The following is a 118,479-nucleotide window of genomic DNA, read 5'->3' as shown; positions in this document are numbered from 1 at the left end:
TTTTGGTTTTTTTTTTTTTTTTTTTTTTTTTTTTTTTTTTTTTGAGGCAAGGTCTCTCACTTGAACCCAGACCTTGCCAACTTGGCTAATGAGCTTGCTTCCGGAATTCTGCCTCTGGTTTCTAAGGGCTGGGACTGCAGACCAGACACCCTGCCTCTGGTTCCTAAGGGCTCGGATTACAGACCAGCCAGGATTCCTGCCTCTGGTTTCTAAGGGCTGGGATTGCAGACCAGCCACCCTGCCCCACATTTATGTGGACCTCGGGGATTTGAACTCCAGTCCTCATGACCTTTACTCACTGAGTCAGTTCCACAGCTTCAGCTCGGCATCCCATCCTGCCTTCCCACCCCAGTCAGCCTATTGAGAAAGTCCCTCACAGACACACCCAGAGGTCTGTCTCCTGGGTGGTTCTAGGACCTCTCAAGCTAACCATCACAGGCACACTAGGCCCTCCTGGAGCTCATCATTCTGACCTCGGGGATCTTTTGAAAGAGAAGGTGGAGTCGGGAACAAGAGGCTGGGGCAGTTTGACAGGATCGGCATGGGAAATGCTGAATCACAGTGAGGACTTAGTTGTCCTTAAACCCCGAATCGCTAGCCAATCCCTGGGATCAACGCCGACTGGGATTCCACCGAAAATGGGAGGAGGTCTAATTTCACGCCCACACTTAGACGCGCCTGGAATTTTGTTTCTGAATTCGATCTCCTGGGGAGAGGATTCGCAACGCTCTAGACCCATATAGGTCTACCTACATACTTGGGAAAACCAAAAAGGCCGGCAGTGCTGGCTCCTGTAGGTGTTCGGATTACATAAAAAACGATCCTATAAACGCGCGCCTGCTCTCCCACGTGGGTGCGCACCGAGACCTCCAGATGCGCAGAGCTCGCCCACACCTGTCAAGTCTCCTCCCAGGCTCGGTTCCCTAAAGCAGGCAACCGGGAATCGGCGCTATAGCGGCTCAGCGTTGAGTAATAGTGCAGAAGCAAGTTCCCCAGAAGCAAGCATTTACATTTTGCACAAAACGACGGGCTCCGGTCCAAGAAAATTACGTAGCACTTGTTTTCCTCCTTTTGAGGTTTTCCCAAAATAGTTGCTTCCATCCGACTGCCACGAGTCCTGCTGACCCCCTCCGATTCCTTTGGGAGCAGGTCCCTGACCCACACTCAGCTCCGAGCTCGGATCACTACCTCGGCGGGCTTGAGGAAAGAGGCGGACCCTTCGGGAACAGATGGCCCCTCCTCGGAGGGGAGGGACCGACGCCCAGGGCCTGGTTCTCTAGCAGTCGCTGCGCCGGGTCCCAGAACTTAGTCCTGCGCCAGGATTCTAACCACGCGTGGCCCGCTGCCCAGCCGGCCCTGCAAGCCGGTGATCCGCGTGTCCCTCCGATATGTCATCCTGCAGCCGCGTGGCGCTGGTGACCGGGGCTAACAAGGGCATAGGCTTCGCCATCACGCGTGACCTCTGTCGGAAGTTCTCGGGGGGACGTGGTGCTCACCGCGCGGGACAAGGCGCGTGGCAAGGCGGCGGTGCAGCAGCTGCAGGCGGAGGGCCTGAGCCCGCGCTTCCACCAGCTGGACATCGACGACTTGCAGAGCATCCGCGCCGTGCGCGACTTCCTACGCAAGGAGTACGGGGGACTTAACGTGCTGGTCAACAACGCGAGCATCGCCTTTAGAAGTAGGTGCGGGGCTCCAGGAGGAGGTGCCCGGGGTTCTTCGAGGGTGCTGGGCAGCGAGCGTTGGCGATCCGAGAGGGCTGAGCCATCTCCTCTGGTCGCGCCCAGCTCACACCCTGCATGGCGGGTTCCCGCGTGCCGTGACTCGGGTGCGGGCCTGCCCAGGCGCCCCACTCCACGCCCCGCCTGCCCAGCCGGCCGGCAGCCTGTGCTGGCCTGTGCGCTGCCGGAGGCCGTCCTTGGAACTTTCAACTGAGCCTGTTTGCGAGAAAACCGGCCTCTTGGGAGTGGGCCACGCCTTGCCAGGCTCATCAGCTTTCTGTCCCGCGCACGAAGGCTTTTCTCACAGAAGGGTCTTCCAAAAGCGGTTAGAGCTTTCGCTTTGCGTGAAACAAGGGCGCATTCATGGATGCCAGGAGACATCTGCTGAGGACAGGAAATGGGTCGCCCAGACACAATTAGCGCGCGCTGGCACGATAGTGGGTTTCCTACAGGCTTTAATGGAGCATTTTGAGAAGCTCTAGCAAAAAGGAAGCGAGCCCCGCTTCCCTCCTCCTGGGCACTAAGGTTTGTTATCAGACTTGCAAGTGTGGTTTTGAAAAGCATCTTCCTTAAGGGGGAAAAATAAAAATCACTTACTCTAATAAATGCTCAATTAACAAAGTTATCCAGTTGTCACGTGCTGTGAACAAAAACAAAGAGGCCAGCTTCACTTTAAATGCTGGTGGGACAGAGACAATTGTGGAGCCTAAGTCTCCATCCTGTCGGTCCTGGGCAGCCACCTGTGCCTTGCATGAGACCCAAGGTACACTTCCACCCGCCCGCACTTCCAAACTCAGCCCCTGGACTTGGGAGGGGGGAATTCACCACCCCAGCAACTATCAGACGCTGATGAAGGGGGGTGTGATCTTCGGCCCTGCAAAGCTCCCGCTTCTTCTGGAAGTGCAAGCGCTGAGTGTGCGAATCCGAGCCCCAGCCGTCCACACGCAAACTGAAGTCTTAGACCTGCTGCGTCAGAGCCTGCATTGTCACCCTCTTCCCTGGAACCGCCTATGTGCATCCCAGCTTGAGATGGGAAAGCCCAGTTAGGTGTTTTTGAGGTGTGGCCTGAGTGCTGCTCTTGAGAAACTTGGGGTGTGGACCAGAAAGTTCTTTCCCTATGCTCACAAGAGCTTTAAAACTATCAAGGTCTAGTTTAGAGATTGTGTGCATGCGTGCGTGTGTGCGTGCGTGTGTGTGTGTGTGTGTGTGCGTGTGTTTACAGATGTATACATCGCCATGCTCAGCAGGACTGTTCTAAATTTAACTTACTTCTTCTTTGCTATGTGATGGGATCCACCTTCTCACTGGAGTTTCAGAGGGAAATGTAATTCCTCTTTTTTTGCTTATGCTTTTCAAAGTGGATGATTCAACGCCCTTCGACATTCAAGCGGAGACGATACTGAAGACGAACTTCTTCGCCACTAGGAATGTCTGCACAGAGTTACTGCCCATCATGAAGCCACATGGTAAGTCTAGCATGGGACTGTGTCCCTCAGGAAGCAGCCACAGGTCCCTCGGACTGGGCCACCTACAGGAGTCACCCCGAGCTGCTATGTGCTCATGAGTTGCAGGATAGAAAACACCTTTTTTTTTCCCCCTCAAAGTGTCTTACTTCTCCCTTGAGCCTTTTAGCTGTGGTTTTCAGAGCTCTGTGGGACAGACTGGTGTTCTTGGGATCGGTGTCATGAGCTCAACCCTCCAACACAGGATGTAGCATGTTCCCCAAGGCCGTGATGTCAGAGAGTCCTCCCCCGTGATGTCAGAGAGTCCTCCCCTGATATTGCAAGGATGGGCCCGCCCTTGGCTTGTCTGGTCTTATGACATTCCTTCTATCTTTCTTCTTGTATAAAATTTCAGAAAACTTACATGAAAGTTTTTATTCTAAATGTTGTAAACTGACTGAGAGAATCCACAAGCAATGTTCTTTGGTGGGAAATACCTTACCTGGGGGTTCAACAGATTATAATTTCCCTCTAATGACGTTTATGCCAGTTCTGCTGATGTATACATGAGAACCATCTCATCTACAGACCCTGGTGCTGACTTGGGGACACAGATTAATTAACAAAGAATCAGGCCTGGGAAATGGCCAGTTCTGCTGGGGGAGAGGAGCAGGATGCTTCTCTACAGATTTTTTTCCCCCAAGATTAGCTGTGATTTTGAGGGGAAACCCTGTGGCTGTTGTTTTTTTAATGTAATTTTCATAGCTAGAGAAATGGTTCAGCAATTAATAGCACTTGCTCTTGCAGAGGACATGGGTTCTGTTCTCATGGTTCCCAGCACACACATAGCTCACAGTCATCAGTAACTCTAGTTCCAGAGGGTCCGACACTCTCTTCTGACTTCCTTGGCCACAAGGCATGCATTTGGTGCACACACATACATGCAGGCAAAACACTCATACACACACAGAAAATAAATTTAAAAACTGCAATTTTCAGCCAGGTAGTGGTGGCACACACATTTAATCCCAGCACTTGGGAGGCAGAGGCAGGCAGATCTCTGAGAGTTCGAGGCCAGCCTGGTCTACTGAGTGAGTTCCAGGACAGGTTCCAAAGCTACAGAGAAACCCTGTCAAAAAAAAAAAAAAAAAAAAAAAAAAAAAAAAAAAAGAACAAAACAAAAAAAAAACGCACTTTTTTTTAACATTTTGAATGAGAATTAACTCGAGATACAAGAGTTTACCTTCCTCTGGTTTTGTTTGTTTTTGGTTTGCTTTGGTGGTGGTTGTTCTGAAACAGGATTTCACTCCGTAGTCTTGTCTGGCCTTGAGCTTGCTGTGTAGACCAGGCTGGCTTTGAATTCTAATGCCCTCTCCTACCTTTGCTTCCTGGGTGCTGGGATCCCAGGGGTGCTCCTACCTTTATTTCCTGACTTCTGGGATTCCAGAGGTGCTCCACCACACCATGGGATTCTAGGGGTACTCTACCAGTTTAGCTATAAGAAATTCTCAATCTGAAAAGTGTGGTAAGAGAGGAATTTGAATTCTTGCCCACCCACCTGCTTGCACCCAACCTGCAAGGTCACTCCTCCATCATTTTCTTAGTGCGACAGGATCACAGAAAGTCTGCGGGCATTCCACACCCATAGTCCCCAAACTCAGGAGCCTGAGATTCTGGAGGTCAGCTTGACCTACACCACCTGATCAAATACAATTCATTCCATTGAAATAAGAATTATGGTATCAGCAGGGCAATGGTGGCACACACCTTTAATCGTAGCACTCGGAGGCAGAGGCAGGTGAATCTCTGTGTCTACAGAGAGAGTTCCAGAACAGCCAAGGCTATACAAAAAACAAAAACAAAACAAAACAAAAAAATCTATGTCTTGAAAAACAAAGACAAAACAAACAAACAACAACAAAAAAAAAGAATTATAGCATCAATGTGAACCAAGCTATTTGGAAGGTAAAGAAAAGCCCCAGGGAGCTTGGCCTCAGGTTAGTCCAACATGTCAGCAGAAGGAAGGGTGTCACATCTTTAATCAAGCCTGCAATTTCCTCCCCAAAGGGAAATCTGATTTATAGTATGGCTAGAATATTTGGCTTTGCTAAACATATGTTCACTGAGGGATGCAGTGCTAACCATTGTGGGCTCTTACTATTTAGCTTTTAGCGTGTTACTTATAAGGAACATTGGTCTTGCTTACTTGCTCAAGACAAAAATAACTTAAAGCAACAATTAAGCCACTAGAGGGAGCTACTTGCCTGTTCTCTCTAAAAAGAGGCCGGCAATGTTTCTGGACGGGTGGAGACACACACACACACGCACACTCACTCACACCTTGTTACGAGGCTGACCTTTGATCATCCCCAGTATTTCCCACACATGTGCACTCAGATCAAAGAGAACACAGGACAGTTTCTCCCCATAATCCCTCGAAGGCATCCAACAGCAGCTACAATTAGTGCTCACTTTCTCCTTTGCCCTCCCGCCCTCTCTCCCTTCCTTCCGTGTAGACTTCGCAGACCTGAAACTGTTTAACCCAGGCTGGCCTTGAACTCATGGCAGTCCTCCTGCCTCAGCCTCCCAAGTATTGGAATTATATTATGAACCCAATAATGCCTCTTTAGTAGCTATGAATTTTTGTCAGTGTGAATATTAATTCTTATTAACATACTGGTTAAGTAGCATGTTATTGTTAATTTAGATTAATGAAATCAGAACCAGGGTGGAGAATAGGTCTCCCTCCTGTGTAGATTTGGTCATCACTAGGTTCGTCACCCTCAGGAGCCGACTGATTCTGGTTTAGGCTCAGGGATGCAGGTGGGAATGCAGGCGGCTGCCTACAGCCCTAGCTAACTATGCAAACTCAGGGAATTGAGAGCTTTGATACTGAAGGAGGAAGGCATGGTCCCTTGGGATGCAGGTTATAAGTAGGTGAAGAACATGTGTTGAGGGAAGAGGGTTTTTTGTTTGGTTTGGTTTTGTTGTTGTTGTTGTTGTTTTGCTTTTTTGAGACAGGGTTTTTCCATAGGTTTTGGTTCCTGTCCTGGAACTAGCTCTTGTAGACCAGGCTGGCCTTGAACTCACGAAGATCCGCCTGCCTCTGCCTCCCAAGTGCTAGGATTAAAGGCCTGTGCCACCGCCACCCAGAGGCTTTTATAGAACTGCCCGGTGATTCTGTCACCTGACATGATGACTTGGGTCTAGAAATCATAGCAGTAAGTCTGCTGGGTCTGGACTCGGGGGTAAAAGAAAAGCTTCTCTGTTGCTTAGAAACAAACAAGAACACAATGGCAACTAAAGGATATCTGTTCATGCTGGGTGGGAGCTCTGAACAGAGGAAAAGGTGGGTCACTGATGCAGGAAGAACCGAGGATTGCAGTTTGCACAGCACACCCATCCTAGTAGCGCAAGTGTTTGGGAGGCCGGTCCTGGCTGTGCGTAGGGTGTGTTTGCCACTGTGGTATTGTTAACTATGGGGCTGTGGGTGGCCCCTGGGTTCTGCGTCTGTTCTTATGTGTCTCTGCTGTGAAAACACCAAACAGATGTGTTCCTGAGGACTCCTTCCCTGATTCCGTATTTCACTTCCCTCTTGGGTGGTCCCCAGCTGCCACAGATCTCCTTCAGACCTAACGTGCCATCATCTTTGAAGCAAGTTCTGTTAAACCTTTTCTGCTTATGCCCTTTTTACTCTGGGGAAATTTAGTGCTGCACCAGGTCTATGAAATAGGCATACAAACCGACATTTTCTGATGATGAACAACCAAGACGTTTATTTTAAAATAATTCCTATTACAGAGCTGAAGCTATAGCTCAGGTGGTAGAGAGCTTGCCAAGCATGGGTTCAGGGTTCAGTTCCTAGTGCTATACAAACTGGATGTAGTGGCATATGCCTGTATCCAGAGGTGGAGGTGGGAGGATCAGGAATCCAGGATCATCCTCAGCCCCTTAAAGAGAGTTTGAAGTGAACCTAAGCTGCATGAGGCTCTGTTGCCAAGAAAAAAAAAAATGAAGCCAGGTGGTGGTACACACCTTTAATCCCAGCACTCAGGAGGCAGAGGCAGGCGGATCTCTGAGTTAGAGGCCAGCCTGGTCTACAGAATGGGTTCCAGGACAGCCAAGGCAACACAGAGAAACACTGTCTCAAAAAACAAACAAAAAAACAAAAACCCCAGAATTTATCATTTAAGATTAAGGCAAGCTTGTATGCTAATGAGATACATATGCTTTATTTGCATAGAGGTTCAGATCTTGATTGAATATTTGGTGCTGTAGGATGTAGCCTATCCTCACCATTTCCCAAAAGTCAAGCAGTATTTTGATTTTATAGCCATTAGTACCAATAACACCTCTTCACATGAGTGCATATTACAAAACAGTGGAAGCATGTTAGGGCCGTTTCAAAAGTAGCTGCAAGTTCTACGCTAAGAATGCATTCCACTAATTTTTATGAAACTTAAATCAGCATCTCCAGCAACAGTAGAATAGAATTGCTGTGGAAGAGAAACCTGGTGGCCAGTGGGAGAGATGTGTTTGTCCCTTTGGAATACACACACACGCGCGCGCGCGCGCGCGTGCCCCTGGGCGCATGGATTGTATGTCTTCTAGACTGGCTTTCTATTTTTATTTTTTATTTAATTTCTTTGGGGTGTCCATGCGTGTGCATGCGTGCGTGCGTGGATGTGTGTGTCCGTGTGTGTGTGTGTGTCCATGCATGTGCGTGTGTGTGTGTGCGCGTGCGTGGGTGTGTGTGTGTGTCAGAGACAAACCACAGGAGTCAGTCCTCTTCTTCCACTTTGGGCCCTCAGAACGGAACTCAGGTCATCAGACTTGGAGGCAAGTGCTTTTACTTGCTGAGCCGTCTCTGCCGCTCCACCTTCTATTTTTATCAGCAATTGAACACAAACTGCATGGTGACCGCAGCGCAGCGGCGCACACAGCCTAGCGCCCGTGAAGTGCCCGCTGTGGTGCAATGCTCCCCCGTGTTGTCTGTTGCAGGGAGAGTGGTGAACGTCAGCAGTCTACAGGGGTCAAAGGCTCTTGAAAACTGCAGTGAAGATCTTCAGGAAAAGTTCCGATGTGACACCCTTACAGAAGGGGACCTGGTCGACCTCATGAGAAAGTTTGTGGAGGACACCAGAAATGAAGTCCACGAGAGGGAAGGTTGGCCAGACTCAGCCTACGGGGTGTCCAAGCTGGGGGTGACGGTCCTTTCAAGGATCCTGGCCCAGCAGCTGGATGAGAAGAGGAAAGGAGACAGGATTCTACTCAATGCCTGCTGCCCGGGATGGGAGGGCTCCAGGACGGCGGAGGAGGGGGCTGAAACCCCTGTTTACTTGGCCCTCCTGCCTCCAGATGCTACTGAGCCTCAGGGCCAGCTGGTCTGTGACAAAGTCGTGCAAACATGGTGAACATCTGCTCTGACTTAATGTGTAGTAAGCGTTGGCGAGAAGTGAACGGAGACTGACGTAGTTTGAGCCTCTCTGCACACTGAGAAGGAAGGGCCCTTTGCACCTGTGTGGTTCCACAACCGAAATCTGAACAATTTGCTGTGTCCAAACTCTTTTCGATCCTTAATTTTACATCCAGTCAATTGGTCCTGCTCTGTTTTTCAAATAAAAAAAAAAAAAAAAAAGGTTTGCTTTTACCTCATGTATATATGCAAGTGCCGTGTGTGTGTGCACGCCCGGGCCATGTGCATGCCTGGCGCCCATAGAGGCCTAAAAAAGGTGTTGGATTCCCTGGAACTGGAGTTACAGGTGTTTGTGAGAGACCCCTACAAGAGCAGCAAGCGCTCCTAACAACCAAGACATCTCTCCAGCCCGGCAGCCTGCTTTTACTTCACTGATGAAATCCAACATCTACTCAGCCAGGCTGTATCTCCCACACCACTAACCGTCCCAGCAAGCTTCTGTGTGGCTTCCACAGCCACGTGTCCCCCCTGCAGCCAGTCTCCAGAGTCCTGCTGCTGGTGGGGACCTCGCGAGGAAGCACCCAGCATGGCAGGCTCTGCTTAAACACAGGAAGTGGAGAAGTCAGCTACCTAGACTTTCATTTCTCCTTCCTCTCCAGCCAATCCCAGCTTTGAGGGTGGAGCCATGAAGCTTAGGAAACTGCATGGCAGGAGAACACTCACTGGGTGTGCTGTCTCTCCTCTGGATGCTCATGGTTGAGTGACAAATGTAGGTGACTTGGTCTCGCTCTAATAAAAGCAGGACTGGTAGAACTGGCTTAGGGCTAGAGCTGTGAATGGCCACACCCCATCCATGTGCTCAGAAAGACAGACCCAAGCAGGCCATAGGCAGAGGGGAAAAAATAGGTCAACCCTCAAGAGGAACATTTACCAAGTGGCCTGGGGACTAGCTTGCCTCCAAAAATGTCTGTTCCCTTGCTCAGATAGTTCCCAAGAGCATGGGCATCTAGGAGATGCTTCAAGATGCTCTCATGTGCCTATAATTCCGCATTCCCTTATCTAGGTGGAATTGAACTGCTGCTGGCAGTGAAAGGAACTTAAGTCTAGAAATGACATGCTGTAGAGAAAATAATAATTGGGTTTAGAACCCAAAGGGAAGCAAGGTCACGACCTAAAGGCCCACCACTTATTGGCTTGTGTGTCATGCTGGTGTTACCCAACGTGGCTCTGTGTAACCAGCGTGGTAACGCGCTTTGGCTGATGACACTATTGTTTTCCTTGCTGTTCCTTCAGTTGGGTTTTTTTTTTTTTTTTTTTTTTGCGGGGAGGGTGTAGCATACAAAAATTGTGAGTTTCATGGTGATTGCTGCATATATACCATTTTATTTTGTTATTTTTATAAGCTTTGTATTATTTATTACTGTGGTGTATGTGTGTGTGTTAATGCCATATGATGAGTAAGTCACTCCATCTACATGCCACGGCATGTGCGTGGAGGTCAGAGGACAACTTTCAAAAACTGTTCTCACCACCATGGTTGCCAAGGATCTGAGGTCTCCTGGTTTGTATGGCAAGAGCTCATATCATCTGAGTCATCTTGCCAACCTGATTTGGGGAGTCCAGGCCTAAATCTATGCCATCTAAACTTGTATCAGTGCCCGGCTCCAGCCCCTCGAGTGTGAGGGTTACAGGATGAGCTCCACACCCTGCATTCAGTGTTCAGGTGAACATATAATCTCAGAGGCCTTAATTCACTCGTCCTGGATCACACAGCTGTGGAGAGCAAGGCATATCCAGGACACTCTGAATAGAGTCCCTTGATATCTGACACTGGGCACATCTAGTTTCTGTTACAATTCTAGAGGCCATGGTGTGGTGGTTTGAAAGAAAATGGCCCCCGTAGGGATTGATTGGCACTATTAGGAGGTGTGGCTTTGTTGGAGTGGGTGTGGCCTTTTTGGAGGAAGTATGTCATTGTGAATGTGGGCTTTGAGGTCTCATATACACTCAAGCCACACCCAATATCTCAGTTCACTTCCTCTTGCTTTTGGATCATGATGTAGAACACTCAGCTCCTTTTTCAACACCCACATCTGCCTGCATGCCACCATGTCCCACCATGATTATGGACTAAACCTCTGAAACTGTAAGCCAGCCACCTCAGTTAAATGTTCAGAGTTGCATGGTCATGGTGTCTCTTCACAGCCATAGAACACGGATTAAGATACATGGGGAACTCTGTTGATGTAAACTTAAGGGAGATTTCGGGGTATCTGGGATGTTCACCAGCTGTAGGCAGACAGGTCACAGGAATTCACCTCAACACTCAGCAGCCAGTATTGGCTCAAACCTCTGGTGTTTGACCCTGAGTGGTTCATTTTAGGCATATTTAAGCACAGCACAATTTGATGAAAAATGGTGATAATTAGCTGATCCTCATACATAAGTCTCCTTGAGGAGCAAAGTATGCAAAACTGGGCCCAATGTGACCACATTGGAACTCATTGTAAAGACCATAAAGATGGGTTTTACAGACTGACTGAGAAAACAAATTTACCCTAAGGGTCTGGGGGAGTGTCCTGAGCTAGGGAAGTCTCTATCCACCCAGACAGAGCAGAGGCTGGAAGGGGCCTGTAGACCACGAGGGGCAGCAAGTACTCCACCACTGAGCTCCATCCTCTGCCTCCATTTTCTTGTTTGTTACTTTTTGATTTAGACAGTATTCTCTTCTGCTACTCATGGTTGTGATAAATATTAATGGAAATCAACTTGGAACATGAGAGGGTTAATTTGGTTCACAGATTATAGCTCATTACTGACAAAACCATGGTGGTTTGAATGAGAATAGTCGCATTATATAGAGTCGCATATTTGAATTCTTGGTCCCCAGTTGGTGGAACTGTTTGGAAAGATTAAGATTAGGTGTGCTTTGAGGTTTCAAAAGTCCATCCCATTCCGTTTCCTTCCCTCCATTCCCTCCATCCCCTTTGCTTGGGCATAGATTTTATTTAGTGGGTATTGGGAAGGGTATAAGGATAAAGGAATTATTGATGGAAGAGATAAATAGAGGAAGGGTGAGGTAGGGAGAGAAGGGGAAGGGGGAAGAAGGACCGGAGAGAAGCAGTAGATCAGCTGCCTCAGTGGGAAGGTCGGGTAATTTGGGGTGGGCGGAGTTTGTCTCTTAAAGGGACAGGGTCCCACGTGGCAGGGAAGGCCAGCAGAATGATAACAGGTGGTATCCAGCAAATGGATGGAATAAAAGTCAGCACTCCAACTCCCCCCCCCCATGTATACCGGTGTTTGCCTGCATGTGTGTCTGTGTGAGGGTGTCGGATCCTCTGGAACTACAGCCAGTTGTGAGCTGCCATGTGGATGCTGGGAATTGAACCCAGGTTCTCTGGAAGAGCAGCCAGTGCTCTTAACACCTGAGTCATCTCTCCATTGTTATTGTTCTTTTTTCAGCAACCCGGATTTAACTATTAACATAACTCTTCCTGTTCGGGGTTATCATTCGGGCTTTGTTTTGTAATTTTTTTTTACAGTTGTTTGTGTGTGACATGATTGTGCACACCTGTACTACATTGTAAGCATGTGTAAGAAGATAGTTTTAATGAGTTGGTTTTCTTTTCCTCTGATCAAATTCAGTCTTTTGTTTGTGTGTTTGTTTTTCAGACAAGGTTTTTCTGCATAGTCCTATCTGTCCTGAAACTCACTCTGTAGACCAGGCTGGTTTCAAACTCACTGAGATCCACCTGTCTCTACCTCCCAAGTGCTGGGATTAAAGGCATGTGACACCATCTGGCTCAGGCTCAGTCTTAGCAGCAAGCACCTATACCCACTTAGCCATCTTGCCCACTTGGACAGATCTATTTTGGAATCAACAAATTTTGGTATCAAGAAATGACATAGATCTCTCCCAAAAAATATATATTCTCTGAATGTTATAAACGATTACTAAATGGATTTGGGTTGTGTCTTAGTTACCATTGCTGTGGTGAAACGCCATGACCAAAGGCAGTTTGGGGTGGGGTGGGGGATTTATTTGGCTTACACTTCCACAGCACTGTTCATCATTAAAGAAAGTCAGGGCTAGAACTCCAACAGGACAAGAACCCGGAGGCAGGCGCTGATGCAGAGGCCATGGAGGGGAGCTGCTTACTGGCTTGTTTCTCATGGTTTGCTCAGGCGTTTTCTTATAGAACCAAGGACCAGCACCCGCCATGGGCTGGGCCCTCCCCATCACTAATTGAGAAAATGCCTTACAGCTGGATCTTACGGAGGCATTTTCTCAACTGAGTTATCGTCCTTTCAGATGACTCTGGCTTTTGTCAAGTTGACATCAAACTAGCCAGCTCCATCCAAACTTTCAAGGGCTGCCTAGTCCCAGAGTGGCTCTAAAATCGAGGGACTCTGACGAGTTAAAAGGGGAAGAGGCCATCACTGACATGACCGACCACTTAGTCAGTAGGCAGCGCTGTTTCAGCTGGCTGGGAGCTGCAGCTGGAGTGATCGAGTCAGGGTTGATGTCACGGGGAGCCCTGCGAGCTCCCAGACCCCGCCACTCTTCTTGATTCGTAGCTGTGGGTCCCGAGATATTAATGTTCGAGGATGCAGAGACACCTGAACCCGGAGTCCCCCAGCCTTCGGCTAACCCTGGAGCTTGGGATTCTTCTTGCCTCCTCCCCGCAGTGGAGGATGTGGGTGTGGTCCTGACGCAAAGCCTGGGAACAGCCCTCCGTGGGCCCAAGGGGCAGGGGAGGGACGACTCTGGGCAGGTCCTGACTGACGTCCGAGAGCCTTTGCTTGTGTCAGAAAAGCTCAGGGCTACCTGCCCAGCCCTGTGAGGCTTCCCCCGACTGCACCGCGAAACCACGCCCACCACGGGGCTGCCCGGGGCAGCTTGGAGGCTCGGTCTAGACCTCGCGGACACAGGCCTCTGACCCTAAGGCCCCGCCCTCAGAGGCCCCACCCACCCTGCCGCCAGTCTCCTCCTTCGGTCTCCGCCCTATGAGGTCAGGGCCCGGCCCCGTCAAGACTAGGCCACGCCCACCCCACCGCCACGGCCCCGCCCACGAGGAGAAAGGCTCACCCACGAGGTCAAGGCCCCGCCCTCCGCACCGCCCACGCGCCAAGGTTGTGGCCCCGCCCAGACATCCCGAAGACTCCTCCCCTCGCCGAGGGCCTGCCTCCGGGTCCCGCCCCATCTCGAGGCCCCGCCTTCCGGCCCCGCCCCCAGCCGCCTGGTTCCCGGGAGTGGCGGCGGCTGGGCTGAGGTGCGGCGCTTCCTCCGCGGGCTGCCGTATCGCTGAGCCGCCGTCTCCCGCAGCCGACTGGTCCACACGCCCGCCGCCGAGCTCCACGGCCGCCCGTAAGTCTCGTCCCCGCCGGCCCGGGAGCGGCGGATGCGCAGGGCTCGGGCGGCGGCAGGACTGCTGCACTGCGGGTACGGTCGCGCGTGGGTGTGGGCTTCAGCCCCGGCCTTCTGCGGCTGGGCAGGGTCCCTGCGAACCGGCCTCGGGCCGCAGGTGGAGGTTGGGCGGCCACCCCTCTCCGGCCAGCGGTCCCAGGGCGGTACCAAAAGCTCAGCCTTTGTCGGGCAGGGCTTCCCGGTTCCCCGATGGACTCCCAGCTTCCGTGCGTGTGCACCAACTAGCCGGCCTGGCCCTGCGCCTGCGGATGAGCCGCCGAGGAGGTTGTCACCCGGTGACAACAGTCTCCCTCTCGGGAAACCTGTCTAGGGTTGTTTGTCGAGGACACCCCACATTTAAAAGCCATTCCTGTGAAGCGTCAGGTGTCTTGCTTTTATTTTCCAGTGCCATTTGGTCTCACTCTGAAAAACCGAATTCAAAACTGGGCCAGTTGGTGAAGAGGGTTGATGTGCTGTAGACGCAGGGACATTATTATCTACAGGTAAATGGGAAGGCTGCTGTTTGTCGGTTGTTACTGTGTTCGCCTGACTCCTTCCTTGTACGCATATTTACAATCGACTTCCGGATTTGGCAGATGGTTTGGGGTTTTCACTTGAGCTAAGGAATTAGGAATGGGTACGGTGAGGGAGCCCCCACTGACGCTTTCTGTGGTAAGGTTAATGAGTCAGGGGTGCCTGTGTGTATGCCTGTTCCTTTGTGTATAATCGTTTGTAGCCTACATAGCACTCTCTGCTAACTGAGCTGCCCCACTCACAAAGGTGTCCAGGGCAGCTTGCAAGAAGAGCAGTGTAGAGTTTGACCTGGTCATTCTCGCACCTTGTATAACAGATTCCTGCTGAACTGAGCCCTAATCCTATAATTCCTAATAGTCCCATCTTTTGGCAGGAATGCCCCTCGTGAAACTCTAGTGTGCTTCCAAATGAAAGATGTATTGAACTGACACAGAAGCTGTGTAGTTTTGTAATACTCCGTGCCCCATATTTTGAAGGCGTTTAAACAGCTTGAATGAATAATTTCTAAGCATCTTAGCCGTGCTGTTACACCAGCTAGTCCTTCCTTCCGGCATCAGACCATAACAGAGAGCTGCACCTGCTGCCTTCATCCCTGGCTGAGAGCCTCGTGGCTGGGAGCAGCCTGGTATTTGCTCCTGAACACTGATCTTATCAGTGATGGCTCTCTTCCTGGTAACACAGGAGTCCACACCTGTGCTCATAGTTGGGCTTCCTCTTCCCTTTCTTCTTGCCCAAATCAGACTCTGGTGTGTCTGTGTCTGTCAAACTTTGAGTTTCATTTCTCAGAAAAGACCATTTTATTTTGAGGCAAAGTCTCTGCTTAAGCCTAGAGCCCAGGTTAGGCTATGGACAGAGAACCCTCGTGGTAGGATGACAAGTGTGTGCCCCACCACATCTGGCCTTTTTATATGAGTTCTGGGGATGCAGTTCAGGTCCTGAGCACCTTTCCTGACTGAGCCATCTCCTCAGCCCAGACTCCAGGCCACGTCACTGGATGCCCAATTCAGCTGCGATTATCTAAATAGTTCCTCTGTTGGTCCTGCTCAAGTTCTTTCCCTGGTTCTGGGACACTCAGTAAACAAACTGCACATAGGATATTTCAGGACTGCAGTGATGTTGGGAGTTCAGACTGAAAATTCTTTACAGGAAAAAAAAGTGCTCAGCTATAGACTTTGCGGTTGTAGGAACTTCGTAGACTTGGCAAATTAAACCACTGCCCCAGATCATCACCTTTTTGTTTGTTTCCACAAAGCGTGAAGCCTGTTATTTCAGAGAAAGCTTACAGGTCCTCCTGAGAGTGAAATTGCAGATTGACTTGCATAGAGCAGCTCTGTGGTAGGATGAGTCTCTCTGAGAACATGCGCCTGCGGTGGAGACAGCAGAGGATGGAGCCTCGTAGACGTAGACTGGCATTTGTGTGGAGAGAGCTCCCTTACCTTACAGGAGGATTCTGTAGATTGGCATCTGTGTGGAGAGAGCTCGCTTACCTTACAGGAGGATTCTGTAGGCTGGCATCTGTGTGGAGAGAGCTCGCTTACCTTACAGGAGGATTCTGTAGGCTGGCATCTGTGTGGAGAGAGCTCCCTTACCTTACAGGAGGATTCTGTAGATTGGCATCTGTGTGGAGAGAGCTCGCTTACCTTACAGGAGGATTCTGTAGGCTGGCATCTGTGTGGAGAGAGCTCGCTTACCTTACAGGAGGATTCTGTAGGCTGGCATCTGTGTGGAGAGAGCTCGCTTACCTTACAGGATATTTTCTGGGAGAGCTGTGTGAGAATGTGGTGGGTGGGAGAAGAATGGGAGTGGGGGACCCGCGGGGAGCAGGGGGCTTACACCGCAGGACAGAGCAGGACTTGGGTTGAGTGTGGCAGGCCAAGGGAAGGAAGAAATCTAGAGCAACATGCCTGGCCACATAGGGGCCACTTTCTGCAAAGTGGGAAAACGAGGACGAGTGTGCTGAGCGGATGGAATTCAGAGTTTAGGTTAGTTTTTAAAAAGTGTTAATTTGGGTATAATTTACAGACTGCAGAATTCACCAGGTGTATAACTCAGCGACTTTTGGAGATTTACAGGGTTTCGCAGTGATTGCCGGAACCTCATTTCGGTGACCTCAAATGACCCTATCTCTGTTTGTTTTTGGTCTACCCCGGGCACCCCCTAACCTGCTTTCCATCACAAGAGGCTTGCACGCCTTGGGTATTTCATACAAATGAAGTCATACCACAGATGATCTTGCTTGGCTAGCTGTTTTCACGAAACTTATATATTCTTCCTCTCCACCCCCACCCCCAGCCCCACCGCATTTCATGTCCTCCTCCCTGGCGTCTACCTATGTCTGTCTGTCATGAGCCCCAGGATCATGCATCTTAGGTTGGTCTTGAACTCGTAACTCTCTTGCCTTCCTGCCTGGTGATTATAGGCATGCTCTCCACATCTGACCCAGTCAGGTTGCTGGTCCCTGTAACAAGCACTTTTCCCTGCTGAGCCGTCTAGCTGGCCCTCTTACCTGGTTTTTGTGAAGAATACTCCCAGTCTCCTCGTTTAGAGGATTGAATTACTAAGTGAACCTTTCAGGTTGAAAGCACACATATCCTTAGGTTTGTGATGGAAGGGCCCTTCTGAGTTCAGAATTGGCAGCCAGCAGTAGGATGTGATTTTGCTAGTTTCTCTCCTAGAGTTAATGTCCCTTAGGCAGGTTTGGTCCTAGCATCCTTGCCTCTTTCTACCCAGCGCACTTGTGTCCCTCAGGACCCACAACAGTGGGAGCTCTGTATCTTTATTTACATTGCGCCTGGCCTAGGAACCTTGTAAATATTTGAATTGGATTGCCTGGTGAGTCTGTGGACACAGGTCTCTGAGTTGGAAAGGACTTGTGCCTGGGAGTGGCTTCCTCATGTATTTTCCGATTTCCCCTGTAGACCCCTCCTTCAGTGTGAGAATGTAAGATGGACCCAGAGGAGCAGGAGCTGCTAAGCGACTACAGGTACAGAAGTTACTCCTCAGTGATTGAAAAGGCCTTAAGAAACTTCGAGTCCTCCAGCGAATGGGCGGATCTTATATCTTCACTTGGCAAGCTCAACAAGGTATGGGGCATTTCCTGTTTGGAAGGTGCAGAGGGGGGGCCAGAGTTGTCTTTTATTATGGTAAGGAATTTGTGAAGGTTAGAACACCTAGATAAACAGAAAAGAAGGAGCAGCTAGAGTCTGTACCTCAGACTTACCACGGGTAGCACAGCTCCGCATGTCACTCTTCCAGCATCTTCTGAGCCCAGAACTCATCATGTTGGCTTTTATAGCATTGATACAGTAGAGTGGCCTTTCTTTTCTTTGGTTTTTTTTTTTTTTTTTTTTTTTTTGAGACAGGGTTTCTCTGTCTGTAGCCCTGGCTATCCAGGAGACTCAGAACAAGCTGGCCTCAAACTCAGTCCACCTGTCCCTGCCTCCAAGTGCTAGGATTAAAGGTGTGCACACCACACCTGTCTGAGTGGCCTTTTCTTGATAAATCTGTGTACTGACAATTTTAAATTATTCAAAGATTATTCTGTGTCTGCTGAGAATTTTTCTGTTTCTTTTGTGCTGTAATTTTTGGGCCCTTTCATTGCTGACTGGTAACTTCTAGAAGAATGGAAAGCAAACTAATTGCGTGAGTGTGTGTGTGCGCATATGTGAGTCTGTTAGTGTGTATGTGTTAGGGTGTGGAGAAAGGGTTGTTGTCTGGGAAGACCCAAGCGGATCAAATGGAGCTCTAACTATGTCTGTAGGACTCACCTGTTGTGCCCAGCAGGAAGACCCCCCCGCCCCGCAGAGATTCTCAGGCACACAGTGGGCTGCTGACCACAGTGGGCTGCTGACGTGGTGCACAGTGGAGCCCTCTCAGGCTCTCTGGCCAGCACGTGGGTTTGGAGCATGGGTGTCAGGTGAGGGAGATGGAGGATTCCTTCTCCAGCTCTAGTCTGCAGGTCAGGGAACCCCAGAAAGCCCCACTGAGGAGAGAGTGCTCCCTTTATCTTTCCTAGGAATGGCCTGGGCAGTGAAGAACAGTCTGAGCCTGCTACTCTGCCTAGGCAGCTGTGTCCCCTCTCCCCATGTATCCACCCCAACGCCCTCACTCTGAGGCCAAAAAGCAGTTCCCAGAGTGCTGGCCTGACCGGCCCAAGGCCCTGGGCTCAGTTCCCAGCATAGAGTGTGTGTGGGGGGGGGGCGGGGGGGGCTCGTAGCTCAGCCTGGCAGATGGCTGTGGGGCTCCAGCGAGATAGGGGGTTGCAGTTCATTGGCCAGGAAAGGCCTGGTTTCATGCAAGGCACGTTCACTTGCAAATGTCACAGCAGGCAGGTGCTCAGTGGGATAGATAGATTTCTACTCCTGAGGGTTTTTAGGCAATACTGGAGCCTGAGGTTCCTTGGTTGGACAGCCCCTGCCCAAGAGGGAAGAGGTTTGGCAGTTGACAATTTTAGCTATCACGTCCAGTAGAGCTAATGTTTGCATAGCGGTCTGAAGGAAGTGTGTTCTGTTAACCGACTCTTGCACAGGAGAGTGGTGGCGTTCTCAGATTTATTTCCAGCGAGGAAACTGGAGCCTGGGGAGCTAATCTATTACTGTGGGTACAGCTAAGGCAACCTGGGGCCCTCTCTTTCTGCTGCCCTCCTGGTGTCCAGGGCTGTCCTGGTGCTGGATGGACGGTGTCGTGGACGTTTTGATAGGGCCTGAGACGGAGGCTATGGAGGTGTAACACGTGGAGATGTGCAAAGGCTCCGCTGTAAACACACCTGGCCCAGGTTTGCAGCCCTGAGTGGGATGGAGCCGGAGTGGAGCCGGCAGGTTCCATCATCCCACTTGTCTTATTTCCATCCATATGGTCCTCAACAAACGGTCCAAACCGGGAAGGACTGAGTGCAGCCCCTAGCCCCTTATTTTCCTAAGAATTATTCCCTGATATGACCCCTGCCAATGGGATTGCACTGGATAAAGGTTTAATTTGAAAGGTCACTTCTTGCTACAGATTTTACCCACTAAATCCCACCCTGTTGTTCAGGCAGTCTTGCTGCCGCCACCCCCACCAAAAACAAGGTCTGGTGTTTCGTGGGGCTTGCCTTTCTGCCCACCCTCCAGCCCACCCCCATGATGGTGCAGCGGTGTGTGTGGTGATAGCGGTTGAACCCAGGGCTTTACGCCTGTGAGGCAGCTAAGCTGTAGCCCTAGACCTTTGATGACATTTCTTCTTCCCTGCCACTATAATTAGGCCTAACATGTGAGGCTGCAGGTTCAATCCCCAGTACTGTAGCAGAAAAGAAAATAGAATAAAATAAAAAGAGACTTGTAAAATAGCTTGACAGCCAGCTCTGGCCATGCCCGTGCACAGGCTCAGCCTGTGTCTCTGACCCCCAGAGCTATGCTATTGTTAGGCTTTCCCTACATTTTCCTGCCCGTGTCTATGCAGCTTCTCTGTGGAGAGTGGGCTGTGCCTTCTCAGGGCCAAGGAGCCCCACCCTGTTGCCCAAGTGAGGCCAGTGTGATTTTGTTGCCAGTAAACAGTATTAACTAGCTTATTCAGATCAAGTTAGGGTTGTGCTGAGTTGTATTTTCTCAGAGCCCTCACTCTCGGTCCTCAGAATCTAACTGTATTCGCAGATAGATGCTTTGCAGGGATGGTCAGGCTGCAGTGGTGTGACTAGTGATGGCTGGACCCACTGTGGGAGGCACCCTTATCATAAGGAGAATGTCTAATGCCATCCTTGGGAAGTAGAGGCAGGTGAACTCTTGAGTTAGACGGCAGCCTGGGCTATAGAAGAGGTTTTAGGCCAGCCAGAAATACATAGTGAGATCTAGTCTCAAAAAACAAAACAAAACAAAACAAGAAAACATCACAGAAAGGGGACATTTGAGCCAGGCCTGTTGGCTCAGGCCCATAACCACAGCTACTCGGGAGGCTGAGGCAAGAGGATGGCAGATTTAAGGACTGTCTGGATTACAGAGAGTGTAATGCCAGCTGGGCAATTTAGTGAGACCTTGGCCTGATGAATTAGAAAGAAGGCCGAGGACTGTGGCTTAATGGTAGGACACTTGACCGCCATGCATCAGGCCCTAGGCTCAGTCCCCAGTACTGAGAAAAAGGAAGAGAAAAAAGGAGGAGGGAGACTTGGACACAGACATAGGCATGTATGGACAATGACACCATGTGTGTGAAAGTGGGACTCAGGACCCTGACGTCCAGGAAACACCCCGAACACAGCAGACTACCAGAGCGGCTGGGCCGTGGGGATCGATTATTACCAGCTGGGCCGTGGGGATCGATTATTATCAGTGCTTATGAGTAGCCAGTGTCTGGTATCTGAAGTGTTAGGTGAGGGTGGCTTCAGCTTCTTTCTGTTACAAAACATTGTTTAGGCCACTTTGTGTGGTATTTGTTACAGCAGATTCATCCGAGGCTGCCAGACGCCACAGTAGACCGAACATCTGCATGCTGGGCTGTGGCAGCAGTGCAAAACACCCGTTCACGTGGAATACAAGGCTTTGTTGGTGGGACAGCAACCAGTGTGATGTTGAGTCCTGAGCACTAGGAAGGAAAACCAAATGTGGGACACGGGATGAAGGGCACAGTGACCGTTCTTCAGCAGCATGGCTTGCTGCTAACATGACATTTGAGCAGAGGCCTGAGTGAGGGCTGTGACATAGGTCTAAAGTATAGCTGTTTAGAGAAAGGGGGACTTCAGTTGTCGGGAGCAGCAAGGTTTTTATAGAGAGGGAAAGGAGGAGTTAGCAGGAAGACAGCTCCTGGGCAGGGACTTGGTTGACAGATCTAATAACCGTGGTGGCATCTGACAGAGAACATGAGGTGTTCTTGGTTATCCGAATCTAAAGAAAATTCCTTTGGTAGTTAACACGTTAACAGCTAGGTGGGAGCATTCCCAGTGTAGTCTTGGGTCTGGCCCAGGCTGGCTTTGATCCTGCAACCCTCCTTCCTTAGCCTCCTGGGTACTGGGACTGAAGGTGTGTGCCACCATGCCTGGCTCTAGGTGAGGATTCTCTTTAGCGGAATTAGGGAGAAGCAGAGGTGGGGGTGGGGCGGTAAAGGGCACCCCTATCACAGCCTGGTCATCCTCTGGAGGTGTCTGTACTGGTTGCCCCTTCTTTAAGTGTTGTAGGCAGCGGAAGCAGAGGATCTCTGCTGAGACCTCTGCTCAGATGAAACCAGGGCTCTTGGCTTCAGGGCAGAAGAGTTGAGTCTGTGTGCAACTGGGCTTAGGGAAAGGTTTTTGAGCAGATTTCAGCTGGGCATTGGGGGGGGGGGGGGACTGAAGAAAAGGACAGTTTGTGCCCCAGTGAGCTGCTCAGGAGAGGTTCTGTTCAAGTGTCTTGGTAATGGCTGTCTGTGGTTTTGAAGTCAGATGGCTCCACGGGTTTCTGAGGAGCTCTCTCTAGGAAATGGGGTCTGAGGGTGGTTCCTGAGGTGTGCTGGACAGGACTGCAGTCTGATCAGACAAAAATCCAAGGCCACAGGAATTCAAGGGATCCTTACTATAGTAAGACACAAGAGTTAAAATATGTGTGGGCCATAAGCAAACTTCCTAATTTTGTTTGTGAGATTCTCAGGAAGTTTTGGGTTTTACAACTGAAAAGAAGTAAGGTTAAATTCAAGGTTGTATACCCTCTGATGTTAAGAATGGTTGGGGTAATTTTAACATTTCTCTAGGAAATACCTCCCATGGAGGAAGAACCCTATTTCTAGTTAGGCAGCCTCCACAGTGAACTTAGTTGTGTCTTATAGTAAGGATTCCTTGAATTCCCAAAATTCCCTGTTCATCTGGCTCAAGACTTCAACTAGTCTCTGAATGGGGGCTCACCTTCCTTCCTATGCCCCCTTTTTGTTCGTCCAATCTCGTAAGGATACCAGTAGCACTCCCTGAGGAAGATGCAGCCCAGTACCTCACAATGTCCTAATGTCCTTTGGAATGGTCTCTCCACATGCAGTCCCTCTGGAAGGTATTGGCTATTAGGACTTCAGATAGAAATTAGTAGATCGTCCTAACTCCAGATGTCCGTCCACATCACAGTTCCAAAGCTCCTTCTCACTGATGACCAGATGGCTTTTCTCATCCACCAGTGGAGGCTGCCACGTCCTTCAAGCCTTTTCAGTGCCCGTGACCTGGGGACTTCTGTCAGGCACCGCTGCTCTCACAGCCTTCCTGATGACTTGAGCTCTGGCTGGGGCCCTTTAAGGAGGGACAGCACTGTGGGTGACCTGGAGAGCATGTGAGGATTCCTGTTGCATTCAGCTAAGCCTCACTCCTCACCTCCGCTGCCTGGGCCCTGAGAAGGGAGGCGATGCGAGGCCCTCTCAGCCTGTGGCGGAGCTATGCTTTATCTACTTGCTAGCGGCCATCTAATGCTCTCCACTGATAGAGATCAGCTCAAACCCCTGGTTCCAGTGTGTGGCAGCAGCTGCTGGATTCTGGTGTGTTGTGCCCAGTTCAGGGGTTCAGATGACATCATGGCCCTTATCCAGATTACTGGGGCTGTGCTGAGACTCTGAGGGCATTGCTGACTCAGCTGCCCGGTGCAAGCTTCTCAAATATGACAAGGCTGAGGTGGTTCTTTAAGATGAGCTTGCTGTCTTCAGAGGAGTCTGTTGCACTTTCCAATTTGTGACCAAGATAGCCGTTCTATTTTGTGTTTGTGGGAAAGAATTTGTTTGTAGTTTATCCTCTCCAGTCTGCTGGAGGTGTGGAAGTTGGCCAGGTTCACACAGACAATTAACTCTCCTGCGACTGATAACCAAAAGACAGCAGTGTGTCATCCAGCAGAGTGGAGTTAAATAAGGTCATAGGATGGGGCCTTATCTGATAGGACTGTGGCCTTATAAGAGGAAGGAAAGACACCTCCCGCTTTGTCTGCTTTCCCCAAGCACTCCATGCAAAGACACAGCCAGAAGGCAGGCATCTGCAAGCCAGGAAGAACCCCAAGTCACCAAGCCCCTGAGAGAGGCCCTGTGTTCTTAAGAGAAATGTTGTATAGTATTTGTAAACGCAGCCTAATCAGACAAAAACATGGCTGCCTTTGGTCATGAGCACCAACCTTCAAGCTGGTATTTTGGTTGTGAGCACCAACCTTCAAGCTGGTATTTGAGTCCAATATAAACTGTCTGTCCTTTTTCGTGGGCCCCACATCTCCAGCCAAGCCGTATTGACACACAGTAGCCTGAATATTGTTCTACAAACCAACTCTACCACTGAGCCGCAACACCAGCCCCACACGTATTCAGCGGGTCTTGATGGGTTTTGACATGCTTACAACCCTGTGAGACCCTGGTCACCATCAAATCGTGTGTCTGTCACCTCCAGAAGTTCCCTCTTGGCATTTCATGTGCACGTCACCAGACAACTGTCTCCTTCCTCTCTGTCACTGTAGATGAGTGTGCATTTTAAAAAGTTTTATGTAAACAGGCTAGGTGTGGTGGTAATGGCTTGTGATTCCAGCAGCTGGGTGCGAGGTGCAGGAGGCTCAAGAGTTCAAGACAGCCTCCAGCTCCAGTGTGAGTTTAAGGTTAGCCTGGGCTACCTAAGACTGTCCTAAAGGTACTGATCTAGAATTGTATGGAATGGACACACCCTCTGTTTCTCCTGCTCTGGCCTCTCTTACTTAGCGAAGCTATTCTGAAGGTTACTAAGCTGTAGATATTGATAATTCATTTACCTTGTACTGCTGAGTAAGGTCCACAGATACACGGCTTGTGGATTCATTTCCTGGTAATGGACAATTGAGTTTCTTCCAGAGGGTATGTGTTTTTATTTATTTATTTTTTTAATGATGTATTTGTGTGAGGATTCCCTGGAACTGGAGTTACAACAGTTTAGGGCTGCTGTGTGGCTGCTAGGAATTGAGTCTGTGTCTCTGGATGAGCAGCCAGTGCTCTTAACTGCTGAGCCATCTCTCCAGCTCCTGTTTTAGTTTGTTAAAGATTTATTTATTTGTTTGTGTACGTGTGTGTGTGTGTGTGAATGTGTGTGTGTGTGTGTGTAGGTGCACAAACCTGTGTTTGAGTGGAGGTCAGAAGCAGCTGGGATCACATGGAGTCACAGGCTTGTTAACAAGGGTACTGGACTACAGACCCTGTTCCTCAGGATTGTTCAGCAAGTTCTCTGAGCTGCTGAGCCATCCCTGTGGCCACACTGTTAATGTCTTTAGAGGCCACAAATGGTTTGGCACAGGGGTGCACCGTTCTACATCCTGCCGTGTGTGGGAGCTGCATCCCTTCCCTGTCCTCAACTCTTGGTGTGGGCAGACTTGAGCCACTCTCCAGAGTAGAGGTTCACTGTGACTTTAGCATTTCCCACATGACAATTAGAATGTTAGTGCAGGCCAATATAAATGGACAAAAACCACAAAGGTAGTTGTAAGAGCCTTTATTGTTGTATGGTGACAAATAATTGGAAGTAACCACGTCAGTCATGGAGTGCCTTGAAGTGTACCGTGATGTGACAGTATAATGGCTTATGTGTCCTTCAGATGAGGGAGACCGGTCGTCTGACAGGAGAACGTGCTCATAAGTGAAGGGACAGAAAAACAAATGGATTGATTGTTCTACATAGCTCTCTCAGTCCTGCAGTGCACACATGTGTGTACTCGCTTATACGTGCATGTGAGTGCAGGTTCCCGGGGAAGGAGTCAGGTCCCTCAGAGCTGAAGTTAGCAGCAGTTATGAGCTGCTCAGCATGAATACCAGGAACAGATGAGGCTCTTAGCCACTGGGCACCTGTCCAGCCTACAATGTTTGGGAAGTTTTAAGGGCACATGTTTCTTCCACTCACATCTTCAGGCTCACTGAAAAATGTCCCTGGCTGAGCAGATGGCCTGACAGCCTTTGCTGTGGGAGACTGGGCAGGTGATCTCATTTGGCAGTGATTTTAACGGCAGGGCCTCTGGTGTTTCTCAGTGTCTCACCCCTGCCCTCCCTCCGTGGCTTGTCTCAGTTTGTTCCTTAGTTGCTGTGCGTGTTATTTTCGTGGCTGATCAATATGTGACATGCTGGGCTGGAGAGATGGCTCAGAGGATAGACTGTTCCTGCTTCAGAGCATGAAACTCAGTTCCTAGCACTCAGCCAGGCAGCTCACAACCTGTAACTCCAACTCCAGAGGACCAGGGTCGGTAGGCTTCAAAGCTACTTGGACTCGCACGCACGTACCCACACCCGGACACATACACGCTATTTGTTAAGATAAATCAGCCTTTAAAAATGTGTGTATATAGCCGGGCAGTGGTGGCACAGCATGCCTTAATCCCAGTACTCGAGAGGCTGAGGCAGGACGATCTCTGTGAGTTGGAGGCCAGCCTGGTCTACAGAGCTAGTGAAGATGGATGCTTAAAAGAAACCCCACACTAGCTCAGAATTGAGAATAATAGAGGGTTATTTATTTAGGGGTAGACTCACAGATCACAATCCTCTGCTGGAATGGGGAATAGCAACTGAATTCTGCAGCCGGAAAAAAAAACCAGACGCACGCTTTACATCGGCATAAATAGTATAAGAGGCCACGCCCAAGAGGGCAGATTATTTAATGGCTGCTGGTGGTAGGAATTCCTACTGCACAGCCAGTTCCAGAACATCCAGGGCTGAAACACAGAGAAACCTCGTTTCAAACTACAAAACAAACAAAAAAAGTGTGTGTGTGAATAATAGTCAAATTGTTACTTTTATGCACGTGACAGATCTTTTCTTGCCAGTGCTTCTGGTGACTCCCCAGCTAGATGTCTCAGGGCCTTGGTATGCTGGAAGACAGCCTAAGTAGATTGCCCTGGAAAGCAGGAGCACTGAGCATGCTCAGTGTGGGAGCAGCAGGGTTAATTCAGACTCCACTTCTGAGTGTGGGACAGGCATGTGGCTGCCCAGCCAATGGCCACTCCCTTCTCTTCCTTGTTTAAAAGACCCTCTTATGTGTGGAGGTCACCTGGTAGAGAGTTCTGAGGTAGCTGGAGGCATACTGTTCTGGTTGTCGAATTTAATCCTCTTGATTCCATTTTCCATGGCACGGTTTACTTAGATGTGACCTTGTGACTTCTGGGGCCCCTGAGATGTGGCCGGAAGGCTGCAGGCCAGCTTCTGAAAGGGATTTCCTCTGCTTCAAAGGCATAAAAGGAACAAACACTGTTTGGTTATTTTTGTTCCATTGAGAATGGGCTATTTTTGTTGTTCTTTTTTCTTTCTGTGTGTAAGCCAGAGATGGAACCCTGCTCCTCTGCACCCTCTGCATGGGAGTGTCTCAGCCACGGCACGGTGGGCATCTGGGTGGAGGTGGGCCCTGTTCTGGGCACTGTAAGATGGTTGTTAGCATCCTGGCCTCTAGTCCACTACATGGCAGTATAGCCGAGCCCCTCCCCCGCCGACAAATACAGTCATAAATGGCTCCGGGTGTTTCTGAATGTCTTCCTGCCAATGGCAACATTGCCCTGGACTTTTGATTTTTTTAGGTTACATTATGTTTTCTTTATTTAAAATTGCATGGTTGGGTAGTCTGTGTCCCAACTAAGCCCATCCTTTAGCCACATGTGAGCTGGAGCCTGGATCCTCTGTGGGCCACGCAGACACGTTTGACAATTGACAGGAAAAGTGTTTTGTGTCTTTAAAAGATGCAGAACATGGCTGAGGGTAGAGCTCAGTTTGCCTGGCATACACTAGGCCGGGTTCAGCCCCGCAGTGCTGCCGAAAAGAACAAGGACTGAGCTTTGCTGGGAGTGCAGCTCAGTGTCAGAGTCCTGGGTTCAAATCCCCAAATAAAAAATTAAATCAGTCTTCCTGTGACTGCCCGTTGCCAGTCCCTGCCCTTTTTCTCACTGAGTGGCAGCTGGCTGGCTGGACCAGGGCTCTTCCTAAGCCACTGCAGGGCTAAGCACAGAACTCTCTGTGTTTATGAGCCATGCTCTTCCAGTGCTCTGTATATCAGCGACAGTGCCCTGCTCTTTGCCCGAGTGTCCCAGGACAAGCTTCAGAGAGAACAGAGCTGGGGCTCTGCTGTCGACAGAGCAAGCCGGGCCTGTTTGACGGTACACTCCTGCGTACTGTACACTCCTGCATACTGTACACTCTTGCTTACTGGTTACAGCCTCTCCCACGCAGCCACTTGGACAGACTCCTGGACAGACGGCTTGTTTCAGAACCAGGGAATTGAACAGCAGAGAAGGAAGACCAGATAAGATAAAACCAGACCAAGGCTGATGAGAGCAAGACAGCCATATGTCCACGGAGAGCCATGACCTCCAATCCCATCTGTGACTCTGAGTTACATCCTTTGGTGTTCTTGCCCCTGGTTGGTCACTGACTGCAAGAACTTGCCCATCTGGCATGCAATCCAGAATCTTACTCCATTTACTTATGCATGGGGGAGGGGTGGCAGTCTTTATGGCACACGTGTGTGGAGGAGAGGTCCCAGGGTTGGATTCAGGTCCTTTGACTTGTCAGCTGCGCCACCTCCAGGCCCCACTCCAGAGTCTTGTGTGCTTGTAGGGAATGGAGCGCTTGTGTGGCTTGGCCTAAATTCTCAGCAGCCAATCTGAAGCCAGTCAGCTCCAGCTGAGGAGGGCCCACCTGGTGTGAGGCTCCAGAGATCTCAGGAAGGAGGTGTCCCGGAAGAGCTGACAGTTCAGTCCACTGTTAACGCCAGCTCTGCATGCCTATGTAACTTCTTTTTTTTTTTTGGTTTTTCGAGACAGGGTTTTCTCTGTGGCTTTGGAGCCTGTCCTGGAACTAGGTCTGTAGACCAGGCTGGTCTCGAACTCACAGAGATCCGCCTGCCTCTGCCTCCCAAGTGCTGGGATTAAGCCTATGTAACTTCTGAACACAGAGTTACCAGTTATACTTTGGGGCCTAAAGCCGTCGAGGATTTGTGACAGTTCTGTGATTCCATGTAAGCTTGGTTACACATGTCCCTTGTATGTAGATGACAGCGTTTAAAAAGGAAAACTGGTGTAGCGTGTGGCATGTGGTCACTCGTTCTGAAATCCTTCCCCGTGCTCTGCGCCACGCCTAGTGTGAGCTTCAAAGTGTGGCTTCTCCTACCTTCCCTCCTCCCTCCTTCCTTGTGGAACTCAGAGGCCTGGCTTCTGAGTCTGTGAGTTCTTAGCCCCCAGAAGGAGTGATCGTCTCTGTGAGCCCCTGCTGCTCCTTTGAGGTTCCCGCCTGTGTAGCCATACCCAGCAGAGTTTCTGTACTTAATGAGGCCCATGTCCTCTGGCAGTGGTCAAGAGGCCTGCTGCAAAGAATAGAACTGCAGAACGCCACAGCCGTTCAGAGCTCCTGTGTGGGGAGGCAAGGGAGCCGGAGGTCAGCACTCAGATGGAGAAGTTAAAGAAGCCCCACAAAGGGCTGGGGAAGGTGGCCGTGGCTGGAAAGTGCTTGGTGTCTAAGCATGAGGACCTGAGCTGAGACCCCGAGAAGTAGTATAAAATGGTACTCGCCTGTGTTCCTGGACTGAGGAGGCGGGGACACAGATGTCCCTGAGGCCACTGGCCCACCAGTCCAGCTGAATCTCTGAGTTCCAAATTCAGTGAGAGACCTTGTCCCAGTAGTGTGGTGGCAGGTGACCGAGAAAACACCTGACCTGACATCAGCCTGAGGTTCCACATCACACAACACATGATTGTAAGCCACACATACGCCTGTAAGCCGCACACACAGAGAACGAATCTAAATGGAATAAACGCAGAAGGCAAACGATGAAGAGTCGTGTCTGCATGTGGGTCGTGTTTGCTGCATGAGCTCCGTGTGTTTCCTGCCTCGGGTTCAAGAACTAGTTTCTGCTCATCCTGAGCGCATGCACCTGTAATCCCAGCACTCGAAGACTGAGGCAGGAGGATTGCCATGAGACCTTGTTTCAAAAATTAAGAATTTTCTGTTCTGGCACATTGATTTCCATGTCATCATAACCAAGAGATTGTAAGCCGCAATGTGGTTTGAGATCCCGTTACTCATGATGTGTGCGTTCATGCGTGTGTGGAGAGTGTTTATAATGTGCTAGTACTCATGATGTGTGCGTCCATGCGTGTGTGGGGAGTATTTATAATGTGCTAGTACTCATGATGTGTGCGTCCATGCGTGTGTGGGGAGTGTTTATAATGTGCTAGAGACATATGGGTGTCTGTGCATCTCTGCTGTATATGCATATGTAGGATGTGTGTACGTGTGATATATGTGTGAACTGTGGGTATATGTGAAGGGATGTACCAGTGTGCGCATGTGCAGAGATGTGTCTTTGTAGGGTGTGTACATGTGTGCAGGTATACATGTGTGGAGTGTGTGTGTGTATAGAGGGCACCTTGTGTGCATGTACATGTGCAGAGGTGTGTATGTATGTGTAGGTTGTATGTCTCTGTGTGTTTGTGTGTACTGGTGAAGCAGGATGGATGCTCTCTGTGTCTCATCTCCTTTCAGTGTTTAACCTATATGGCCAGCCAGTGAGTCGGTGACAGCACACTTCCTGTGTGAGAAAACAGCCCAGGGGCACTCAGGTAGCCTGTCATGGCCTGGCAGCCCATGAGGGAGGAGCCCTGACTTGGACCCAGCTCGGTAGGTTAGGTACAGACCCTTGGCCTCATGGTGGCTTCCTGAGCATTTCCTCTTGACAGAGCGCACTCTGGGCGAATGGTAAGTGTCTCCTCTGCACCTGTCCAGTGTCTGCCGGGTGCGCCTGCCCTGCAGTTGCCAGGCCCCTGCACCTTCCTGCCTGCACCTTTGGGACTCTCCTAGTCCACACCCCAGCCTGCCTTACTCACCACCCAGGCAACAGCTCGGAAAGCCCTGGCTGATACTAGCAAGGAGAAATGGTCTTGGAAATCCTCCTGCCTCTGCCTTGAAAGTGCTAAGACTGTTTAATAGGCCTGAGTCCCTGCAGCTGACTTAATAAAAATTTTTGTTTGTTTGTTTGTTTGTTCATTTATTCATTCAATTTTTTAGTATTCTGAGGCAGGGTTTCTCTGTGTGACCCTGCAGCTGACTTAAAAAGAAAATTTATTTATTCATTCAATTTTTTTGGTATTTTGAGGCAGGGTTTCCTGGAACTTGCTCTGTAGACCAGGCTGACCCTGAACTTGATCCTCTTGCCTCTGCCTCTGAGACTAATGGTCTATGCCACCATACCTGGCTTAAGAATTAAAACAACAACAAAAAAAACCCTTTTGCTTTCTAACGGATCTCGCTATGTGAGATAAACAGGTGAATTAACCTACACAGGATCCTCTCAGGCAGCTTCACCAAGAGAGGTGCCAGGAGGTGGGTGTTGGAAGCTGCGTGGAGAGCCAGCTCATCCTGGCCTCGCCGGGTCAGAGTTTGCTGACTGAACGTAGCTCGGTGCTGCTCAGCCTACAACCTTCTGAGAAGGAAGCTTCTTGTTGACACAGAAGTGGAAACAGTGTCACCCCCAGTTAAACACATCCAGCCTGGCGCTGGCCCAGCAGTGGCTCTTAGGGGAGGCCAGCGGACCCATTTCTCCAGTTTATCTCTGGCAGCCACTGCCATGTCACTGCCATCCTCTCAAGTGAGCCCCTGGCCTGCCAGGGAAGTGGGAAGTCCTGGCCAATTTGTTATTACTCAATATCTGTTCCCGTCCCATTTGGTCTAAAGGGCACTCTTGGTGTCCCTTGGCAAAGATATAACCAAGTGCTGAAGCTCGGTACACCTGCCAGCCTGACTCACTGTGACATCTTATGGCTTTGTTTTTGCTTTTAAAATGGGCATCCTCCCAAAGATGACAGACTTCCAGAGGAAGGCATGTAGTATTAAACAGCAATGGCTGTTGTGCCTCGTTGGCCTGGTGGGAGATGTGTGTTAAACTGATTTGCTTACATTTTCTATAGATGGCACGTGACCCTCTGCAGTAAGCATTATCTTCTGCAGGGGCAGGTTGGACTGTGCCGTGTGTGTGCGTGTGTGTGTGTGTGTGTGCGTGTGCCTGCGTGCACATAGTGTATACATGTGTGTGGATGTGCATCCACACAGAGATCAGAGGGACATGTTGAGTCAGGGTCTCACAGTGAACCTGGAGCTAAACTGATGGCCAGCAAGCCCAAGGGATCCTCAGATCTCCGCACCCCCACCCCCTACCTTACCCCGGGGCTGGGAATGCAGTGTGTGTGTGTGTGTGTGGCCACATCCTGCTTTACGTGTCGGGGCTTCAGATCTGCTCCTCATGCTTGTGCTGCAGACACTTCTCTTCCTGAGCAACACCCTCTCAGGCTTCCCTGCCCTGCTTCTGGGAACTTGAAGAGGAGACATTCACTAGCCAAAGAAAAGCATTTTAAAGTCAAACCTAACTTCTCTCCCTCTCTGCCCATGCTGTTAAGTTTAAACATGTTTAAACTATTTTTATTAGTAGTTAAAATGCACATGACATAAAGTGTATCCCCCCACCTTCTATCCTTTCTTTCTTTCTTTTTGGTTTTTTTTTTTTTAAGATTTTGTTTATTTATTATGTATACAGTATTCTCAGTATTCTGTCTGCATGTATGTCTGCAGGTCAGAAGAGGACATCATATCTCATTACAGATGGTTGTGAGCCACCATGTGGTTGCTGGGAATTGAACTCAGGACCTTTAGAAGAGCAGGCAGTACTCTTAACTGCTGAGCCATCTCTCCAACCCTCTTTTTGGTTTTTTGAGACAAGGTTTCTCTGTATAGCTGTGATTGTGCTGGAACTGGCTTTTGTAGACCATGCTGGCCTCAGTCTCACAGAGATGCATTTGCCTCTGCCTCCTGAGTGCTGGGATTAAAGGATGCACCGTCACCACCTGGCTGTCCTAGCCTTTTTTAAGTGCACCATTCTGAGCACATGGTCCACGCTTCCAGATCCAGTTGTGTCCTGGAGAAGATTGTGCTGTCTGTCTGTGTCATGTTAGAAGGAACCAAAGTGGGGTACAGAGAAACTGTACTTGGGTGGAACTTAAGTCTTTCTTGGCTTCCAGTCATGAAGCTAGGCTGTAATTTAGCCCTTTTTCTCAAACTTACATTTTATTCTTGTTTTATTAGTTATTTATTTGGAGGACTAAGAGTCCAACCCAGGCCTCTGCATGCCAAGCAGACACTACTTAGGGACATTTCTCCTTTGGCCCTGTTCCTTTGTTTTAAGGCCAATCTGCTACGTCGATGGACGTAGTGAGGTCAAGACTGTAATTGTGTCCTAAGTGAACTTTCAGGAATTCTTTCAGGATTGTGTAGCTCCTGAGTGAAATGAATGAGGAAACTTAATTTTCTGTTTAATCACAGTTTTTCTTTCCATAGAGCTGGCTGAAAATGATTTTGAAAACATAATTACTTTCCCTTTCCAGCCTATCAGCTTCTCTGAGTTTATTCTGTATTTGTAAACTGTTTCTCATGAACTGTGTATGTTACTGGCCAACTAGTCTGGGCTTCCAGCTTCCTGAAAATAATCCCCCACTGTGTAGGCAGAGTTTCTCTGGTGTCTCCACAGCTGCTCACAAATAACCACTCAGACACTTCTGTAAATTGTAAATGCTCAGCCAATAGCTCAGGCTTGTTACTAGCTAACTGTTACGTTTAAATTAACCTACATTTCTTAGCTATGTTTTGCTATATAGCTTTTCTTAGTACAGCATGCCCATCTTGCTTCTCCCTGTTTGCTGGCAACTCCTCTGACTTCCCAGCATTCTGTTTGGCTCTCCCCCAACCTTATCCTGTCCAGCTATTGGCCAGCCAGCTTCTTTATTAAGCCAGTCACAGCGACGTGTATTCACACAGTGTAGAAGAATATCCCACACCACTTTGACCTGCTCTGGGAGTGTTTCTAAGCCCTCTTCACTGAGAAGTCTGTTCCACAGTGGCATTCTCACGTGGACTGGAAAGAGCAGCAGAGGGGAAGCCCTTCCTGACCTGGGCCAGGATGCTAGCATGTATGAGGGGTGAGGATGGGGGACAAGAGGCTAGCTCTTCATAGGTGACCCCGAGTTCGTGTGGGGGAAACATCTCTGAGACTGGATATGCAGGCACGATATTGCCTCATCCTGCTGCACAGGAGGCAGGAAGACAGCCTAGGGCTGGGCTTCCTTTTTAATACCCAAATACTTGTGTCTTAATGTTTTTCAGCCAGGTTTGATGAGTCATGATATCAGACACGTGCAGTTGGGAGCCAGGGTGTGTTATTGGCAGAGAGTGGGAATGGCTAGCTAGGGATGGAGGCGTATGCTTAGAATCTCATGTCAAAAATACTGTAGAGATGGCTCTTAGCCCACAACCGCTCTGTTGCTATGAGACGTGGGTCTCTTCCTTTCTAAGTTGTCGAAGCATAAACACAGTATGGAAGTCACCCTCTGACCTTTCCTTGAGAGTATTTGCTGTGTCGCTCAGGCTGTTTTCAACTTCAGGAAGTTGAGGCCAGAAAACTGCTTGTTAGCAAGACCCTGTTTCCAGAACCTCAGCTGGAAGAGGTTGGTGCACAGGCTCTTTCCATTCTAAAATTGTGACATAATATAAAAGTTAACATTTTAATCCTTCTGAGACAAAGTGTCTTGCTGGGTTGTGCAGGCTGTCTTCAAAGCCTCGAACTTCTGGGTTCCAGCAGCCCTCCCACATCAGCCCACAAAGTCTTTGTGCCTGAGACTGGAGGCGTGCACAGCCTGAACCCACCCTCCCTACACGCTAAATGATAGGTTTTTAATGGTAGAAAATGATTGAGGAAAACACCCAATCAATGTTGACCTTTGGCCTCCCTACACACATAGGCAAATATACACACATGCCCAAAAAGAAAAAGAAAGTGGAAATGGGGCAGGGCAAGCAGACTGCAGCCGTGCTCTGGAGGCCTTTGAGTGGCTCTCAGAAACCTGGGGTTTACCCTGTGTGCTCTCAGTACAGATATGTGTGGTCTGGTAGACCGCAGCGTCAGACGGGATTGTAAGACAGTCTCTGGAAATCTCCTAGCCATGGCACTCTGCCTCTGCTTCTCGATGCCAGGAAGAGTAGGTTTTCTTGTTTGTTTGTTTTTAGTACCCAGGGCCTTGCACACACCCAGCAAATACTTTAACTCTGAGCTGTATTCCCAGCTCTAGAAGCTACAGTGTCCTAGGTTCCCCGTCTGCTTGCTGGGGATACTGTTGTTCACATTCCCATGGAATTCAGATGTTCTCAGCACAGTCCCTAGTTGGCAGAGGTGCCCGCAGTAGCCCTTCCCCGTGTGTGAGCTCCACCCAGCGCCGCATGGCTAGGGAGCTGAGCTGAAGAGTGATGGGGGAGTGAGACCCCATCTCCCCAGCAAACAGCCAGGGCTTCTGTGTGCACAGGAGACAGTGCTGTCTGTGCTGGTTACAGTCCAGTCCTTCTCCATATCTGTGGGACTGCTGGCCTCCTGGGAATGAGGTGCATACAGTCTGTCTGTGAGTGCCATGGTGTCACCGAGACACCATCTGCTTCCCTTCCAGCATTGGCAGGGCCTATCCAACCACTCAATGCCCAAGAGTCTAGCTTGTGAGTCTCCATTGAGCCTCTGCACACAGTCCCTCTGGCTCTTCTCTGTGTGCCTGTCTCACAGCCCCACATCGTGTTCTGGCCTCCACAGATATGTTTTTCTCTGTAAATGGCACAGCTGCCATCTCTCTTGCCTTTGCTTGTCTCACAGGCTCTCCAGAGCAACCTGAAGTATTCCCTGCTGCCACGAAGGCTCCTTATCAGCAAGAGGCTCGCCCAGTGTCTGCATCCCGCCCTGCCTAGTGGTGTGCACCTTAAAGCCCTAGAAACGTACGAGATCATCTTTAAGATAGTGGGGACCAAATGGCTGGCCAAGGATTTGTTCCTGTACAGGTACAGCCCCTTCCCGCTCTAGGACTGTCGTCACAGTTTGGAAAATGACACGGGGCTGGGGTCATCACTCGGTAGACTGCTTGCCTGGCAGGCATAAGGCACTGAGCTTGATGCCAGTACTGATAAGCCAGGTGTACTGGTGCATGCTTGTAATTCTAGCACTCAGGAGGTGAAGGTAGGAAGAGTAGAAGTTCAAGGTCACCCTTAACTATGTGAAATCCTATCTCAAAAAATCTTAAAAGAAAAATGGCAAACAAAATATGCATAGGGGAGAAAACCACACAGCAGCCAGTCATCCATCTTTGACCAGGAGATTGTCACCCTCAGAAAGACCTGCATTCAGGCTCCACACCTTAGCACACCTGTGCATAAGGAGCAGAATGTGCAGGCAGCTCAGTTGCCTGCTCCTGTGGCCATCTCAGATCAAATGTGCATCTATCACCAGTTCAGTGGCTCTGCTTGCTCTTAACTGTTCCCTTCTGGGGCTAGGGTGGAGCATGGCCTTAGACTGTGCAAACCCAAGCCTCTCCTTTGCCCTGAGCCCTGGGATCTGTGACCAGGTGTCTGACTGCACTCACCTGCCCTTCTTGTCTTTCTCAAAGCTGCGGCCTGTTTCCCCTGCTGGCCTATGCCGCCATGTCAGTGCGGCCTGTCCTGCTCGGCCTGTACGAGAAGTACTTCCTCCCGCTGCAGAAGCTGCTCCTGCCCAGTCTCCAGGCTTTTCTTGTGGGCCTGCTGCCGGGCCTGGAAGAGGGCTCTGAGATCTACGACAGGTTGGTGGGTCTTGTGTCCAGGGTGTGGTTTTACCTGTCTGGGTTTGGGGTCTTCCACGACACCCACATGATGGGTCTGGGAGGTACAGAGAAGGCAGGGTTAATTCACATTTCTCTGCTCACCGCATGACAGAGTCCCAAGAACTCACTGTGGCACCTTACCAGAGGGGAAGTCAAAGACTAGAGAGATGTTGACCCTGACTTTGAGAGTCCTATGCAGGGCGCCCATTAGAGCCTGGCATATCAGGGAGCTGTCCACAGTTGGAGGGGAGATGCACACAGATGCACATGCCCTCCTCCTCTGGTGGAGGAAGCTTTCCCTGATGGGCACCTCCATTCACAGGTAAGGGAGGGAAGATGGACAGGGTTCTCAGGGCCACCACAGGGAGCAACAAAGCTGGGCATAGAATCCACATAGTCCAGAACTGCCCTTAGCCAGGTTCCTCAGCAGGCAGGACTTAGCGAGAGGAATCGGTAGTGTGCAAAGCAGGGTCCTCTCCCCCCTTGTTCTTTATTTTATTTTCATTTTTGACACAAAGGTCTTCTACATGATGTAACCCTAACTGGTGACTAACTGCGATCCTCCTGCCTCAGTCTCTGCCTCCCAAGAATCATAGGCATGTGCTGCCACACTGGACCAGAGCAGAGTCTCTCACCTCTCTCTGCAGGACCTGAAGAAGCACTTAGCGCTCCTGAGTTCTCATGACCTGGTGACAGCTCAGAGACAGAGAAAGTGTGTGGTCGTGTTAACCATTGCGTGTGCACAAAACCCTTGCCAAAAAAGAATTGCTGTCCATGTTGACTGTTCTGAGAGACGTTGCAGTGATTAACATCACTGGTGATACGGCCCATGTTCCGGCCCATCTGTGGTGACTGCTGACTGTGCATGTCACATCCTGTGTGCTGGTACCGTGCCTCTCTTGCCTCTGCTGTTCCCAGGCCTCAGACACATCACCCTGGCATGCATTTGGACAGTGCCTGGGGCCCCTTGTAGAATCAAGAAGTCAATCCCAGCCATACTTGGAGTGTTCCTGTAAGCTCCAGAAAACCTGGGGACAGAGCAACTTAGAGCATTGTAGCCAGAGACAGTGACCCTGTAGAGCACAGTACAGAGACAGTGACCCTGTAGAGCACGGTACAGACAGTGACCCTGTAGAGCACAGTACAGTGACCCTGTAGAGCACAGTACAGACAGTGACCCTGTAGAGCACGGTACAGACAGTGACCCTGTAGAGCACAGTACAGTGACCCTGTAGAGCACAGTACAGTGACCCTGTAGAGCACAGTACAGACGGTGACCCTGTAGAGCACGGTACAGACGGTGACCCTGTAGAGCACAGTACAGACAGTGACCCTGTAGAGCACAGTACAGAGACAGTGACCCTGTAGAGCACAGTACAGACAGTGACCCTGTAGAGCACGGTACAGACAGTGACCCTGTAGAGCACGGTACAGACAGTGACCCTGTAGAGCACGGTACAGACAGTGACCCTGTAGAGCACGGTACAGACAGTGACCCTGTAGAGCACGGTACACACAGTGACCCTGTAGAGCACAGTACAGACAGTGACCCTGTAGAGCACAGTACAGACAGTGACCCTGTAGAGCACAGTACAGAGACAGTGACCCTGTAGAGCACGGTACAGTGACCCTGTAGAGCACAGTACAGACAGTGACCCTGTAGAGCACAGTACAGTGACCCTGTAGAGCACGGTACAGACAGTGACCCTGTAGAGCACAGTACAGACGGTGACCCTGTAGAGCACAGTACAGACAGTGACCCTGTAGAGCACAGTACAGTGACCCTGTAGAGCACAGTACAGACAGTGACCCTGTAGAGCACGGTACAGACAGTGACCCTGTAGAGCACAGTACAGACAGTGACCCTGTAGAGCACAGTACAGTGACCCTGTAGAGCACAGTACAGTGACCCTGTAGAGCACAGTACAGACAGTGACTCTGTAGAGCACAGTACAGAGATAGTGACCCAGGCTGTGTTCCTTTGCATCTGCACTGGACTGCACAGACCTAACTAGAGGTTTGCATGTGGACCACTTGCGGCTTTCACTTAGCTCTGTCCTGATTTCCCCAGGGGATAGCCCACTATTATAGTCACATCTGTGAAGGAAGAGTCTGTCTCATTGCCACCCATTGTCACCATAGCTCAGTAGTCGTGGTGACCCAGGAGGGAGCATAGGAACTCGGTAGTCGTGGGGACACAGGAGGGTCATGTGGACTCAGTCGTGGTGACACAGGAGGGTCATGTGGACTCAGTAGTCATGGTGACACAGGAGGGTCATGTGGACTCAGTCGTGGTGACACAGCAGGGAGCAGCGGGGCATTACCTGACTTTCTGCAAGTTCTTTTGCCTTCGTGTTCTGATAACAGGTCTATGTGTGTGTGCGTACCCATGAGTGTCTATGTGTGTTAATACACGCATATTTGAGTTTTTATATTCTCTAACAGATTAAATGTATTACTAAGCTCCCCAAAGGTCCTTCAGTCTGTGTTACTACACTAGATACGTGTTAAAAGTTGGAGTTTTGTTTGTTCTTTTGGTCGATGAATGAGAGTTTGTTTGAACAGTCGATAGTCTTGTTTAATATTCGTATTTTTCCCCAACCTGTGATTTCTTAACATTGAACCAAGAACATGAATTACTGAAAGCCAAGCTGGTGCCTACCACGCCCAGAAGTGGTGGCCAGCTTCCCAGGGTAGGTGACAGCCAAGGCTTATGTAATCCCTGAGTGTGTGTTATAGGCGCAGTGAGTGAGCTGATAGTAGAAGATCGTTTTTGCTGTTTCTGTTTTACTCTGAGAAAGAGCTGGACCCCTAAGCCCTGAGGAATAGAGACAAATACTCCAGCACATAATTCTCATACACAGACAGGAAGAGGAGCGGAGTCAACAGTGTCTATGTTGGGAGACACTGCGAAGGGCTGCACTAGACCCAGCTGTGAGGAAGCTTTCATGTAGGTGAAAACTTTTCCCTGTTTGCACTGCTCAGTTAACACGAACAAATGGAACTCTTGGCCCGTGACTGACAATGTCACCGTTCTGACTTTCTGACCCCTGGAGGCCGGCATGTCACCTCTTCCTGCCCCAGAGCTGCTCACGTGTGCTTTGCTGCACTAAGAACAGGAGATTAAAAGGGCGAGTACTCGCCAGACTCCTTTCTAGGAGAAGAGGCAGGGGAGTGCCGTGATGGCTGTAAGGACGTGAAAGCCAGAGCCCAGTGTAGAGACAGATCTCTGGTCTTGGCCCCAGAGGTGCTGAGGCAGACCAGGGAGAATGAGGGAGGAAGAGTGGAGACAGCCTGGGCTTGGAGGTTATGATGTTGATGGTTGCTGTTAGTTGCTTTTGAATGAAAAGTTTGGGGTTCTGTATTCTAAACTGCACACTGATTTTTAGGGTCTAACGACAGAGGTAGTCTGGGTCATTCTCACACGATAGAAAGTTCCCTAGCTTTTCACCCTAGTTATTTTGCTTTTCCAGGATGAAGTTATGTCAGAATTATTCTTTGAGACCTTTTTTATTTATTTATTTTAATGTGCATTGGTATTTTGCCTGCATGGATGTCTGTGTGAGAGTGTTAGGTCCCAGAGAACTGGAGTTACAGACGGTTGTGAGCTACCATGTGGGTGGCTGGAATTGAACCCAGGTCCTCTGGAAGAGCAGTTAGTGCTCTTAACCCCTGAGCCGACTCTCTAGCTCCTATTTTTTTTTTATTTATTTATTTATTTATTTATTTTTTTTATGAGACAGGGTTTCTCTGTGTCACCGCCCTGGCCGTCCTGGAACTCACTGTGGAGACCAGGCTGGCCTCACACTCACATAGATCCACCTGCCTCTGCCTCCCAAAGCTGCCAGCCAGGCCTGGCCTTACTTTTGCAATGAGGACAGTGAGATACACAGTTGCATTTCTTTAGGACTAGCTAGCCAGTGTCCTCTGCATACCCGAAAGGAACAAGGAGAGTTTCCTGGGTTTTGATGGTGGAACTTTCTTGGGGGGAAGCTGTGCAAATATCCGGCATCCTCATCCTGTGGCTCGTACTTAGAAGAACATGTGCGTGTGTGTTCTAGTGCTCGCAGTGGGCTTTATCTAGGGACTTCCTAAAGTGATCCCTGGGTAGGGGGTCCCGGCTGCCCGGCGCAGGGGCCACCCAGCAGGGCTGTGTCCTGGCACACACCGACTCCTCTGTCCAGTTCACCACATAATGCAGCTGCTGATGGTGCTTCCGCCCCGGGTGATAGCTCAGAGCTGAGCAAAGCCAAGCTCTGTGTGTTTGCTCAGCTTTTAATAGAAGACCAATCAATACCCTCGGCCGCAAAACCCTCCCGTGTACTTTGCTTAAATCCTTGGTTTGACTTCTAACTCTTCATCCTTGTTTTTCTAAGATGCAAGGCGTCATTTCCTACAAATATTTTATGTTCATTTAAAACTTTCATTAACTTTTTAATCTTTAGCAGCTTCACAATTTTTCTTCTTTGGTTTTTCAAAAGAGAGTTTCTCTGTGTATCCTCATAAATTTATATAATGAATTTTGTCATTGTAGCCCCTGACCCTCTCAGGTCTCTCCCTCTCCCACTAAAGCCAGTCCTCTTCCCAAAAAGGCCCTACTTCCATGTCTTTGCTGGGTGTGACCCACTGAGTTTGAATAGGGCTTCCTGAAGAGCACAGTCAACTTAGGAACAGGCACACCACTGCAGAAGGTGATCCCGTGGCCCCCAGCTACATTAAGTTGTCCCTTGGGCAGGGGTGGGGCCTCGTGAGTCCTGCCTTCTCTTGATGAACAGCTGAGAGACCCGACCTCTGCCTGTCTTGTGCAGCGAGCTTGTGAGTTCATGTGCAAAGGGTGCCATGTCCCAGCTCTCCACCCGGCCTCTGGCTCTCACAGTCTTTGCACCCCTGAGCTTTAGGGAGGAGAGCGATCATTCATTCTCTGCACTTGACCAGGTGTGAGTCTGTGTTAATCACCCAGACTCATGTTTAAGAACAAACTCTGTTTGTATATATAATGTAGTATATATTCACAGCAATTATTTTTTCTTTCCTTTGTTTATTTGTTTTTGAAATCAAAAAGCAAGCTGACGGTGGTTTATGTGGCCTGCGCACCCACTGTTGCCCTGTGCTGTTTTTACGTGGACACTCCCATTCCACTTTTGCGCCATCTCCCCGAGGCAGGGACCCTTGGCTCTGTCTCATGGCTGAGTAAGGGTTCGTGCTGAGGTCAGTCCTATCCCGGGTCCCATAGCCAGGATTTGAACACAGAAGGGCCGAGCTGAGAAAGCTGTGAGCTGCTTTTCTTTCCTCCCAAGACTTTGCAAGTAGGAACCATGAGACATGGAGTCCTTGCAGGGGCTGAGTCAGGTCAGTCCTGAGGTGAGCCCTCTCTTTCGGGTCGCTGGCAGGCCTGTCACCAACCCACATGTGGTTTTTAGTGCCGGCACTAGAGCAGAGCTTCACTTTAGCATCCATGGAAAAACGGGCCCTGATCCGCTATGCGATGCTCGTTGTGAGCTGCCGACTGCGTTGTGGGAAGACTAAGTGCATACAGGAGGTGTGGCAAACCTGTGCTTCCCAGCGCTCAGAAGGCTGAGGCAGGAGGCCAGCTGGGATACCAGAGACACTCTGTCTAAAAATAAGGGGACTGGCGGGTGGCCCAGCAGTTAGGGTGGCTGCTACCAAGCCTGGTGTCTGGACTGATATCCAGAACCCTCATGGTAGTAGAAGAGGTCAGCTTTTCTAGATTGTCCTCTGGCACAAGCACATGCAGCATACATACTACACACACAGGTACACACACAGACACATACACATGCATTAACTAAATGTGTGGGGCTGGAGGAATGGCTCAGCAGTTAAGAGCACTTGTGGCCACTTTCTATGTTGGATGGCTTACCTTTTCTCCATCTCCAGGGCATCCAGTGTCCTCTCCTGGCTTCCTCAGGCACCTGCAAACAAATGCACATACACACATGTATACCATACACGCATGTAGACCATACATGCATGTAGACACACAGACATAAATAAAAATAAATCTACCACACAGACATAAATAAAAATAAATCTACTTAAAATGGAGTAAAGGGGACAATGGCTCAGTGGGTAAAGGCGCTTGCCACCAAGCCCATCCCCAGAACCGAGATGTGATCAGTGTGCCACATTAGTGTGATGCGTGACAGCGGGTGGGCAGGAAGTCCAGCAGTATAGCCATGACAGCGGTTTGGAGTGACAGAGGGGAAAATGGGGTGTCCTCGCCAGGGGCGAGCCTGTGAGAGCCTGCTCTTTCACAGTACAGGAGGGAGGAACCCTGAAACATGTCTTTCACCAACAGGACAGATGCCCTGCTCCTGAGACTGTCTCTGGTCGTGGGCCGGGAGGTGTTCTATGCTGCCCTGTGGGGGAGTGTCCTGACAAGCCCTTCCATCCGCCTCCCTGCCTCCTTGTTTGTGGTGAGCCACATCAGCCGGGACTCACCAGGCAAGGAGCAGAAGTACATGCTGGGTACCGATTACCAGCTCACGGTAGGTGCCTTGCTCCACCTGAGACGTGGACATGGCCTTTCCCTCTGGGAGAATTCTTTGTGAGCGGTGTGTGAGAGAGATGGAGAAAGAGACAGAGTTAGGTTAAAATGAATGGGCACATGCTGAGGCCAGAAGATGGAGCGCTGGGAACTAAACTCTGCAGCAAGCATCCTTTACCCACAGAGCCAGCTCTCCTGCCCCAGCTCCTTGGTGAACCATGGTGCTGTATGCAGGTGCTCAGAAGCCGCTGCCAGCAGTCTCTGCTGTGCCTCTAGTCTTGCTTCCTCCCCTGCCCGTATCACTCCCTCATTATTCATGTCCAAACTGTCTCCTCCCTGCTCTAGTGTCCCAATGACTCATGGCCCTGTCCTTTCTGCCCTGGTCGTCTTAGGCTGAGCTCACACCTACATGCCAGGGTTCCCCCAGCTTCCTTCTCCAGGCCCTTCAAGGGACTCTGCCTTCCCTGACAGCTCCAGCACTGCCATGAACTTGGTAACATGAGCACCCCAGACGTTTATCTTTCCCCATCCATGGCCCTGTGATTGATGGCATGCTGTCTGTCACCCCCTGGTAGAGAACCCACACTCTGAACTTAGTGTTTCCAGATTAAATTAATGGGTCACAACATGTAACGAGCAGACATTTCTGTATTCGGAGGATTGGCAGAGCTTTCCCACAGGGTCTGTCTGGGAATTGCATGACAGAATTGAAGAGTCCCCTAGGTTGTGATAGGGATGTGGGCCATCTCTGCTTCCCTGCCGCATGTGTATGCCCTGTTCGTTTTCTCCTTTCTCGGGCCCCATTTCTCCTGCCTACATCTCCCCTGGACCAGCAGTTTTCCCGCTGGCTCCCTCCGCCCACATCACCACGTCTTTATCAGTCACCAAGAGGTGGCTTTGCTCGCGCCTGTCCCGTGCTTCTGTGGCATGTGGCTCATACAGTCCCACTTCAGGGGTTTCCTAGTCTGCTCCCAGCTGACCACTCCCTACTTTCTCCTCTGACCCTTGGCCCCCGTGCCTCATGACCTCATGACTTCCCACAAGCCTCATGGCTTTCAGCCTCGCGATCCGTACCCTCCTGTCTGTGTTCAGAGAGGACGCTCTCTACCTAGTTTTTGTGGCCGCGCAGAAGCAGCCGGCAGAGGGTGCCGGGTCACTTAGGGATCAGCCCTCTGGTTTGTCGTTTCAGGTGAAGTCTCTGTGCGCATCCCTGCTAGACGCCAATGTTCTTGTGCAAAGGAATAATCTGGAAATCATTCTGTTTTTCTTTCCATTTTATACCTGTCTGGTGAGTCATGTTTACCCTTCTGGACACTTCCTGTTACTTCAGAAGCCAACGGCAGGTGTTTGTATCGACATATCAGAGGGTGATGCCACCTAGACCCTGCTTGGCGAAGCAGTGGCTTTGTTAGGGGACTAACAGGAACATTGGTGACTCAGAGGCAGGCAGCTGCATTATCACCCTGGAAGGCCTACCCTGGCATCTCTGAGACTCACAGAAACTCCCCTGGGTCCCTGTGAGATTCACAACCTTCACAGAAGAGAGTCCTCTCCCCGGTAGATATACTGCTCAGATGACACTGGGAGGGACCTTGGGAATCCGGTGACTTTCCTTAGCTCCCCACACCGTGGTCTCTCTCCAGGGTAGAGTGCATCAGGTCTGAGGAGCTGGCTACTCAGCAGGCAGACCTTGATCAGCTGCTTTGGTGGGCGGCGTGGGGACGGCCAGCCTTTTGGCCATCTTTTGGAAATGGATGGTTAAGTAGAGCACATGTGAAAAGTCAGAAGCCTACTCAGCATCCCCTTAAGGTAAGCTTTCTCCGTCCTTCCAACAGGATCCTGATGAGAGAGCCATCCCTCTGCTCAGACGTGACATCATACACATTCTGTCTGCTGCCACCCAGACCCTGCTGAGAAGGGACATGTCTCTCAATAGAAGACTGTATGCCTGGTTGCTAGGTACTGAGCACCGTGTGAGCATGAGCCCCAGTGCTGGTTTGTGGACTAAGGGGTGGCCTGAGTGGTGTTTCTGAGTCATGAATTGTGGAAAGACCTCCATGACTAATACAGCCCTGGGCAGTTGAGGTCGGCTCTGATTATCTGCAACTTTTTTTTTTCTTTTAAAAAAGATAAGTGAGTAGAGTTTTAAAGTTCCAGGTGAGTTCCATTTTAAGAGCTGGAAATACCAAAAATCTGTAGCTAAATGATATTTAATGAGAGGCCTGTTTAAAAGCCAAGTGCTCCTCTCCAGCCTCCTTTTAAAGGTGGTTCCATAAAGGGATGACTATGAGAGGCACTCATTGGTTAGAGTATGGCATTCTAATCAGGCAGCAGTGGCACACGCCTTTAATTCCAGCACTCAGGAGGCAGAGGCAGGTGGGTCTCTGAATTTGAGGTCAATCCGGTCTACAAGAATGAATTCCAGGACAGCCAGGGCTACACAGAAAAACTCTTATCTCAAAAAACCACTAAAAGGAAGAACGTGGCATTCTGTGCGTAGAGAAAGCTCTAGGCCTTGCTTAGCTGTGACCTGGGACCTCATGTTTTTGCTTATACCATCAGACTGTTCTTTGCCCTGAAGATCCCACTAGCTAACTGATCCCCAGGCCCAAAACGAAGGCATATAGTCAGCCAGGAAGGCAGTCTGCCTTGATGTCACATAGTGCTGAACCAATGAACGGTGGTGTGGAAATGATCTGTGCTCCAGTCTTATAAACATCCTGCAGAAGGGGCCAGCGAGTGATCGGCACAAACCAGACGTTTGCCCGCTGGAATGAATTCTCTCCTCCCGGTCCTTAGCCAGGATGGCGCTGTCAGAAGATATGTAGCTCAGTTGTAGGACACTTGCCTTGTGCATGTACCTCCGCGGAACAGGGGAAAGGGTCTAGATCCGACTGCTTTTCTGTTGAAGGAGCTGTATTTATTAAAATACTGTAGCATGAGTGTTTTACACAATACAGTATCCTTATGAAACACAAGGTCTTTTTAACAGCCTGTGGCGTTTATTATTTTATAGGTTCAGACATTAAAGGAAATACCATTGTGCCAGAATCTGTCATTTCAAATTCTTATGAAGACCAATCCTCATATTTTTTTGAGAAATATTCCAAGGATCTTTTAGTTGAGGTAAGAACATTTATGAAAATGGAAATTTGACTACAATCAGGACATTTCTTCTTATTGCAGTCTTCTTCCCTCCCTCCCTCCCTCCCTCCCTCCCTCCCTCCCTCCCTCCCTCCCTTCCTGTTTATTGTTTTGTTTTGGGTGTTTGTTTTAAGCCACGCTCTCATATTTCCCTGTAACGGCGTAATGAATGCAGACAGATTGTAAAGATATATACAGCTTTAATGGGGAAATAGACTTACAGAACCACCGTTCCAGGGGAGACCACGAAAGCAGAAGCAAGTGCTGCTAGCATGCTCGCCAGATTTGTAGGTAAACATTAGCCCGAGGCGAACATGCCCCCTAAGGGGCGGGACTTATCCCTACATTTCCCAGATTGTCCTTGAACTCACCACGTAGCCTAAGAGGACTGTGAGCTCCCAATCCTCCTGCCTCTGCCTCCTTACGTGCTGAGATTACAGGTATGCACCATTGTATCTGCTTATGTGGGGACTGAACGCAGAACGTCATGCATGCTAGGCAACTCTACACTGACCAGACCCAGCTTCTTTTCAGAGTTCTTCAGTGCATTTTTCTGTGAGACCTCAGAGTGACACTGACTATGACCTTGAAGGACTGACGCGCTTGGCATGCGTGTGTTGTGAAGTGGTCCTCATTCTCGCCCAGTGTTTAACCAAAGACAGCCAGTGATGCTGTACCCTCCCACAGGCTCTGGCCGAGATCCTGCATCAGCAGTTCTTAGATGCTGACGTCGAGGAGCGCCACCACGCATACCTGAAGCCCTTCCGCATCCTCGTCAGTCTCCTGGACAAGCCCGAAATAGGTACGGTGGGGAAAGCCACTGCCGCTGGCACACATGGGGATCTCATGTTTTGGCAAGTTTAAACACAGATGTGGTTGGCATTCGAGTCTTGAAAGTGCGTGGTTCAGGGTCCCTGCCGTGCACAGTAGGCTAAGAAGCTCCGCCTCCTGCTGTGGGTGCGTGTGCCTTCAGTGCGTCTGCACTTTTCACAAGACTGTTCCTCCCAGTGTCATAACCGCTAGTGAGCCTCAGTTTACACCTGGGAAGGGACCCTGTGACCCTGTGAGCGTGAGCAAGCTGCCCCTCTGTAACGTGAGAACATCTCAGCACGAAATGAAGACTCTGCTTCTTAGAGGGCCTCTCTCACGCACACTGTAACCCCTGACCCCTCTTATACACACACTGTAACCCCTGACCCCTCTCACATGCACACTGTGACCCCTGACCCCTCTCACATGCACACTGTGACCCCTGACCCCTCTCACATGCACACTGTGACCCCTGACCCCTCTTATACACACACTGTAACCCCTGACCCCTCTCACATGCACACTGTGACTCCTGACCCCTCTCACATGTATACTGTGACTCCTGACCCCTCTCACATGCACACTGTGACCCCTGGCCCCTCTTACACATACACTGTGACCCCTTAATAGAGTAAGTCACAAAAAAATCCCACACCAATTTGGAATTATGATTAATAAAAGGGTTATTTATTTAAAGGGAAAAAAACTTACAGATCACCGTCCTAGACAACAGCCTCCTGCACGACCAGGAAAAGCGTCTGATAGTCAGAAGTGGAATCCGAAGCAAGAGAGAGTGGAGGAGGGCTGCTGCTTTTTTTAAAGCGAAAGATACCACACCCCAGTGGGCTGGTATCTCAAAGGCTATTGGCTGAAGGAGCAAAAGTAGCTCCTGCAGCAACCCTTGACCCCTCTTACACACACACTGTGACTCCATCCCCTCCTATCTGTACACTATGGTCCCTGACCCCTCTTATACACACACTGACCCTTACATCTTACATACTGTGGCCTCTGGACCCTCCTGCACACATACTGGGACCCTTGACCCCTCTTACACGCACACTATGACCCCTGACCTTTCTTGCACATACACTATGGCCCCTGAGAATCTGTTGAGGAAAGTTTTCTCTCCCTTTGACACCCCTTCATGATCAGATCTGATGTCTAGTCACCTGAGCACCATAACAGGACAGAGGCTCCGCTCCCCCCCCCCCCTACTGCATTGCATGGTCAAGGGTGTTGGCTAGGAGGCCAGGATAACAAAGAGCCAAGAGCGTCCTTAGGCCACGCAGCCTTTCAGTGGCTAGTTCAGATGTGGCCGTGAGTATCCGTTGTGTGGCAGGGCTGGTGTGACTCTAGGGCAGCAGGATGGAAAGGACACCCCTGCCACTGGGATGTTGGTCTTGTTGCCTTGGAGCTTTTGAGACAGTCTGTCTGTACCCTTCAGGCTGGGATGGAACTTCATGTGTAGCCAGGTGGCTTTGAATCCATCCCCTCCTGCCTCTGCCTCCAAAGTCCTGGGATTATAGACATACCATCATGCTCACTGCAGTTCTCTAAATATTATTACATGTGTCATGTACCATGTGTGCGTGTGCACTCCCACGGGTCCTTGTGCGTGTCACAGTGTACATGTTGAGTCAGAAGGCAACTTTCAGGAGTTGGCTCTCTTCCATGTGGGTCCTCAGAGTCAAACTCAGCTCGTTGGGCTGGGTGGCAGACGTCTCGACAGGTCCTGCCTGCAGTTTTTGCCCAGCAGTTAGTTTGTTCAGGTGGCTTGCATGCCTCATGTGTGTCTCCACACCCCCAACATGAAGGTGGGCCCTCTTGTGATACCCACTTCACAGAGGGAGAGTCCCAAGGTGATTCATGTCCCCAAGGTCCCCCAGTGCCCAAGTCTTCCTTTCCAGGAAGCGCTGCCTTTAACCAACCCTCAGTGTGAGCGTTCTTTCTGGAAGTACCCGTGCTTTCTCTCTTTCTCCCTCCCACCTCTATCCACCAACAGTGGCTCCTAAGATTTCTCTGTATTTGGAAATAAACCCCATCTCAGAAGAGTTGTGTTTTAGCCGAAGAAGTGAGCCGAGTAGTATTAGCATGTTGGGTGCTTGCTGTGTGCCTCGGGGTGATATTCAAAGAAGAAATAGGGGTTAGCATTAGATGTGTGTTCTGTGTCAAAGCTGCCCTGTTGTGAGCCAAGAAGCTGCACCATTTAGCTGGGTACAGGCCAGACTTTCTAGAAGCTGCCGAGTGTTTCCCTTCATATCAAGTAGTTGTTAAATACACTCTTCTGCTGGCTTAGCTGTCTGAGGGACACACACATAGGTCGATAGCAGTTGGTTCTGCGGGAGCAGGAGCACCAAGCAGTCACTTGGTCTCTTTCAGCAGGTGGGCTTTAGCCGTGTCTGCTCCATGAAGGAGGCTGCAAAACACCCTGTGGTAGGAAGCATTTGGCACCCTTCCAAGAGATAAAAGACACACAAACTTATAAAAAATAGTTCTATCACAGGCTGGAGAGATGGCTCATAAGTTGAGAGCACTGGCTGCTCTCCCAGAGGACCAGAGTTCAATTTCCAGCACCCACATAGCAGCTTACAACTGTCTGTTAACTCCAGATCCAGGGATCTGACACGCTCACACAGACATACAGTAGGCAAAACACCAATGCACATAAAATAAGAATAAAGTATTTTTTTTAAAAAAAATGTTCTCTCAGAGGCACATTGTGATTCTCTGGGAAGTATAAAAGATTAAGTTGATTCAAGGCTCAATGTACCTTAGGGTTAGAACATTTGCTTGGTGAGGCCACAGGACTGACCATAGCACTGAAAATAAATGCATGAAAGGCAAATGTGCTATCGCCATTACACAGCGAGAACGTGTTTTCCAAATGCGTGAAAGGCGGATGTGCTATTGCCATTACACAGCGAGAACGTGGCGTTTTCCTTTGCTGAGAGTAGGTGCTTTCATCCCTCCAAATATGCTCAGAAGTCAGCTTGAAACTCTATGCCCTACACACGACCGGGTGGGCCAGGAAGTGGCTCTGATGTGTGGCTGCTGGTGCCTCCATGGCTCTTCTTGAGCTTCTCAGGATTAGACAGGGCAGGGAAGTTGCTCTCCTCTGTGGGTATTTCTCCTGAGTGATGTTTGGCCAAGCAGTTCACGGGTTTGGAATGTGTAGTGTTCAACTGCCTTCACCCAGTGAAAACTGGCTTGGACAACCTACTGGAGCCTGCTGTGACCTTGTGTAGTCAGGAGGAGCTGCACCGCCCCTGCCTGTGTGCCTGTGGGAAGGACCCCATCTATGCCCATGTGTAGCAGTGACTGACACTGAGTGAGCTGTGCAGTAGTGTGCTGCTTTCCTCCAGGTCGTTCCTGCTGCTGCTGCTGCTGCTGTAAAGGCCCAGACAACCCTTGGTTATCACTATACACCTGTAAAGGCCCAGACAGCCCTTGTACCTACACACCTGTAAAGGCCCAGACAGCCCTTGTACCTACACACCTGTAAAAAGGCCCAGACAGCCCTTGTACCTACACACCTGTAAAGGCCCAGACAGCCCTTGGTTATCCCTACACACCAGTAAAGGTTACACCTGTAAAGGCCCAGACAGCCCTTGGTTATAGCTATACACCTGTAAAGACCCAGACAGCCCTTGGTTATAGCTATACACCTGTAAAGGCCCAGACAACCTTTGGTTATAGCTACACACCTGTAAAGGCCCAGACAGCCCTTGTACCTACACACCTGTAAAGGCCCAGACAGCCCTTGGTTATAGCTACACACCTGTAAAGACCCAGACAGCCCTTGGTTATACCTATATACCTGTAAAGGCCTATGCATACGAAGTTATTCCGGGTGTTTTATGTGTGCCTTAGTATTATTGGTTTAAAATTTGATGGATAAGGGTTGGGGTGTAGCTCAGTTGGTAGAATGCCTGCCCAGCATCAGGAAACAGCATCCAGTCTCTGAAGAAGGACGCTTAAAAGAAATCCCACACTAGCTCAGAATTGAGAATAATAGAGGTTTATTTATTCAGGGGTAGACTCACAGATCACAGTCCTCTGCTGGAACAGGGAACAACAACCAAATCCCGCAGCCAGAAAAGAGACCAGACATGTGCTTTACAGCAGCGTGAATAGTATAAGAGGCCACGTCCAAGTGGGCTGGTAACTTAAAGGTGGTAGGAATTTTTACAGCAAATCTCTTATCATACAAACCAGGCATGGCCGGGTGATGGTGGCGCATGCCTTTAACCTTTAATCCCAGCACTCGGGAGGCAGAGGCAGGCGGATCTCTGTGAGTTCGAGACCAGCCTGGTCTACAGAGCTAGTTCCAGGACAGGCTCCAAAGCCACAGAGAAACCCTGTCTCGAAAAAACAAAACAAAAAAACAAACAAACAAACAAACCAGGCATGGTGGCAAAAGCCTGTTTTTCCTTGCACTCAGGAGGTGGAGGCAGGAGGACCAGAAGTTCATAATAATCTTTGGTTGTGTAGAGAGTTTGAGGCTAGCCTGGGCTAGAGACCGTGTCTCAAAACTCACAAACATTTGACTGTGGTATTAGTTCTTTTCTAACTGTTTTCTCTTATTTCAGGACCCCAAGTGGTTGAGAATTTATTTCTGGAAGTCATCAGAGCCTTTTATTCTTACTGTCATGATGTCCTTGGCTCTGACCTTAAACTTAGCTACACTCAGAGTGGGAATCTGCTAGCAAGGTATGAGCACAGCCTTCACATCACACATCCACCCCCTCCATGGTCCCCCTCCGTGGTCCCCCTCCATGGTCCCCTTCCTCCGTGGACCCCCTCCGTGGTCCCCTCTTCCGTGGTCCCCCTCCGTGGTCCCCTTCCTCCGTGGACCCCCTCTGTGGTCCCCCTCCATGGTCCCCTCTTCCGTGGTCCCCCTCCGTGGTCCTCCTCTGTTCTTCAGTGTGAATCATCAAGTGCTCCACAGGTTGGAGTGCCGTGACGGTCCCTCTTTAGGAATGTGGGAGAGCTTAATCTGGTCCCTCCTAACCCACAACAGGGAGTGTTACTGATCAAACATGGATGTCATTCAGCAAAGGCAACTTGATCTACAGTGCACAAGTGGGGAGGCCCGGGGGAAGGGGACTCGGAGGGTGGGAGGGAGGAAGTTCAGAAATGGGGCATGCCGGTCTTCACATGAATTAATAAATAGAGCCACTTCTTTACTCTTCACTGTTAAGCACTTGCTTTCTGCCTAGATCAGTAGTGTGTGTACTAAATTTTATTCTCTTATTTTTCTGGTTTATTTGTTATAAATGTCCTGAGGGGTTTGTTGTGGTGGTTTTTTTCCTTTCTCAGAAAATAAGGATTTTTTTTTTAATTTGAAAGCAATAGATGTTTATTGTAGAATACCCTGATATTTGAAGCTACCAAAAACAGCAGAAATACTATCTTCCATACTCCTACTCTCCTGTGAGGAAAAAGGTCTCCACTGCTTCCAGACCCTCCTGCATGCTTACACACACTGACCCGCTCACAGCCCATAGATGGAGCTGCGTGGTGTCACTGAGTACAGCTGGGGCCTGCTCTCCACTCTTTTCCTCTGGAATGTGATGCCCAAGCTTCCTCATCAGGAGCTTGTCATTGAGTAAATCCTGCTGGAACAGCCAGTCCCTTGCTGATTGACACACTTTTCTGGTGGTTTCCACTTTTTCCATGTTTTCAAATGGTCACATATCTCCTTGTACACATGTAAGGATTCCTGTAGCGTAGAGGGCTTTGCCTAGCCTTAGATACACATTTAAAACTGTTTGTGGTGGCCTGGGCATGACCTGTCTAGTGTGTCCAAGGTCCTGGGTTTAATATCCAGTATCATAGTAAATATATAACATTGTAGCCAAGTCTCCCTGCTGAACCTACAGTTGGGTGGGTAGGGGTGGGCATCGGTGCTGAGTGTCGTGTTCTTCACACAATAACTCTCACATCTGTTTCTAAGAGATCCAGTGGTAAGAACACTGTCTAGCAGGGAGTTATTCTCATGGGGGATGTGGCTGTTGGCACGTTGCTCCTGCTCATGCAGGCAGTGATAGGCAACACATTAGGGGCAGGAGGGGTCAGGACAGGCTTCTTCATGGTGCATCGTGCACACATATGAAACTGCCAGAGGAGAGATAAAAATGTTTTAAAAGCTGTTATTCAGGGAGGCCTGTGGAAACGCTTTCCTAGAATTGAGACAGCAGCATTTGTGTCCTGATCAGAGTTTGTCAGAGGCTGAGCACAGCCGTGGGGCGGCATCTTCAGCGCTCGTCCTGTAGTTCGGATCCCATCAGTCACTTAGCTGCTTTCCCTCCTCTGCAGCACAATCAAAGAAAACAGACACGCCTCCGAGATCGTGAAGACGGTCAATTTGCTGTTCTCGTCACTCAGCACAGACTTCCTGTGGGATTACATGGCGCGGTGTTTCGAGAAGTGTTTTAAGTGAGTGGGCCTCTGAGGACGACGTGTGGGGAGGAGCCGGTGATGGTTCTGGGGCTGCATGGAGGCCAGGGTCTCACCAGTAGTGACTGTCAGTGGTCTCTCCTGAGCTTCAGAGGCCAGTGACTCAGGGCTGGGAGTCATGTAGGTCTCTAATAGGATGGAGACTGTCTGGGCCACAGGATCCTGGGCCACTCTGTTACTCACGAAATCCTAACTTCAGAAAGCCTCTGCCCGTGTTCTCTTGTTTACCAGTGCAGCCTCCCCTGCAAGCCCTGTCTTCTTCTCTAGGCATAGGCGCATGTCTCTGTGCTGAACACGGACTCTTCGGTCTTCTTAGTGTGAGATGGGCTTAAAGTGGTCATGTTTAAGGCTATTGTGATGAGCTCAGGGCCCCTATTCATCCAGCGGTGAATGCCACATGGGCTCACGAGTCCAACCCATTCTTCAGGGCCTGGAACTGTGAAGGGAACTTCCCATGTAAACTTTGACCACGCGTGTCCTGTAGCTACAAAGCCTGAGGTGAATTCTTTGGGCAGCCTCATGAAATGCAGGCATTTTGTTCTCATACTGTGGACCTGTGAGGAAGCGGCCAGAGACATAAAAGGTCCTGTCTAGCGCAGTAGATCAGTACCTGCCAGAATAGGGTTCTGCAGGAACCTCTGCATCCCCAGAACCAGGTCCAGATGGCTTTCCCAGAAGACATCTCATAGGGGTCTCTCAGGGGACCTCAAAAGTAAAACAAAGGTGGGTGTGATGACGTACACACTCGACCCCAGCACTCAGGAGGTAAAAGCAGGAGAATTTCTGCGAGTTCAAGGCCAGCCTGACCTACATGCCAAGTTCCATGTCAGCAGGGTTATATAGTGAGACTTTGTTTCAAAAACAAACAAACAGAAAAAAAAGCAAAAATAAACAAACACTAAAAACAGTCTGACTCATGTTGTGTAACATAGGCTGGTTCCTGTTGCCCTGGAAACGAGTCTTTGGTTTGGCACTAGGCACTTGCAGCCATACATAGTGACATTGTTGTGTTTCTCCTGGATGCTAAGTCCACGCCTGGACAAATCTGATTAAGTCAGAAGCAGTTTGTCCCAGAGACGTTCAAGCAGCGCTCTCTAGGGCATCTCCACACGAGGTGGTCTGACACCAGAACCGAGATATGAGGCTCACAAAAGCTGTCTTCCACTGTGCTGGAAACTGTAAGATGTTTGCAATTGAGCTGGTCAAACCTGCAATTCCAATGCCTTTGGAGCTAGCCAGGGCTACTCTAGTGAGGTCCTGTCTCAGAAACAAAACCAGCCTTTAATCCCAGGAGGCAGAGGCAGGCCAATCTCAGTGCTACATAGAGAGACCCTGACTCGATAAACAAACAAACAAAAAGCCTTAAAAACTAAACAGAAAAGTTGTGTGCAGTGACTGTGGGAGAGAGGACTAACCTTCTGTCCTGTGCTTGGCCTAGACCAGTGAAGCAGCCGGTAGCCATCGGCCCTCCCCCCACCGTCTCGGAGCTCTGCACCCTCCTGGTGTTCCTGCTGGATGTGATCCCCTTGGTAGGTGCACGCGGTGCTCCCCATGTACACAGTGCCATCTCTGCTGTCTTGTCAGGATGTACCGATAGAATCTCACGGTTTTGTCACGACGGGACCAATCCCGGGCCTCCTGCCTGCTGAGCACACACTTGCCTGACCTGTGCTCCCAGGCTTTATGTTTTTGCTGCGTTTTTTGTTTGTTTTGATTTTTCAAGACAGGGTTTCTCTGTGTAGCCCTGGTTGTCCTGGAACTCTCTCTGTAGACCAGGCTGGCCTCAAACTCACAGAGATCCGCCTGCCTCTGCCTCCCGAGTGCTGGGACTGAAGGTGAGCACCACCACCGCCAGGCTCATCCTTGCTGTTTTAATTGAAGAGACTGTAAATTCTGGGCCTGGTAGTAGGCTGATGGGCAGTTTGCCAGCTAGTGAATGACGCAGGTGACAGTGCGGGACTTCATCCGAGAGAACGTAATGCTGCTGGCTTGGGGTTAATGGAAACCCCCTAAGCTGCTGTCCTGAGGCGCTTGCTTTCCCGCTGGGCCAGCGAGGGTGAGTGGCTGACCCTTCTGTGTTGCAGGAGCTCTACTCGGAGGTGCAGACTCAGTACCTCCCACAGGTGCTTGGCTGCCTGCTGCAGCCTCTTGCTGAGGAGGTGGAGGCCCTGAGCTTAGCTGAGCTCACACACGCTTTGAAGACATGTTTCAAGGTGCTGAGCAAAGTCCAGATGCCTCCCTCCTACCTAGACATGGAGCCCAGCAGCGAGAACTCGGTATGTGCCTCTGAGGAGTGGGAGGTAATGGGCACGGTTTGGATAGCAATATGGACAGGAAGATGTGCAGCCACTGTGCTGAGGACACTTGTAAGGGTTAGTTCATTTCACCCACTCCCATGCCGCAGCACCGCCGTGCATGGCTAGACAGTGCTAGTAACTGCAGGTGGCCCTTCCATTGCAAGTTTGTATGCATGTGACTTGACATGCGTAAAAAGCAAACCCAGTATGCCCTGAATTAGCAGTGTGGCTTAAATAACAGAAATCACTTTTCTCAGTTTGGAGCGCCAGGTTGTTTTCTCCCAGAGTAAATAAAAAATCTGCCCAGACCACTTTACAAGCTTCTCTGGGCTCGTTGGCCACCTGTGGTGCTTCAGGCTTGCCAAAATTTTACCCCCTCCACCCCTACCCCTACCCCATCTCTGCGTTTATATGCATGTGGTGTTCTGTGTGTGCAGTCTGTGCCTAAATTCCCCCTTTTAATGAAGACAACAGCCTGTTTGGATTTAGGCTACCCAGATGCCCCCACTTAGGAGGTGCTAAGACCCTTTCCTCACATAAGGCCCCACTACAGGCTCTGGAGGTTAGGGCTTGAACACCTATCTGGGGACGCAGTTCATCATAACCTGCTCCGTGTGGTCATTTTGTCTGTATTTCTCCCAGACTGTACCATGGGGAAACCCTTGTGTGTTTGGTACAGCAGTATCGACCTTTGTAATTTCGTCATGCCTTCTGTGATGTGGACTTGTAACTGCTTTCCATGATGGGATGTTTAGATTCCCCTTGGTTCTCACTATTAAGGAGGTGCAGTCAGCGTCATCCTATAGTGTGTAGGTGGATGTCAGTGTTTTTGAAGGGTAGAGTTTTGTCAGTGGGCTGCAACCAAAAGCCATGATTGATCCTTTGAAACTAAACAGTTACAGGCTTGGGATTCAAGGGGATACTGAGGCAGATTGCTCTTTAGATTGTTCTTAGATGAGTTGGTAGTGCTGCAGACAGACAGGTAGACAGCAGCAGCGTGCTGGGCCTCTGAGGAGAGCTCAGACCCACATGACAGAGTGGCCACCCCGTCTTCATTTTCACTGGAACAAGGGTGGGAAGGAGATTAAAAAGCTCCTGATTTTAGCCCACAGCTGACTATTGCCAGAGGTGACCAGCGAGTTTGGAGAATGTCAGATGATCCATAAGTGTCCTTCCAGGCCGGCCATTACTGGGGGGTTAAGGGAGGTGTCAGTAGGGCAGGGAAGGCAAGCATCTAGAAAAACAGCTTCAGGTCTGGAAACTAAATTACCGTGGTTACTGCTATTGTCATGGTTTATCCAGACTGGAAGAGCCAAGGGGGTGGGACACAGCTTTTCCTTGTGTTTCAGAGTCCAGTAAAAGGAGAAAACAGTGACGTCATCTTGGATACAAAGGCTGTAGTCGCAGGCGATGAAGAGGCTTCCTTCCCCCCACTGAAATCCGAAGACAGTGGCATCGGGCTCAGCGCCTCCTCTCCAGAGCTCTCTGAGCACCTAAGGGTGCCTCGGGTGTCTGCTGAGAGGGATGACATCTGGAAGAGGGCCGGGAGCATGCAGAGGACATTTCTTTGCATCCAGGAGCTCATTGCCAACTTCGCCAGCAAGAACATTTTTGCAGCATCACTGACAGTGTCTGGGGAGGAGCGCAAACCTGAGGAGCCCACGGAGAAGAGCAACAAGGGCCAGACACCAAGCATCAGCCACTCTGGCAGGAAGGGCTCGTGGGATCCCAAACCCATCACCGTGCCCCAGTTTAAACAAATGCTTTCAGACTTGTTCACGGCACGCGGGTCTCCCTTTAAGATGAAAAGTTCAGAGTCACTGTCCTCTGTGCCCAGCAGCCCACAGAGAAAAGCTGGGACAGAATGGGACATTGACCAGGTGGTCATTGAGTTGGTGGGCTCCAAGGAGGACTGTAGGGAGGCCTTCGCCGCCGCCTGCCACCTGCTGCTGGACTGTGCCACCTTCCCTGTCTACCTGTCTGAGGAGGAGACCGAGCAGCTCTGTGAGATGCTCTTCCAGGCTCCAGGTGAGAGGGTGGTCAGGAATCCTGTGATGTCCAGCTTCCTACAGTCATGTCCACCAAGAAGGGGGACGGGGAGAGCTCCTGGTCAGATGATAACACATGGTTTGGGGTCATTTTAGATTAGGGAAGATCACTCAGTAAACTCTGCAGAGATCCCTAAATCTGAAAACTCGTGGCTCAGAAGCACACCGGACACCAAGCCTTTGCTTAGGGGACTCGCCCCAGCCATACCCATTTGCCCTCTAGTTTCTGCTGACTGCATCAATGTTAGCTTGCTGACTCCTCGGCTTGTCTGTGTCTGTAGACCTGTGGCCCACCTGGACATCTCCTGAAAGGTACCCGAAGTTGCTAGACCCGTCTGCCATCACTGCCATCACAAAGCTGAGAGGCTTAGCAGACACTTCCTGTCCCATAGTTCCAGAGACCAGAGCAAGGTGGCAGCAGACCCACACTCGATGTCTTCCAAGCTGGCGGTGTGGCCAGCAGTCTTGGGCTCACAGTGTCACTCCAGTCCGTTCACACAGGCTGCTCCTGAGAAGGCACCAGGCACAGTGGGTTAGGGATAGATTAGCTAATATTGTTACTGTTGCTGCCGTGGCCAATTACCTGGCAGGAGCAACCTGAGGGAGAGAGGTTTATTTTACCTGAGAGTTTCAGGAGACAGGGAAGGGACAGCAGCTGGGACAGCCCGACCTACAGAGGTGAAACATGAGGTGGCCGCTGCGTATATCCTGGCAGATCCAGAGGCAGGAGAAAGACAATAGAGACAACAGGCCTTCACAGGCCACTTCCTGCTGACCTGCCTCCAACATGCAGGCTTGAAAACTTTCCAGAGCAGCGCTCCCAGCTGGGGGTCGGGTGTTCCAACACAAGCCTCCTGGGACAAGTCAGGTCTAATCACAGCACAGGTCCACCCTGATGAGGTTCGTCTTAGCCTGAGTCTCTCTAGGAAGGCCTCCTTGTCAAGGTCATCTACAGATGTGTGCACTGCTGTCCAGGTGACTGTGCGGAGTGAGTGCTGTGGCATCTGAATGGAGAGCCTTCACCTGCTTGCTTCTTTCTCCACCTGGTGTCCTTCTAGGAGCCAACAATTGCAGCTTCCCGTCCTGGCTGAAGTCCCTCATGACCATCTGCTGCTGTGTGAACGACTGTGCCCTCCAGAACGTAGCCATCGCCACCCTGCTGGAAGTGATCAACCACTCCCAGTCCCTAGCTCTCGTCATTGAAGACAAGATGAAGCGCTACAAAACCTCAGGCAACAACCCGTTTTTTGGCAAGTTACAGATGGTGACGGTGCCTCCCATCGCTCCTGGGATTCTGAAGGTCATTGCGGAGAAAACAGACTTCTATCAGGTGTGTCTCCCCGGGAACACGTGCGCGTAGATCAGCGGGCCTTTTCCTCAGACCTGTTAATTGGACATTGCCCTGGAGACTGGCACAAGGGCTGTGAATGTCCAGCGACAATGGAGGGTTGGGAGGCCTGGGTCTGCCTGGTCTGTCTCTGCATCCAGCTCCTGGTGGCCTCTGCCCCTTAGCAGGTGGGGCAGAAACCTCTCTCAGCATGGGTGCTGTCTCTGCAAGCAAGCTCTGGTGCAAGCAGCGGGGCCTCTTGGCCAGGCAGCTCCTCGTGGGTTTCTGCTTGGTCCTGTGCCTTGGTGACATGTCAGTGGGCTCTCAAGAGCCTCACTTAGCAAATGTAAACAGAGGCACGGGTGTTAACTCCTTTTCCCTCAGAGGGTGGCTCGTGTGCTCTGGAATCAGCTGAACAAGGAGTCCCGAGAGCATCACGTCACCTGTGTGGAGCTGTTCTACCGCCTGCACTGCCTGGCTCCGACGGCCAACATCTGTGAGGACATCATCTGCCACGCCCTGCTGGACCCCGACAAGGTGAGCCTTGCACCTGTCCCTCCGTGCCACGGCCGACGGGCTGCTGAGTCAGTCCCACTTGGCATGCCCAAAGCAGACTGTACCCCCCAGGCCAAGTCTCTTCTGAGCACAGCGAGTGTCCTGATGAGCGGAGGTATTCTGGAAGCCCAGGGCTGGGAGAGTCTGGGAGCCATAGCCATTCCTTTTAGGGTCCTGAAAGATGCAGTTGTGTCCATGTTGAGGCTCACCATGGAGACTTGCCCAACTCCCTTAAAGTCGGGACTTGCAGCCTTTAGAGCCGTTTGTAAGCATAGTTGTAGAGAGTTATCGGCCTTCTGAGAACTTTCTGCCAATTGGTTGTTCTTGTTTTTTAAGGTTCACGGGCCTGACATTTCCAGGGTATACAAGGAAACTGTGTTCTGTGTTTTCCTTGGACCATAGGACTTGGGTGTGATTCTGGTCACTATGATGCCAAATCCCTTTTTAAAGACTTATTTAATTTTATTGTATGTGTATGTTTTGCTTGTATGCATGTAAACACGTATTTCAGTAAACATACCTCTAAAGCCAGGAGAGATGGTGCATGCCTTTTAATCCCAGCACTTGAGAGGCAGAGGCAGGAGCATCTCTGTGAGTTCTAGGACAGTCTGGGCTCTGCAGAGGGGGCAAGAGAAGTGAGCAGATGCAGGCTTTTCCTTTCTGGTCAGGACTCTGGTGAGAGCATCGTGTCTTGGCTAGAATTGCTTCCTGCTCTGGTGACTCCATTTGTTATGTAAATATTTTTACATGTATTTGTGTAAGAGTGTGTGTATGTCACAGGGACAACTTGGCAGAGTCAGTTTTCTCCTACCGTTGTGGGTCCCCAATATTGAACTCAAGTCAACCAGGTTTGTTAGCAAGTCCTTTTTACCCTATGGCCCATCTCTTTGGCCCTGTATTCATTGTTTAAATGGATGTTGGAGTTGAGCCTGCTGTGACAGGCCAATGCTCCCTTCCCGGGTGGGGGGGCGGGGGGGGCGGGGGGGCGGGGATTCCAGGTTCAAGGCCAGCCTGCACAACCAAGACAGCCCCTATGTCAGAATCAAAACAAAACAAAAAAGTGTTAAGAGGGCTAAGTAGAAGATTGCTTGGAGTACCCCAAGGCTCAACCCCCAGTACTACAAATAAATAAAATCCTTATAGTGACTCATAAGGTCTAGGATGAGACCAAGTTCCTCCTGTTTATCTCCTGATCAAGGGAACAAGGCTGGAAGCTCTGTTTCGATTTTCCGTGATCTGGCATCTGACACGGGAGATCCAGGGCAGTCGTGTGACGTCCCACAATCGCTCCTTTGACAGGTGAGGGGGTTCTTCACTGTGATCTGCCATTCTCAGCCAAGTCTTGTGTGGACTCGGGAGGGAGACAGGTGAAACTGGCGGCAGGACGCCCTGTGACCCTGTGACCCTGCGACCCTGTGACCCTGTGACCCTGTGCTTGACCTCATTCTGTGCTGCACAGAGCACCGTGTCCGTAGTCCTGTCATTTCATGTGGCCCAGAAGTGTAAGACGCTTCTGAAGATTTCCACGTGGTAGGGATGGGGAACCCACCCTGCCTCGGTAGCTCGCCCTGACCAGAAGACATCCCCCGGGATAGGGATGGTCTCCCGACTAAGGGGCCACTTCACGCTTAGGATGCCATATTCTTTGGTGTATTCCACTCTGCTTTGGCTGAGCCATGTGTTCACTGTGACTCTAAAAGCACAGCACGCAGCTGAGCACACAGCCTATCGTTCCCTTGGTCTGTAAGGCCATGACGATGCTCCCCGAGGTGTCTGTGTCTGCGTTCAGTGCCTGGCATGCAGGGGCAGCAGAGTGGGGGCTCAGTGGCGTCTCTTGTAGGTCCTTGTTTGTCGTCCTGGACAGCCTGGCTTGTACAGATGGCGCCATCAGTGCGGCAGCCCAGGGCTGGCTGGTGCGTGCGCTCTCCCTCGGGGACGTGGCCCGCATCCTCGAGCCCATGCTGCTGCTGCTGCTCCAGCCCAAAACCCAGAGGACCTCCATCCAGTGCCTGAAGCGGGAGAACTCAGCCGGTGAGCAGCTGCTGAGCCCCGGGGAGGGAGGCCTGCTCTACCTACATGGGGTGACCGTCCCTAGTAAGTTTGTGGGGACGCTGAACATTTAAGCACCATAGGATCTAGCACTTTGAACTGGTAGGTGTGGACTGCTGTTTTCACTGAAGTATTTGAAATATGCCATGTTACTATTAACTATGGTCACCTTGGTGCTACCAGAGGGCAGCAGCCTTCACACCTTCTGGCTAGCATGTTCCCTTGCTTCCCAACCCAGCCTCTGGCAGCTGCCTCTGCTCTTGCTTCACCTCTGTGGGAGCAGATCCTGACTCTTCTCACCATAAAAGAAACGGCGAAGTGAGATATGTGGATGATTTCTTTAACTATTTCATGATATGCGTACGCATTTGAAGAGCCCCATTCCATCCTGTCACGGCTCGTGCTTGTTATTTTTCAATGCAATACTTTTCAAATTACTTAGAAAGCACTGGGATTCCTGATTTTCTCACCAGAGAAAAGAATCCACGTGTCTCTAGCACAGATAGGACATCCTTGCCGGCATCCAGAAAGCTAAGCCTCCTCCCTTGTCTAGCAGAGTGTGGGGCCTGCGTGTGAGCACCATTGTTAAATGACGTTGCCATGAGGCTCTCTGAGTAGATCTGCAACCCCAAATCTAGGATAGTTTTGGGTGACTAAAAATGTCAGTTTGTGTGGAATCTGCTAATCTTTCAGAAAGAGACAGCACCACCCTGAGGTAAGTGGAGGAAAATCAAGTGGCCTCCCCTGTACCTGTGCAAGGTTCTTCCCTGAACCTGTAACTGCTGATGAACCTTAGGGGGGAAGGTGACCTCCCCTGTGCAACGTTCCTCCCAGAACCTGTAACTGCTGATGGTCCTTAGGGGGAAGGTGACCTCCCCTGTACAAGGTTCTTCCCTGAACCTGTAACTGCTGATGGACCTTAGTGGGGAAGGTAACCTCCCCTGTGCAAGGTTCTTCCCTGAACCAGTAACTTCTGATGGACCTTAGTGGGGAAAGGTGACCTCCCCTGTGCAAGGTTCTTCCCTGAACCTGTAACTGCTGATGGTCCTTAGGGGGAAGGTGACCTCCCCTGTACAAGGTTCTTCCCTGAACCTGTAACTGCTGATGGTTCTTAGGGGGGAAAGGTGACTGCCTCCTCAGAAGGAGACTGATTGATTCCACTTCCTAAGAAAGGGCGCTTAGAGAAATATAAACCAATTGCCCACCACCCTACGCTCTAGTATTTCTTTTGTCATTTGTTTTACATGTATTGTGTGTGTGTATGTGTGTGCACATGTGCCACACACGTGTATGGACAAATGCATGCCATGATACATGTGCAGAGGTCAGAGGTCAGCTTGCAGGAATTCTTTTCCTTTTCACCCGGCAAATCCCAAGGATCAAGCTCAGGTCCTCGGCTTAGTGGCAGCATGCTTTCTGCTGCCAGCCCCCGCCCTGCCTCCTGCTCTTTAGAGCTCCCCTGCTCTGCTTCTTTGGACTCATCTCTGCGCTGCCTCACCACTTCCCATCAGCACTGCCTGGTGCTGCAGCCTGCTCCCTGCTAATGCAGAAGTCCACCGTCCGCCCCACTGTGCCTGCACTGCTGTGGACTGAGCGCTCGCAGGCTTTCCATCTCTGCTCTGCTTTTCCTTCCTCTCCCAGTCTCGCTTGTGTTCATAGCATAGTCCTTTTGAAAGCTACAAGCCAAGAATTTTCATGGTATCAAAGCCCTTTGATTTTCACCTCTTTTTAAAGAACGGTTGAGGGCTAGAGGGATAGCTCAGAGGTTAACAGCACAGGCTGCTCTTCCAGACATCCTCAGTTCAATTCCCAGCAACCACTTGGTGGCTCACGACCATCTATAATAGGATCTGATACCCTCCTCAGGCCTACATGCAGGCAGAATATTCATATGAGGAAGGAAGGAAGGAAGGAAGGAAGGAAGGAAGGAAGGAAGGAAGGAAGGAAGGAAGGAAGGAAAGAGGGAGGGAGGGAGGGAGGGAGGGAAGGAAGGAAGGAAGGAAGGAAGGAAGGAAGGAAGGAAGGAAGGAAGGAAGGAAGGACGAATGAAGAATGAACTTGAGGGTTGATATTTAAAAGTGCTGTATATTTCCTCAATGCAGAAATATTATTGTGCTTATTTTAAAATTGAATATTGAGTAGGCGTAGTGGCTCACACCTATAATTCTAGCATTTGATAGACTGGGGCAGGAGGATCATCACCTTGAGGCCAATCTGGGTTACTAAAGGAAATTCCCATTGAAAACAGTAGCAAAAACAAAACAATTTGGTATGGAGCAGGGCCTGGGTTCGGATCCTCGGCGCTCACATAAATGCTGGATGGACACAGCAGTCCTCCTGTAATTCCAGCACTCGGGAAAGAGACAAACTCCGCAGAACAAGCTGCCTAGCTGTGTCCGAGAGCTCTGACTTCACCTAAGAGAGGAAGCCTCTAGACGTTAGCCTCAGGCCTCCACACATGCCCACACGGATGTGCCCACATGCATCTGAGCGTACATACATACGTACACACACAAAGAAACATCTCTCTCTCTCACACACATACACACATGTTCTCAAAAAAGAAAATTAAAACACCCCACAAAAATTCAGAAGTAAAGGCATTACCGACAATGCCAGCTGATGAGCTGGGGCGTTGGCGGATTGCCGATGCCCTGCCTCTGCTCTTTCACAGCTCCTGTGTTCCAGCTGTTCTGCAGCTGAGTCCTCCCTTTGTCTTGTACGTGCCTCGTATCCATGCTTGCAGATACACGCTGTAACAGTCCAGCAGCCTCTGTCACAGTCCTGCACCCGTGCTGTGTCTTGTGCTCGCCTTCCTGTCTTCACACCTTTCAGTGCATGCCCTGCCCTCACAGCTTTGAAATACACCCATATGTCTGTGTAATGCATTTCTGAAGAGGACAATTCTGCAAGAAAATCGTTTATATTTTTTCAAAGTTCCTTCTCCCAAGTTTATAATAAAGACAGAACTGATGTGTGCAGCAGATACAGTGGCTCCCAGTGCAGGCCCCGGCCCTCAAGTACCTTACTGAGGACAAGCGAGACTTTGTTATGAAACAAAAACAAACCCAAAAGTTGCTATAACAAACCCTTGACAGTGGAACTAAATCTGACAGCCTCCTGAATGTTCTAAAGAGCCGATGTGCCTGTTCCGGCACCCAGCTTTGTGTGATGCTGGGGATTGAATCAGGGCCTTCTGCACTCTAAGGCGGCACTCTTCCCTCTGAGCTAAACGTATCTGTGCTGCTGTGTCTGTGTTTTACCCATGACGTAATCTAGGCTCGGGTGCAGTTCCAGTGCTCGTTGTCTGTTTAAGCTCATTGTCCCCTCGTAGCTAAGTTGTCATCCCTAGACATGCTGGTCTAAAGTCCTTTGTCATTTGTGATCTCCAGAGGACGTACATCGCTGGCTTAACAGGAAGAAGCCCCCGTTCAAAGAGGCGTGTGGGGTGTCTGAGCTGCAAGAAGCTGCCTCCGAGGAGCGCCTGCCTCTAGGCCAGTTCACCACAGTGGATCGTGAAGCCATCTGGGCTGAAGTCGAGAAGGAACCGGAGAGGTGCCCACCGAGGAGCGACCTGAGTGAGGAAGACCTGCCCTACTACATGGACCTTCCAGACAGGATGGCCTCTGGTGGCCCGGACAGCAGTGAGCACACGGAGTCTGCAGACACGAGCTCTGGCCACACTGACAGTGAGAGCACATCCCCGTTCTCGTCTCCCTCCCATGACCTGCGTGACCTGAGCCACGAGGAGAACTGCTGTGCACCCATACCCATCGGCAGCAGGGTGTACTCGAAGCGAGCAGGCCTGCTGGCAGCCTTCCAGCCAGAGAGCGCCAAGTCCAACGCCAAGCTAAGCCTAGCACGAGCAGACTCGGACAAGACACAGGCTTCTGAGTCGCTTTCCAGTGACGAGGAGGCTGACGTGGAGCTCCAAGCCATCACTACATCGAGGTTGTTGAAGCAGCAGAGAGAGAAGCAGGAGACCCTCGAGGCCTTGTTCAAACACATCTTGCTCTACTTGCAGCCCTACGACTCCCAGAGGGTCCTCTATGCCTTCTCCGTGCTGGAGGCTGTGCTCAAGACCAACCCCAAGGAGTTCATTGAGGCTGTGTCCAGGACCGGCATAGACACCAGCTCCACTGCACACCTCAATCTCATCTCCAACCTCCTGGCCCGCCACCAGGAGGCTCTTGTTGGCCAGAGTTTTTATGGCAAGCTGCAAACCCAAGCCCCCAATGTGTGCCCCCACTCCCTGCTGATTGAGCTCCTCACCTATCTCTGCCTGAGCTTCCTGCGGTCCTACTACCCATGCCACCTTAAGGTCTGCCACAGGGACATCCTCGGCAACCGTGATGTGCAGGTCAAGAGCGTGGAGGTTCTGATTAGGATAACGACGCAGCTGGTCTCAGTGGCCAAGTCCTCGGAAGGGAAGAACGTGGAGTTTATCCACAGCCTGCTGCAGAGATGCAAGGTCCAGGAGTTCGTCCTGCTCTCGCTGTCGGCCTCCATGTACACCAGCCAGAAGCGCTATGGCCTGGCCACCGCTGACCGAGGCATGGCCCTGGTGGAGGACAGCCTCTTTGAGGAGAGCCTCATCAACCTGGGGCAGGACCAGATCTGGAGCGAGCACCCGCTGCAGATTGAGCTGCTCAAACTCCTGCAGGCACTCATCGTCCTTGAGCACCACCTGGGCCAGGGGCAGGAGGACGCTCAGAGTCAGCCAGCCCTGTCCCGAGAGTGGCAGAGGGCCCTTAACTTTCAGCAGGCCATTGGCGCCATGCAGTACGTGCAGCCCCACCCCCTCACCTCCCAGGGTCTGCTGGTCTCAGCCGTGGTGCGGGGTCTGCAGCCCGCCTATGGCTATGGCATGCACCCCGCCTGGGTGAGCCTGGTCACACATTCCTTACCATACTTTGGAAAGTCTCTGGGCTGGACGGTGACACCCTTTGTTATCCAGATTTGCAAAAATTTGGACGAGCTGGTCAAGCAGTACGAAAGCGAGTCTGTCAAGCTATCTGTCAGGTATGCTGAACTTGATGCTCTAAATAAACCCCACACAGCTACCCAGCCCATCTCAGAGTTGCTAGTCAGTTGAGCCTGTTAGTTTTGCAAAGCAGAAATAAACCAAACCAGAACCACCTTCAGAGTAAGTCTAAAACACCTTAGACCATTTCTCGATAAGATCAAAGATGCCTATACATTTTTGGGGGGGAGCATTTTATTTCACCAAGCACAGCACAGTGACTTCTCTCTACCTTCTGTGTTTAAGTGTTGGACTGAAAACCATCATGGCTTCATGATCTTTTAAATTCTCAAGCCCAGCATCTCATTTTTCCCCAGCATGACTATTTTTATTGATTATTTTAGGGTTTCACATATTACACCCTGATCACACTCACTTCCCTGTCTTCCCAGTCCATCCACCCATCCCCCACACCTCCCTACCGTCTACCTGCATCCCTTGAGAAGAAAGAAATACCAAGTCTAATCTGTGTTGCCCATACACTCACTGGAGCCTGGTCAAAGTCCCAGTGGCAGCCCTTAAAGAAAACCCAGTCCTTCCGCACCCCTGCAGAAGCCAGCGGCCGGAAGAGCTACACCTTTCACAGTTCAGAGTTTCTAATATTTATTGACCAGCTATTTGTGTGTGCATGCATATGTGTGCAGGTATGTGTGCGTGCATGTGCGTGCGTGTGCTTCAAAGGACAACTCAGGAGTCAGCTCTTCCCTTCTAAGTGGGTTCCAGGAATCAAGCTCAGGTCCTCTGACTGAGAGTCTTGTCATCTCCTCCCGGTTATTTTACTGAACAGTTTCTCATTTCTTCGCCATAGCACGACTGCGAAGAGGGAAAACATTTCTCCGGATTACCCACTCACTCTTCTGGAAGGTCTGACAACCATTAGCCATTTCTGTCTTTTGGAACAGCCCACCCAACACAAAAAGGTACATTTTCTTTCCCCTGAGTTTGAGGCAAATTGCTTGTATTGTTTGTCTTTACTGGGTTGTGACTGTGTCAAGTATATAAGAGTAATAAATGGTCTCTCACATAAGGGCAAATCTCTAGGAATGAAAGTGCCAGGTACCAAAAATATATCTTTTAGATTTGTTTCTTAACCATGAAGAATAATTTCTCAGAGGCATTAAATAAGAAATATATTCCATAAATAAGATGAATAAATATTATATGAAATGTGTTGCTCTATCACCATCCCAATAAAGAACTGCTATCAATTTGGAAAAAAAAGTAATAAATGATGCAAACATCTTATAAATGTATAGAAGATATGCAAATTGAGTGTGAATATATATGAGTTTGAGTGTGTTATGCAAATGTATGTGAGTATGCAAATGTGGACACACACATAGGTATATGTGCACAGGAAACAAACAAGAGCGAGTTCCTTCAGCTGTTGCCCATTGTTCCATCAGCTGGTAATGGGGATAAAATATAAGGCAGATTGCTTGATTTTAAGCTTAGATTGCTGTGTCTGTGTGTGTGTTGCCTGCCTCCATGGCAGATTCATAACCCTGTGTTCGTGCATAGCATATGGAGGCCCTGAGGAAGACTTGGGTGTCTTCCTTTATTGCTCTCTGCTTTTTTGCCACAAGACAGGATCTCTCACTGAAACAGAGCTGTCTGCTTTGGCTAGCCGGTCAGCTAATTGGTGAGCCCCCAGGATCTGCTGGTTTTTCCTTCCCAATACTGAAATTACAGGCATATACAGCTATGTCCAACCCAACTTTTTGTGTGGATGCTCTGGATTTGAACTCAGGTTCTCATGTATGCACAGTGAACTCTGTCCTTACTGAACCATCTCCCTTGTCCTGCACTCACCTTAGTCTGAGTGTTTGGTTGTTGTTTGTTTACCTCCTGATGTGGTGACGCGGTGCTTACGGCATCTCAGGAGGCTGCCCTTCCCTGTCTAGCTAAGTCTTAGGACAAAAGCTGGGCCTGGTGGTGCTTGCCTACAGTGCTACCAGCACTTGTCGGTGGAGGCAAGGGGATCAGGAGTTCAGGGACATCTTTGGCTAAGTAGCAAGTTTGAGACCAGTCTGGACTACATGAGACCCTCTCTTTAAAGCACAAAACAAAACACAGTATTAAAATACACTTACTGTTGATTGATTTGAAAGTCTAAGCCAGTTATAGTGGCCACACCTTTAATCCCAGCACTTCAGAGGCAGAGGCTGGTAGAAGTCTGAGTTCAAGGCCAGCCTGGTCTACGTAGTGAGTTCTAGGACAGCTAGGGCTACATAAATGTAGAGAGACCCTGTCAAAAAAAAAAAAAGTTTATAATTTGCAGTATTGTCTGTCAGCTGTGACTTGGCACATGCAGGGACAGATGTCACTTCCAGGCTACCTCGTGGGTAGTGGCCCTGCCTGAATCCCAGCAGGTGACAGGGAACTTGGTTCGTGCAGTAATTCTCATGCCCACATCTGAACTTTCAGACTGCTACCATCGGTGACCCAATCAACTTGAGAAATGCCAAGAACGCCATTCTGGAAGAGCTGCCTCGAATTGTGAATACCATGGCCCTTATCTGGAATGTTCTCAGAAAGGAGGAAACTCAGAAGAGACCCGTGGATCTCCTGGGAGCCACAAAAGGATCCTCCTCCGTTTACTTTAAAACCACCAAGGTCAGTCACCTCTGGAGTGTGTCGTCTTCACCTGCCTCAGCCTCCCGAGTGCTGTGCTGATTCCGTCTCCGGCTTCCCATCTCCTTTGTCTCCGTAAGCCAGGCATGGCAGCACATGCCTGCATTCTCCATACTCAAAAGAGTAATGTTGCTGCAAGATCTAGTTTGAGGCCAGCTAGATCTACACAGTGAGTTCCAGTCAGGGCTATGTAGCCAGACCTTGTCCCAGTAAACAATGAAAGGAAAATGTGTATGGATGGAAACAGATACAAAAGTCATTAAAAATGCTTAGTAGGATCCACAGTTGAAATGAGAGGCAGAGGTCTCTCCTCAAGGTAAATATTATGGCACATGCCTATAATCTTCAGCATTTGAGAAGTGGAAACTGGGAGACCAGAAGTTCAGGGCTAGCCTCAGCTACAAACTGAGCTAGCAGCCGCCTTTGCCTGAGACCCTTTCTCACAGAAACTGATATTTTCCTTTTTATATAGAACAGAGGAGGGTGAGTGGTTTCAGCCTTTGCTGGAAACTCATTCTTGACAAAACTGAATCCTGATGATTAGACTCGACCCTCACCCGAGTGTCCAAGGAGTCCCCTGAGGCCTGGGCACTCCAGTGTGGGCTGTCGGCGTGCTTTCAAGAGTTGATCTTATTGAACGTATCACCCTCAAAACACTGACTGTGTCAGTTTTCACAGCTCTGTCTCAGAAGGCTCCAGGCACGAGAGCTGGTCTGTGATTATCTGTTACTGTTTGTGTGGCTCAGAACTGTCCAGGCCTTCAGACGCACGCTTATCGGTGCTTGGCGGCACTGGCATCTTAGATGCTCTGATGAACAGGTACACACAGAACGTTCCATCCGCTCCAGAGGTGCTGGTAGAGTACCTGTCATGGCCCTTGCTGCCTTGAAGTCAGAGCAGCTGTGATGGACCTCATGAGACTCTGGGACCCACTAGCATTCCGTGGTGTGGGGGAGGAAGATGCACAGGAGACCCTAAGCATGTGGTGCTCTGCCCCTCCCTGAGGAGGTTTCTCTCCGGTGATATAAGTTACCTGTGTTCCTGTAGGTACCCTCTCACGCATGCTGTAGGCAGCAGCCCCACTGGGGTTGGTGAGACGACTCAGTGCGTAGAAGCGCCTGCCTTTCAGACATGGTGACCTGAGTCTGATCCTCCAGACCCACCCGATGGCCTGATGTCTGAGGGGTGGGGTGTCCTCTGACCTCCACACGTGTGCTATGGCACACAGTTTACTCTCACACATACATATCACACACACAATCATACGCTCACACATCACACGCTAATTATAAATAAAAATCAGAGTTACTGGATTCTTAAAAAAAGGAATAAGCTGGGCATGGTAGTACACACCATTAATCCCAGCACTCAGGAAGTGGAGGCCTGCACACTCACTGTGTGAGCCTCGGTTCTCATCCTGCACACTCACTGTGTAAGCCTTGGTTCCTCGTCCCGCACACTCACTGTGTGAGCCTTGGTTCCCCATCTTGCACACTCACTGTGTGAGCCTCGGTTCCTCGTCCCGCACACTCACTGTGTGAGCCTTGGTTCTTCATCCTGCACACTCACTGTGTGAGCCTTGGTTCCTCATTCTGCACACTCACTGTGTGAGCCTTGGTTCTTCATCCTGCACACTCACTGTGTGAGCCTCAGTTCCTCATTCTGCACACTCACTGTGTGAGCCTCGGTTCCTTATCCTGCACACTCACTGTGTGAGCCTCGGTTCCCCATCCTGCACACTCACTGTGTGAGCCTTGGTTCTTCATCCTGCACACTCACTGTGTGAGCCTCGGTTCCTCATTCTGCACACTCACTGTGTGAGCCTTGGTTCCTCATCCTGTACACTGAGCAGTGAGGACTCAGTGAACTCTGCCCATGGTCCTGGGGCCAACACGACAGAGTTCCTGCCTTCACAGCAGAGGCCAGCAATGAGAGGAGGCAGACAGCATGCTCCGATGGGCCATGGCCTGCCGCTAGCTGCTCTGTGGTGTCAGGGAGGGTGCAGTCCTGGGCACAGTGACAGACCTTAGGCCAGGGTGGGAGGCTGACCAGGGTTAGCTGTTCCTCAGGGACATTTACTGTCTCAAGACCTGTCAAGCACCTCACCTAGCTGTACCCCTCCTTCCTGGCCACTCACTGTGCCTTTTCTCATGTCCCATCTCATATCCAACTCCTGCAAGGGGTGTTTGCCCCTGCTCTGTCCCAGTCCCCTCAGCAGTGAAACACACCGCTGCAGTTCTGAGTCGGTTCTTACCGTAGATGGCAGCTAAGTGTGCATCGGGTGAAGGCCTGAAACCTTTCTGGGAAAACTTCTTATTTGCAGTTAACTTCCTGCTTTTTTGTTTCCCAGATCATAAGACAAAAGATTTTAGACTTGCTGAACCCCTTGACAGCCCATCTCGGGGTTCAGCTGATAGCTGCAGTTGCTACAGTGTGGAGCAGAAAGCAGGCTCGGCGCCACAGCAAGATGAAGGTAAGATGTGAACAGAGAGGGGTTGGCCAGCGGGCCCAGTGCATAAGTGTGCCGTAGCAGCTGTGGAAGGCTGTGTGTTCCATAGCCACTGTGGAAGACGGTGTGTGTGTGTGTGTGTGTGTGTGTGTGTCATAGCCACTGTGGAAGGCTGTGTGTGCCATAGCCACTGTGGAAGGCTGTGTGTTCCATAGCCACTTGGAAGGCGGTGTGTGTGTGCGCCGTAGCCACTGTGGAAGGCTGTGTGTGCCATAGCCACTGTGGAAGGCGGTGTGTGTGTGCGCCGTAGCCGCTGTGGAAGACTGTGTGTGCCTTAGCAGCTGTGAAAGGCTATACTTGTGTTGTTTGATTTTTGTTTCCCCCTATAAGCGTCCAAGGAACTCTTTTCTTCTGGACAGATAGTCCCCGTGGCAAGCGCATCCCAGCACACTCTTGTGGACCTGGTTTGTGCTCTCAGCACCCTGCAGACAGAGGCGGTGCTGCAGCTGGTGAGGGAGGTGGTGAAGAGACCACAGCAGATCAAAGGCGATGAGGTGAGAAGCCCCAGGGAGCAAGCCCAGGATTCTCGGTTGGAATGAAGGCTGTCACTGCTTTGGACGGGGCGTCCAGGGTCTGGTGCTGTAGTTCAGAGGTGAGGTTAGCTGAGGTTAGCTTACCTGTCCCCTGCTGCCACATGCACTGCCTGGTTCTCAACTCTTAGCACCTTCTATGCACCGTGTGGAACAGTTTTTAGAAAGAGGAAGTAGCGCCTGCCTGGGAACTGCACAGCCTGAGAGGTGTGGAGCGCAAACAAGGGCAGAGTGTAAGACAGGCATAGGTCCACCATTCAATAGCCACCTTGGCAGGGGAGGTGCTGGGCTCAGTTTCCATTTGTGTGTGTATTGATGACGAAGGAAGGGGGGAGACTAGGGAAGGACAGGAACATGGGATCAAATGGGTCAGGGAAGGTGGGAGGTCTCAGTGGAGCAGGCAGGAGGGGTCCGAGTATGAGATGAGGCCATCTGGATGAGCTCTCTGGTCGGTGTTCATGGAAGTCAGACCTGACCCTCCCGTAGAGCCTAGGAAATAGAGGTCAGGCTTTCCTGTGGTGCTGCTTCCAAAGGACCACGTGTCCTTGAGAAGGACGAAAGTTGTGGAAGGCACACGCTCAGGGACAGCGAGTGTGTTAATAGTTCTCAGCTCGGATAAGGAAAGGCTCCAGGAAAGCCGGTGAGGAGTGTGCGCAGAGACTGTTCGGGATAAACAGTGGATTCCTCTGGCAACCTTGTGCTTTCTCTGCAGCCACTTGAGCGACACAGCTTCAGCTGGTGTTGATGGCTGTAGCTCTTACAGCACAATGTCAACACCTAGCCGAGAAAGTTTGTCCAGGGCAAGCTGAAAACAGTCAGAATAAGCTTATCCAGACAGTAGGGGAAGGTAGAGACCGTATGAGCTGCAGCACAGAAGGCTTGGAGGATGACCGTAAACCAGCTCTGCTTGAAAGAAATAGGAAAATAGTTTGTCTGAGCCAAAGTGTGAGTGACAGTGGTCCAGGAACACATATTTAAGTTATCCTGAAGGACGTGTCCAACTGTAGGAAAGGTTGCATGAGTGTAGTTCCAGGACAGAAGAAAGTCACGAAGCCAAGCATTTACAGGTTCACTGGTGTGGTCTCCAGTAGGGGCTGCAGGTAGCCGGGACGTCTGTGCTCCAGGGTTCAGATATTGTCTGTGTGAAGTCGCCAGCTCTATGGAACTGGGGCTGTCACAACGGCGAGCCCAAGGCTAGCAGATCAGATGTGCCTGTTGAAGGAACTAAAGATAGCCGGGGACAGCATTCTGGATGTCCTTCTCAGCCAGTGTCCATCTGAGGATGCTGGAGTGGATGAGACCTTCAGTCTCGGGGGGGAGCAGGAGTGAACTGTGAAGCTTGTGAGTTGTACTGGCGAGTTTCTACCTAACCATCTATCGAGTCCTTATCAAGACCTTTTCTAGTCACACACTCGAGTTGCTCACACATGGATTGTAAACTTGAACTGCACACACGCGAACTGCATTCACATGAACTACATGCAGATGGATTGTACACACATGAACTGCACACACATGGATTGCACACTCATGAACTGCAGACACATGGATTGCACACACATGAACTACATGCACATGGATTGCACACACAGATTACATACACGGATTGCACACATGTGAACTGCATGCTCATGAATTTCCCACACACTCATTGCATATACACGAACTATATACATATGAATTGCACACACAGACTGCACACACACGGATTACACACAGTTGAACTGCATGCACATGGATTGGACACACATGGATTACATACACACGGATTGCACACACATGAACTGCAGGCACATGGATTGCACACACATAAATTACATACACACAGATTGCACACATGAGTTGCACACGGAGGTTGTACACACATGAACTACATGCACATGGATTGCACACACATGAACTGCATGCTCATGAATTGTACACACATGCATTGCACACACACGGATTGCACACACTTGAACTGCATGCAGATGAACTGGAAACAGAGTAGACTGAATGTTGTTTCAGTTTGTATTCCAGGTTGGAAAATAATTGGAAGAAAGAAAGGGTTTAGTTAGGGTTTCTGTTGCTCTAAAGAGACACCATGACCATGAACTCCTACAAAGGAAAGCATGGACCTGGGGATGGCTCATGTTTCAGAGGTTTAGTCTGTTGTTGTCATGGCAGGAGCATGGCGGCATGCAGGCAGCCATAGAGCTAGAGAGGTAGCTGAGAGTTCACACACGGTAGGAAGAGACAGGGAGTCCCTGGTTTGCATACTTGAAACCTCAAAGCCTACCCTCAGTGACACACTTCCTCCTAGAAGGCCACACCTCCTAATAGTGCCACTCCCTATGAGCCTATGGGGACCATTTTTTTTTCAGACCACCACAGGATGTCACCCTAAAAATACTTGAGGGGCAGATTACAGAATCAGCCAAGTGCTTAAAGGGCAGAAGTTACAAGGGCACGGATGCCTCCACTGTTCACTGGAGCTCTGCCTCTGGGTCTCCCAAGGTCAGTGGCCAGCTTTCTCCCACTCGTGTCCCTAGATACTAAGGCCACTGAGCCAGAGAGGAGCAGGGATTGAGGACACAGGAGCAGGAGATCTTGGCCAAGTGTATTCAGGAAGTGGTGTCAGGAAATGCCCTTGACGGGCTAGCTCTGCTGCCAGGACACACGGCAGCTAGTAGGACCTCTTTACCTCTTTGTGTTTCTTCAGGTTAGTTGAGAGTTGGTTTCATGTCACTTGGCTACAAAACAGACAGCTTGAGGAAGGAAAGCCATAGGTATCTGGCTCATGGTTCATAAGGCTCCATCCATGATGGTAGGGAAGGCATTGTGAGCTGCTCAGTTCATGGTAGTATCAGGAATGTATGTGGAGACTGTCCATGTCACAGCAGACCAGGAAAAGAGATGGGAGGCCCATCCAGGGGCCACGATGTGACCTTCAAAGGCTTGTCACCTTCACCTTCATCTTCCTTCCCTCCCCAGTGAGAGGTCTGTCTCACCTCCGGAAGGTCCTACAGACTCCTGAATAGCACCTCCCTTTGGGGAACCAGTGTGTAACATGAGTTTGTGGGAGACGGTTTCCCATTCAGACCATAGCAGCTGCAGACCTCCTGAGTTTTCTGTTGAGTTCTCTGACTGTCTCCCTTCCTCCTGGTCTGGGTGACCAGTGTTGCTGCCTTCTCTGCCTTCCTCCCAGCCTGGGTCACTGGTGTTGCCTTCTCTCCCTTGGTCCCGGCCTGGGTCACTGGTGTTGCCTTCTCTGCCTTCCTCCCGGCCTGGGTCACTAGTGTTGCCTTCTCTGCCTTCCTCCCGGCCTGGGTCACTGGTGTTACCTTCCTTTTCAGAAATCGCCCCTGGTGGACATTCCTGTGCTGCAGTTCTGCTATGCCTTCATCCAGAGGTGAGCATCTCCTCCGGCAAGTCTGCACTTCAGGTGCCACCAAGGAGCAGTGTGGCTTGAGTTCAGAGAGATCCTCAGTGCCTTCACTCTTCCCCAGGAAGGGGCGTGGCCTCAGGGTAGGGGCGTGGCCTCAGCATCTGTCCTTTTCTTTCTCTGAGGAGCTGAGCTGACCTTGGATAGTTTGCATCCCTGAAGCTTTTCATGGGGCCTTTGAAGCTGGAAAAGGCTCAGATTGATATGGACTTTAAAGACCCACAGTTAGGAAAGTGAAAAAGGCCCCTTTTAGAAAAAGGAGAAATGGTTTTTAGGGCCTCCTGTGGTTTATGCCCAGTGACTTCTGGTTTGGTTTACTCAGCTGAATTTCTATGTGGACTGAAGCTGGTGTGCAGGGGATTCCCCAGCATGCACAGATCCTTTAGCTGGGCCTCTATTGCTTTATCCTTGGTACAGCTTGGCCAGGGCTGTCTGTGCTGGGATAAGTGAGGGATGGAGGGGCGTACACCTCAGCCAGCCAAATTCCACAGCATCCCTAAACAGCGCCATCATCTGGAAACCATGTGTTTGAAACACATGAGCCTGTCCATTAGAGTTGTAGGGGACGGGGTTCATAGTAAACATGTCTGACAACTCAGTACAGTCTCCTTGGTTCACACTTCTCGGCCATTCCCACTCCTCATAGCCTACATCTGCCCAAAGGTGAACTGAGGGCTGTAGTCCTGGGGTTGATGACAGGTGAACTGAGGGCTGTGGTCCTGCAGTCCCTGGGTTGATGACAGGTGAACTGAGGGCTGTAGTCCTGGGGTTGGTGACAGGTGAACTGAGGGCTGTGGTCCTGCAGTCCCTGGGTTGATGACAGGTGAACTGAGGGCTGTAGTCCTGGGGTTGGTGACAGGTGAACTGAGGGCTGTGGTCCTGGGGTTGATGACAGGTGAACTGAGGGCTGTGGTCCTGGGGTTGATGACAGGTGAACTGAGGGCTGTGGTCCTGCAGTCCCTGGGTTGATGACAGGTGAACTGAGGGCTGTAGTCCTGGGGTTGGTGACAGGTGAACTGAGGGCTGTGGTCCTGCAGTCCCTGGGTTGATGACAGGTGAACTGAGGGCTGTGGTCCTGCAGTCTTGGAGTTGATGACAGGTGAACTGAGGGCTGTAGTCCTGGGGTTGATGACAGGTGAACTGAGGGCTGTGGTCCTGCAGTCTTGGAGTTGATGACAGGTGAACTGAGGGCTGTGGTCCTGCAGTCCCGGGGTTGATGACAGGTGAACTGAGGGCTGTGGTCCTGCAGTCCCGGGGTTGATGATTAAATTCACACTAGTTGTCAGTCTTCACCACGAGTCTTTGCAGTCCTCTGGGCTAGTCAGGCCACTCCTTGGGATGGCAGAGCTGTTGTGATAACAGCTGACCTCGAGGCCTTTGTGCTCTGAGCTGCCCAGCAGATTCAGCTTAGGTTCTTGTCATCCTTCTGCTGCAGAGGAGGAACCACCAAGGGGGAACAAGAGGGAGCCAGGTAGGTGCCAGCGTGTGGACCTGCGGCCCCTGACTGCATCTGAGCTTTGGCGAACTGTGCTAACTGCCTGGCCGTGTAGTGGTGACATCAGCATCCTCGCTGCTTGAGAGCTGCCATTGGCAGCGGTCACTAGCGAGTGTCACCTTCCTTTATGCTACATCCTTACTACCCACGATGCTTGCTGTCCTCAGTGCCGGACAAGCACAGCCAGAGAGGAAAGCTGGCCAGCTGGTTGAGGCTTTTATTTTATGACAGTAAAACCCAGAGTACCCCACATGTCAGCAGCTGAATTCCAGTACTCTACCTGCAGATGCTTGCCGCAGTGCTAAAGCCAAGCTTGCACAGACTGTAAAAAAGTACAGCAGGCAAGCATTGGGCCAGTCAGATGCACTGTTTGCCTATCTGCGTTCTTGCATCTAAAATGTGCTTCTAAGTAAACATGCTTATATTGTCGCACTGAGATTGTTGTTCCCTGCTTCTGCTTTACAAACAGGCTCTCTGTACCAGACTTGCAGGAGAACTTTCCTGCACTCTTGGGCGTCCTGAAGGAGTCTGTGCAGCTGAACCTGGCTCCCCCTGGGTATTTTCTGCTTCTCAGGTATGGCATCTTTACACGCACAGGGACACAGTGTTTCCTATAGAAACACATTTTATTTTATTTTATTTCTGTAACCATCTGACCAGAAGCTGTCTGTCTCCCAACAGCATGCTGAATGACTTTGTGGTGAGAACGCCCAACCTGGAGAGCAAGAAGGATCAAAAAGACCTCCAGGTGTGTCTGTGAGAGTGGAGGTGTGTCTGTGAGAATGGAGGTGTGTCTGTGAGAATGGAGGTGTGTCTGTGAGAATGGAGGTGTGTATGTGAGAATGGAGGTGTGTCTGTGAGAATGGAGGTGTGGATGTGAGAATGTCTGCAAAGGTCGGCCGCCCCGCAGTGCCGCGGTCCTTAGCGCTGCAGAGAAACCATCCACAGACTTGCATGTCAGCCTTGCCTGTCTTCTGAGTCTCCTCTGGTAGTGAGTTCCAGCAGGCTTGTCTGGGGGCTCTCAAAGTTTGTCATGTTAGAACTGCCTTCTGGGCACTGACGTCTGTGAAGCACAGATACTTCTCCAAGGATGCTTTCCTTAAATCCTTCTCTTTGTTCCAATATAAAAGCAATGTGTGTTCATAAGAAAATTCAAAAATACTAGAAACAGTAGAACTCACCCAGATGCAGCTGCTCGTGCCTATAATCCCAGGATTTAAGGGTTGGGAACTGATATGAGGTCCAAGAAATCCCCAGACTCTAGCTCAAAAAAAGAAAAAAAAAGCCATGATACAGTTAAAATATGATTATTCTACAGTTACTAATATTGACTAAGTCCATGGGTATTTGTATTTTTTATCAAAGGCTTCAGTTTAAACACAGATATACAGTATTCCTTGACTCCAAAACCAAATGTTACAGGGAGCCCACCAGAGATGACCACTCAGACACAGGTAGAGCCAGCTTGAAGCCTTTATTCCAATTGGCCAGGGCTACACTCAGGTAGTCAGGACCCAACTGTAGCCTTGAGCATTTAGACCAAGGGGCTTTTAAAGGCAAAAGCCACTTCCTGGTATCTCTCTCTGCAGCTTCAGGGAAAGGTTTTCACCATCAAGCATTTTAATAGGAGCTAAGTTAGCTGGGGCATCTTGGCCCTGGGTCCTAGAATAGAGGTAGGTAATTTACCACAGGATTCTCCACCAAGGAGATCAAATTCTAGTTAAACCTGAACTGGTCTGAGCGAGAACCATGGATAGAGGAGCTCTGCGCGGCCTTGCCCTATTACACTTGCACATAAGATGCTCAAGTCCCCATGTTAGGACAATGTCTGCCAGAACTTTGACATGTCCTCCTGTGTTCTCCCACCCCTCCTCTCCTGCGGGACTGGGGTCAGCCCTGGGGTTTGCACATAGCAGGCGCTAGGGCCGTGCTCTGCAGCCCACCACGCTGCATCCTAGCCCTTGCTTTTCCTCCTCACCATTATTGTTAATCTCAGGTTAATACACAAAGTGATGGGTTTCATCACGGTGTCGTTAGGGTTCGTTCTGGTCCATTCCTCTCCCCCATACTCCCCTCCATCCCCACCACTAGTCAGTCACCCTTCTCTTTTGTACTGTGTGTGCCCCATCATCCTCACCATCGTCTACCTTCCTTAAGTGTAACCCGCCCAGCAGGTCAGTTATTCCAGGGTCCTGAAGAGGCGCTATCTGAAAAAGACATGGACGGGAGACAGGAAGGAGACCAAGCAGAGTTCTTGTCAAGGTCTCACTTTATTAGTGCAATGGTTGTGGCTTATATAGCCCTTGAATGAGGAATTTGGCTTGGGATGGGGGCAGGGGCATGGCAAGGGCAGGAAGGGATCTTGCCGGGACAGCAATGGTCACGAGTCGACACTTGGTCACTAGTCGGTCACGAGTCGACACACCTAGTGTTCTCTATGCAAGCAGAATCGTTCCTTTTGTGATTCCAACCACAAACAATTCTCTAGATAGTTGGGATGTGGGGTGGGTTCCGCTAACAGATAGCTCTCAAGATAGTTGGGTGTGCAGTGGGCTCTGCCAACAAACAGTTCTCAATACAGTTGGGGTGTGGGGTTCTCCGCAAACATCCTCAGGACAATGGTCCCTGCTATACTTTTTGGGAAAATGGCTCCTGACACTTAAGATCTCGTCTACCCCTCTCACAATTCTATTTCTGGTTTCATGACGCACACATACATACATGTACACATAGCATACATACATACATATAGAAAGCTCACCTATAAACATAGTGTACATACATATAGAAAACTCACATGTAGACATAGTACATGCATATAGAAAGCTCACCTATAAACATAGTGTACATACATACATATAAAAAAACTCACAGAGTTTGCTTTCTGAGTCTAGCTTATTTTACTTAACATAATGACTTCCAATTGCATCCATCTTTCTGCAAATGTCATGATTTCACCTTTTCCTTATGAATGCGTAAAAATCCCACTGTTCACACTTCTGTGAAATCCCACTGTACCACACTGTTCTTTATCCATTTGTCTCTTGGTGGACTCTTAATCTAGTTCTCTTTCCTCCTAGCCCCTGGTTTTTGAGAAATGGTCTGCTTGCCTTAGTCCCCCAGAACCTGTGCTACCATGCCTATGACTGTTGTCTCCTTTGTGTTTGTGATGCTTAGAATTAACTAGGACTGCCAGACTATATACCAAATGATTTCAAAATTTTTATTTTGAGACAAGTAGTAGGTTTTCTGTAGCTCAATAGTAGGTTTCTTCATCAAGCCAGGTAAGCAGAATTGAAATAGTAAAAGAACAGGTTTATTCTGAGTAAAGCAACTCCTGGGTGAGTTCTCCAGCCCCCAGGGACCAAGGCCGGAGAAGGGGCAGGAGAAATCACGTGCCTAAAGCAGGGAGCTTACATACCCTGTAGGCAAGGGGTGATGACATGTCCTCCATAAGCGAGGTCTGTGCCTGCTATGCCCAGATCACAGAGTCCCCCAAATCCAACCAGGAGACGGAGTCCTGTAGATAAAAGACTTTATTCCTATTCAAGTTTGAACTCGGACTCTCCACGTGTCCACCTCTCTCAGCTTTCTATAATATCAGAGGTTGGGGTAAGGGATTTCTAAGATTCAAGAACCCTGATTGGCAGATGTTAGTCTTGGGGTGTCCTGCTGAAAAAGCGATGAGTGTGTGCTGGCCGGTGATTCTATCTACAATGGCAGGAACATTAGGAATTTCCTTTGGATGCTCTATTACTGGGTGGTCTCAGTTTGTGATCTTTCTTGGAACCACTTATTGCCTTAGGGTAAACTATTGAGACTCTGGCCCCTATTGAGCTTGTCATGGCTGGGCCCTATGGTGCCCAGTATGGTCTTGGGCTGCTGGCAACTTCAGGGGAGGAGCGGCTGCAGCCACCAAGAATGCGCAACTGGGCTGTTGGTGCCTTTTCTTAGTTGGAGATTCTCTGAGAGGATGGGGTTTGGATGAGGGACAGGTGAGCTTCCTGCTTTCACTTCTTCATTGTGGCTGGAGAGATGGCTCAGTGAATAAGAGCACTGGCTGCTCTTGCATAGGACCCAGGTTCAGTTTCTAGCACCCACATGGCCTCTTACAACTGTCGGTAATGCCAATTCCAGATGATCTGGTGCCCTCTTATGGCCTCTAAAGGTACTGCATACATGCGGCACACAGACATAATTGCAAACAAAATACCCTAAAATAAAAATAAATAAATCTTAAAGCCCTTCATTGGCTTAAATAGGCAACATTTTGTTCCAGTGTTCCAACAGGCAAGCAATGGAAGTTGTTTTTCTAGGTGGAGGAGGATTTGAGAAATCAGTAGGGAAACAAAACAGATTACCACTTATTCTCTGGAAATCGGGAACAGAGGGAAACAACAAAGTCCGGGAATCAGCATTTAGCAGCAGGCTACTCGCCAGAATTCAAGCAGAGAATGATCACCACACCAACTGAAATAGTCCCCTGTGGGGAATCTGTGGGCTACTTCCTGTTTTTCAGGAAAGCATAGTAAAGCTCACCCTGCAGGTTCATGACCTTGCTCTCACCAGAACCCCACCGCTAAGGCTTGGCTGGGAGGCTCACACTAGCCTAAGGAAAACAGTTTTAGACATACTTTAGTTTATGTACAGTTTTGACGAAAACTGTTAGGTTTAGAAAGGCCAGAACAAAAGCCTGGAAATGCATAAGTAGATTTACCTTGGGCCCCTGTGCCCTGCAACCACTGTCTCTGGCAGAGACTAGGGCTCCCTCCCAGCTGTTGGGTCCAGGGGGCGTCGCGCAAAGATGGGACAGACCACCAAATTATGCATAGCTCCAGACCCAGGGAGTTTAACACCCTCTCCTAGCGCCGTGGGCACCCGGCACATGTGTGGTACATAGGCATACGTGCAGGCAAAACGCTCATAGACATAAAGTAAATTTTTAATATAGTCGTGGCTGTGCGCACCTTTAATCCTAGTACCTGGGAAGCAGAGGCAGCCTGATCTCTCTGTGAGTTTGAGGCCAGTCTGGTCTACAAATCCAATTCCAGGACAGCCAGAACTGTTGCACAGAAAAACACTGTCTCAAAAAAACTAAAAAAAAGCCGGGCGGTGGTGGCGCACGCCTTTAATCCCAGCACTCGGGAGGCAGAGGCAGGCGGATCTCTGGGAGTTCGAGGCCAGCCTGGTCTACAAGAGCTAGTTCCAGGACAGGCTCCAAAGCCACAGAGAAACCCTGTCTCGAAAAACCAAAAAAAAAAAAAAAAAAAAAAAAAACTAAAAAAAGAAAAAAATGTAAAAGTTAAGAATTTTCTGTTAAGAGTTTTTTTATATGACCCAGGGTGAAAGCGCTACTTGGATTTTTCAGGAAAGTGCATCACATTTAACGAAAATCAGACAGAAAATGTTTATTATAAGTTCCTTACTAGAATGTAGTGTCTCGTATTTGTTAACCGATCAAGTAGACTTTATAAATGTTATGATGAGCCTGCCAGAGATGACCGTGCAGACACGGAAGTCTTTAATCCAGTGGACTAGAGCTACACTCAGGCAGTCAGGACCCCAGCGGAACCCAGAGCTTTTAGACCAAAAGGCTTTTAAAGACAAAAACCACACCCCGGGAGGTTGGAGATGGCTTGGCAGTTAAGAGCACTGGCTGCTCTTCCAGAGGTCCTGCATTCAATTCCCAGCACCCACTCAGTGGCTCACAGCCGACTATAATGGGATCTGATGCCCTCTTTTGTCATTCGGGCTTTTATGCAAATAGAGTACTCATATGCATAAATAAATAAATCTTAAAAAAAAAAAAAGTCCTGGCATCTTGCTCTGCTGCTGCAGGGGGAGGTTTTCACCAGCAGGCAAGAGCTTGTTAGCTGTGTTAGCTGGGATATCTTAGCCTCCAGTCTAGAGTTGAGCAATTTTCCACAGGGCTTCCCATCAAGGAGCTCAAATTCGAGTTAAGCCTGACATGGCCTCAACAAGAGTACAGGATGGAAGAGCCTCCACATTGTGTTGCCCTGTCATATTAAGTTGGACTTGAATCATAGAGAATTTCAAGAATAGCTGTTTTTTGTTTGTTTGCTTATTCTTAGCTGGGGTCTCTCTGTGTAGCATTTGGTTAGCCTCAGAAACCAGAGAGACCTGCTTGGCTCTGCCTCCCAAGTGCTGGATTGAAGTCATACTTACCACACCCAACTGAGCTGCAACTGTGGGTGTAATAAGCTAAAATAAGATGCATAAGCTGGAGTTGTCTTTGTTTGCAGCAACATCTATAGAGTTCTGGCAAAATCCATAGAATTGGCCGGGAGGTAGTGGCACACACCTTTAATCCTAGCACTCAGGAGACAGAGACAGGTGAATCTCTCTGAGTTTGAGGCCAACCTGGTCTACAGAGCGAGTTCCAGGACAGCCAAAGCTACAGAGAAATCCTATCTTGAAAAACAAACAAAATATAAAAAAAAACAAAAAACAAAATCCATAGAACTGTGAAATGTTTAAACGTGCTACCAGCAGTCAGGTCTGGGCTGGGTGTTTCGGGTCCTGGGTCCAACTCAAGGAACTGGAGTGAGTGCACTGTAGCCCAGGAGAGTTGCAAGGAAGCCCCCATCTGTTGCCAGGGTCAGCCAGCCACTGAGGACAGTGCTCACCAGCCCTGGCTGTTAGGGAACTCCTTCAAGAGCAGGCCAGAGTTTGGTTGTCAAAAGGCCCTACATGGGTGGTTCTCTGTTTTGATTGACAGGCTTGGATTATGTAAGCCTTTGCTCATTTCCCAAGTCCTTCCGCCTGGATGCATCTGATCTTAATCATAACCACACCCAAATATGCACAGGCGGAAGATGGGAAAGGGAGAACCTCCTTGAGATGCTCACGGAGGACACACCGCACGAGTTCAAGCCAGAGCTGCCTTCGCTCTTGTTTCAGGATGTGGTCTACATGTGCTTGAGTAGAAATGGGGCAGTACCTAGGGGCTGACAGTGGGGAGTGACGGTCCTGTTGTTTAAAACAGCACAGTTATTCTGGTGCTGTGGGAGCCCCAGGTTATCAGCAGGTTTTTAGTGCATTGTTCAGAGCCGAAGCTGAGTGGAGGCCCTGTGGCTAAGCCACCCTCTCTGCTCTTGCCTGCCTCATACACACTGAGGGCTGGAGATCTGGCTCAGCTATCGAGAGCGCACACTGCTCTTGCCGATTCCCAGCACCCGCATCAGGTGGCTCACAACCTACTGTATCCAGCCCCAGGGAATCTGGCCCCCTTTTCCGACCTGTGTCAGCATCCGCCCACACAGACACATGTACACCTAAGTAAATTATTAAAAATTGAGAACACACACATGTAAGTGATTACTTTTTAAGTGTGCCTTGCAGTTTAGCTTTTACATGATCACAGAGTGCAGTTAAGAAAATATAGATCTTCAACCCACTATGCTAGATGCAGTCAAACACCCTGAATCTCAGGAGGAAGAGCGAGGCAAAAGATTGGGAGTTCATGGCGGTTCTTGGCGCAGCCAGACAACCTGTTCTGTATGAGACCCTATTGAGAGGTGGGGGGAGGATTTAAAGCCAGTCTTCAAACAGACAGATGCTTAAATATAGTGACTTTTTTAAGATTTAATTTCTCCAAGGAAAGAAATAACAAAACCCACAAGAGCTTTCCTTGCTATATAAAAACCTTTGTTGGTTAATTTAAACCCACTGGTTTTTGTGGCTTGTGTTAAGAGTGGGCCAGTTTTTATCTTTTTGTAATTTCTACTCTGTAACTGTTTTCTCCGCCCTACCCTCCTGTGTGTGCGACTCCTTGAACTTGATGAGGGCTACATGCGTGAGCAGATGGGAAGTTATTGTGAGCATGGACAAGTTAGTGGTGGTTAGAACACAAAGACACTATCTCCTGCCAACCATGACTTTGTTCTGAGCATAAAGTCCTAGATTCTGGGTTTCTATATGTGTGTTGTTCTGTTCTTAGAATATGAATAGTGCCCCCTCTTTATAGCCAGCTTAATTAGATATAAATCATTTCTATAAAACCAGTGGTTTGCGGATCTCCCTGTATAGTTTAGAACTTTTATAATTAGAGAACTCTGGTGACGGCATCTGTGTGCACTGTTGAGCTCTGGTGATGGCATCCGTGTGCACTGTTGAGCTCCGATGACGGCATGCGTGTGCACTGTTGAGCTCCGGTGACGGCATGCGTGTGCACTGTTGAGCTCCGGTGACGGCATGCGTGTGCACTGTTGAGCTCCGGTGACGGCATGCGTGTGCGCTGTTGAGCTCCGGTGACGGCATGCGTGTGCGCTGTTGAGCTCCGGTGACGGCATGCGTGTGCGCTGTTGAGCTCCGGTGACGGCATCCGTGTGCGCTGTTGAGCTCCGGTGACGGCATACGTGTGCGCTGTTGAGCTCTGGTGATGGCATACGTGTGCACTGTTGAATGGCATCCGTGCGCGCTGTTGAGCTCTGGTGACGGCATGCGTGTGCGCTGTTGAGCTCCGGTGACAGTATCCATGTGCACTGTTGATGCTTTTCAAATCTACTGTGAATGTTTTCATGTCCACGTCAGCCTAGGCACAGACAAAGAACAAATAAAGTTATATTTCTTAAGTTTAAAATATCTGATAAGTGTAAATAGCACTTAATAATCCTCTAGAATTCTGTTCTTAGCATATAGTCTGTGTGTGATGCTGTTCCTGAGGAGGGGTGAACAGACATCTTCCCACCCCAGATAGGAACCAATGACAGGCTGCAGGAAGGAACCCACCAAAGTCCAACATGGTGAACCAATGAGTTTTATTGGAGTTACTTACAGGAATATGGGTGAGGGGTTACTCAAAAATATCACACAAACCCTCCCCAGCATGAGTGACAGCTGGGACCCTGGAGCACACTGAGATCCTGCAGCAGATCCAGGATTGTGAGTATCTTTTTCCTGGCAGCACAGTTGATCTGAGCTTCTTCCAGGCCTGCTTCTGGCTTCTCTGAGCAGCTTGGCTGGTGTCTGGCTTCTCCAGGGAGTTTGGCTAGTCTCTGGCTTTTCCAGGCCGTTCAGCTAGCTTGGGAATCTTCCCGGCAGATCAGCTTGTCTGATTTGCTAGGCGGTTCATCCTGTCAACCTCCTGACATCTTTTTATCCAAGGCCAGTGAGCCATCAGAATCAACTCTAGAAGTGAGACCTACATCTTGTGACGCCATCAAGAACTGTCGGTTCATTGTTACCAAAGTCTTCCTAGAGGCCCTGCCACAAGTCCCGGCTTTGGGTTAGAACACTTGCCCATAAAATAGTAAATTTATATAAATAGGAAAGTGGATTTCTTTATACTTTTGGCTAAAATAGGCGGGGAGAAACTCTTAGTTGTCTCTGTTTTGCCCAAAGCAGTGATGTACCTTCTAGAAAGGATGAAGCCACAGCCAGCAAACACCCTGGAGACTGAGCTGCGACCACCGATTACAACCACAGTACTGAGCTGAGTCTCTTGGCCCAGGCCACGGTTTAGGAGGTGGGCCCAGCACTTTGGAAGCAGCCTACTTTCGCTCCTGGCATCATATAACTATAGGAAGCCAGAACTAGAAAAGACAATTTTTAAAAACAGATCCTAATTTCTAGGGCTTTATCAAAGCACTGTGGCAGAACTGGCTCTTTCTTTGTTGGTTGTTGGCTTTGTAGGGTGGGGGAGAGGAGGATAGAATCCTGGCCTTGGTGCATGCTGGGAAAGCATTTCTGGCCCAGAAGTATTTTTTGGTTTTTGGGTTTTGTTTGTTTGTTTGTTTTGGGTGTGTGTGTTGTGGGTTTTGGGGTTTGATTTAGTTTGATTTGACTTTTTGAGACAGTGTTTCTCTGTGTGTCCTTGGCTGTCTTGGAACTCACCCTGTAAACCAGGCTGACCTCAAACTCGGCGATCTGCCCGCCCCTTCCTCACAAGGGCTGGGATTAAAGGAGTGAGCCACCACTGCCTGACATAATTTTTGTTTTAACAACTCATAATAAGAATTTTTTTTTTAATTCTAGTAATCAAACCGGGGGTGGGGGGATCTCTCTCCAGCTGGATTTCCTCCAGCTTCTTTCAGTTCTGACTGTTTACCTAGCATGGTAGTCCCAGAGTTTCAGGCTGGTGTGTGTGTGTGTGTGCAGGTGTGAGAGCGGGTGCTCCGGTGTGCCGGCTCTGCAGACAGAGAGACTGAGGAAAACAAAACCAAAGGAGAGAACTGCTCTGAGGCTCTCTGCCTGTCGGGGCACAAGGGGAGGCAGGACACAGCAGAAGGCAATCAGCCCAGGCCGCTTTGCTTCTGCTGAGGATTAAGGCAGAGGGAGTGTCACCACCATGCCCGTGAGGAGGACTTCATCGTGAGTGACTCCATGTCCCCTTTTCGACCTGGCGTGGTAGGACTGGTGTAGCAGCTTAGTAGACGGTGCGGTGCATGTAGAGTCCTTTGACTTCTCAATTCTGTGTCTTTTGTCCCCATGAGCTGAGTGAAGACTTGAGGTGTGACCATTCAGAATCACACATCCTCTGAGTGTGCACTACACATGGGAGTACAAAGCCTGGGTAGGAAAAGAGACTGCAAAGTCTCAATAATGTTTATGTCATTGTATTTGGTATCTTTTAGGCAGAGAACCTTCATTGACATCTGTCATCCCACTGGCTTCTCACTGTCGGTGTGGCTCCTTGGAAGTCTAGTGGTGCCGCAGTGGCTCACATCGGCAGCCTGTATCCTGTCTCTGGTGGACCTGAACTGTCCTTCTCCTAACTAAGTCCCATTTCTTCTGCTGGCCCTCCAGGAAATCACTCAGAAAATCCTCGAAGCAGTGGGGACCATTGCTGGCTCCTCCTTGGAGCAGACCAGCTGGCTCAGCAGAAACCTGGAGGTGAGAGCCCAGCCTCAGGTCTCTCTGGAAGAGTCTGACGCTGACGACGAGGCGCAAGGTATATGGAGGAGGATTGGGAAGAAATGCTTGCCTCAGCCAGGGGTCAGAGGTTTTGTTTATAAGACGGGTGGTGATGTGCACCTTTAGTCCCAGCACTTGGGAGACAGAGGCAGGCAGATTGCTGTGAGTTTGTGAGCTAGTTCCAGGACACCCAGGGCTATACAGAGAAAACCTGTTTCAAAAAGGAAAAAAAGAAAAAGAGAAAAGTGCCATTGGGGTTTTTGACCTATGCAGTTCTCCATCAGAGAGAACTGGGGCAGATCACAGTCTAATGCTGGGGACAGTCTTACTTCAGTCTCAGTCTGCTTTATACATGAGTGTAACAAAGGAAGCCATGATCCCAGGAAGGTGTCTGAGTACAGAACACATGTGAACGCCAGTAGGCACGTGCTAATGTTCCCAGAACAGACCGACTCAAACACAGTCGCCCAGCTGTGTCGGATAGATCCGGTCTCAGAAAGCATGAAAGCAAGGCAGATGGCCGTATCCAGATTCAGGGCACTCTGAGGACAGCAGCCAGTGTGTCCTTCCACCAGACTGGGTTCTAGAGCTGTGTCCAGACATCCAACAGGAGTACACATGTCTTGTAAATTGGATGTAAATGTTTGTTGTAGAAATTATGTCCAAGGGCAATCCAGGGGACAAATGTACCTGGGTGAACTCTACCTCTTCCTGGAGCCTCCTCACAGGTCCCCGGGCATTGCTCACCTGGCATTGCTCACCTGGTGTCAGTCTTTCAACCATGCTCCAAGCGTGTTCATTCGATCCTCCTCATATCCGCAAAGGGAAGAACACGATCTGTGTGGGATGGGAGTCCCGTGAGTCTGCCTGATTATGATGGCCTCACAGTTCTGACATACATCAGGACACCAGGCTGTACTCTCTGGTGCGCGCCATTTTCAGCCATCAGCTATCTGTGGTTGAGCGTCAGGGCGCTGGAAAGGGAAACCACATCTAACCACATAAGCAAGCACACTGCTGTAGGCATAACTGAGGAAGCCCATGAGAGCCCAAATAAAGGACAGCAAATACTTACCTGGGAAACACTCACAATAAGGTAGAAAGCCGCGATCCTCTGCTCTGTGGGCGCTGGATGCTGTGAACAGAGCTCTGAGCACAGCCCAACAGAGCAAGCACGCCTCCCGTGTACACTATTGGTCCACGTGTAGCACTTCAGACTGAGCCCTAGGGGCTGGTACCCAAAAGACTCTTGGCTGGATGCATTCCCATAACACACTGCCTTCTTAGCCTGTTCTTTGGCCCAGATGCCCACCCCATTCATCCCCACACCCATGCACTTGTGGGCTGTGACTGCATCTGTTCATGCCTGTTTATTTATATGTGTATGTGTACATATATATTTATGCATATATACATATATAATTGAAAATTTTTTCAGACAATATATTTTCATCATGGTTTCCCCTCCCTCAACTCCCAGATTCTCTCCAACCTACCAACTCCATGTTCTTTCTTTCTTTCTTTCTTTCTTTCTTTCTTTCTTTCTTTCTTTCCTTTCTTTATTTCTTTTCTTTTCTTTTCTTTTCTTTCTTCTCTTTCTCTCTTTCTCTTTCTCTCTCTCTTTAGGAAACAAATAGGTAAACAAACAAGAATACAGAATAAAAAAGAAAAAGCACATACAAACATATATGGATACACAAAACCAAAAACCATAAAAACACAAAATTGTCAGAAAACAATAATATACGAGCAAAAGGCCAGGAAAGAAAAAAAGCTCAAACAAAGTCATATGAGACAAAAATACTATTGAGTTCACTTTGTGTTGACCACCTGCTAATGAATGTGGGCCCCTTCAGTGTGGTAATATGCCCAAGGGGGACCCCCCCTTGGATGTGGGCTTCCTTCAGTGTGATAATATGCCCAGGGAGACCACCCCTACTGGATGTGGGCCCCTTCAGTGTGATAATATGCCCAGGGAGACCACCCCTACTGGATGTGAGCCCCTTCAGTGTGGTAATATGCCCAGGGAGACCACCCCTACTGGATGTGGGCTCCCTTCAGTGTGGTAATATGCCCAGGGGGACCCCCCCTACTGGATGTGGGTTCCCTTCGATGTGGTTACTATGCCCAGGGAGACCCCACTGGAGAAAACAAACAAACTTTCCCTTTTTGAACTGATGCCACTGGAGAAGCTTCTTGGTTAGGGCTGGGAAATTGTGTCCATTTCCTCCCCTCAGAGCTGAGACCCCATCTGACTGCCCCCGCAGGCCCTGTGCTGCCACTGTCTGTGTGGATTTTCCTGTCAGTCCTGTTGTGTCTGGGAAATGCTGTTTCCATGGAGGCACCCACCCTTTGTCTTCCCGCCTCTGCCTCCTCTTCTGCATTGAGCCCCGAGCCCTGCATGGAGGGTTCATCTGAGCACTCCAAAGTCACATTGTCCGTCGTGGGTCTCCCCATTGGTTCCCTTCTGCTGCAAGAGGAAGCTTCCCTGGTGATGGCTAAGTGAGACAGTGAGTCCCGTGTAGCCCTTGGAGCTCCCAGTTAGCAAGTCTGCTTCACTTCTGATAACCTCCAGGTTGCTAGGAACATGGGCTACCATGGTCAGCTTCTGAACCTAGATGGGCGCCCCCAGAGTAACATCCACACTGATTATACAAGGCCCTGGTGATGAGACAGAGAGCACGTGTAGGGAGCAGGGTGTGTGGGAGGAAAGTGTACCGCCTGCCCACCCGTGTGGTCCCAGCTCATTCCTCACTTGGTGTTGGCCAAAGGCTGGGAAGCGCTGAGATGCTGCCTTCACCAGCGCTACCCGGGGCAGAAGTCAGGCAGGAGCCCCGAAGGAAATGCTGTAGCAGCCAGTGTGGGCTGTCCCTGCAGATCTTGAGGCATTGCCCACTGCAGTTGAGGGGCACGGGGAGCTGTCCCTGGGTTGTATTGTGTGGCTGGTCTTACCAGGTGTGCTAGTCCATTTTCTGTTGCCAGTAGCCATTATAAGGAAGGGAGTTTGATTTGGGCTTAAGGTTCTGATGGCATAGCCTATAGTGGTCACATTTGGGGCATCCTCCTTGCTTGTACAGTTCTGAAGTAAGATGATGTCACCCTATGCCCTTATTTAACCCTTGTTACACCAGAACTCACTTCAGGATACCATAGTCGGCTTACTTCATCCCCTGAACACCTCAAAGCAGAGGATTCAGGTCAACACATAAAGCCCTGAGGGACACTCAAATCATCCCCAAGCCTCAGCACTGAGAAACTGCTTGGGATGTGCAGGCTGGCATTCTGCAGAGGTGAACCTTGGTGTATCAGAAACCAAACACAAGTAAAAGCTGACGAGTGGGAAGTCTTGGTCAGTATGCGGGCCGAGGCACATCCAGGTCCAGCGCAGTGGAGTCAGGTTCTCTGCAGACTCTGGGCGCTTCTTTCTGGCTCTTGTGCTGCCCCAGGAGGGAGAAGGGGGCTGGTGCCTGTGGCTAGAGAGGTTGGCCAGAAATCAGGAATTCTTCCTGCTCTTTCAGAGAACCTCATTTTGTTCCCAGCATCCCTGTCTGGCTGCTCACAACTGCCTGGAACTCCGGTTCCAAGGGATCTGATGCCCGGTTCTCACCAACTCAACACACACATGCACACATTCATGTTACAGACACACTAATATGTTCAGTGGAAAACACAAATAAAAATCTTTTGTTTAAAAGAAGCCACATAGCATGCCTTGCCACCCAAACAGGAATTCTCTCCTAGAACCAGGAGGGACAGACCTGGCCACTGAATCCGTTAGTCCTGCTGCTGCTGCTGGATTGCTGAGAAATAATAATAACACTTTGTTCTGTAATAGCAGTTCTGTAACTGGGATGGCTCTGCCAGTGTGTGATGGTAGATGGTGGTGGTTGTGGAGGTGGTGGTGTTGATGGTGGGTGGTGGAGGAGGTGATGGTGGCAGGTAGGTGGGTGGTGGTGGCGGTGTAACAGAGCCCAGGAAGACCAGCTCCCAGGATGGCACCCAGGGTAGCAAAGAGAATGCCTTCAGAGTAGCTGGGACTTAGAGGGCTAGACGTTTTCTATCTGCAGGATAAATAAGAAAGCACACACATTCTGATGATAATCTTCTATTTTACTTCATCTTAGAGAAATCCTTCTCTAGAACTCTCTCTCCACACAGCTGTATCTCTCTACAGACAGCTACATGTCTCTTTACATACGTCCACCTCTCTCCTACATAGCCACACATCTCTACATGCAGTCACACCTGTTTTCACACAGTGTGTAGATACCTTCACACTGCTCTACATGGCCGCATCTCTCCACACAGCCATGTACTCTACATAGCTGCCCATCTCATCTACACAGCTCTCACACCAGATAGCCACCTCTCTGTAGACACACACACACACACGCACGCACGCATGCACACGCACCCATACTTCTCTGGCTTTTCTCTTCTACAGCAAAGCCTGTGAATGAATATGAATCACATTTTCAGGGTCACACGGCACTTCTTGAGTGAACAATAGGAAGCAGAGCCATACTGGTCACAGTCTCCCTCAGGCTGGGGAGGCCACGCTGACCAGGCATGGTGAGTAAAGCAGGCATGCAGCTCTGCGTGGTCAGGGTTCCCAGACGGACAGTGACCCTGAGACTCGGGACTTGCACAATAAAGAGGTGGTTGGCTGGACCTCGAGGTTAGGAGAGTGTGCAGAAAGTCCATTACTGCAGGGGCTTATGTCTACCAAAGTTGTTTTATGCCTGGCCTTGAATTAGCAGTAAACACCTGGGAAATTGTCTCCAGGGGCAACCAGTTTGCTTTGAATTTGTTCTAGATTCTAAAATTAGCTGTCTTTGTGACTATTACTTTCCTATATGAGTCTGAGTAGTGAAAAATATTCTAGTGTTATTTCTATTCATCAGAATTATACATTTAAGCAGAAGTCATCTTCCTGACCACCCACAGTTATATGTGTGCCCAGTAGTTGGAGTATTTTCATGAGATAAACACACAAGCAGTGGGAAAAATACCCATAGCTGTTGTCAGGGAAGGATTATCTTGGCATGTGAGAGAAATGAGAAACAGAAACAGCCATCATTTGCAGTCAGTGACCCCACAGTCTTTGCCAGTGGGGCTTCCCATCAGAGGGTATTCACCTGTGGGTTGATCTGTAGAATATTTAGAATACTCCGGCACTGGTCAGTGGTGGTGGTCTGGTGGTGTGTGGGTGTGGCAAGACTTCAGCCTCAGTTATTGTTTTTCAGAAGTGATCACCTGCCTTATTTTTTGAGACAGATATTCTCCCTGGAATCTGAACTTGCTGACTGGGCTATTTGGCTGGCCACTGAGCTTCTGAGACCCATCTGTCTCTCCCTCCCCAGCACTGTGGTTCCAGGACAAACCACCATGTCCAGCTTTCTTCATGGTGCTGGGGTTCAAACTTGGGCCTCGTGATCACATGACAAGCGCTTGCTGGCTGAGCTGTTGTCCAGCGCTTCATTTTACTGTATGCCAATAATCATGCTTCCGCAGATGATGCTGGGTCGAGACTGTCCACTGTCATTGCAGGGAAAGAGCGCCCCACCCCCCACCCCAGCCATGCACTGGCTGCTTTGCCACGGCTGTTTCTGTGGGTGCATATCTATTGCAGCTGTGTCCATTCTGTTGCCTGTCCGCTGCTCAGTAACAAACTCCGCCCAGCGACAGCAATGTGAGCTGCTTCCAGCTGCTCCATAAGCCTCATTTAGCAACTTCACAGCAGCCCTCCACAGTCGGCTGCATCTGCTCAGCAAGGATAAGCAAATGCCGCCGGTCTGTGTTACGCTGAGGTTCTCCTCCACCCAATGTGCTTGTGCTGCTGCAGATGCACAGGTTCTCAGGGGCGCCCTCATGTTAGGTTGAGACACCTGCACTGGAAGACCAGTGTCGTTCATTCGTTCGTCTGTTCCGTGTTATGGGCATTTTGTCTGCGTGTGTGTCTGTGCACCACATGTATGCCAAGTGCCCACAGAAGAGGGCGTTGGTTCCCCTAGACCTGTAGTTACAGATGGTGGTCAGCTGCCACGTGAGTGGTAGCAATTGATGGGTCCTTCGCTAGAGCAGCTTTTGACCACCGAGCCATCTCTCCAGCCCTGTTTGTCAGTTAAAGAGGGAAGAGTCTGAAGCCCAGCAGAGTCAGCAGCTGAAGGCGGCGTCTGCTGGGGTGAGGAAACACACACACACGGCAGACACGGAGAAAAGACCCTCGCACAGCACAGGGGCTCCTGTCTCAACTGCACTAGCTTGGTCAGTTTGAAGACAGACAGGTGATTGATTGGTTCGCAGCTGTTGTGTGGACGGCCTCGTCCATCAGCAGGCAGCCTGCTGGTGCGAGACAAAAGCTGCCGGCTTTTGTTTTAATCAGGAGCGGGAGGAAGAAGTCAGCCATCTTGGAAAACTGCCACCTTTATTCTTGCCATGGCCCCTCTTCCTATCCTTCTGTTCAGAAATGAGATGGAAGATGGAGACCAAAGGCTGTCAGGATGGGCATAGAGCCCTGACCATCTCTGACCTCACGCTGCCCTATTAGTCAGAGCGGTCATGTGATCATACTCCATCTTCAGAAAACATCACTCTGACTGTGGCAAGCCTGGCTATATTGTGCAAGAGCAGAAGCCAGAAGGCCGGTCTAAGGATGTCAGAGTGGTTTGCTCACGAAGCAGTGCTGAGTTGGCAACAAAGCCCGTTGAGAGGAGCCGTCTAAACTGGGGACCAGCCATCCGTCTGGAGGTTGAATGTAGTGGTCTGAAAATGCAGCCAAGGATGCTTGAGACTTTTGGCTTGGACAGTTTACTGGCTTGTAGAAACATGGGGGAGACTGAGTTAGCATTGCCCGTGAAATGTCGGAAGAGAAACAACCCTCCAGGATAAGTAAAAAGTCGCTAGCGGGGAGAACAACCATGGCGGCCCAGTAATAGAGTCTGCGGTGGAATTTCCCAAAGGGGAGGGCTGGTGATGACTGAAGTAGGTCGGTAGGACAGGGACCCGGGATGACTGAATGGAAGCCTGTCTGGCCAGGGTCAGGTGGATGAGAGGGAGCGTAGGGAGGGGTCGGCAGAGAAAAAGCAGGGGGGAGGTAGGAGCTCTGGTCTCAGGACCGTGGCCAGTTAGCAGTAAGGACAGTAGAACACTGCCGGCTTGTTGCTGGCTTCTCATCTGCTTCCAGCTTGCTTGCTTGGTATTTGTTTTGGGCTTGGGGACTTGGTTGCTGTTGTTTGCGGCCGCACAGTCTGACCTCGCCTCACACTTCCTATGTAACTGAGCATGACTCTGAGCTCCCAGTCCGTGTCCTCCACCCCTTCACTGTCGGGGTGGCAGGCAGTGTCCCCATCCTTGGTTTCGTTTCTTTTTTTACATTTCTGGTTGAGCCCCAGGCCTCACACATGCTGGGCAAGCATCTACCCAGGAGCAGTTGCCCGGCGCAGTTTAGCCTTGCTGTTTAACAGCCTGTTCTCATGGCAATTAATCCAATTCCTCATGAAAGATATTTATCCATCTTTATAAAATTGAAACATTTGCATTTTTGAGAATTTCATATACGAGTACTGTATTTCCATCACTTCTACCTCTCCCCACCCACCCTCCCACTGTGTCCCCCTGGCTCCCTCTCATGTTATATACACCCTACTGGGTGGTTGTTGCTCCTCTGTGTGTCTGCTTATGGCTGAGCACTTGGCGTTGAATAACCCGGTAGGTGGCATGTCCCTGGAGAAGACTGACTCTCTCCCTCTCTGCCATTCATTGCCTGTAGCTCCTCATGTAGGGGTGGGGCCTTGAGAAATCTCCCCTCTCTGATTACCATGTCCATGGTGTAATTGTACAGATTTTATTCAGGCAGCCATATTGTCGAGGTTTGTGGGTGTGCTTTCCTGGTCATGTCTCTCAGGCATCATCTAGCAGCAGGTGTTCTGGTCCCCCAGCTCTTTACCACCTCATCTTCTGCATTGTTCCCTGGAGCCTTAGGTATAGCAGTTTCATTATAGATGTAGCAAATAGGACCGTGCACCCCATGGACACTAATTCCCTGCATTTTGACCATGGAGTCCTCAAAAGAGATTGTGTCTACTGTTCATGGTTGGCAAGTAGATTATATGAGGGAGGAAGAGATGTTAAGTCAGAGGACACCATTTTATTCAGGTCAGAAGGAGACATTCAAGAGAGCTATTGTACAGCAAGGTAACTACTTAAGAACAACGTATAAAATGGGCAGGAGGTCTCCTGTGCTGTGTGGATTCGACACATAGATGATTAACTCTGAGTCACCAATAACACATTAAGGAGAGAAATAAAAGTGCTTCCCCTTGGAGTCATCAGCAAGAGCACATCCAGATTGGAATTTTGTTTCATGCTCCCTGTGTCTTCTATCCTCTTGTCTGTCTGTTATGTGAGTCTGGATGCTGTCTTGTGACTCTGTTCCTGTGTCTGACCATTGTGTGTCTGTGTCTGTCTGTCCTCTGTCATGTGAGTCTGGATGTTGTTTTGTGACTTCATCCCTATGTCTGCGTATATCTGCGTGTCTGTCCATGCTCTCTGTCTGTCTGTTGTGAGTCTGCATGTGTTTGCGCGTCTGTCTAACAAAGGGCTTTGCTCTGTATGTATCAAAAAGCATAGAAAGCATCACTGTAGTGAAGAGCAGCGGGCTGCGTTCCTGCCACCCGGCTCCCGGCCGCCTGGCTAGCTTATGCTCCAAAACAACAACACACAAACTGTATTCATTTAAACACTGCTTGGCCCATTATATCTAGCCTCTTCTTGGCTAACTCTCATATCTTGCTTAACCCATATTTAGTAATCTGTGTAGCACCATGAGGTGGTGTCTTACCAGGAAAGATTCAGCATGTCTGACCTGGCGTCTGCCCTGAAGAGGAGAGGCATGGCATCTGAGCTCACTTCCCTTCTTCCCAGCATTCTGTTCTGTCTACTCCACCCACCTAAGGGCTGGCCTATCAAATGGGCCAAGACAGTTTCTTTATTAACCAATGAAATCAACAGATTGACATGACCTTCCCACATCACATCACGTGAGGGAGGGATGGGATACGTCAAAGAACTCTTTAGCTGAGGTTATGAGGGATTGACTCACTGGCTCTACCCAACCCCAGCTGACCCAGATAACAAACGTTTATCAACCCAAATCAATCATGGATATTCATTTTAGAAGGTTGCTTTTAACTTCCATATTTGCTACTTCCATTGATTCAGGTTGGAATTTCACTGACCATGTGGTAATTCCAGAGGACAAACCATAATCACACCTAAGCTCAGCAGGCTTACCCAGCCTTTCCCTTCCTTGGCGGGCTCTTCTGAGAGAGAAGCAGCAGAGTGGAGGCCATTTGCCAGGTGGCTGAGAGGCAGGGTGTTGTGTGGAGATGGAGAAGTGTGTTCTCAGCCACTCCTGCACAGCGAAGACACTAGACCCCACGGGGGCCACGGCCGTGTGGGAGCTCGGAGCTGGGAACCAAGGCTTGTCAGCGCTGTGGCAAGGACATAGGGAGATCGGGAGCCAAACAGTGTTGGCAGATGGACTCTGGCATCCAGACCAGGATACTAGTTGGTCACCCAGCAGGACCTGGGGGCGGTGACCTGGTGCCGGAGTATTTGATCCAGACACCTAAATTCTTTGTCCTGTTAGGTTTCATGACTTCACACCAGCTAGAGTTTTCTAGGAAGAGGAACCTCAGCTGAGAAAATGCTGTCGCCAGATTGCCGATAGGCAAGACTGTGGGACATATCCTTGATTAGTGACTGATATGGGAGGGCCATGCCCTGCCATCCCTGGCCCGTGATCTTAAATTGTGTAAGAGAGGAGCAGGCCAGTCAGCAGCACTCTTCCATGGCCTCTGCTTCAGGTCCTGCCTCCGAGTTCCTGCCCTGACTTCCTTTCGTGGAGGGCGACAGCTGTTAGCTGAAATGAACTTTTCCTCCCCAGTTGTTGTGGTCATGATCTTTATCCCTGCAGTGACTAGAGACCTTAGACGTTGTGCATGGATGAAACCCAATACCATCGGCAGACCCTGGGGTTAGTGTCACAGTCACAATCAGAGTGTCTGGGGGAAGGAGGGTGACTCAGCCCTCAGCTAAACAGACGCCTCTCTCTGTCAGCAGATGCTGCTGCGGCTTCGGCGATGGTGTCAGCCTCTGCCCCCTCCGTTTACAGCGTGCAAGCGCTCTCTCTCTTGGCAGAGGTAAATACATACCTGACTTTTGATCCCTCGTGGGAATGCTTGCGGTCTTGAGCCACTTGGAAGGCACGTGTTCATTCTGGGTGCCGAGTGCACTGCGCTCCTCTGCCTGAGTTCTGGAGTCCAGACCTGTGTCAGCCACCTTTCTGTTCCTACAACAGAAAATACCCAAGAAACTCATTTTAAAAGGACGGAAGGTCTGTTTGGCTCCAGGTAGTTGTTTGTGTTGCTCTGAGCTGTGCTGAGGCACAGGCTCACGGTGGGGAGGGTAAGGCACAGCTCTAGCCTTCTGGTGTTCAGGGAGCAAGGACATGCTGCCAATGACCCCTCTCCTCCGGCTCGGCCTCAGCTCTCTCAGTGGAGTCATAGGCTCCCCCAACACATAGGTCTCTGGGGGACATTCTAGATCAAATTAGAATAGATGTCAAACTGTAGCGTGGCACAAGTCTGTTTTCTTAACGGCCTCCTCCTTTAGGTCCTGGCTTCTCTCCTGGACATGGTTTACCGAAGCGACGAGAAGGAGAAGGCAGTGCCACTGATCTCCCGCTTGCTGTACTATGTGTTCCCTTACCTGCGCAATCACAGGTGACTGCACCGTCACCCGCATACAGAGATGTGGTCCCCTGGACAGTCCTTGACCTGGCCCTCCTCTTCCCTCAGTGCATACAATGCTCCCAGCTTCCGAGCCGGCGCCCAGCTACTGAGCTCCCTGAGCGGCTATGCCTATACCAAACGGGCATGGAAGAAGGAACTGCTGGAGCTGTTTCTGGACCCCACTTTCTTTCAGATGGATACTTCCTGTGTTCAGTAAGCGTGCTGTTCAGCCGGGCAGTGGTGGGGCACACTCTGGAGGCAGAGGCAGGCAGATCCCCAAGTTCCAGGTCAGCCAGGGCTACACAGAGAAACCCTGTCTCAGAAAACAAACCGAACCAAACAAACAAACAAACAAACAGACCACCTACTCTGAGTCTTCAGTGCTCGGGTTTGCGTGGTTCCCAGTGCTGAAATGAAAGTAGCCCAATAGTGCCCCTCACCTCCTAGTCCGTCCCTGTCGTGGGTGCTCACGTTCATAGTGTCCCTCACCTCCTAGTCCGTCCCTGTCGTGGGTGCTCACGTTCATAGTGTCCCTCACCTCCTAGTCCGTCCCTGTCGTGGGTGCTCACGTTCATAGTGTCCCTCACCTCCTAGTCCGTCCCTGTCATGGGTGCTCACCTGAGTCCTGTGTTTGCTGAAAAGATGCCAACCCCTTCAAACTACTGAGTGGCTTTTTATCAAAAGAAACACTGCACTAGATGAAGAGAACCTGCCATTCGTAAGGAGCATGATGGAAGGTTCTGGTGCTGTTCTATCCCTGTTCCTATTAGTCATGAAATGCTTGACCAGTGATGAGGTAGTAGATCGCATGGTGGCCCTGATGGTTTCTCTGCCTGACTTCCTCACTCCAAGTTCAGTGTGTATGTGCACACAAGTGTGCACTATTTGATTACACTGTGTAACGATACTGTGATTGGTTTAATTAAAAACTAAATGTCCTGTAGCTAGGCAGGAGTTATAGGCAGAGAGAAACCTGGGAAGAAGAAAGGCAGAGTCACCAGCCAGACAGGGAGGAAGTAGAGAGTAAAAGTAACTGAGCCACATAAAAGAGCGTAGACTTAAAGATGGGGTTAGTTTAAGTTATAGCTAGTTAGAAGCAAGCCCAAGCTAAATGCTGAACTTTTATTCTTAAAACTCTCCAAATCATTGGGTTTTTTGTGAGCTGGTGCCCCCCCCCCCCCCCCGCAAAAGTCGGTCTACACTTCTGGGTGAGTGTGGTTACACGACTCTGTGTGTGTGTGTGTGTGTGTGTAGGTGGAGGCTAGAGGGTTCACTTCTATTTTAGACAGGGCCTCTCACTGAACCTTAGGCAAGGCTAGCAGCTGATAAGCCCCAGTGGTCCCCTGTCTCCATCCCCACAGTGCTGGGGATGTCAATATCCAGGCCTGGCATTTCCAGAGGTGCCGGGATATGATCTCAGGTCCCTGTGTCTGCACAGATGTGCTGTCACCAGCTGGGTCATCTCCATAGCTCCGCGGAGTGACTTTAATAGCTCATAAAAGGGTGTGTTATTTTCTTGATGCTTTTAATCAAATTGTCATTAATTGCATATTTAACTAATTTTGGTTTTTTTTCATATCCAGCTGGAAGTCCATTATTGATCATCTTCTGACTCATGAGAAAACAATGTTTAAGGATTTAATGAGTAAGTTTCAAATTAATTGTCACACTTCAGGACGGCACCCTCGCAATTAGCTTTTACCATGTCAAACGTTTTTTGAGATGGGATCTCTCTCTGTAACCCTGGCTGTTCTGGAACTTGGTCCTTAACACAGAGAGTTCTGTGCGGCTCTGCCTCTCCGTGCACTACCACGCCCTTGCACCCACAAACTCCTGTGCTTCTGAGTGACAGCTGGTGAGGTGTGTAGATTTTCCAAGGACTCAGTGGGTTGCCCCGCCTGTTAGCAGGCCTTGACTGCCTGTGATTCATGATTTGAGAAGAGATGCTGCTGAAAGCCTTTGGGCTATACTTGACACCTGTCCTTGAAGGTCTTAAGTCAGCCGTAGAAGTTTCTGTCCCACCTGGTCCCATAGCTTTTCAGTACCAGGTAAACACACAAACGCTTATATTAATTATAAACTGTTTGGCCTATTATTCAGGCTTATTACTAACTAGCTCTTACAACTTAACCCATAATTCTTGTCTATGTTTAGCCACATGGCTTGGTACCTTTTCTCTGTAAGGCATTCTCATCTTGCTTCCTCAGTATTTGGCTGACAATTACGTCTCTGCTTTTCCTCTTACCCAGAATTTTCCTCGTCTGGTCGCCCTGCCTAAACTTCCTGCCTGGCTACTGGCCCGTCAGTGTTTTATTAAACTAATACAAGTGACAAATCTTTACAGTGTACAAGAGCGCTGTCCTACAGCATTTATTAGGCAGATTTCTGATCTTTCAGGCAGGGTCTCACTCTGTAGCCCTGGCTGGCTCTCAGTCCTCCTGCCTTGGCCTCCAAATGCCAATTTTACAGGCCAGCATTGCATGCCCACCCCAAACCTTTCTGACTCTCTGACATTGTGTGTCGTTGTTTGGGGGTATCTGGTCCCCCAGGAAATTCTTTTTCCAAGATCCAGCCTTTAGACAAAGTCCCCATTCCCTCGGTCTTGAAGAAAGTTTCTGCTTGCTAAAAAGGGCACCATTCTCCTCACCTCTGGCAAGAGGAATTTGCAACTCTTCCATTAACACGGGACTGTGGTGCCTACTGATTTGTCAAGGCCAATGCTAGCCTCTAGGCTCCTCAGCCACTGTCCTCCCATATCCCCCTCAAGCCTTTCTCCTGTTCCCATTTAGCTCTGAAAGTCTTTCCCCTGTCACTTCTCCTTGCTTTCCCAGGAGACAGCCTTGGCAGTTTGGGATAAACTTTTCCCTTTCACCCACAGAGTAACTATTTTGGTTTTTCTTCCTGAGGGAGGAGTAGATTAGGTTTGGTGGTATTGGCATTTTGGTTTTGGCATTTTGTTTTGTTGAGAAAGGGCCTAGACCTATGGCCTAGACTTCCTGGAACTCATCATGATGTAGTTCAGGCTTCCCTCAAACTTTTTGTTTTTTTTTTGAGACACGGTTTCTCTATGTAGCCCTGGCTATCCTGGAACTCACTCTGTAAACCAGGCTGGCCTTAAATTCACAGAGATTCACCTGCCTCTGCCTCCCAAGTGTTTGGATTAAAGGTGGTCACTACCACACCACACCCACCACTAACCCAGCTCTAACCTCAAACTCTTAGTAATCCTCCTGTCTCAGCATCTTGGGTGATAAGATTATAGATGTGAACCAACATTCTTAGCTGAGATAAGTGTTTTTTTTTTCTTTTTAAATGTGTACAAGTTTTATTTCTATGTGCTCTCAAAGGAGAGCCAGACTTTTTGAGAGGAAGAGGGGAGCATCGAATGGTCTTCTTACACAAGGCGACCGCAATGTGTTTATTGCAGACATGCAGAGCAGCTCCTTGAAGCTCTTCTCCAGTTCCGAGCAGAAGGCCATGCTGCTGAAGCGGCAGGCTTTCGCTGTCTTCAGCGGCGAGCTTGACCAGTACCACCTCTACCTTCCTCTGATACAAGGTAAGGCGCCCGCCCACCCGCAGCTCTGGAGCTGGAAGGCCCAGGGCTGACAGGCTTGCATGCAATGAGGGCTTCTTGCCACGTCTGTCCTGAGGACAAACGCGAAAGGGACCAAACTTGTCCCTTCATACTCACGTGGGCCCACATACTCATGTGAACCTAATTACTGAAAGGCAGGGAGGTGTGTGCTGCACCCCAATCCTTTCAATCTGAGGCCTCCTCCTCTTTCCTGACTCCTGTGCAGGTGAGGCCCAGAGGGCTCAAGAGTTGCAAGGGCTGTAGAAGCTGGGCCTTGCTTAGGCGGTCAGTGACTTTCTAACTGCAGCCTCCTATTTATGAAACACAATAGCTCCTATATTGTATTACTCTTGTAGGGTGCTATAGAATCACTCTGTATATATGTGCCCACATTATCCAGTAAGCAATAACTTCATTATATTGTCCGCCAAAATAAAAGTACACAGAAGCCTTTTTCAGACAGGGGTGAGCAGAGTCCAACAAACAGCTCTGAGAGGTCACCCACTGAGGGGGATGAGAGCCAGACAATGTGATAGCATGACCCTCATATATATATCACACATCCACATGTGTACCATATGTGTAAAGTTACAGTTGCAATGCGGTGGCTAGAGAGAGGACTTGGCTCCTCAGAGACGGGTCCGCTCTTCTATGGACCCCAGCTCGGCTTCCAGCACCTAAGTCAGGCAGCTGACACCTGCCTGTAACTCCAGCTCCAGGGCATCGGCAGCATCTTTGGGCACCTGCACTCGTGCATATAAGCACATACACAGAGCTAAAATTAATAAAAGGAGTGAGAAAGAAGAGATGAGAGGGATGCTGAGGGCTAGGCAGTCTTTTTTTTTTTTTTTTTTTTTTGGTTTTTCGAGACAGGGTTTCTCTGTGGTTTTGGAGCCTGTCCTGGAACTAGCTCTTGTAGACCAGGCTGGTCTCGAACTCACAGAGATCCGCCTGCCTCTGCCTCCCGAGTGCTGGGATTAAAGGCGTGCGCCACCACCGCCCGGCTAGGCAGTCTTTTATAAGTTTTGTGGGGGCTTATAGGACATTTTGTATCATATGATTTAATTTAGCATAGTATATATAACAAGGAATATGGAGGAGCCATGTTCTAGTTAGACTGTAAGTCGGAGGCTGCTGTTAGGCAACACACGGGCAGCTCCTTAACTGTCTGTGCAAGGGCTTCACGGATCCCCGATCTCTCCTGGCTGTGGAATGCAGCCTCTTCCTGGGTGGCCACTGTCCTATGGGGCAGGCCTGGGCTCTCGTGCTGAAGGACATCTTTGTGCACAGAGAGCATAGCTGAACACACACTGGCTCAGAGTGGTGGCTGTTGTGATGATGGGGAGATGGGAAGGGGTGTGGTAAAGCTACCGTGCTGCAGTCGTACTGGCTGCATGAGATTGCGGTGAGATGCCTGGCGGGTGGACTCTGGCTATTACCTGTGATCAGATGGTATTTCTCAAGAGGATAGATGGAAGAGTCAGGCGTGCTGGCACATCCTAGCACTTGGAAGGCCAAGGGAGGCTCATCTTGCTGGAGACTAACCTGGGCTGCATAGCAGGACCCTGTTGGTGTTTGTGGCATAAGCACACACTCTTTGCTTCCCTGTCTGTCTCAAGAGTCTCATGTAGTCCAGGCTGGCTTCAAACTCTGTGGATGACAGACGTGTGCTACCAGTTTATGTGGGCTCCATGCATGCTAGGTAACCCTTGTACCAACTAAGCTACATCCTCCACCTGCCCCCCCTTCCCCCCGTAGCCATGGCTAGCATAGAAGTCATTACACAGAGCAGACTGGCTTGCACCATGGCAATCCTGCCTCTGCCCGGATGGATTACAGGTGTGAGCCTGCACCTGCGGATAGGACTTCGCTCACACTGGGTTGTCATCAAAATGTCAAAGTGCTTATAGTTGTCTTTTTCTTTTTTTAGCTAACAGAAACCCCGACCTGCATATTTGTGTAACTTCTCTAAAATCTCTTTCCTAGAGCGCCTGACAGACAACCTCAGAGTCGGACAGACATCCACAGTCGCTGCTCAGATGTTTCTTTTTTTCAGAGTTCTGCTGCTAAGAATATCTCCCCAGCATCTGACCTCACTATGGCCAATCATGGTCTCTGAACTGGTGAGTGCACCCGTGCTCATCTTAGGCCAGACGGCACTTTCACAGGGCCTTTCGTTGCCGTGCCGTGTGCCACTCTGGGCATCTAACTTTGTCTAAAAGTTATTTGTAATCGTGTTGATAGCAATAGTTATCTCTCAGCTAGAGAATGTTTTCTTCTGAGATCTCCCAGCTCTACCTAAGCACAGTCTGCTATGTTCGCTAGTTTTCCTCCTGTTGGCTGGTCCACCCCAGGGCCTCCCCGCTTACCAGGCTCTCCCCAGCTCCATCTGCTAGGTTTTTCTTCAGTTTGCTTTGGTTCATTTTAGTTTTTGGAGACAGGGTTTCTCTGTGTAGCCCCGGCTGTCCTGGAACTCGATGTGTAGACCAGGCTGGCTTCAAACTTAGAGATCCTCTTGCTTCTGCCTCCCAGAGTGCTGGGGTTAAAGGCATGTGTCCCCATACCCCACCTGCTATCTTTTTATCAGTACTTAAGTTTAGGTAAATGTGATCTCTCTCACATAGTGACTCGAATATACATTTTCTTCCTAAGATCCAGACATTCATACAACTTGAAGAGGATCTGAAAGAGGAAGACGAATCGTTGAGGTAAGTCATGTGAGCTCTGCTGGATGCTGGGAAGTGACAGTCTAGGCATAGCTATAGGGTGTAGGCTGCCACACCACCTCCCGTCTCCTGGGAGTACTTGTGATGGGGCCAGCTAGGGTGAAGATTCCCCCCCCCCCCTTTTCAAGATGTGTTTCTCTGTTTTGCAATGTGTATCTATAGGCAGCGCGGCCATGGAGTGTCTGAGGAAGCCAGTAGAGGTCATCAGATCCCTGGAGCCCCACCGTGTGGGTGCTGGGGATTGAGGCCGGGTCATCTGGAGCAGCCAGGGCTCTTAGGTGCTGTGCCATCTCTCCAGCCCCCTCCATTTCTCAGACAGGGTCTCATGTGTGGTCAGTTGTAACTGAAGGCAGCCTTGAGTGAAGGGGGTGTCTAGGGACTTCTGAGCCAAGGGAGTGCTGAAGATGAGCATGGCACATAATGAACATCTCCTTTCGAATCCATAGAAACAGCCACAAAACAAACAGAGTAAAAGTCCCAGTTGCTGATGGGAGTGGACCTTCGGGCGGGGCCGTGTCCCCAGGTGATCTCGTCATGTATCTCTCCGCTTGCAAATTCCTGGACACGGCGCTTTCCTTCCCACCCGACAAGATGCCGCTGTTTCAGATGTAAGTGGAGGAGACCACACGTCCTTTGAAGACGGTGGTTTTCCCTGCTGCGAGCTCTGCGCTTGCTTTCATGTGCAGTGAGCCTGTGGGAAGCCGCAGCACTGAGCAGCTTGGCTACAGCCCAGGGTTCAGATTTCCTCAAACAACTGTGGTTTCGTGACTCTGCTCACGGTCGCGTTTCAGATGTGGCTCTGTGACAGACCAGCGCTTTTATGTCTGCTGAGGTGACTTTTGCTACCGAATGCTTGTGAAACGGGTCACCAGTGCTGATCCTGTCTGCATTTATATAGCTGGAGTTGTCTCTTGCCATTAGAGGTGGAGGCTTTATTTGGAGTGTGGCCTCTCTGGGTCACTTGGCCTCTTTGGCATGCATTTTGTGCAGGCTTAACACAGCTGTTCCTGCTTTGAGACATGCCTGGCCCCAAAGGCTGCTCTCTAGCTGCCCCAGAGAGAGGAGTCATGGGTAAAAACACTTGTGCATTCTCTTAAATGGCTACAATCAAGTGCAGAAGCCAGACCGGAAAGGCCCCACGCTGTGTCCTTCCATTTGTGTGGTAGTCGAGAAAATACCCCACCATAGGAGCAAAGAGCAGTGGCTGCTGGGGGGGCAAAAGTGGGGTGGCAGGCACAGTTTCAGGGCAGTGACACTGCCCTGGCCCCCGGCTGGGGGACGGACCGGTCAGTACTCCTTGCCACGCCAAGGGGAACCTAGTGGAAAGCACAGGTCTGAGTGGTGGTTGCCTGTCAGTGCAGGCCAAGCAGTTCCTCAGCTCTGCTGTGCACAGTGTCTGTAGAGAGGCTGTGCGAAGCCGTATCGGATCCGAGGAGGCTTCACATCAGTTCATTTAGCTGCAAACCTAAACAAGAGGCCATGGAGAGAAGGGCACTCCCATGCACGCCGTGAACAATGGCATTATGTATGGTCTCCCAAAGCTAGAAACAGCCTGTGTGTTCCTCAGCAGCAGATGGACAGACAGCATGTGGTCTGTCCGTGTAACGAGGCCTCAGTCCGCCATAAGAAAGAAGATGGTGATGCCTGCTACACCATGCTGACTCCTGAGAATACACTGGGTGGCAGAGGCAGCCCTCTGAGGAGCATGTCTGATTCCAGGCCTGCAGGTCCAGGATGAGAAATCTGCAGATAAGGAAGTAGGTTAGTGGGTCGCCTCAGTCTTCGTCCTGGAGACTGAGCGTTAGTGGCTGAGGAAAGCAGGATTTCTCCTAGGATTGGTGGAGTTGAACTGAGTGTGTTGGTGGTCATACAGGGCCGTCTATGAGAAGGTTAAGCCGCTGAGTTGTGGGATGTACATCATCTCACTGAAGCTGCTGCACACAGCTTCTGAGCTCTGCGTCAGCATGCCTGGCGTTGCTTGTCCCTGCAGCTACCGGTGGGCGTTTGTTCCAGAAGTGGACACTGAGCACCCCACCTTCCTGTCAGAGCTGGAAGAAAATCACCAAGAGTGCAGACCTCACACTGTCAGGATTCTAGAACTTCTAAGATCAAAATACAGGGTAAGTGCTTTCCTTTTAAAAACAACTTCCATAGGCCCGGAAATGTAACTCAGTCGGAGAGAGCTTGCCTGGCGCACGCAGTGCCCTGGGTTCACACCACAGCATTACTTAGACTGCGTGGAGTAGTGCATTACATGCCAGTAGTCCTAGCACTTGGGAATTAGAGGTGAGGGTCATCCATGGAACATAGTGAGTTCAGGGCCAGCCTGGGCTATATAGGACCCTGTCTCAAAACAATGTTTGTGGCAAAGATTTGTAGACTAAGTAGTAACAAAGCCCTCATGTTGCCTGATTTTTAGGACTTCAAATTCTCTAATCTTAGTTTTAAAGCTTGGGATGGTTGTACATGCCATCCCCTGTTTTCTTGCTGAGACGTGCTAGCTGTGAGCAGACTGCCCCTGCTGCAGCTGTACGCTGCTAAGGCGGTGTCTCAGTGCTCGGCTTTGGGTCTCTGCAGGAAACTGGCAGCTCTGATGAGATCACCGGGGAGAGCGAGTTCCCTCTTCTGCGCCAACATTCCGTTTCCAGCATCAGGCAATTGATGCCCTTCTTCAAGACGGTAAACTGTGCTTTCAAAACCCAAAGCCACCTGCCCTCTGAAGTTCTGGGAACCTCGGTGCCTGAGTTCCCTGTTGCCGAAAGCCCAAAGGTCCTAAGGCAGCTGGAGGAGTGTGTGGAACAGGACTTCCTGGAGCATCCGGAGTGCTAGCGCCCTAGGAGGGCCTTTGTCCTCCCATCCCTGCCTAGCACAGGGCTGTTCTGTGAAGAGGGAGTTGGGGAATTTGAATCAACTCTACCACAGCCCTGAAAGTCCATTCGGGTATCTTCTGTTCAGCAGCCAAACACGCCTCTCTTAAATGCCTTGTAATATATTTCAATCTCAGTTTGTGTTTCTTCCTCAATTTATGTAATGGAAATAAAATTAATATATCATCTAAGCAGGCGTGATTGCCTTTGCTTCACTGAAGCAGACACGTAGCTCTGCTCTCCATTGTTGTAGAGAGCTCTAGCAGGTTGTTAGGCTGAATGGATTCCCCCCAGACTGTCCTCTGACCTCCACACGTACACACGAGATAAATAGGTGTACTAAAAAAGATTAATAAAAAGGGGGCTGACAAGATGGTTTTGTTTTTGTTTTGTTTTGTTTTGTTTTTGTTTTTCGAGGCAGGGTTTCTCTGTGGTTTTGAAGCCTGTCCTGGAACTAGCTCTTGTAGACCAGGCTGGTCTCGAACTCACAGAGACCCGCCTGCCTCTGCCTCCCGAGTGCTGGGATTAAAGGCGTGCGCCACCACCGCCCGGCATGGTTTTGTAATTATAGGAATCTGTTGTTAAGCCTAGTGACCCAAGTTCTTCCAGAACCCACACTGTAGAAGGAAATACCCAATTCCTGAAAAGCTGTCCTCTGACTTCCATATGTGCTACACACACACTCACACACATACATCTAATTTAAAGGAGTTAAAGGGCTTTTTTTTTTTTTAAGTGGTTGTCAAAAGTGCGGTGGTGGCGCACGCCTTTAATCCCAGCACTCGGGAGGCAGAGACAGGCGGATTTCTGTGAGTTCGAGACCAGCCTGGTCTACAAGAGCTAGTTCCAGGACAGGCTCCAAAACCACAGAGAAACCCTGTCTCGAAAAACCAAAAAAAAAAAAAAAAAAAAAAGTGTAATTTTCACCTGTCACACAGAGACCTTTAAAGCACTTACTTTGGTACTACAGTCTGAAACTTTAAAAAAGAAAATGACCCAGGCCTTGTGCATGCATGCTACAGCTGTGAAACTTGGTCTTCTTGTGGGACTCCTAACGTGGGAGCAGGGGCTGCGCGTGACTCCTGCTGCTTTGGGGACCCTTTCCTCCTACCAGATTGCCTGACCCAGCCTTATAGAAGAGGAGGAGCCTCGTCTCCCTGCAACACGATATTCCACAGCTGGCTGATCTCCATGGGAGGTCCACCTGTATCTGAAGAGAAATAGGAGTGGCTGGGGGCAGTGGGGAGGAGGAGACGAGGGAGGGAAAACTTTGGTTGGGGTATAAAAACAACAAAAATTTAAAACAGTAGTAGCCCAGGGTGGGAGATAACTGTGTTGGGAGAGTGCCTGCCTGGCATCCACAGAATGGGTCACTACAACCCAGAATCACAGCCCTCGGGACGTGGAGGCACCGGGGTCAGAGTCACCCTTGCTAGCTCACATAGCAAGTTCAAGGCCGTCCCGGAGGCTAAGACCCGCTCTCAATAGCCACACTAGCCTGCCAAGCACATAAGTAGATCTCTTTGGGCATGTCAAAGTCTTGCCCATTCAAGTCACACACATACATAAGAAGCGTGTGGCTTTCAGACTCCGACAGCCGTCACCCTAGTTAGTGCCACGGCTGGGACTCCAGTTCAAGTCTTACACCTGCAGTGCACTGAGGGCTGGAGCCGTCAGGACTGGGACTCTCTGGCCTCTTCCCTCTGCTTCCTCCTCTCTCGGATCTCTCTACAGTGCTGCTGATACTGCTGTGTATTAAAATAATCCTTTGGGCTTGGCGGCATCGGATCGCACCCTCCCAAGCCTCGTCATCTGCTGCCAGCTACCCTACTTAGGTCCTGGCTAGGGGCCACATCTAACTCTGCCAGCGAGTGCCACACGCCTTCCAGACCTGCCTGTTGGGTGACACTGTTTAGGCAAGAGCACTGTGTGCTCTACTGTCCAGGCCTCGTGAGGCACGTAAGGCACGCTGTCCTGGACACTCAGAGCCCATGCCTACTGGATGCCGGGAGCTTTGAGTTTGATTAGTACTGGGGGGGCCCTAGAGGTCAGATTCCTTTTATCATGTAGGTTCTTCAATTGAACCCTGGACATCAGGCTTGGCAGCAAACACTTTTGCCCACTGAGCCATCTGAACCCTCTCTCAGCATTTTACTCCTTGTACAATAGAAAAGCAAGTTATGTCCTTGGTCTCAGCGTAGTGCTGGGGCTCACAGGACCTGGTCTGTATTTTAAAAATACATCTAGATATATAGGTAGTCACACAAATGTCTGTTGGAAATTCCATGGGAATTGTGGCCAAGGGAACACGCGTAAAGAAAAAGCATTTCTAACTTTGGGTCACTAAGGTCTGTGCGTGTAACCTTGTAAGCCCTGTGACTCACACTTGCTCACACTTGGGGGTGGAAACAGCACACATCATGAGGAAGTAACCCCGCCTTGCCTAGTAATCAGTGTCAAGTCACAGTGTGGGAGCTGTGTGGTGGGGAGGGGCACACCTTTAATCCCAGCACTCTGGAGGCAGAGGCAGGCGGATCTCTGTGGGTTCGAGGCCAGCCTGGTCAACAGAGCTAGTTCCAGGATAGGCTCCAAAGCTACACAGGGAAACCCTGTCTTAGAAAAATTAAAAACAAAACAAAACAAAATCAAAGATGGGGTTCTCATCTGTAATCCCCGCGCACAAGCATCTACCACAGGAGGGTCACTGCCAGCCTGAGCTGCGTCATGAACTCAGACCAGATTTGGTACAGTAAGAGTTGTCTCAAAGGAGAAAGGGGAAACCCTTATACCCCCAGCATTTGTGAGGCTGAGGCAGGATGAGTATGAGAACCTGTTTAAAGAGGAAACTGGAAGGGGCAGAAGAGATAGCTCAGCAGACAAGAGCCCTGGCTGCTTGTAGTGATTTGAAAGAAAATGGCCCCCAAAAGGAGGAGCACTATTAGGAGGTGTGGCCTTGTTGAAGGAAGTGTGTCACTGTAGAGGCAGGCTTTGAGGTCTTTCTCAAGCTTCACTCGGTGTAACAGTCAGTTGGCTTCCTGTAAAATGTAGATCTCGCGACTATTCCAGCATTACTGCATGCCGCCATACTCCCTGTCATGATGACAATGGACTGAACCTCTGAAACTGTAGGCCAACCACCCCAACTAAATGTTTTCTCTGTAAGAGTTGCCATGGTCATGGTGTCTCTTCACAGCAATTAAACAAATAAAAAACCCCTAAGGCACTTCTCTTGCAGAGGATCCAGGTTCAATTCCCAGTATAGACATGGAAACTCACAACTGACTCTTAAATTTTATTTTTTTTTTATTTTGGTGGGGAGGTTGCAGGGGCAGAGAGTGGGTGTGAGGGGACAGGAGATGGGTGGGACTGGGATGCATGATGTGGAAAACACAAAGAATAAATAAATAAAGTTAAAAAAGAGAAAGCGGGTTGAGCAAGCCATGATGAATAAGCCAGTTAGCAGCATCCTCCATGGCCTCTGCATCAGCTCCTGCCTCCAGGATCCTGCCCTGCTTCGGTTCCTGTCCTGCCTTCCTTTGATGATGAGCAGTAATGTGGAAGTGTAAGCCAAGTAAACCCTTTCTTCTCCAGCTTGCTTTTGTCATGGCGTTTCATCACAGCAATAGAAACCCTAAGACAAGTGCCGCCTTTCTTCTTGATATTGTAGGCGAGGGGTGTAGCAAAGAAACTGAAGACTTGACCTCTCCATTAGGGGGAAGGTTTTTGTTGTTGATAAGAGAGAGACTATTCAGAAGCATCTGGAAGAGTCCAGAGAAGAGAGAGAGAAAAATAACCCTGTACATGGCCAGGCAGGGCTAGGGAAGTGGGAGAGAGAGAGAGAGAGAGAGAGAGAGAGAGAGAGAGAGAGAGAGAGAGAGAGAGAGAGAGAGAGAGTAGAAGGTAGTGAGAGGACTTGGGAGTGAAGATTTAGAAAAGGAGTGAGTAGGCTGGGGGAGGGACTCCTTTAGGGGATTAAAAAACCCATTTCACAAGTTCCCGAGGAATGCTGGTCTTTAGCTGCTGGGAACCCTATAGTCTAACTCGAGCTCATTTCTAGACATATGGAGACCTAGCAAGTAGATAAACAACTTACCGGTTTCTGAAAATAGCAAACATAACGATCTGTATCTATTAACTAGGATCTTACTAAGTAGGATTTTCCAAGTCATCCAAGAAGAAAGCATCACCAGGTGATGTGAGCGTACATCTTTGCTGTGTGAAGCACACATGGTGGCATGTGAACTCAGGTTATCTGAGTTTTGACTCAGCATCCTGTAGGCAGGGTTTTTGTCAGATCACTGGCTCCCCAATAAACAACACAGAGACTTATTATTAATTTTAAATACTTGACTGATAGCTTAGGCTTATTACTCACTAGCTCTTACAACTTAAATTAGCCCATTTCTATTCATTTATGTGCTATTGTATGGCCTGTGGATTGTTTTTATTTTCTACACATTCTGCTCCCTCTGTCTGGCAACCCTGCCCTTCTGCTTCTCCGAGTTCTCTCAGTTTGCTCTCCTGCCTAACCTCTCCCTGCCTAGCTATTGGCCAGCTGGCTCTTTATTAAAGCAATAAGAGCAACACATACAAAATGGTTATTCCACAGCAGCTTTCACATCATGTCCTGGTCTGGCAGACACTCCGTGTCTCCTTTTCTTGTTTCGTTTTTTGAAAAATGGTCCCATCTATTTCAGGGTAGCCTCAAACTGCCTTTGTAGCTGAGGATGATTTTGAACTCCTGATCTTCCTGCCTCTACCTCTTGCGCTAGGATTACAGGTTTGTGCAATGCTGTTCGGTTTATGCAGTGTGGGTTCTCGAACCTAGGGATAAGCAAGCACTCTACAAACTGAGCTATGTCTCCCGTCTATCTGTGCCTCAGTTTGGTATTTCCCTTCTCCTCAATGAATGAGTGTCTGTACCCACCTTGAAGTCAACTGCTCTGGCTCCATTCCTCCCAGAAAGAGTGAAACTGACCCCAAGAGCCCTTAACATGAAGGCAGCAGTGCAGTGGTGGAGGTGATGCTTGCCAAGGGTAACAGGCACAAATGTCAGCGTTTTGGGGGGGCTTCTGACAGCTGGGATCTTAGGAGACAAAGAACTTCAGGAGCGCTGGTTCCAGCCAAGGCTGTGTGCACAGGCATGAAATGGTCCCTCCTACAGGGACCGGGCAGGGTGCCCAGCGCCTCACAGGCTGGTTTAGTTTCTTCCTGTCCTGTTGTCAACATTCCAAGGTAGCAGAGCTGAGGCCAAGAGGCTGGGCCAGGAATCGAAACCGAAGTCCCTCAGACTCTGAGCTCTGCACTGTCAGCCTTGGTTCTAAGAAAACGAAACAGGAAAGTGAAAGCCTGTTCAAACTGGTTTCTTGAGCTACCCCACCCAGCCGCGGAAACCAGCCTGGACACCAGCCTGCCCTGGGGCCACAGCACAGAGGAGGTGAGGAAGGAAAGGGAAGAAAAGGGAAGAAGTCATTAAACCTGGGATTCAGTTGCCTTCGGTGCTGAGTGTCAAGAAATTTCAACACCACTGATAAAGACAGTTATCTGCAGAGATAACGTGTTTTCCTAAAGACAACTCAAAGGAGCAAAGGAAGTGTTAAGTCACAAACCCTAGGACAAATGACCAAGACGCTTACTTAACATATCAAAGCGAACTTGTTCCAGGCTCACCCTCAGCCCCTACAGTGTCTAGTGGTTTGCACACCTTCCCTCGTCCTAAACTTCTCCAGCCCAGAGGGTTGAACTACCCTTCCCTACAGAGTTCAGCAATTAGGGTTACCCTGCTGTCTTTTGGGTCTTCTGTCTGCTGCACCTGGCTCCCCCTCTCCTCACATGGCTCAGGGTCGTGTCCACTCTAGACTCTCCCAGACGTCCTGATAAAATGCTTTCCATTTTATCTACAATAAACCTTCTTCTTCATCATAGCAGGGAACAGCCATGTCTGTCCATCCTTCCTTCCTTCCTTCCTTCCTTCCTTCCTTCCTTCCTTCCTTCCTTCCTTCCTTCCTTCCTCTCTCTCTTTCTTTCTCTCTCTCTCCTTATTTTTTTTTCATTCAAAGTGTTCTTGCTTGGGGTGAGAAAGTTAGTGGTCTTGAGTTTCAGCCTGTGGACACAATAGCTGGAGCCACGCGCCTCAGGGAGCCTCAGCACAATTTCATCTACAAAGGAAACTCTCAGAGCAGTAAATAAACAAGGACAGACACTTTTATCTAAACTTGGTTTAATCTTTTCAAACTTGCTGTAAATTATGCTCTTTAGACAATATAACTTAGACACAGGATCCTTGGCTGGGCAGTGCTGGCACACATCTTTAATCCCAGCACTCGGGAGGCAGAGGCAGGCGGATCTCTGTGAGTTCAAGACCAGCGTAGTCTACAGAGCGAGCCAGAGCCAGAGCTGGAAAGGTCTGTGCTGTCCCTTTAAGAGACAAGCCCCTCCCACTCCCTTCCCCATCCACTGAGGCAGGCAAATCTTCCTGCTTGCAGTCTGGGTCTCTTCCTTTTTCTGTCTCTCTCCCATAGAAGTAGCTAGTGCTGTGGCTCCTCTCTTCCCCAATCTCTGTCTCTCTCTGTCTCTCTTTGCTCTTCCCCCTTCTTCCCTTCCCTTTCATAACCCACTAAATAAATATCCAACCTCACTCTGCAAGGTGTGCCTATCCATGTCTCTGTCTCTCACCTGCCGCATGGCTCCCAGCCACCTTTGGAGACTTGCAGAGTGATCTCGTGGCCTACTGCAGCCACACTTGGGGAACTGTGCCGTCCCTGCCTGGGACTGTGTGGTTTTATGGCCCGCAGCCCCGCTGCAGCAACTCGGGGATCTGCGGCATTTTGCTTTTATCATTACAAGAGCTGTCTACAGGATATCCAAAACTACACAGAGAAACCCTGTCTCGGGGGTGGGGGAGAAAGTCACAGGGTCTCTATAGAAGATGTGACTGTCACTTGAGAAGCCCATACCCACACTTGGGTATGTATTAATTTTTTCCAAAGTGCCTCTTTGTTTTTCTGACTCTGTTTCATACTGCTTGTCATATTCTTTCCTGCAAGCTTCTATGGCTTCATCTCCAAAAAGAACTCAGAAGGCTACGTGTGGCAGCGTGGGGGATTGGGGGCCCGAGGCTGGGGGAGGGGGTTTCTTCCTCTGCCTCTGACATCACCATGTGATTTTTTACAATTCAGACGGACAAAGGAGCCCACTGAGCTTTCCAGACAAACACTATCATAGAAGAGGTTGAATGCCACTCATAAACCAAAACCAGGAAACAAATCTGTGCCTCACCTCCATTTTTTTTTTTTTTTTTTTTTTTATGATTAGCACTTTTATAGAGAACTAGAACAATGGCAATAAAGCAAGTTTTCCTGTTTCTCTCTGGTGGGTTGGATTCCCTGTCTCTTTCCATCTCAATTCTTACTACCCTGTGTATGTGTGTGTGTGGGGGGGGGTGCATGCAAGCGTTTGAATGTGAGCATGTGTGTGAGTGTGCATGCGAGTGGGAGGGGGCGTGGTTGCAAACACCAAATTCACTGAATTTTGCATTCTTTCTTAGCCACTCATGTGGATGACATCTAGATGTAAGAGTAATTCAGAATAAACCATTAACCAGGTGTACATGCTTTCAAAGTGTACACACAGATGCCTATCTGGGTAATTGTAACAAGCCCCAGACCTTAGTGTAAAAGTGCCAGACTTAAACCGGAAGACCAGAGCCAAAGGAAGAACACCTTGACTCAGACTTGACCCTGAGACCAGGACCAAGGAAAGAACACCTGATATTGACTTGACTCCAAGACAAAGACCAGGGCCAAGAAACAGAATCCCACCAATCCCATCCCTGAATTTGCCCCAGGGACTGACAACAGAATCCCACAAATCCCTAAACTTGCTCCAAGATCAGGCCACAAAAATCCCACCAATCGCAGGTCACCCTGGAAAGCACCCTCCCCCAAGAAATCCTACCTAAACCCTGTCTGCTGCTCAGTTCTCTGCGGCTGCTTGCCTGAGCATAGGCCACTCTCCTAGCTGCTAGTCCTCCCAGTCTCTTGTGTGAGGTTTGTTTATGGTGTGATTTTGTGGTATTCCTTGGCTCCCAACTGCCAGGGGACTGCCGGGGAACCGAGGCAACACTCACACTCAGCACAACGGATGTCACGTTGGAATCACCTTAAGACCCAGCATTAGGATTTATGCAGCCCAGTAACTTGGCGGGTCTGGGCCAAGGATGCACAGAAACAACACAACAACGACACAAGAGATCTCAAGCAAGGGATTTATTGGAGGCAAGAAGTGAAAGGCCATCTCAGAGTATGGACCAGAGAGAGACAGACAGAGTGAGAGAGCAAGAGAATGGTCTGTGGTGGCAGGCCTTTTAAAGAACACGCTTATCGTGTCTGGTGACTGATGATGGCGTGGCTGGTGATAGTATGGCTGGTGATGGTGTGGCTGATGATAACATGGCTTGTGATGGTGTGGCTGGTGATGGCGTGGCTGGTGATAGCGTGGCTGATGATAGTGGATAGTGTGGCTGGTGATGGCATGGCTGGTGATAACATGGCTGGTGATAGTGTGGCTGGTGATAGCATGACTGGTGATAGCGTGGCTGGTGATAGCGTGGCTGGTGATAGCGTGGCTGGTGATGGTGTGGCTGGTGATAACATGGCCGGTGATAATGTGGCTGGTGATGGTGTGGCCGATGATAGTGTGGTTGGTGATGGTGTGGCTGATGATAACATGGCTGGTGATGGTGTGGCTGGTGATAGCATGGCTGATGATAATATGGCTGGTGATGGTGTGGCTGACGATAATATGGCTGGTGATAGTGTGGCTGGTGATGGTGTGGCTGGTGATGGCCTGGCTGATGATAATATGGCTGGTGATGGCGTGGCTGATGATAATATGGCTGGTGATGATGTGGCTGGTGATAATATGGCTGGCGATGGCATGGCTGATGATGGCGTGGCTGATGATGGTGTGGCTGGTGATAATATGGCTGGCGATGGCATGGCTGGTGATAACATGACGTGACTGATGATAATGAAAGACCCTCAGGACCCCACTGGTTCACGGCCATCATGGCAGGAGCATGACAACAGACAGGCAGACAGGGCACACACATGAGGCACATACATAGAGTCAAGTGGGAAATGCTTGAACTTCTGAAACCTCAAAGCCCACCCCTCCCACACAGTGACACGCCTCCTCCAACAAGGCCACACCTCCCAGTCCTTGGCAACTGGTTCCACCAACTGGACACCAGCATTCAAACATACAAAAATAAGGGAGGGACTACTCTCATTTTAACCACAAGTCATTTCTTTCCTTCCACCACATGCATCTTGGCTACACTTCGGTCATCAGGTTTGGTGACAAGTGCCTTTGCCCACTGAGCCATCTTCCTGTCCCAGATGCTTTTCTGAGCTGACTCTAACGAAGGGGCATTCAGCTTTGAAGCTGCATGGCAGGCAGGAAGGGGCAAAGCTTCAAAGTGTGAGACTGTCCTGGTAATTCAGTTTATTTTCTTTTACATTTTTATTGTTTTGATTTTTTGAAATAGAGTTTCTCTGTGTAGCTTTGTAACCTGTCCTGGAGCTCACTCTGTAGACCAGGCTGGGCTCGAATGCACAGAGATCTACCTACCTCTGCCTCCTGAGTGCTGGGATTAAAGGCATGTGCCACCACCGCTGGTTTATGGTGTATTAAGCAACGAAAGCACTCCAAGAACAGGAGTGGACATTTGTGATGTTTTGAATGAAAATGGTCCCCATAAGCCATTAGGAAGTGGCACTTTTAGGAGGTGTGGCCTTGTTGGAGGAGGCGTGTCACTGAAGGTGGGCTTTGAGGTCTCAGATCCTTAAACCAGCCCCAGTATCTTTCTCTTCCTGCTGCCTGGCAATCCAGATGTAGAACTCCCAGTTACTTCTCCCGCACCATGTCTGCCTGCATGCCGCCATGCTTCCTGCCATGAGACAACGGACTAAACCTCTGGACCTGTAAGCCAGCCCCAGTTAAATGTTTTCCTTTGCTGTGGTTGTGGCATCTGTTCACAACAATAAAACCTCAACTAAAACAACTTGTGAGAGAAAGAAGAAAAGCTTTCTTTTTGTTGGTTAGTTTGTTTTTGTCTGTGTAATAGCCCTAGCTGTCCTGGAACTCACTCTGTAGACCAGACTGGCTTCGAACTCACAGAGATCTGCCTGCCTCTGAGTGTTGGAATTAAAGGTATGTGCCACCAACACCCAGCTGGAATATCACTTCTTAAAATGAATAAAACCCATGAATGGAGAGATGCTCAGTGGTTAAGAGCACTGGTTGCCTTTCCAGAGGACAGGTTTTGGTTACCAATCCCACACGACAGCTCACAAATCACGAGTGACTCCAGTTCCAGAGCACCTAAGGGCTTCTTCCGGTCTCAAGCAGACAGTGTTTAATAGACTGAATAAAGAGCACTTTATCTGCAGAAGAGGAACTGTATACATTTTATGCTTCTTTATTACTTGAACTTTTACAAATAAAATTGTTCGGCTGGAAATTTCCAGTTGACTCCTGCTTGATCCAGAAAGAACCATTCCTCTCTCCAAAACCCACTCTCTTATAATCTCCAACAAAGAAAAGGCGCCAAAAGCCCAGTTCCTCATTCTTGACTGCGGCAAACTCCTCCCCTGAAGTTGCCAGTGGCTCAAGACCCTGGCCAAAGCAGTCAGCTTTGACCATACTTGGGTCCAAACCCAG

The 118,479-nt window shown here is 49.8% G+C and overlaps 2 protein-coding genes across 11 annotated transcripts; both read left to right on the top strand.

Annotated features, from left to right (window-relative positions):
- Positions 1-1,060: 1,060 nt before the first annotated feature.
- Positions 1,061-8,779, top strand: Cbr3 (carbonyl reductase 3). Its single transcript, XM_057764991.1, is given in 4 exon segments — positions 1,061-1,478; positions 1,480-1,678; positions 3,077-3,184; positions 8,162-8,779. Coding segments are annotated over 4 exon segments (810 nt in total). The 5' UTR covers positions 1,061-1,388; the 3' UTR covers positions 8,575-8,779.
- Positions 8,780-13,811: 5,032 nt separating this feature from the next.
- Positions 13,812-107,934, top strand: Dop1b (DOP1 leucine zipper like protein B). 10 transcript variants are annotated; one of them, XM_057764009.1, is made up of 39 exons: positions 13,823-13,944; positions 14,390-14,486; positions 17,436-17,600; positions 35,126-35,307; positions 35,910-36,080; positions 42,421-42,610; positions 43,799-43,897; positions 44,445-44,580; positions 45,626-45,735; positions 46,441-46,555; positions 51,156-51,276; positions 52,885-53,004; positions 54,464-54,554; positions 55,110-55,301; positions 56,672-57,350; positions 58,429-58,700; positions 59,082-59,234; positions 60,451-60,551; positions 61,093-61,283; positions 64,694-66,323; positions 67,133-67,244; positions 68,752-68,940; positions 71,309-71,431; positions 71,827-71,961; positions 75,333-75,388; positions 76,857-76,892; positions 77,386-77,490; positions 77,598-77,664; positions 87,684-87,828; positions 97,914-97,996; positions 98,469-98,578; positions 98,654-98,800; positions 100,171-100,232; positions 102,015-102,143; positions 104,148-104,284; positions 104,814-104,869; positions 105,334-105,495; positions 106,878-107,007; positions 107,465-107,934. In XM_057764009.1, exons 3-39 carry the CDS (start codon positions 17,463-17,465, stop codon positions 107,714-107,716), a joined length of 6,927 nt encoding a protein of 2,308 aa, XP_057619992.1. In that variant the 5' UTR covers positions 13,823-13,944; positions 14,390-14,486; positions 17,436-17,462; the 3' UTR covers positions 107,717-107,934. The 10 variants fall into 10 exon arrangements, 9 of the variants coding, with proteins under 9 accessions (XP_057619999.1, XP_057619992.1, XP_057619995.1 ...); XM_057764012.1 differs by having other exon boundaries at positions 13,830-14,019; positions 44,445-44,568; XM_057764010.1 differs by having other exon boundaries at positions 13,830-14,019; positions 97,917-97,996.
- Positions 107,935-118,479: the final 10,545 nt, after the last annotated feature.

This window comes from Chionomys nivalis, chromosome 3 (assembly GCF_950005125.1).
Source record: "Chionomys nivalis chromosome 3, mChiNiv1.1, whole genome shotgun sequence".
NCBI classification, from domain to species: domain Eukaryota; kingdom Metazoa; phylum Chordata; class Mammalia; order Rodentia; family Cricetidae; genus Chionomys; species Chionomys nivalis.
This window is presented reverse-complemented; position numbering and strand designations above follow the sequence as displayed.

What these genes read in the sequence shown, in the direction of transcription:
- Dop1b (XM_057764009.1), top strand. Translation starts at nt 17,463, where the DNA reads ATGGACCCAGAGGAGCAGGAGCTGCTAAGCGACTACAGGTACAGAAGT. An exon ending in GGCTCTGAGATCTACGACAG is followed by an intron (nt 36,081 to 42,420) that starts GTTGGTGGGTCT and finishes TTTCACCAACAG; the next exon opens with GACAGATGCCCTGCTCCTGA. An exon ending in GGCGCCACAGCAAGATGAAG is followed by an intron (nt 71,432 to 71,826) that starts GTAAGATGTGAA and finishes TCTTCTGGACAG; the next exon opens with ATAGTCCCCGTGGCAAGCGC.